Here is a 144,179-nt window from a genome sequence, read left to right as displayed (position 1 = left end):
AATATACAGAGACTAGACTTTTGGTGTTAATGTAGGGTTGCCACTTTTTCTTCAAGCCAAACCCAAAAACTTTAGGGGTGCACAGCAATTCTTTTTCTAGTATACACTATAGGATTGTAACAGACCTGGGACACCTTTGGGCGCTCCAAAGAGAATAGTAATTCGGCACACAGTGCCCCCTCACCCTGCTGTCTGGTCCTGTTCCGAGACACGTTCCTGTCTGAATAATGTGTCCGGGTTTGAGGTGAACTGATACCCAGACACATGATTCAAAACCTGGTGCATTTCGGACAGTTGGCAACCCTATGTTATTAGTGTTTCCCATCACCATCCCATGGCCTAAGGGTGATATAATCATGAAATATGGGATGAGACTCCCCACCCTGCTGTCATTCATCATTATATTAAAATATAGAGATAGGAAAAAAAACCTTCACATACAAAAGCCGATTAAGGTGCACACAATTTTATTGAAATTTAAATGTTTTTACAAGGAACCATTTTTACAAGAAAATTATTGTAGGTCTTCGGAGAACATTGGTCGGTCCATCACTGTCATCCTCTGACTCCTCAGAGGCGGGGCCTTTTCAGACTCCTAAACCTTCAGGATGATTCAGAGGAAGGCGAAAACCCCCTCAGTCAGATGGGCTCCAAAGGGGAAAAATTCCTTCCTGACCCCCTAAGGCGATCGGATAGTCCCTGAATCATCAGTCTAGGGTGACCAGTTCATCTCTCTGTGAAATGCATGACTTTCTATACTGTTCAAGACAATATAGATCAGAACATACATTCTATCTCTCATCAATATAGAGCCTCGGATCATCTGATTTGACTTTTATTTTAGAGGGACAAAGTCTGACTTTTTAAGGTCCCCCCATCAAGGCGGTATAGATAAGAACGTACATTTTATTTCTCATTTACAGATAACAAGACATAAAAACATTGTGACAACATCCACTGACTTTCCTATTACTAAGACCTCCATCCATGTAACCCCATACATCTCCTGGGGTTACATGGATAGAATTCCGGGAAATGTTATCCAGAGGGAGGCCCATTCCCAAGTCCCCCCTCCCCCCCTGGGGAGCAACCCATCCAGATCACTCCCAGAGAGTCAATGCTGCAGATGCCATTGGCAGGAAATATGGAGGAAGAGTGGGCTATGGGGGAGGATTCTATCCGGCATGTAAGTGGGAAAACAGGACAAAGGTGTCTTACAGTCTCCCTCCTATTCTCAGTTGTCACAGTTCCATGGGTGCAGTGTGGGTCAGATCACAGTGGACCCCACCCCCCATGGGGCCCATGTGCACTGCACACTTTGCACCCATGGATAGTATGCCATTGCCGCTTGCTAAAATGGCCAATTTTAGAATGCTGGCAGGTGTGAAGGAGCCCTTAGTGGTTTAAGAAGATGAACACTCCTAATTTTGTTTCCCAATTATATGCTAGTTAGACTCCTCCCCTATCGCCTGCGCCTCCTCTACATGTCCTGCCAATGACATGTGTGGCAGTGACTCTTTGGGAGTGGTCTGAGAGGGTTGTTCCCTGGGGGTGGAGCTTGAGATCACGCTTCTCTCTGGATGGCCTTCCGGATTGTGGCTGCTCTACCAATGTACAGTACGCATGCCCATGTCACGTGTGCCGTCATACGCCGCTATCGTGCAGCAGTCAGATCACATGTGATGGGTGGTCTGATCTGTGACACAACCACATTCTCTGGAGATCTTGGTAATAGAGAAGTCAATGGTTGTTGTCACAATGTCTTTATGTCTTGTCATCCGTAGATGATAAATAAAATGTATCTTCCTACCTATATCATTGGGACCGTGAAGTTTGTCTCTGAAAAATAAATGTCACATTAGATGGTTGTAGATCCTTCAGAATCTAATGATCTGAGGCTCTACATTGATGATCCTGCCTCTCCGATGGTGGTGACGAGGCTCTACGGTGAGGATCCTGCCTCTCCGATGGTGGTGTCGAGGCTCTACGGTGAGGATCCTGGCTCTCCGATGGTGGTGACGAGGCTCTACGGTGAGGATCCTGGCTCTCCGATGGTGGTGACGAGGCTCTACGGTGAGGATCCTGGCTCTCCGATGGTGGTGACGAGGCTCTGCGGTGAGGATCCTGGCTCTTCAATGGTGGTGACGAGGCTCTGCGGTGAGGATCCTGGCTCTTCGATGGTGGTGACGAGGCTCTGCGGTGAGGATCCTGGCTCTCCGATGGTGGTGATGTGGCTGTACAATGATGTTACTGCCTCTCCGATGGTGGTGATGAGGCCCTACGGTGAGGATCCTGGCTCTCCGATGGTGGTGATGAGGCCACTGGCTACAGCTTCAGACGCTCACTCATGTAGGTGAAGCCATCGAATTTCTTCTGCTTCTCTGGCTCTATCTGCATCTCATTGTCTTCTTCAAATTGAAGGAATTTATCCCCTGCCACTCCTTCATCTAGATCTTCCTCAGGAATCTGGAAAGAGAAAAAAAGTCTTGTCAATGTTTCTGTTTTATTCAGAAAAAAAAAAACCTAGAAATCTCCCCATTGTGCTGGGACTCCTCCCTTATATGTATACTTACATTTCCTAATGGAAATGGTGGCGGTGATTTCCCTTGCTCTGTCTCCTTCCAGTCCACCTTCCGTAAGAAGGGGTGTTCTCGGATGTCGCTTACTAGCCTCATCCGCTCCTCTTGGTCTTTACATAGAAACTGTAAAAAGGAAAAGAATAGAATAAGAAACACTGAAATAACATGAACAATCTCTGAACAATAGAACTCCCCTTTTAATACTTAATTCTGACAGTTACACGTTTCTTATATCGCTCTTATGATGATGGCAGCCCCAAGGGAGTTCTATATGCTGTCTGTGTAAGGAATGTCCACAGAAATTGAATTCACTGGACATTCACTGGACATCACAAGGGACACAGGGGCTACTGCTTTCCTTATGACAGGTGAAGACAGATCCTTCCATTAAGCAGTCAGCTTGCTGAAAGTACTGCTATGACTTCAATCGATGTGTGCAGGTAAACATGTGAAATTTCTAATGTGTCTTCTAAAATCCTAATAAGATATATGTAACCTGGAAAGGACTTTGTCCCTTAAAAGATATAAAACCTCTATGTATACTTACGATCTTTATGATGTCGCAGAGGGAAGGGTCCATGTCTTCTGGATAATCCGGTTCCACGGTGGTCACTATCTTCAATTCTTCCTTTAAGGACTCTTTGCTACTAAAGAAAGGATGTCTGCCGACCGCCATCATATAGACTATTATTCCCAGTGCATAATAGTCGACCATGCCAAAGTATGGCAATCCTTGAAGGACCTGTAAAAACATAAAGAAGAGAAAGATAAATAAACTCATTGTCAGGCCAGGCAGAGGACAGAGATGACTCCATGCTGGTATATGTGACCTATGAAGCCTACCAGGAGTCCTAAAATTGTGCTCAAAAGACATTAAACTAAGGCGGAGCTTGCAAATATTGGGGCTTTGGGTCTCCCAGAGATACAAATTAAAATTGGTTGAAGTCTCCCGAACTGAGGGAAATTTCTCTCTTAAAGAATTGTCCCCAGAATAGGCGTCCCCATTGAAGGTTTCTCCTCACCTCATGTTCTGGGGAAAACTCTAAAACTTTGGAGCTTACTTTCTTTCTCAATGACAGTGGTCACCAATACAAACAGATGGGGTCCCAATGGGGACACCTATGTAAAACTGTCAGAGAATCAAACCCTTCCCTGCTCTTACCAAAACAAAAAGAGAAAGGTTTTGCCTACACTTTAATAGTCCTTTTTAAAGGGGGAGACAGAGGTATACTGACACCAATAGCTCAATGTTCACAAGCGCTCATCATGTTAACGAGAAGGAGTCCAGCAGGTGGAGAATCCTTGAAGCTTTTATCCCATTTATATGTGTGAATCTGGCCGAACAGAGCCAGCTATCTCTACCTGACCTTAATGTCTCAGAAATTCCCACCTTTTGTTGGGGACATCGTTCCAGTCTGGAAACCCATTGAAAGCAACCAGGGCACCAGTGGAGAAATTCTTCATTTAGTGAAAAGTGAGCCCCCTTTGTCTTATCTCTATATCCCATAATAACAAACATTACAAATAGATCTAATATCAGGTGGTTAGCACGTATATCTTACCTCTGGCGCCATGTACGATTTTGTCCCGGCTCGTCCTTCAGTCCTCTTGGACTCTGTAACTCCAGCAACTGACAAGCCAAAATCAGTGATTTTGATGTGGCCGTCGTCATCCAAAAGGATATTTCCAGGCTTGAGGTCTCTGTGGATGATCTCCCTAGAATGCAGAAACTGCAGACCGCAGATCATTTCCGCTATGAAGTATCTGATGGGGAAAGAGATATATGAATTAACATCCCAAATCATTGCAGACCAATTAAATCTAGAGATGAAATGACTTCCCCCTATAGTACATAGGGGTGTGGATGGTCAGGGCTCAGATGAAGGGGGTGATCACATCATTGCCATTTCCTCAGTGGTCGGTCACCCCCCCCACTCCAGAGTGACCCGGTTATTGATCTTACCTGATGGTGTCCTCGGAAAATGGACCTGAAACGAGGGTATCAAAGAGATCCCCTCTACTCAGGCATTCCATGACATAGACGAGATGATTCTGTGTAAAAATAAGAAGTAAAGTTTACATTATAGACATGCAGGATTTCATTTTGTAATAGACAGAGACACACACACACAAGTTAGGAAAACCGGACAGAGAAACTATGAAGGTCGTCATTGCTAGACTGTCCTTATTGCAATGCTAGCTTCGTCTGGCTGTTCTGGTGATCGAATGAATTAATTCTTTGGTTCACCATCCTGGAACCCCCATGTAGATCAGAAGGCCTGACTTCACCTGTCTTGCTAGCTGCAGACTTTTTTCTAAATGACTCAAAGTTTTGATACCAGAAGCAACCAGGTAGTCATTTCAAAAGCAGGCCAGCAATGGCAGTTTCTTAAAATGAGTTTTTTAAATAAAACCTCTACTCTGTACAGTTTACCTAACCAACCTCCAGGCTTGAAGGAGGCACTCTAGAGTTCTGCTCTTCCCCATACTGCTTTTCACCCCACTACAGCCGGACCCCTCAGGAAAAACCTGGTGTGGGACACAAGTGAAGCTCCCTTCCGCCTCTCACAATTCAGCACTCAGTGCCTAAGGGACTATTTGACAGGTGTGAAGACCGTCATATGAGGGGGAAGGGGGATGCTTAGCCTTGTGTAAATTTCAGCTCCCAAAAAAGTCACCATTTGCATAACAATTTTAGGGGGTCTGGATCAGTAGTGGAGTGCAATACAGGAAAGAGGTGAAGAAATTGGAATGTGAAAAGACTTACCTTTGTCTGGAACGTTCCAAACAGATGTGTAATAAATGGACTCTCGCTGGCTGCCCTCAGCACGTCACGTTCTATGAAAATCATCTCACAATCACCATATTTAAGTATTTTTTCCATTTCCACAATTTTAATCGCCAGCTTCTGGTCAATGGCGGGATGAAAGGCTAACAGCACAATCCCATAGGATCCCTCTCCGAGGATTCTATGACAGGTCATCTTTTCAAAGGAGAGTACGCATGACTGGTCCTTGATGACCTTGGTGCATGGGATTGGTGGGGCCATCTCATGGTTTGTGCTACTGATGGATGAAGATTGAAGACTATCAACATCACTGCTGAGTGAAATAGATGAAGATAGTTTGCTTATTATGTCAAAGAGTGACGAGAGTGAGTGAGATTTGCTCAATTTGACGCTTCTGCATCCAGCTGATTTCTTGTCCATACTTGTGGATGGACTGATTTCAATTTTGATGTCCTTGGTTGATGGAGTGACTTGTGTTTCTTTGTCCTCCATAGTTGTGGCCTTTGCTGTCTTCTGGTCCTCGCTGCTTGATGGAGTGACTTTTGTTTCTTTGTCCTCCATAGTTGCAGCCTGTGCTGTTTTCTGGTCTTCGTCGGTGGATGGAGTGACTTGTATGTTCTTGTCCTCCATAGACACCGTCTGTACAGTCTTCTGGTCCTCATCGGTGGATGGAGTGACTTGTATGTTCTTGTCCTCCATAGTTGAGGCCTGTACAGTCTTCTGGTCCTCAGTGGTTGATGGAGTGACTTGTGTTTCTTTGTCCTCCATAGTTGCAGCCTGTGCTGTCTCCTGGTCTTCGTCGGTGGATGGAGTGACTTGTATGTTCTTGTCCTCCATAGACACCGTCTGTACAGTCTTCTGGTCCTCATCGGTGGATGGAGTGACTTGTATGTTCTTGTCCTCCATAGACACCGTCTGTACAGTCTTTTGGTCCTCATCGGTGGATGGAGTGCCTTGTATGTTTTTGTTCTCCATAGTTGAGGCCTGTACAGTCTTCTGGTCCTCATCGGTAGATGGAGTGACTTGTATGTTTTTGTCCTCCATAGTTGAGGCCTGTACAGTCTTCTGGTCATCATTTGTTGATGGAGTTGTTTGTGTTTGTTTGTCCTCCATCATTTTATCCAGTTCAGCCTTACTGATGTATGGAACCCAGATGTAAGGCTGTCTGACGTTGAGACGTTCATCGTTTTGTCCTAGAGAGAGAAGAAAACAGTCATTTTTATTCTTGCTCTTTACACGACATAAATCGATCCTACGCGGAATCTGTGCACATTTAGATGTATCGCCATATATAAGTGTCATGAATGAGTGCTATGGAAATAATCGGTGTTACGCGTTTCCCTTTATGTAGACTCTCTATATACATGGACAATATGGGAGTTTTCTGCTCCAGGGGTTCCATTCTCAGTGCCTGGCTTTCTATGTCAGAACAAGTGTATGTCTAACAGCACCTCCCCCCTGAATTCCCATACTCAAAGTGAAACTCTGGGCAAAATAAAAAATGACATCTATAATGTAGTCTGTCACTGGTATGACGTTCTTGTTTTTCTGGGTCCCCCCCCATAACACAGCTTTATTGCCTGGTGATCCTGCCTGCAAGTCTGTTATTTTTCAAGTTCTTTTATCAGACCAAGCTGTCCAGCAAAAGAGGCAGTTAGAGGGCAAAGTCAAACCACTTAACACTGCTGGGTCCCCATAAAAAAAGAGGTTGATCTGCATTTTTACCACCTCTGGCTGCCCACCTACAGTAAATCCTACCATGGCAGCCAGAGAGGGTGGTACAGATGCTGCAGCCTTGGTTGGATTTGATCATCCCAAGTTTGCCCATTGAGGTCAATAGGATCATGTCAGTACACTTTGATCACAGTTGGGGCACAGAATTTCAATACAAAATCCCACTTGAAATTTAATTATTTTTTTTTAAAACTGAATACAGGAGGGGGGCAGGATCACCTCCCGAACGTACAGAAACCACTGCTCTACCGCCAACATTTTCATAATGACGTATCCTCTTAAATAAACTGTATACAGTGAGACATGGTGCCAAATGTACTAACAATAGATGTGGCTACAAAATATGGCGCAAATTATTGGGGCGTGGCCTAAATTATCCTGTTGAAACCATGTCTGAGCCTACTTCCAGTATACACTGCACATACTGTATATACCACTGCTGTGATATATATTTTATTATGTATATTGTGACAAATATTTCCCTAAAGGAAATCCTAAAGCCAAAACTTGCTCCCCATTTTGGGTGGAGAAGGGGATGATAGAACCCCTGTCAGTTTTTTTTATTGTCATTTGTGTCCCAATGGAGAAATTTCCCTTTATTTCCCGTTCCAGAGAAAAGTGAGAAGAAATCTCCCCAAAGTGAGCCCAGCCCCCTCCTAGACAGTAAAAGCCGTGTCCCCATTAGAAGATTTCCCCTCTGTATATATAGAGGTGACCCCACTATGTGTATATAGAGGTGACCCCCCCCCCCAATATATAAATACAGCATCTATCTGTCTACATATTAAAGCATTATGATTAGTAATTATCAATTAATGTAATTATTTACTAATAAGTACTGATAGATAGATATATTTTTTAGATATATTTTTTATATATATAACATTTGTCTTTGTAACATTTTGAATTTGTTATGAAATTTTAGGTCCAGCGATCCCTCGTTTTTTATATATATATATATATATATATATATATATATATATATATATATATATATATATATATATATATGCACATATATATAAAGATATATACTGTATATACATATTAATTAATAATTACATGAATTGATAAATAATATAAGTATATAAAAAAATTATATAGCTCGATAGATATACATAATGATAAAAAAAAAATAAAAAACATATATATATATATATATATATATATATATATATATTTTTTTTTTTAATAGTACTTATCAAATAATAATTACATGAATTGATAAATAATATATATATGCATATACAGTATATATCTTAATATAAATATATATAAATATATATATATATATATATATATATATATATATACTGTATATGCATATATATATTATTTATCAATTTGTGTAATTATTATTAAATAAGTACTGTTAAAAAAAAATATATATATATATTTTATATATAAAACATACTTATTAAATAATACTTATATATATATTATATACTATATATATATAGATACATTTTTAGATAGATTTTATATATATATATATATATATATATATATATATATATATATATATATATATAACTTTTTTTTATTATGTGTGTATATACAACCCCTGGCAAAAATTATGGAATCACCGGTCCCTGAGGATGTTCCTTCAGTTGTTTATTGTATAAAAAAAGCAGATCACAGACATGGCCAAAAACTAAAGGCATTTCAAATGGCAACTTTCTGGCTTTAAGAAACACTTCTATAAATCTAACTATTACTGGCCACCACAATTATTTTTCTTTTTTTCTTTTAGTGTTTCTTAAAGCCAGAAAGTTGCCATTTGAAATGCCTTTAGTTTTTGGCCATGTCTGTGATCTGCTTTTTTTATACAATAAACAACTGAAGGAACATCCTCAGGGACCGGTGATTCCATAATTTTTGCCAGGGGTTGTATATATATATATATATATATATATATATATATATATATAATATCTCCTATGGGAAGGCTTGATTGCTTTGCACTGTGGCTTATTTCTGCACCTCATCCTATATACTCTATATACTGGATTATTTATATATATATATATATATATGACATCCATCATGTGACCTTGGATTATAATTCTCTAATATATCACTTACTATGAACATCATCTTCTGAGATTTTGGGGCGTTGGCAGGGCCAGATTCTACCTATGGCAGCCCTGACCCTCTGCCCAAAAGCCTTGGCTCCTCCCCTTTTAGGGGCGGTAGTTTGGGGCGGTGGATTTGCCCGGGGCTCCCCTGGTAAAGGGCGCACATTTATCAATATAATAGATTCTTCTTTGTTGTTCTTCAGAAGATTCTTTGCTTTGTAACCGTATGTTCTCCTAAATGGTGTCATTGTTCTCATAGAACTCACAACACTGCAGAGAGATGGAGATCGCATCCTGCTCGGTCAGAATACACGAAGCAAGTGAGCTGCAGGTGCTGTGTGTGGCAGTTATATCAGCAAAAGGGGAGGAGCTACACGATGACATCACAGGTGGTCACATGACCAGCCACAGCAACATTTCTGAGCCACAGCAACATTTCTGAGCCACAGCAACATTTCTGAGCCACAGCAACATTTCTGAGCCACAGCTGAAATCCATTGATTGAGCCTTTTATGTGGGTTTATTTATCAATTATTTCACCAATAAAATAAATAGGGGACATTTTTGTTCATTTGACATCCACTTTCTCTGTGTTTTTATGTATCCATTTCATAATAAAATCATTTTCTTCCTGTCTGTAGACTGAATTCACACAGCTTCACCAGCTGGATGGGCTGATTGGCTGTTCTATTTTTAGCACCAACTGACAAAAATTCAAATCTGCAGCCAGTCTGGTAAAAAACTGTTTAACCCCTTCACTGCCGGGGACTTTTTTTATAACATGTATTTTGCACATTAAAATGAGCAGAAATGACTGTAAACCCCCCAAAAAAGTATATATTTTCTGAAAGCAGAGGCTCTGCAGAATAAAAAGGCGGCATTTGTAATCTTTTATGTCACACGATATTTGCAGTTATTTATCAAACGCATATTATTAGAAAAAATGAATTTTAATGCAAACAAAAGCAATATTATACCGATTTGTTTTGCAGGACAGAGAAGCTCCTCTGGACCATTTTGCCACGTTGCGGTTTGTGTGATTTGCTGCATTTGTTGTGCGACAAAGCGAGTCTTTTCTAGGCAGCAAGTAGACATGTGCACGGCCGAAAAATTCGGGGATTTTTTTTCGCTTTATTTGTTTTTTTGGGGATTTTTTTTTCATTTTTCGGATCATTCGTTATTTCAAATGAATTCATAAATTTGGAAGAATTTGGATTCGGTACATTCTATTCATACAAATGCGGTATTTGTTATTTCAGAAATCCTGAAAAATTCTAATTCGGTGTGTTCCATTCGTATAGATGCGGTATTCGTTTTTTTTTGTTTTTTTTTTAATTCGTATTCATTACGTTCACTAACAGGCAGACAAATTTGAAAGGAAATTTCAATAGCCACTTTTTATTTGTATACAACTATTATCATAGTTTTTATTATTATACTTTATTATTAATAAATAATAATAATAATTTAAAAAATATATGTAGCGCTGGTAGATTTACAATCTACCGCATGTTAGGTAAATTTAGTAAATTGGGTGTTATGAAGGTTAAAGTTGGCCTCTGTTTCAGCTTGGCTGACGTTGTGTGTGCTTCCGTGCTGACCGGTGGGTGTCGCTGTTATCACTGGTCAGGGTTGGAAAGGCAATGTGTCGAAGTGTATGGATGCTCCTCTGTCTCGGAGACAAGCTCGGTGGAGGTGGTCCTCCGAGTTGCATTCTGGGAAGAGGGTATTTATGGGACAGACGCCATGTTCTAGGGTCGTTTTTTACAGCCACCTGCTGGCCCTCCTGGCCGACAGGTATGCGTTAAGGAGCTACCCTGTTTCCCCGAAAATAAGACCTAGCGTGATTGTCAGTGATGGCTGCAATATAAGCCCTACCCCCCAATAAGCCCTACCCTGTTTCCCCGAAAATAAGCCCTAGTTAAAGTCCTTGTAGGTCTTATTTTCAGGGTAGGGCTTATTTTCAGGGAAACAGGGTAGGGCTTATTTGGGGGGTAGGGCTTATATGGCAGCCAAGACCGACAATCACGCTAGGTCTTATTTTCGGTGAAACAGGGTACCTCGTGGTCCTCCGATCGGGAGGCCCACGTTACAGCGGCGCAGGGGTGGGTCCAGAGGCTTGTCTGGGGCCTACCCCGAGGAATGGTCCTGAGCTGTCGGTCCTGTGTGACGAAGCTGGACGACCGAGGAGATCCCAGGGGAGGACCCATCTTGTAGAGATCACGCAGCGTGCTGGTCTATAGAGGGGCCTGGTGACTCGGTCGAAGGACGTATCCAAAAGAAGTAATTATACAGCATAGTGTCGCTGGTTCGGCTTAAAGGTTCAGGCACTGTGACTGACTGTTCACTGCAGAAGATCTGATACATCCTGTGGCAGAGGATCGTGCAGATTTACCCCCCCCAAGCGAGTCTGTGGCAGAGACTTTAGATTCGTGCTGCGTACTGGCTGCTGGACCGGAGAGAGAGGCCTATCCAGACGAGCAAAGAGTGTGTCCCACAAGGGGAGATCATTCCACCTAATTACCGTATTTATCGGTGTATAACACGCACTCCAATTTAGGAGGGAATTTTAAGGAAAAAAAAACTTTTAGGAGGGAGGTTGAAGGGAAAAAACTTACATTTAAATGCCCATCATTGCAGCCTTCTTAGTGCAGCCTTGCCCCAGTGCAGCCTTGTCAGTGCAGCCTTGTCAGTGCAGCCTTGTCAGTGCAGCCATGTCAGTGCAGCCATGTCAGTGCAGCCTTGTCAGTGCAGCCTTCCCCAGTGCAGCCTTGTCAGTGCAGCCTTGTCAGTGCAGCCTTGTCAGTGCAGCCATGTCAGTGCAGCCTTGTCAGTGCAGCCTTGTCAGTGCAGCCTTCCCCAGTGCAGCCATGTCAGTGCAGCCATGTCAGTGCAGCCTTGTCAGTGCAGCCATGTCATTGCAGCCATGTCAGTGCAGCCTTGTCAGTGCAGCCTTGTCAGTGCAGCCTTCCCCAGTGCAGCCATGTCAGTGCAGCCTTGTCAGTGCAGCCATGTCAGTGCAGCCTTGTCAGTGCAGCCATGTCAGTGCAGCCTTGTCAGCGCAGCCTTGTCAGTGCAGCCATGTCAGTGCAGCCTTCCCCAGTGCATCCTTCCCCAGTGCAGCCTTCCCCAGTGCAGCCTTGCCCCAGTGCAGCCTTCGATCCCCTGTCCCTGCTTCCTGGGCTTCAAAATCGGCGACCGCGATTTGAAAATGGCGCCGCCGAAATACACAGAGTCGGTCCTCGGCTCTTTCCGGCAGCTCTCGTTCACTTTCGGCTCCACTCGTAGTCCCGAGCGGAGCTATCTGCGTAGGTTCGGATAGCTCCGCTCGGGACTACGAGTAGAGCCGAAAGTAAACGAGAGCCGCCGGAAAGAGCCGAGGACCGGCTCTGTGTATTTCGGCGCCGGCGGCGCCATTTTCAAATAGCAGTCGGCGATTTTTAAGTTTTGACAGCTCGGGATCGCAGGGGATCGGCGTATAACACGCACCTGCGACTTTCCCCTGATTTTAAGGGGAAAAAAGTGTGTGTTATACGCCAATAAATACGGTATCTGAATTCTACCGGGACATTTGTCGCTAAGATTCTATAAGAAGATATTTGAGTTTCTCCTGAAGGTTTCCTTTTCCGCCTCTTTCCTGCTACTTCCTAAAGTTTGTTTGTTCAATAAAGCATTGAAAACGTACTCCAGTGTTGGTGCGTGTGTCGTCCAGAAGTAAACTCAACGGAACCCCTGGACCCGGTGCCGGGGAAACCAAGGGAAGCAAAGTGAAGGTAACAGACCCGCTTAAACCAGCAGCTCCACCGGGAGTTAGTGCTACATATATATATATATATAATAATGGCTAATAATTCATTTACATTCACTAACAACCAAATTTGAAATAACATTCCAATACCTATAATTTATTCGTTTATAGCTATTATTATAGTTTTTATTATTATTATTATAATAATAAATAATAATAATTAAAAAAAACTAAAATAATGGTTAATAATTTCTTACATTCAGACAAATTTGAAAGGAAATTCAAGACCTATAGTTGAATAGTTTATAACTATTATTGTAGTTTTTAACATTAATATTATTTATAATAATAATAATAAAAAAACGATAATAATGGTTAATAAACGTAATCATTTAATTATAATAGAAATTATTCGTATTTTTTTTGTTATTTCGAATTTTCGGATTTTCGTTCTTATTTTCGAAGTTTGGTTCTTTCTAACTATCAGGTTTCAGATTTTCCTTCTTTCTAATTTTCATGCTAATTCAGATGTTTACGAATTAACGAATATGCTGAATTTTGACTAAAAACAAAGTGCGGCAAGCGGAGAAACATTTTTTTCTACATTTATTTTATTTTTTTTTTCTTTACTTATAATTTTATTGCTCTCACCAAGGAGGAGAATATTGATGTACAGATGATGACAATCTCACTGACAGATGACACGCCTGATGATGAGACAACAGAAGAGAGACTTCCCAGTACAGACAATGGGGGGGAGGGGACCAATGAAAAGTGTCTGACACTAAATTTATCTCAGCCAATCAGAGAGGATGGGTTGCTATGGGCAACGGCACCAGGTTGGATAGAACTTGTGTTTGACATATTTTGATGAATCCCCCCCATGTGTCTGGTGCCTGCACTGGGGCTCTGAGATCACAGGAAGGGACAAGCAGGAGGGGGCTGTATGTACTAATGATGTATAGGAGGAGGAGAGACAACTATCACACCATGGATTATCATCACACAATTCATAGAAGAGAAAGTAAACACGGAGTGGCTACAAGAAAATGGCTGCCTCTTTATAAACACGGAGTGGCTACAAGAAAATGGCCGCTGCTGTTTCAGGAGTGTGCTGATTGTTGTTACTATGGTAACCCGGGGACGTGTTTACTTCTGGAAGGAGAGGCGTGTACTTCATGCAGGTCGGGCCCGCCCATTCCTCTCCAATCATAGTGACAGCGGACAGTTTGTAAAGAATGTGGGGGATGTCCGGGGTGTGCACTCTGCAACACCAGGCTCCGCCCACCAGGACTGTCATTGTTATTGGTTATCTATACCCAGACCCCGATATAAGGGGGGACTGTGGGGACCCTGATATAAGGGGGGACTGTGGGGACCCTGATATAAGGGGGAGACTGCATAGTTGCCAACAGTCCCGATTTTCCTGGGACGAGGGTCCCGAATCGGGATTTTCCCTAAGGAAAATCGGGAATGTTGTTTTTTTTCTTTTTGGAGCAGCTGGCTCCAGCAAAATGGCGGCCGGCGCCGCCGCTCGATCTTCCCCCTAGTGTTGATTAAGTCAGTGGAGAGAGGAAGGGGGCTCGATCCGTGCAGCCAATGAAGCGGCTTCTTTAGCTGCACGGCCCCTCCCCTCTCCACTGAAGTAGAAGACAACAGCGCTGCTGTCGCCGTGTCTAGCCGAAAAGTTCCCCAGCCCCGCACTGCGCAAGTGCTGCGCCTGCGCAGTACAGGGGGTCCTTACTTGCCGAGGGGAACTTTCTCGGCAGAACACCGTCCGGCCGCTCCTGCCATGAGTGGGGGGGCTGCACTGAGGGGGGGCTGCATTGAGGGGGGGTCTGCACTAATAGAGGGGGGGCTGCACTGAGGGGGGCTGCACTAATCGAGGGGGGGCTGCACTGAGGGGGGTCTGCACTAATAGAAAGGGGGCTGCACTGAGGGGGGGTGCTGCACTAATTGAGGGGGTCTGCACTAATAGGGGGGGCTGCACTAATAGAGGGGGGCTCCACTGAGGGGGGCTGCACTGAGGGGGGGTCTGCACTGATGGAGGGGATCTGCACTGATGGAGGGGGTCTGCACTGATGGAGGGGATCTGCACTGATGGAGGGGGTCTGCACTGAGAGGGTCTATACAGACTCTCCTGGGGGCACCTGATGCAAGGACAGACTCTGCCGGGGGCACCTGATGCAAGGACAGACTCTGCCGGGGGCACCTGATACAAGGACTGACTCTGCCAGGGGCACCTGATGCAAGGACAGACTCTGCCGGGGGCACCTGATGCAAGGACAGACTCTGCCGGGGGCACCTGATACAAGGACTGACTCTGCCGGGGGCACCTGATGCAAGGACAGACTCTGCCGGGGGCACCTGATGCAAGGACAGACTCTGCCGGGGGCACCTGATGCAAGGACAGACTCTGCCGGGGGCACCTGATGCAAGGACTGACTCTACCGGTGGCACCTGATGCAAGGACAGACTCTGCTGGGGGCAGGCGACGTGGCTAGTGACACGCTCAGGGATCCCACTGATTCTGCATTATGGTGAGTTGAATGATTTAATTTTATATTAAAGTGTAATAATAGAAATAATGCGCTTCAATCATCCTGACACCATAATAATCATGGTGCCGGGATGATTGAAGTGCTAACACCAGGTGTTTGGAGTATCTTTATCTGCTGATTGTTAAACTTTCTAGAATACACATATTTCTATTGTGTAGGATCTGGGGCTGCTGTCCCGTCATTCCCTTCTCCCCCATTCCCCTCTCCCCCTTTCCCCTCTCCCCCTTTCCCTCTCCATCCCTCATTCATCTCAGACTCTAACTACACCCATTTAAGCCACACCCAGTTTTCGCGCACGTCACGCCCATTTTTCGCCACTGCGCGCAAAGCGCGCCGCACGTGTAGTTTTTTCTAAGCCACGCCTACAAATGAATGCCCCGCCTGCTAATTATTGTACGGCTCCGCCTACAGCCAAAAAAGTGTCCCACATATTTTTTTTGCAATGTTGGCAACTATGTACTTCATGCAGGTCGGGCCCGCCCATTCCTCTCCAATCATAGTGACAGCGGACAGTTTGTAAAGAATGTGGGGGATGTCCGGGGTGTGCAGTCTACAACACCAGGCTCCGCCCACCAGTACTGTCATTGTTATTGGTTAGTTATCTATACCCAGACCCTGATATAAGGGGGGACTGTGGGGACCCTGATATAAAGGGACTGTGGGGACCCTGATATAAGGGGGGGCTGTGGGGACCCTGATATAAGAGGAGGGGGACTGTGGGGACCCTGATATAAGAGGAGGGGGACTGTGGGGACCCTGATATAAGAGGAGGGGGACTGTGGGGACCCTGATATAAGAGGAGGGGGACTGTGGGGACCCTGATATAAAGGGGCTGTGGGGACCCTGATATAAGGGGGGGACTGTGGGGACCCTGATATAAGAGGAGGGGGACTGTGGGGACCCAGATATAGGAGGAGGAGGACTGTGGGGACCCTAATATCAGAGGTGGGCTGTAGGGACCCTGATATAAGAGGAGGGGGACTGTGGGGACCCTGATATAAAAGGTGGGGGACTGTGGGGACCCTGATATAAGCGGAGGGGGACTGTTGGGACCCTGATATAGGAGGGGGGCTGTAGGGACCCTGATATAAGAGGAGGGGGACTGTGGAGACCCTAAAATAAGGGGGGGGCTGTGGGGACCCTGATATAGAAGCAGGAGGACTGTGGGGACCCTGATATAAGGGGAGGAGTGTGGGGATCCTGATATAAGAGAAGGGGGACTGTAGGGACCCTGATATAAGGGAGGAGGAACTGTGGGGACCCTGATATAAAGGGGTGCTGTGGGGACCCTGATATAAGGGGGGGACTGTGGGGACCCTGATATAAGAGGAGGGGGACTGTGGGGGCCCTGATATAAGAGGAGGGGGACTGTGGGGACCCTGATATAAGGGGGGGCTGTGGGGACCCTGATATCGGAGGAGGAGGACTTGGGGACCCTGATATCAGAGAGGGGCTGTGGGCACCCTGATATAGGAGGGGGACTGTGGGGACCCTGATATAAGGGGGGGCTCTGGGGACCCTGATATAAGAAGAGGGGAACTGTGGGAACCCTTATAAGAGAAGGGGGACTGTGTGGACCCTGATATAAGGGGGGGCTGTGGGGACCCTGATATAAGGGGGGGGGGACTGTGGGGACCCTGATATAAGGGAGTTTTGTGGGGACCCTGATATAAGAGAAGGGGGACTGTGGAGACCCTGATATAAGAGGAGGGGGACTATGGGGACCCTGATATAAGTGGGGGGGGACTGTGGGGACCCTGATATAAGGGAGTTTTGTGGGGACCCTGATATAAGAGGATGGGGACTGTGGGGACCCTGATATAAGAGAAGGGGTACTGTGGGGACCCTGATATAAGAGGAGGGGGACTGTGGGGACCCTGATATAAGAGGAGGGGGACTGTGGGGACTCTTGGAAAACTTGGAAGCCGATTGATTACTATACAGAATTGTGACTCATTTTGCACTCTCTAGCTTTAGTAAATTAACCCCTAACTGACACTTTATTGGGGACCAGTGATGCCAATACATTGATCGGTGCTAAAAATATGCACTGTCACTGTACTAATGACCCTGGCAGGGAAGGGGTTAACACCAGGGGAGATCGAAGGGTTATATGTGTTCCTAGGGAGTGATTACTAACTGTGGGGGAGGGGCTTGTACTGTGGGGAAGACAGAGATCCGTGTTCCTGCTCAGCACAACCTTCCCTTGTCACAGAACGGCGATCGGCCTTGTTTACATCAGAAGACCGCCGTTCTCTCGATCTCGGGGACGATCGTTGGGTCCGTAGGACCCGCTGATTGTCTCCCTCTGTATCCAATTACAACCGGAGCAGGTCGCAGGCAGCAGCGCACGCCCCAGACCCGTAAACGCAGAATCGTGTATACAGTCAGCAAGCGGAGAAACATTTTTTATTACATTTATTTCATTTTTTTTTTTCTTTACTTGTAATTTTATTGCTCTCCCCAAGGAGGAGAATATTGATGTACAGATGATGACAATCTCACTCACAGATGACACGCCTGATGATGAGACAACAGAAGAGAGACTTCCCAGTACAGACAATGGGGGGGAGGGGACCAATGAAAAGTGTCTGACACTAAATTTATCTCAGCCAATCAGAGATGATGGGTTGCTATGGGCAACGGCACCAGGTTGGATAAAACTTGTGTTTGACATATTTTTTATGAATCCCCCCCCATGTGTCTGGTGCCTGCACTGGGGCTCTGAGATCACAGGAAGGGACAAGCAGGAGGGGGCTGTATGTACTAATGATGTATAGGAGGAGGAGGAGAGACAACTATCACACCATGGATTATCATCACACAATTCATAGAAGAGAAAGTAAACATGGAGTGGCTACAAGAAAATGGCCACCACTTTATAAACATGGAGTGGCTACAAGAAAATGGCCGCCTCTTTATAAACATGGAGTGACTACAAGAAAATGGCCGCTGCTGTTTCAGGAGTGTGCTGATTGTTGTTACTATGGTAACCCGGGGACGTGTTTATTTCTGGAAGGAGAGGCGTGTACTTCATGCAGGTCGGGCCCGCCCATTCCTCTCCAATCATAGTGACAGGGGACAGTTTGTAGAGAATGTGGGGGATGTCCGGGGTGTGCACTCTGCAACACCAGGCTCCGCCCACCAGTACTGTCATTGTTATTGGTTAGTTATCTATACCCAGACCCTGATAAATGGGTGGGGCTGTGGGGACCCTGATATAAGGGGGGGACTGTGAGGACCCTGATATAAGTGGGGGGGGGGCGTGGAAACCCTAAAATAAGAGAAGGGGGCTGTGGGGACCCTGATATAAGGGGGAGACTGTGGGGACCCTGATATAATGGGGGACTTTGGGGACCCTGATATAAGAGGAGGGGGACTATGGGGACCCTGATATAAGTGGGGGGGACTATGGGGACCCTGATATAAGAGGAGGGGGACTGTGGGGACCCTGATATAAGAGGAGGGGGACTATGGGGACCCTGATATAAGAGGAGGGGGACTATGGGGACCCTGATATAAGAGGAGGGGGACTGTGGGAACCCTGATATAGGCGGAGGGGGGCTGTGGGGACTCTGATATAAGAGGAGGGAGACTATGGGGACCCTGATATGAGGGGGGGGGACTATGGGGACCCTGATATAAGAGGAGGGGAACTGTGGGGACCCTGATATAAGGGGGGGCTGTGGGGACTCTGATATAAGAGGAGGGGGACTTTGGGGACCCTGATATAAGAGGAGGGGGACTGTGGGGACCCTGATATAAGAGGAGGGGGACTTTGGGGACCCTGATATAAGAGGAGGGGGACTGTGGGGCCCCTTGGAAAACTTGGAAGCCGATTGATTACTATACAGAATTGTGACTCATTTTGCACTCTCTACCCCTAACTGACACTTTATTGGGGACCAGTGTCTCCAATACATTGATTGGTGCTAAACATATGCACTGTCACTGTACTAATGACCCTGGCAGGGAAGGGGTTAACACCAGGGGAGATCGAAGGGTTATATGTGTTCCTAGGGAGTGATTACTAACTGTGGGGGAGGGGCTTGTACTGTGGGGAAGACAGAGATCCGTGTTCCTGCTCAGCAGAGACACAGGATCACAACCTTCCCTTGTCACAGAACGGCGATCGTCCTTGTTTACATCAGAAGACCGCCGTTCTCTCGATCTCGGGGACGATCATTGGATCCGTAGGACCCGCTGAATATCTCCCTCCGTATCCAATCACAGCCGGAGCGGGTCGCAGGCAGCAGCGCACGCCCCAGACCCGGAAGAGCAGAATCGTGTATACAGTCAGCAAGCGGAGAAACATTTTTTATTACATTTATTTTATATTTTTTTTTCCTTTACTTGTAATTTTATTGCTCTCACCAAGGAGGAGAATATTGATGTACAGATGATGACAATCTCACTGACAGATGACACGCCTGATGATGAGACAACAGAAGAGAGACTTCCCAGTACCAGGGTTGCCAACCGCCAGTAAATTTACTGACCGTTTGTAAAAATCAGTGATTTTTTTTTAGAACTGCCAGTAAATATCAGGGGCTGATCATTTCATGCTGTGTTGACTTTTTAAGTGTAAATCAAGAAAATTACTTTGTTCTAGGTATTGTCAGTGTTTCCATACCATGTTTATACTGTTCAAATATTCACTGTGTTAGTTTTCAATAGGAGTTCTGTCATTTCTCAGGGTGCCAGTAAAAAAGGCGCTCCGCCAGTAAATTTCCCATGTTTTGTCAGTAAAAAATGCTGCAGGAGGTTGGCAACCCTGCCCAGTACAGACAATGGGGGGGAGGGGACCAATGAAAAGTGTCTGACACTAAATTTATCTCAGCCAATCAGAGATGATGGGTTGCTATGGGCAACGGCACCAGGTTGGATAGAACTTGTGTTTGACATATTTTTTATGAATCCCCCCCATGTGTCTGGTGCCTGCACTGGGGCTCTGAGATCACAGGAAGGGACAAGCAGGAGGGGGCTGTATGTACTAATGATGTATAGGAGGAGGAGAGACAACTATCACACCATGGATTATCATCACACAATTCATGGAAGAGAAAGTAAACACGGAGTGGCTACAAGAAAATGGCCGCCCCTTTATGAACGGAGAGGCTACAAGAAAATGGCCGCTGCTGTTTCAGGAGTGTGCTGATTGTTGTTACTATGGTAACCCGGGGACGTGTTTACTTCTGGAAGGAGAGGCATGTACTTCATGCAGGTCGGGCCCGCCCATTCCTCTCCAATCATAGTGACAGCGGACAGTTTATAAAGAATGTGGGGGGTGTGCACTCTGCAACACCAGGCTCCGCCCACCAGTACTGTCATTGTTATTGGTTAGTTATCTATACCCAGACCCTGATATAAGGGGGGACTGTGGGGACCCTGATATGAGGGGGGGGGGGACTGTGGGGACCCTGATATAAGGGGAGGGGGACTGTGGGGACCCTGATATAAGGGGAGGGGGACTGTGGGGACCCTGATATAAGGGGGAACTGTGGGGACCCTGATATAAGAGGAGGGGAACTGTGGGGACCCTGATATAAGAGGAGGGGGACTGTGGGGACCCTGATATAAGAGGAGGGGGACTGTGGGGACCCTGATATAAGTGGGGGGGGGGCTGTGGGGACCCTGATATAAGTGGGGGGGGGCTGTGGGGACCCTGATATAAGTGGGGGGGGGGCTGTGGGGACCCTGATATAAGAGGAGGGGGATCTGTGGGGACCCTGATATAAGAGGAGGGGGACTGTGGGGACCCTGATATAAGAGGAGGGGGACTGTGGGGACCCTGATATAAGGGGGGGACTGTGGGGACCCTGATATAAGAGGAGGGGGACTGTGGGGACCCTGATATAAGGGGGGGGGCTGTGGGGACCCTGATATAAGTGGGGGGGGGCTGTGGGGACCCTGATATAAGAGGAGGGGGACTGTGGGGACCCTGATATAACATAGCTGCCAACTGTCCCGAATTTCCCGGGACATTCCCGGGACTTGGACTTCATTCCCGGATTTGTGGTGTCCCGGGAAATGTCCCGAAAAATTCAGTTCCGGTTTTTGAAACCGCCGCCGCTAGAGGTCGGCGGCCGGCGGAGACATTGTGGACACCTGATGTGAGTGGGGGGGCACTGGGGACACCTGATGTGAGTGGGGGGGCACTGGGGACACCTGATGTGAGTGGGGGGGGGGGCACTGGGGACACCTGATGTGAGTGGGGGGGGCACTGGGGACACCTGATGTGAGTGGGGGGGCACTGGGGACACCTGATGTGAGTGGGGGGGCACTGGGGACACCTGATGTGAGTGGGGGGGCACTGGGGACACCTGATGTGAGTGGTGGGGGCACTGGGGACACCTGATGTGAGTGGGGGGGCACTGGGGACACCTGATGTGAGGGGGGGCTGCACTGGGGACACCTGATGTGAGGGGGGGGCACTGGGGACCCTGATATAACATAGCTGCCAACTGTCCCGAAAAATTCAGTTCCGGTTTTTGAAACCGCCGCCGCCGCCGCCGCCGCCGCTAGAGGTCGGCGGCCGGCGGAGACATTGTCTCCGCCGGCCGCCATTTTGTTGAAGTTCAGGAAGACGGCTGGGGGGAGGCTAGACGAAGCTTCTGCATCGCCGCCCACCCCCTGCCCCGCTCCGCCTCGGCCCGCCTACCCCCCGCCCCGCTGCCAGTCTGATATGGAAAGGGGCGGGGGTTCTAGGTGGGGGGTGAGCGCGCGCACCGCTGTGGGACACGATGTGAGTGGGGGGGGCACTGGGGACACCTGATGTGAGTGGGGGGGCACTGGGGACACCTGATGTGAGTGGGGGGGGGCACTGGGGACACCTGATGTGAGTGGTGGGGGCACTGGGGACACCTGATGTGAGTGGTGGGGGCACTGGGGACACCTGATGTGAGTGGGGGGGGCACTGGGGACACCTGATGTGAGTGGGGGGGGCACTGGGGACTAAGGATGAGCTCCGGCGTGTTCGCATGGCGCACGTGCCGAGCCCGCCAGGAAGTCGGCACGGCGCAGCGCTAATCACAGGCAGGGAGACATTTCCCGATCTCTGCAGCCGCACATCGGGAAATGTCTCACTGCTTGTGATTAGCGCTGCGCCGTGCCGACTTCCTGGCGGGCTCGGCACGTGCGCCATGCGAACACGCCGGAGCTCATCCCTACTGGGGACACCTGATGTGAGTGGGGGGGGGGGCACTGGGGACACCTGATGTGAGTGGGGGGGCACTGGGGACACCTGATGTGAGTGGGGGGGCACTGGGGACACCTGATGTGAGTGGGGGGGGCACTGGGGACACCTGATGTGAGTGGGGGGGGCACTGGGGACACCTGATGTGAGTGGGGGGGCACTGGGGACACCTGATGTGAGGGGGGGCTGCACTGGGGACACCTGATGTGAGGGGGGGGCACTGGGGACACCTGATGTGAGTGGGGGGGCACTGGGGACACCTGATGTGAGGGGGGGCTGCACTGGGGACACCTGATGTGAGGGGGGGGCACTGGGGACTCCTGATGTGAGGGGGGGCTCCACCGGGGACTCCTGATGTGAGGGGGGCTCCGCCGGGGACTCCTGTGAGGGGGGGGCTCCGCCGGGGACTCCTGATGTGAGGGGGGGCTCCGCCGGGGACTCCTGATGTGAGGGGGAGCTCCGCCGGGGACTCCTGATGTGAGGGGGGGCTCCGCCGGGGACTCCTGATGTGAGGGGGGGCTCCGCCGGGGACTCCTGATGTGAGGGGGGGCTCCGCCGGGGACTCCTGGTGTGAGGGGGAGCTCCACCGGGGACTCCTGATGTGAGGGGGGGGCTCTGCCGGGGACTCCTGGTGTGAGGGGGAGCTCCACCGGGGACTCCTGATGTGAGGGGGGGCTCCGCCGGGGACTCCTGATGTGAGGGGGGCTCCGCCGGGGACTCCTGATGTGAGGGGGAGCTCCGCCGGGGACTCCTGATGTGAGGGGGGGCTCCGCCGGGGACTCCTGATGTGAGGGGGGGGCTCCGCCGGGGACTCCTGGTGTGAGGGGGAGCTCCACCGGGGACTCCTGATGTGAGGGGGGGGCTCTGCCGGGGACTCCTGGTGTGAGGGGGAGCTCCACCGGGGACTCCTGATGTGAGGGGGGGGCTCTGCCGGGGACTCCTGGTGTGAGGGGGGGCTCCGCCGGGGACACCTGATGTGAGGGGGGGCTCCACCGGGGACTCCTGGTGTGAGGGGGGGCTCCGCCGGGGACTCCTGATGTGAGGGGGGGCTCCGCCGGGGACTCCTGGTGTGAGGGGGGGCTCCGCCGGGGACTCCTGATGTGAGGGGGGGCTCCGCCGGGGACTCCTGATGTGAGGGGGGGCTCCGCCGGGGACTCCTGATGTGAGGGGGGCTCCGCCGGGGACTCCTGATGTGAGGGGGGCTCCGCCGGGGACTCCTGATGTGAGGGGGGCTCTGCCGGGGACTCCTGATGTGAGGGGGGGCTCCGCCGGGGACTTCTGATGTGAGGGGGGCTCCGCCGGGGACTCCTGGTGTGAGGTGGGCTCCGCTGGGGGCACCTGATGCAAGGACGGACTCTGCTCGGACATCTGAAGCAAGGACGGACGGCTGGTGTCAGGCGACGTGGCAGGTGACACGCTCAGGGATCCCACTGATTCTGTATTATGGTGAGTTGAATGATTTCATTTTATATTACAATGTAATAATAGAAATAATGCGCTTCAATCATCCTGACACCATAACAACCATGGTGCCGGCATGATTGAAGCATTAACACCAGGTGTTTGGAGTATCTTTATCTGCTGATTGTTAAACTTTCTAGAATACACATATTTCTATTGTGTAGGATCTGGGCCTGCTGTCCCGTCATTTCCCTCTCTCTCCCCCTCTCTCCCCCTCTCCCTCATTCATTTCAGACTCTAACCACACCCTCTAGAGCCACGCCCATTTAAGCCACGCCCACAATTTCGCGCAAACCACGCCCATATTTCGGCGCGCGCGCCGCACTTGTCTATTCTTGCCAGGCCACGCCTGCTGACGAATGCCCCACCCCCTAATTATTGGACAGCTCCGCCTACAGCCACAAAAGTGTCCCACATTTTTTTTTTACAATGTTGGCAACTATGATATAAGTGGGGGGGGGGGGGGGCTGTGGGGACCCTGATATAAGAGGAGGGGGGCTGTGGGGACCCTGATATAAGAGGAGGGGAACAATGGGGACCCTGATATAAAGAGGGGGGCTGTGAGAAACCTAATTTAAGAGGAGGGGTACTGTGTGAACCCTGATATAAGGGGGCTGTGGGGACCCTGATATAAGAGGAGGGGGACTGTGGGGACCCTGATATAAGAGGAGGGGGACTGTGGGGACTCTGATATAGGGGGGGGGGCTGTGGGGACTCTGATATAAGAGGGGGGACTGTGGGGACCCTGATATAAGGGGGGATTGTGGGGACCCTGATATAAGAGGAGGGGAACTGTGGGGACCCTGATATAAGAGGAGGGGAACTGTGGGGACCCAGGTATAAGAGGAGGGGGACTGTGGGGACCCTGATATAAGAGGAGGGGGACTGTGGGGACCCTGATATAAGTGGGGGGGGGCTGTGGGGACCCTGATATAAGAGGAGGGGGACTGTGGGGACCCTGATATAAGTGGGGGGGGGCTGTGGGGACCCTGATATAAAGAGGGGGGCTGTGAGAAACCTAATTTAAGAGGAGGGGTACTGTGTGAACCCTGATATAAGGGGGCTGTGGGGACCCTGATATAAGAGGAGGGGGACTGTGGGGACCCTGATATAAGAGGAGGGGGCTGTGGGGACCCTGATATAAGAGGAGGGGGACAATGGGGACCCTGATATAAAGAGGGGGGCTGTGGGAAACCTAATTTAAGAGAAGGGGTACTGTGTGAACCCTGATATAAGGGGACTGTGGGGACCCTGATATAAGAGGAGGGGGACTGTGGGGACTCTGATATAGGGGGGGGGCTGTGGGGACTCTGATATAAGAGGGGGGATGTGGGGACCCTGATATCAGGGGGGCTGTGGGGACCCTGATATAAGGGGGGGCTGTGGGGACCCTGATATAAGAGGAGGGGGACTGTGGGGACCCTGATATAAGGGGGGACTGTGAGGACCCTGATATAAAGGGGCTGTGGGGACCCTGATATAAGAGGAGGGGAACTGTGGAGACCCTGATATAAGAGGAGGGGGACTGTGGGGACCCTGATATAAGGGGGGGTTGTGGGGACCCTGATGTAAGGGGGGGAATTGTGGGGACCCTGATATGGGGGGGGGGACTGTGGGGACCCTGATATAGGGGGGTGGCTGTGGGGACCCCGATATAAGGGGGGACTGTGGGGACCCTGATATAAGGGGGGCTGTGGGGAACCTGATATAAGGGGGGGGCTGTGGGGACCCTGATATAAGGGGGGACTATGGGGACCCTGATATAAGGGGGGTGGCTGTGGGGACCCCGATATAAGGGGGGACTGTGGGGACCCTGATATAAGGGGGGCTGTGGGGAACCTGATATAAGGGGGGGCTGTGGGGACCCTGATATAAGAGGAGGGGGACTATGGGGACCCTGATATAAGTAGGGGGGCTGTGGGAACTCTGTTATAAGAGGAGGGGGCTGTGGGGACCCTGATATCAGAGGGGGGACTGAGGTTGAACTGGATGGACTATTGTCTTTATTCAACCTTAACTACTATGTAACTTTGTACCTATCTATGCCATGGTATCCTTTAAAACCACCTTAATTTCACCCTCCCAGTTGACTCCAATGTATTTTGCTGCAATGACAAAGTTCCATTGGACACTGTTCCCTAAAGACGTGTTCGGACATGAAACACGTTGGGTGGAGTCTAGTCGTGACGTCTTCATGCACGTGGCTGGCCGGGTAGCAGTGTTGATTTAATGCTGGATATACTACCTCCTAAACCTCCTGCTTTGGGAGTTTGTGTTCCTTTTCTTTTGAGTGACACATGCCGACCTGGTGGAGTCGTGTTTGAACCTTGAGAGAGCCACCTAGAGGTGTTCCAGGGTGCTGTTGCTACAATCATGGAGTTTCTCATGCTGTATTGACCTCTTATAATTTGGAGGTTTGCTGTTAAGCAGTTGGAGGTGGCGAATCACGTGGAGATGCACTATAGCGCCTAAAGATTTCCCAGCACCAGCCTATCTTGGGAACTTATGGACCATGAATTTCTGTATTCTGAATTTCTGGACTTTTTATTTATTTATTTGATATGCACATGGGCACTTTCCCTTTTTATTGTCAATGAATAATGTCCATTGAACTCACTCCCAAATTTTGCCAAAATTGGGGAAATGAAAACTCTGAATTTAGCTCATCGTTGCTCAGAAGATTCATCTGGATGGGGATATGACTTGAAGGAAAAATCACCAAAGAGCCTCTAAAATTGCCAGATATTGAGTGAATGAGTCTCTTTCCCCGGAGTGAGTCTAGGAAGGAGAAGAGATTCCTCAACAATAGTTGGCTCTCTGCCCATAAATTGTTCCGTTGTATGGTTGCGGGTTATTTTCCCAACTGCACTACTGTAAATCTCCAACATAGAGGCTCAGATTATGGCTGGATGGACAACACATGCGTGGGTTTGTGCATTTATCTTATATGTTGTGTTGGGTTGCCAGTCAATGAATGCCACCCCACACATATTCAATGTAAGCAAGTGAAGTACAGCGTGTTGCCTAAAAAATAATGCGGGTGTGTTTTTTATTTATTTATTTTTTGAGGCGTGTTAAGGGCCCACTCAAATGAAATAGGATGCATTAAAAACTGAGTCCACCTTTTTTTTTTTTTTACAAAAAAGTAAAAAGCAGCAACATTGATGTTCTGAAGAAAGTGCATTTTACTAGTTTTTGCATTGAAGCCTGCAGAGAATTGTACCCGCGGACCACGGGTGCGATGTAGTATTTGCCCCCAGCCCCAGATCCATAGGGATGTAAGGACTTCCTGTTATGGGGCTGGAGGATGAGGGGCTGGACTACAATAGCTGTGATATCTTCTCCCTGCTGCCCAGGGTGCTCTGCTGAGTCCCTCTGCTGTGGTTCCAGGGGGATTATACTGGGGGACAGACTGACCTGGGGGGATTATACTGGGGGGACAGACTGACCTGGGGGGACTACACTGGGGGGACAGACTGACCTGGGGGCTTACACTGGGGGGACAGACTGACCTGGGGGGATTATACTGGGGGACAGACTGACCTGGGGGGATTACACTGGGGGGACAGACTGACCTGGGGGATTATACTGGGGGACAGACTGTCCTGGGGGATTATACTGGGGGGACAGACTGACCTGGGGGGATTATACTGGGGGGACAGACTGACCCGAGGGGATTATACTGGGGGGACAGACTGACCTGGGGGGATTATACTGGGGGACAGACTGACCTGGGGGATTATACTGGGGGACAGACTGACCTGGGGGGATTATACTGGGGGGACAGACTGACCTGGGGGGATTACACTGGGGGGACAGACTGACCTGGGGGATTATACTGGGGGGACAGACTGACCCGAGGGGATTATACTGGGGGGACAGACTGACCTGGGGGGATTATACTGGGGGACAGACTGACCTGGGGGATTATACTGGGGGACAGACTGACCTGGGGGGATTATACTGGGGGGACAGACTGACCCGAGGGGATTATACTGGGGGGACAGACTGACCTGGGGGGATTATACTGGGGGGACAGACTGACCTGGGGGGATTATACTGGGGGGACAGACTGATCTGGGGGGATTATACTGGGGGACAGACTGACCTGGGGGGATTATACTGGGGGGACAGACTGACCTGGGGGGATTATACTGGGGGGACAGACTGACCTGGGGGGATTATACTGGGGGGACAGACTGACCTGGGGGATTATACTGGGGGGACAGACTGACCTGGGGGGATTATACTGGGGGGACAGACTGACCTGAGGGGATTATACTGGGGGGACAGACTGACCTGGGGGGATTATACTGGGGGGACAGACTGACCTGAGGGGATTATACTGGGGGGACAGACTGACCTGGGGGGATTATACTGGGAGACAGACTGACCTGGGGGGATTATACTGGGGGGACATACTGATCTGGGGGGATTATACTGGGGGACAGACTGATCTGGGGGGATTATACTGGGGGACAGACTGATCTGGGGGGATTATACTGGGGGACAGACTGATCTGGGGGGATTATACTGGGGGACAGACTGATCTGGGGGGATTATACTGGGGGACAGACTGATCTGGGGGATTATACTGGGGGACAGACTGACCTGGGGGGATTATACTGGGAGACAGACTGATCTGGGGGGATTATACTGGGAGACAGACTGACCTGGGGGGATTATACTGGGGGACAGACTGACCTGGGGGGATTATACTGGGAGACAGACTGATCTGGGGGGATTATACTGGGGGACAGACTGACCTGGGGGGATTATACTGGGAGACAGACTGATCTGGGGGGATTATACTGGGGGACAGACTGATCTGGGGGGATTATACTGGGAGACAGACTGACCTGGGGGGATTATACTGGGGGACAGACTGATCTGGGGGGATTATACTGGGGGACAGACTGATCTGGGGGGATTATACTGGGGGACAGACTGATCTGGGGGATTATACTGGGGGACAGACTGACCTGAGGGGATTATACTGGGAGACAGACTGACCTGGGGGGATTATACTGGGGGGACATACTGATCTGGGGGGATTATACTGGGGGACAGACTGATCTGGGGGATTATACTGGGAAACAAACTGATCTGGGGGATTATACTGGGGGACAGACTGACCTGGGGGGATTATACTGGGGGGACAGACTGACCTGGGGGATTATACTGGGGGGACAGACTGACCTGGGGGGATTATACTGGGGGGACAGACTGACCTGAGGGGATTATACTGGGGGGACAGACTGACCTGGGGGGATTATACTGGGGGGACAGACTGACCTGAGGGGATTATACTGGGGGGACAGACTGACCTGGGGGGATTATACTGGGAGACAGACTGACCTGGGGGGATTATACTGGGGGGACATACTGATCTGGGGGGATTATACTGGGGGACAGACTGATCTGGGGGGATTATACTGGGGGACAGACTGATCTGGGGGGATTATACTGGGGGACAGACTGATCTGGGGGGATTATACTGGGGGACAGACTGATCTGGGGGGATTATACTGGGGGACAGACTGATCTGGGGGATTATACTGGGGGACAGACTGACCTGGGGGGATTATACTGGGAGACAGACTGATCTGGGGGGATTATACTGGGAGACAGACTGACCTGGGGGGATTATACTGGGGGACAGACTGACCTGGGGGGATTATACTGGGAGACAGACTGATCTGGGGGGATTATACTGGGGGACAGACTGACCTGGGGGGATTATACTGGGAGACAGACTGATCTGGGGGGATTATACTGGGGGACAGACTGATCTGGGGGGATTATACTGGGAGACAGACTGACCTGGGGGGATTATACTGGGGGACAGACTGATCTGGGGGGATTATACTGGGGGACAGACTGATCTGGGGGGATTATACTGGGGGACAGACTGATCTGGGGGATTATACTGGGGGACAGACTGACCTGAGGGGATTATACTGGGAGACAGACTGACCTGGGGGGATTATACTGGGGGGACATACTGATCTGGGGGGATTATACTGGGGGACAGACTGATCTGGGGGATTATACTGGGAAACAAACTGATCTGGGGGATTATACTGGGGGACAGACTGACCTGGGGGGATTATACTGGGGGACAGACTGACCTTTTGGCCATACCCACTGTTCATCACAGCACCGCATTACTGCTCTTCTTGGGGAACCCAAAGGTGTCCCACATCTTTTAAAACCCTATATAGGTATACTGAAAACATTTTTTAAAAATTGCCGTATGCCGCTAAAGTGTTTGGGTTTGGCTTAATGAAAAGGTGGCAACCCTAAGCTACAGAGTATAAAAGAGAAGAGAGGAGCCTCTAAGTGTAGCAATATGGTTACATTTAATGAAGGAACAACATTTAGCAACTCACATGGTTGATGATTAAAACAGGCACATCTAAGTATGGAGGCATCCGGGGTAAAGATGTCCACATAGACCGTCCTCTGCACCGCCGAGTAAAAGTAAAAAATATTGTTTTTTTTTTTCCAAAATTTTGGCTCTTTTTTTTTTTTTTGTTTATAGCGCAAAAAAACCCCCAAAAAACAGCAGTGTAGATCAAATACCACCAAAAGAAATCTCTATTTGTGGGGAACAAAAGGAGGAAAATTTAGTTTGGGTACAGCCATGCACGATCGCGCAATTGTCAGTTAAAGCGACGCAGTGCCGAATTGCAATGCCGCGTACACACGATCGGAATTTCGGCCCACAAAAGACCGATGAGAGTTTTTCGTCGGAAAATGCGACCGTGTGTACGCTCCATCGGACTTTTTGCTGGCGGAATTCCAGCCAGCAAAAGATCGAGAGCCGGTTCTCTATTTTTTCGGTCGGGAAAAGTTCCTATCCGAAAATGCGATCGTCTGTGGCCATTCCGACGTGCAAAATTCCACGCATGCTCGGAAGCATTGAACTTCATTTTCTCGGCTCGTCGTAGTGTTTGAACGTCACCGCGTTTTTGACGGTCGTAATTTCAGCAAACTTTTGCGTGACCCATGTGTATGCAAGGCAAGCTTGAGTGGCATTCCGTCGGAAAAGCCGTCATATCTTTTTCCGACGAGAAAACCGATCACGTGTACGCAGCGTAAAAAGTGCTCTGGTCAGGAAGGAGGGTTAAAATCTTCCGGGGCCGAAGCGGTTAAATGTAACAATATTGCTACACTTAGAGGCGCCTCTCTTCTCTTTTACACTCAGTTGTGACGTGACGTTACTTGTAAATCAAGACATCGCTTGTATATCAAGTCAAAATTTATATAAAAAAATTTTGCTTGTCTTGCAAAACTCTCTCAGACCAAGGTTTGAACTTTAGGTACACAAATGTATAGCCCTCCCCCTTCTGGTGGGACACGGCATTACATGACAGCCAGCTACACACTGACCACGCCTGAATGTGGGGAAATTGTCTGAAAAAAATATTCCGCAGAGGATCCACCTTGGGTGTGTTTCTTATACTAAATACGTCTTGTACCGGGGTAATTGGCCTTGATTGTATCTATGCATCCCAGTTATCACACCAGTAATTATATCCAAGTTCTGCAGAGTGTGTAATTATTAGGAGAGAGCCGGCGTCACGCCGGGATGAGATTGTGACACCGTTCACAAGAGGTGCGGTGTTTATGGACACGTTGTCATAACAGAAAAGTTACGAGAAAGGTTTTCTACTTTACAGGAATCCTCCTTCTGTTACTTAAAGCAGAACTCCAGCCAAAGAATAACCAGACAAAAAAATGAGCAGCCTGTTAACCTCTTCAGCCCCCCTGGAAGGATTTGCCCCCTTAATGACCAGGCCATTTTTTTTTTGCGATTCGGCACTGCGTCGCTTTAACTGACAATTGCGCGGTCGTGCGACGTTGCACCCAAACAAAATTGAGGTCCTTTTTTTTCCCTCACAAATAGAGCTTTCTTTTGGTGGTATTTGATCGCGGTTGATCTGTGGTTTGTATTTTTTTGCGCTATAATAAAAAAAAAAAAAGAGCAACAATTTTGAAAAAAAAAAGCAATATTTTTTTACTTTTTGCTATAATATCCCCCCCAAAAAATATTAAAAAAAAATTCTTCCTCAGTTTAAGCCGATGTGTATTCTTCTACATATTTTTGTTAAAGAAAAAAAATCGCAATAAGCGTATATTGATTGGTTTTCACAAAATAGGGGATATATTTATGCCATTTTTATTATTCTTTTTTTTTTTCACTTTAATGGAGGCGATCTGCGATTTTTATTGGGACTGAGCCATTTCGGCGGACACATCAGACATTTTTGACACATTTGTACGTTTGCCCACTGACAAAGAAATGATCCGTCTATAATTTTAATGGTCGGTTTATTTTAATAAGGAGAGACAGAATAACAACAAAAATATCCACAAATACGCATTTCAAAAAAGCTATCAATTGATTTGCATTTTAATAAGTGAAATAAGTATTTTATCCCTTCGTAAAACATGACTTACGCTGCGTACACACTGATTGGAAATGCCGCCAGCAAAAGACCGATGAGAGCTTTTGGTCGGAAAATGCGACCGTGTGTATGCTCCTTCGGACTTTTGCTGGCGGAATTCCAGCCAGCAAAAGATTGAGAGCCGGTTCTCTATTTTTCGGTCGGAAAAAGTTCCTATCCGAAAAAGCGATCGTCTGTATGCAATACGAACGCGCAAAAAATCACGCATGCTCGGAAACAATTCGACGCACGCTCGGAAGCATTGAACTTCATTTTCTCGGCTCGTCGTAGTGTTGTACGTCACCGCGTCTTGACAGTCAGTCGAAAGTTCAGAGAACTTTTGTGTGACCGTGTGTATGCAAGGCAAACTTGAGCCGAATTCTGTCAGAAAAGTCGTCACATCTTTTTCCGACCAAAATGCCGATCGTGTGTACGCGGCATTAGTAGTTGGTGGAGAAACCCTCGTTGGCAATCACAGAGGTCAGACGTTTCTTGTAGTTGGCCTCCAGGTTTGCACACATCTCAGGAGGGATTTTGTCCTCTTTGCCGATCTTCTCCAAGTCATTAAAGTGGAGTTCCACCCACTTTTACAACTCTTCAGCATCTCTCACTAAAATGTGCACTGTAAACAAATTGGATATTTAAAAAAAAAAATTCTCAGCACCTACTGTATATCTGCTGTATTCATTTTTCACTTCCTCCTCCCTGGCCGCGGCCCATCGCATCATTTCCTGTTTGCAATGCCTTCTGGGAAGGGGCGGCAACTTCCTCTGAAACTGCCGTTGCTATGGAAACCTGACCTGAAACCTATCACACTGCTTGTGCTGCACTGAGCATGTGCGAGATCTGCAAGGATGAGATCCAGGAAGAAATACAGTCTGGCTTCAGATGCCCATACTTAAGATGGCCACGGCCTGCTGGAAGTTTATAAAATAACAAACTACTGCTATAAACTAACAAAACAGACCTTTGTTTACTGACTAACTTTACTAGAATACATTAAGCTTGTGTATTATAGGGGTATTTTTAGTTAAAAAGTATAAATTCGGGCAGAACACCACTTTAAGGTTTCCAGGCTGACGTTTGGTGACTCGAACCTTCAGCTCCCTCCACGTATTTTCTATGGGATTAAAGTCTGGAAACTGGCTAGGCCACTCCAGGACCTTAATGTACTTCTTCTTGATCCACTCCTTTGTTGTCTTGGCCGCAGTGGCAGTGCATCCATAAGGGCGCACGGGCTCCGCCTCCTCTCTTCTGCCACCCCCTCTATGGTCGTCGCTGCCACCCCCTATTCAGGTGCCTGGGCCGCTTGTGCATGGCGCCGATGCATTGAGATCTATGAGATTTATTTTTTCATTTTTTTACACATTTCATTTCCCCCAATGTATTCAGTACACATATTTTTCAGTCATTATTTGTATCCATTCAACACATTTAACCCAATATTTACTCTCTTTGACATAGATAACAATTTTTCCTATTTTTCTTTACCTTTTCCCAGATTTGGGCAACACATGTACATTCCCAATCCATTGGACCAGTGATGAGGACGTCTGGGTTCGGTCAGCTTTTGTTTCCCCTGGCCCGCCCTCCCATTTGTTTTGGGGGGGGGGGGGATGGTCGGAACCCTGCCTCAACCCCCGGATGAGACAGTTGTATCTCAGACCTTAACAGATCCCCTTGCTGGAAGCTCTGCCCAATTTTTGGGCTAGTTTGTAAGTAACTTTTCCAATTAAGCGGATCTTCTCTCTATTTAACTGAGGCACTCCACATATATTAATATTTATCATATCCTTTTTAGTAAAAATATGCATCCCACCCCTGATGACTGGCAAGAAGCCAAGAAACGCGTCGGGTTCTTAAACTAAGGATGCCCAATCAAGCTTATTTTAATCCCTGATACTATTAATTTTGTTTTGTACTCATTTCATGTGATTTTGATTGGTAATTTTAGTTCATGTATTTCTGTTATGAACTGCATCGATGTATGTCCATTGATTTGTCTGCACCCCAAATTTTCTGATGATTATTACTACTAATATATTAATCCTTTTTTGATTATATCTGTATTTATACTACTTTATTGTCATTGTATGGTTCATGGACTACCCCTAGGGGTCATTGACTTTTAAATTAAATTAAATCCAAATAATTTTACCTACTCACATGTATTCGTTATTTTACCTTCAATTGACATGCTTCATTTAAAGTCCCATTTGCCCCCCTTTTGTTTAATGGGCACAGTGAGGCTGCAATTGATGTTTTTTTTTTTCAGAATTTTTCAGTTTGTTTGTGGTCCCCCCCCCCCCCCAAAAAAAATTTTTTTTGAGCACCAGCCGCAACTACTTGGTTGTGTTGTTTGGGTCATTGTCTAGGATCCTGGTGATTGCTGCTACTATTCCCTGTGCAGCAGTACCAGAGCTTGCTGAAATTTGGAACAATTCTTATGCCCCGTACACACGGTCGGACTTTGTTCGGACATTCCGACAACAAAATCCTAGGATTTTTTCCGACGGATGTTGGCTCAAACTTGTCTTGCATACACACGGTCACACAAAGTTGTCGGAAAATCCGATCGTTCTGAACGCGGTGACGTAAAACACGTACGTCGGAACTATAAACGGGGCAGTGGCCAATAGCTTTCATCTCTTTATTTATTCTGAGCATGCGTGGCACTTTTTCCGTCAGATTTGTGTACACACGATCGGAATTTCCGACAACGGATTTTGTTGTCGGAAAATTTTATCTCCTGCTCTCCAACTTTGTGTGTCGGAAATTCCGATGGAAAATGTGTGATGGAGCCCACACACGGTCGGAATTTCCGACAACAAGGTCCTGTCACACATTTTCCGTCGGAAAATCCGACCGTGTGTACGGGGCATTACAGTGGTCCAAGAGTTATTTATTCCCTTAGCTACTACTGGAGGGACCAAGAAGCTTTACCAAAAAAAAAAAGAGAGTGTCCTCATGTTACTGTATAGGGTTTTTGGAGTAGGGCACAGCTCCCTGCACCTCAAGCAAGTTCAATTTGCAATAAAGCATCAGAAAGACAAAACCCCATAAGACTGTTCATTGAGCCAGAATGAGTGAGTTTTGCTGTGTGCCTGGCTGCACTAAAATGGTAGAAGAACCTGGGGGGGCAACTCAATGGGACCTTTAGGGGGGGGTGAGGACTACCTACATTTGCCTAAACCACGGGACTCTGGTGGTCTTCTGTACATCACTGTGCACTCTTTTTTATTTTTTTCAAAATCTTCCCAGCCAGTTGGTGCCCCCACCATGTATGTGGTCTACATTTTGTTTCCAGATCTAAAAGTTCACTCATCTTATAGAATGGAAGTTCTTTACTAAATAAGAGTGTGCCACGTCCCTCGCCCTGCTAATACAAGTTATCCGTATTATTAACCACTTCCCGACCGCCGCACGACAATGTACGTCCTAATTTTGAACGGGGATATCGTTGTTATGGCAGCAGTTAGCTGCCATAACCCCGGTATCCCCGTTTTCGTGCGGCGGCCGGCTTTCAGATAAAAGTGGTCCCTGCGGCGGACGGATTCGCCGCGAGACCACTTTTATCGGTGGCGGGAGAGGGGGCCCCCCCCCCCTCCCGCCGCGATCCGGTGCCCTCCGCCGCTTACCGGAGCCGTCGGTAGCGGCGGAGGCGATCGCGTCCTGCTCAGTGGTTTGTCTGGAGACGAGTGAGGCCAAGATGGCGCTCACTCGTTTCCATGACACTGCTGGGCGGAAGCGACGTCAAAACGTCACTTCCGTCCACGCCTCTTAAAGGCAAATTTTTTCAAATGTCATTTTTCTAAATGACTTTTTTTTTTTTTTTTTTATTGCATTTTAGTGTAAATATGAGATCTGAAGTCTTTTTGACCCCCCAGATCTCATATTTAAGAGGTCCTGTCATGCTTTTTTCTATTACAAGGGATGTTTACATTCCTTGTAATAGGAAGAAAAGTGACACAATTTTTATTTTTAAACAGTGTAAAAATAAATAAATTATTGTAAAATAAATAATAAAAATAAAAAAAAAAAAATTTTTAAAACCCCCCTGTCCCGACGAGCTCGCGCGCAGAAGCGAATGCATACGCGAGTAGCGCCCGCATATGAAAACGGTGGTCAAACCACACATGTGAGGTATCACCGTGACCGGTAGAGCGAGAGCAATAATTCTAGCCCTAGACCTCCTCTGTAGCGCAAAATATGCAACCTGTAGAATTTTTTTAAACGTCGCCTATGGAGATTTTTGAGGGTAAAAGTTTGACGCCATTCCACGAGCGGGCGCAATTTTCAAGCATGACATGTTGGGTATCAATTTACTTGGCGTAACATTATATTTCACAATATAAAAAAAAATTGGGATAACTTTACTGTTGTTTTATTTTTTTATTCAAAAAAAGTGAATTTTTTCCAAAAAAAAGTGCGCTTATAAGACCGCTGCGCAAATACGGTGCAAAAAAAAAGTATTGCAATGACCGCCATTGTATTCTCTAGGGTGTTAGAAGAAAAACCATATATAATGTTTGGGGGTTCTAAGTAATTTTCTAGCAGAAAAACCTGTTTTAAACATGTAAACACCTAAAATCCAAAACAAGGCCTGGTCCTTAAGTGGTTAATAATATGACAGACGCCTACTATTATATCTATTTCTATAATCGGTCATGGACCACACAGAATTCTGTGTCTTCTTTGCTGTGTACAGCCTTGTAAAACTCTAAACTGGTATTATTTATTTAATGACTAAGAATAAAAAACAAAAAAATGAAGCACATAATTAACGCAATAACAATAGCCGAGTGCTATAAAACAAGGGAACCTAAAGGAACTCCAACAGAAAACACCATGAAGATAGCTGGACTGGTTTATTTGTCTGCCATGGCCCTCTGTCTGCAGCAAGGTAAGACTGATAATATATATATATATATATATATATATATATATATATATATATATATATATATATATATACATACAGCATCTCACAAAAGTAAGTACACCCCTCACATTTTTTGTAAATCTTTTCTTCTATCTTTTCATGTGACAACACTGAAGAAATGACACTTTGCTACAATGTTGCCAGTGGTTTAGACATTAATGGCTGTGTGTTGAGTTATTTTGAGGGGACAGCAAATTTACACTGTTATACAAGCTGTACACTCACTACTTTACATTGTAGACAAGTGTCATTTCTTCAGTGTTGTCACATGAAAAGATGGAAGAAAAGATTTACACAAATGTGAGGGGTGTACTTACTTTTGTGAGATACTGTATATAGATACATATAGCAAATACATGTTTTTAAGAAATGATATTCCTATATTTATAGCACAGACCCGGCTTGGTTGGCTATATTCTTCCAGGTTCTATTCCCTATTGCATTGATGGAGAACCTTGGCACCCCAGATGTTTTGGAACTACATTTCCCATGATGTTCAACTATACTGCAGAATGCATGAGCATCATGGGAAATGTAGTTCCAAAACATCTGGGGTGCCAAGGTTCACCATCACTGCAATAGGGAATAGAACCTGGAAGAATATAGCCAACCAAGCCGGGTCTGTGCTATAAATATAGGAATATCATTTCTTAACATGTATTTGCTATATGTATCTATATACAGTATCTCACAAAAGTGAGTACACCCCTCACTACAACTACACTGCAGAGTGCCTGAGCATCATGGGAAATGTAGTTCCAAAACGTCTGGGGTGCCAAGGTTCACCATCACTGCCCTATTGGATGCACAGCAGCCAGGCATACAGCAGTTTCTCAGTCTCTTTACCATATAACCAGGCAGCAAGTGTCTCTTTGAAATGTATTGCTCAGGAAAACTTGGACGGGGTATACGGCGAGTTTCGGGATACTCCAGGACTAGTGCAACTTTAACCACTTAAAGACCAGGCGTTTTCTGGCACTTTTTGCTTACATGTGAAAATCTGTTGGGTTTTTTTTGTGAGAAAAGTAGTTAGAAACCCCCCAAACATGATATATTTTTTTATAAAGCAGAGGCCCTGGAGAATAAATTGGTTGGCTTTGCAAATTTTTTTTATGTCACATGGTATTTGCTCAGCGGTTTTTCAAACACAGTTTTTGGGGGGGGGAATACACGGTTTAAAATTTGAATGCACAAAAACACAATACATTAATCCTTTTGTACATAACCCAATGTTTTTGTAAAACATAAAAGATGATATAGAGTGTGTATGGGACTGACGCACGTGTCCGCCTTTGTGTGCTAGCAAAAAAAAAAAAAACAGCATTTTTGCTTTCTCACGATTGGATGAGGGTAGTAAGCAGAGCTTCCCCTCAATTACTAAGCTCTGGAGCAACTGCACTTGCAAAATGCATTGTCTATTTGCCATTAGTAAAGCAACCCCACTGTGTCCCCAGGCTGGATCCATGACAGACTTTCTCTTGACTGTTCTCCACACTTTAGCATTAGGCCTTCAGCTAGGAACTCAAACAACATCCTTCAGGCCTCTGCAGATAGCCCAGGGGGGGGGCAGACGGCCCCTCCAGGCTGGGTCTCTCTCCGCCAGGGCAAAGGGACCCTACTGTTCTAGGCTTTAGACCGGGGGTCTCCAAACTTTTCAAACAAAGGGCCACCTTATTGTCCTTCAGACTTTAGGAGGGCCGGAATATATGGCCAGCAGGGGCAGAAAATGTCACGGCCAGCATCAATGAGAATAAACATGGCCTCAGGGTTGGTGGCCAATAGGAGGAGGAGTATTCCCCCTATTAGTAGGAGGAATAGTATCCCATCATTGGTATCCGTGGAAGATATAGTGCCCCATTGTTGGTGTCAGTGGAAGGAATGGTGCCTCATATCAGTGGGAGGAATTGTGCCCCAAGGGCAGGATAAAGGCTAGCAAAGGGCCACATCTGGCCCTCGGACCGCAGTTTGGAGACCCCTGCATTAGACTATTTATGCACTAGTGATGGGCCAGACACCCCCAGTTCAGTTCGCACCAGAACTCCTGAACAAGTTCAGACTCGAACCGCAAACCCATTGAAGTCTATGGGACCCGAACTCGAAAAATCAAAAGTCCCCATTTTGAAGGCTTATATGCAAGTAATTGGCCATAAAAAGGGTATGGGGGTCTGGTTACCGCCCTGGGGGGGACATGTATCAATGCAAAAAAAAAAAATTTAAAAAAAGAAATGTTTTAAAGGAGCAGTGATTTTAATTATGCTTAAAGTGAAAAATTAAAAATTCCTTTAAATATAGTGCCTGGGGGTCCCCTTAGTCTGCCTGTAAAGTGGCGCATCTGTACCATGTATAGAACCTGTTGCAGCAATACTGACTTTTATAAAGAAAAGAAAAGACATTTAAATGGATTTTCCCGGCAATACAAAAATGTTTTTTTTTTAACGGCGGGGGGCTCCCCCCCCCAATCCATAGCAGGCCCTTTGGGTCTGGTTTAGGATTTTTATGGCAGGGAAAACGGTTCGCCCATCTCTATTATGGACACCTCAGCCCCCTGCTGGACACTCCCTCGACCGGGGATATGCTGAGGCTGCATGAATATTCAGCCCGGGGTCTGCCTCTCCCAACCCACCATATTCCAGAACTTACTGGAATGCAGGGGGAAGTAGGCGAACCTGCAGTCTGCAGAGCCCAGATCAGCCAGTAACAATCAAACCCTGCTCCACTGGCTACAAAAACTGAAATGACTGAACTTGATTAGCAACCTAACAAAGAGGGAGCAACATATTTTACTCCTGTACACTCTATACAAGCAGTCAGTTCAGCACTTACAACACTGTGGACCTGCAGCTCTGTGTTTAAAGATTTGGATGGTGGTGAAGGACTGAGGACGGGGGGGATGGAGTGCCGGAGATGGGAAGTAGAATGTGAGAAGCTTACAAGAGGTGGGAAGGTCCCAGACAGTCATAGGAGATATAGAATTACAACTCGTTTAGACATACAAAGACATTTTAGCTCCCATCAATGCCCTTAAGACGCTTTAACGTTTGTGATGTAATGGAGACCACATTGTTTTATAGATCACATACACTATATTACCAACAGTATTGGGGTGCCTATAACAGCTTCAACTCTTCTGTGAAGGCCGTCCACAAGGTTTAGGAGGGTGTCTATGGGAATGTTTGACCATTCTTCCAGAAGATCATTTGTGAGGTCAGGCACTGATGTTGGGTGAGAAGGCCTGGCTTGCTGTCTCCGCTCTAATTCATCCCAAAAGGTGTTCTATTGAGTTGAGGTCAGGACTCTGTGCAGGCCAGTCAAGTTCCTCCACCCCAAACTCATCCATGTCTTTATGGACCTTGCTTTGTGCACTGGTCCAAATCATTTGGTGGAGGGGGGATTATGGTGTGGGGTGGAGGGGGGATTATGGTGCGGGGGGGAAGGGGGGATTATGGTGCGGGGGGGAAGGGGGGATTATGGTGCGGGGGGTTGTTTTTCAGGGGTTGGACTTGGCCCCTTAGTTCCAGTGAAGGGAACTCTTAAGGCGTCAGCATACCAAGACATTTTGGACAATTTCATGCTCCCAACTTTGTGGGAACAGTTTGGGGGATGGCCCCTTCCTGTTCTAACATGACTGCGCACCAGTGCACAAAGCAAGGTCCATAAAGACATGGAAGAGCGAGTTTGAGGTGGAGGAACTTGACTGGCCTGCACAGAGTCCTGACCTCAACCTGATAGAATGCCTTTGGGATGAATTAGAGTGGAGACTGTGAGCCAGGCCTTCTCATCCAACATCAGTGCCTGACCTCACAGATGCTCTTCTGGAAGAATGGTCAAACATTCCCATAGACACACTCCTAAACCTTGTGGACGGCCTTCCCAGAAGAGTTGAAGCTGTTATAGCTGCAAAGGGCGGAGCCAACTCAATATTGAACCCTCCGGACTAAGACTGGGATGTCATTGAAGTTCATGTGTGTGTAAAGGCAGGCGTCCCAATACTTTTGGTAATATAGCGTATTTGTGCCTGGTGTTCTCTGTGTTCTCTCCACAAATTTCTGGTCACATCGGTATCCTTGCCAGGAAGGGAGACAGCAGAGGAAGGCTCCTTTCACACAGGCGGGGGAATCGCTCCACTGAGCAGGCGAGTGACAGGTCCTGAAAAACTGACAGCCGCACCTCATCGGAAAGTCTGTGTGAAAGGACCCGAAGAGTGAACATGAGGAGGAGGAGAGGAGAGAAGGCAGTAGAGGAAGAGTGAAGAGGATAGGAAAGAAGAGGAAGAGTGAGGAGGATAGGAGGAGAGAGATAAGGAAGAGTGAGGAGGATAGGAGGAAAGAAAATAGGAAGAGTGAGGAGGATAGGAGAGGAGAGAGAACAGGAAGAGTGAGGAGGATGGGAGGAGAGAGAAAAGGGAGGAGGATAGGAGAGGAGAGAGAAGAGGAAGAGTGAGGAGTTTAGGAGGAGAGTGAAGAGGAAGAGGGAGGAGGATAGGAGGAGAGAGAGAAGAGGAAGAGCGAGGAGGATAGGAGGAGAGAAAAGTAGAAGAGTGTGAAGGATAGGAGGAGAGAGAAGAGGAAGAGTGAGGAGGATAGGAGGAGAGAAGAGGAAGAGTGAGGAGGTTAGGAGGAGAGAAGAGGAAGAGTAAGGAGGATAGGAGGAGAGAAGAGGAAGAGTGAGGAGGATAGGAGGAGAGAAGAGGAAGAGTGAGGAGGATAGGAGGAGAGAAGAGGAAGAGTGAGGAGGATAGGAGGAGAGAAAAGAGGAAGAGTGAGGAGGATAGAGGAGAAAGAAGAGGAAGAGTGAGAAGGATAGGAGAAGAGAGAAAAGGAAGGAGGATAGGAGGAGAGAGAAGAGGAAAAGTGAGAAGGATAGGAGAGGAGATAGAAGAGGAAGAGTGAGGAGGATAGGAGGAGAGAAAAGAGGAAGAGTGAGGAGGATAGAGGAGAAAGAAGAGGAAGAGTGAGAAGGATAGGAGAAGAGAGAAAAGGAAGGAGGATAGGAGGAGAGAGAAGAGGAAAAGTGAGAAGGATAGGAGAGGAGATAGAAGAGGAAGAGTGAGGAGGATAGGAGGAGAGAAAAGAGGAAGGAATCAGTGGAGGAGAGGAGAAGACAGCAAGGAAGGAGAGGGGAAACGGGAGGAGGACAGAGGAGAGAGGAAAGAAAACAGTACAGGAGGGGAGGAGAGGAGGAGAGGAGGAGAGGAGAGGACAGGAGAGGAGAGGAGAGATAGAAGGCTAGACTTTTACTATAACACACATAGGGAAGACAGTTCACATTGACCTGATGAGATCTCTCAGACTTGCAGGAGAACTTTTCAATCCAGTTGGTTTCCTCTGAAGTGAAGACGACGCGTTTTGCTCAGGAGATTTCCTGTAGAGTATTATTGGGGAAGTCATATTAAACACACAGAAGAAATCTCATGGGGTGAACTGGCACAGTAAGACCCGGGATCATTATACAACATGCCGGCTCAGGACCCCAATCCTTTTTTCCTGCACCCCTTAAATACTGACTTAGGCTTCGTTTCCACTTGTGCGACTTGTCATGTGACTTGGGACTGCAGAGTCACATGACAAGTGGTACCCCAATGATTTCCAATAAGTAGCGTTCATATCTGCGTGACTTCAGAGTAGTTCCTGCACTACTTTGGTCTGACTTTGATGCGACTTGAGGCCCGTAGACCTCAGGAATACACAGAGGCATTGCTTCAAATCACGGCAAAATTGAGTGAAACAAAGAGTGTTCCTGAGTGTGCCGGGCCATCTTCCTCAATGGCTGCCTCTTATTCTAGTAATGGGAACCCCATAAAATGGGACATGAGAGGACATGGGGCGCTGCATGTGTCAGAATTATTCCTCATGTCACACTGAAGTGCCGGGATCATACAGTGGGGGAGGGTCATGCAGTGTCGGGATCATGCAGTAGGGGGGGTCATGCGGTGCCAGGGTCATGCAGTAGGGGAGGATCATGCGGTGCCGGGGTCATGCAGTAGGGGAGGATCATGCGGTGCCGGGGTCATGCAGTGCCAGGATCATGCAGTGCCGGGGTCATGCAGTAGGGGGGGTCATGCAGTGCCGGTGTCTTGCTGAGAATGTTCCCTCGGCGGATAAGTTCCCCCCCTGTACTGCACAGGCGCAGCGCCTGCGCAGTACATACTACTCTCAGCCGCCGGAGATAGCCAAAGCTCAAATGCTTCAATCAGCTGTACACGGCGCCTGCGCTCTGGGTCCAGGTTCCTTCCCCACCATCCAAGTGGACCTAGAGGGGGAACCTAAAAGTGCCGAGCGCAGCGAGGCCGTGCCCGAAGCGTGGCGAGCGAAGCGAGCCCGCGAGGGGCCCTCTTCCAGGCGCCGTGTACAGCTGATTTTCAGCTGTTCTGCTTCGGCTATTTCCGCCGATACCTACTGCGCAGGCGCAGTAGAGGGGGGAACTTATACGCCGAGCGGAACTTTCTCGGCAGAACACCGGGATCATGCAGTAGGGGGGGGGGTCATGTGGTGCCGGGGTCATGCAGTGGGGGGGTCATGCAGTGGGGGGGTCATGCAGTGCCGGGGTCATGCAGTGGGGGGGTCATGCAGTGCCGGGGTCATGCAGTGGGGGGGTCATGCAGTGGGGTGGGTCATGCAGTGCCGGGGTCATGCAGTGGGGTATGTCATGCAGTGGGGGGGTCATGCAGTGGGGTATGTCATGCAGTGGGGGGGTCATGCAGTGCCGGGGTCATGCAGTGGGGTGGGTCATGCAGTGGGGGGTCATGCAGTGCCGGGGTCATGCAGTGCCGGGGTCATGCAGTTGGGGGGTCATGCAGTGGGGGGGTCATGCAGTGCCGGGGTCATGCAGTGGGGGGGTCATGCAGTGGGGTGGATCATGCAGTGGGGGGGTCATGCAGTGCCGGGGTCATGCAGTGGGGGGGTCATGCAGTGGGGGGGTCATGCAGTGCCGGGGTCATGCAGTGGGGTGGGTCATGCAGTGGGGGGGTCATGCAGTGCCGGGGTCATGCAGTGGGGGGGGGTCATGCAGTTGGGGGGTCATGCAGTGGGGGGGTCATGCAGTGCCGGGGTCATGCAGTGGGGGGGGGTCATGCAGTGGGGTGGGTCATGCAGTGGGGGGGTCATGCAGTGCCGGGGTCATGCAGTGGGGGGGTCATGCAGTGGGGGGGGTCATGCAGTTGGGGGTCATGCAGTGGGGGGGTCATGCAGTGGGGGGGTCATGCAGTGCCGGGGTCATGCAGTGGGGGGGTCATGCAGTGGGGGGGGTCATGCAGTTGGGGGGTCATGCAGTGGGGGGGTCATGCAGTGGGGGGGTCATGCAGTGGGGGGGGTCATGCAGTGCCGGGGTCATGCAGTGCCAGAAAAAGAAGAAGCAGATCCTACTGAAGACTCCACACATGGTCAGATCCTGGTCTGCCCGGCTAATGCCAACTATGTGATAGAGAAGATAGTAGAGCATTGCGCTTTTCATGTTTTAGATCATCTTTTATAAAAGTCTTCTAATCCTAAAAAGACGACTTCATTAAGATTTGTTATTATTCACAGCCGGCTCCCTTCAGTGCTATTGGTGTCTGACCCCCACACCCGGTGATAAGTGTCGGACGGTAAAGAACTGTTCCGAGGAGCAGCAGTGGTGCTTCACTACCGTCATTGGTCCCACCTCATCTGGTAAGATCTCTCTATCTATCAATATATATATCTCTACCTCTGTTCAGTTTCAAATGCTGCTTTATAGATTGACAGATCTCCTCCAGCCCAGTCTGTTTAGCCAGTAGGGTCACCTGCTGACTCGGCACTATCCACAGGCAGCTTAACTCTTCCAATAAAACACAGAAGATGAATCCAATGCAATTGTACTTCAGATCATTGTAGTACAGGGGATGCTTTTCCTGTCCTTTTGAAGTATGAGAAGACAATGATTTCTCTAAGCTCTCTCTCTGCAAAATAACTAACACTAACTGGAGGGACATGGAAGAAACAAGGAAGGTCTAGCTAGAACTATAGTAACTAGCATAAAACCAGAGGGGAGGACAGGGGAAGATACCAAAATCACATAGTAAGCAAGTTGTTGTGGTTCAAAACCACCACTAGATGTCAGTATACTACAGAAAAAAAAAACCCTTGCACCCAATACATGATGAAAGAAGGGCACACCTCAAACCGGAGGGGAGAGGAAGACACCAAAATCAAAAATAGTAAACAAGTTGTTGCGGTTCAAAATCACCACTAGATGCCAATTTACTACAGAAAAAAATGAAACAAAAAACCCCGGGCAGTTCAATAAAAGACATAAAAATTTATAGAAAAGGGGCATATCCCAAACTGGAGAGGAGGGGAAGATACTAAAATCACATAGTAAACAACCACCACTAGAGGTCAACGTACTACAGAAAAATTGAAAAAACAACTCATACAGTTCAATAAAAGACAAAACAATACATGAGATTGGGGCACACCCCAGACCCGGAGGGGAGGGGAGAGGAAGATACTAATCAGGTTTTTTTGTAGTGCATTGACATCAGTCAGTGTTGTGGTTCAAAACCACCACTAGACGTCAATGTACTACAGAAAAAAAAATGAAAAAACCCCGTGCAGTTCAATACAAGACATACAAATACATTAAAGTGGGGTGTTTCATCAGATTTGGTGACCCGTCAGAATGTGTAACGGAAGTGAAGTTCCGTCGCCGCCATCTTGCTACACCCCGCACTCCTCCATAGTAAGGATACACTGAGAAGGGGGAAAGCGGACATCTTGTTACACCCACCGGAGTTTTGCATTTTACACTTATTTCTAACACAAAAGTGAGTTTATATAGTGAAATGCAGATCTTAGAACTCCGTCTGACTGGCTAGATGTTGAATTTTAAAAGCAGCGGCAAACCTGCTGATCTGATAGGTTTGCGAATCTAACAGAAGTTCACTGCTTTTAAAATTCAACATCTAACCAGTCAGATGGAGTTCTAATTTCTGCATTTCACTATATAAACTCACTTTTGTGTTAAAAATAAGTGTAAAATGCAAAACTCCGGTGGGTGTAACAAGATGTCCGCTTTCCCCCTTTCTCAGTGTATCCTTACTATGGAGGAGTGCAGGGTGTAGCAAGATGGCGGCAATGGAACGTTACTTCTGTTACACATTCTGACGGGTTGCCTAATCTGACGCAACAGGGGCACACCCTACACGGGAGAGGAAGATGCCAAAATCACATAGTAAACACCTTGTTGTGGCCCAAAACCACCACTAGATGTCAATGTACTACAGGTAAAAAATCTAAAACAAATAAAAATAACAAAGAACCTGTGCAACTTCATATGGGAGGAGGGAGCCTTTATTTTCAGGCGTAATGCTCTCATGTGATTGATGTTTCACTTACCTCTCCATTTGTATCCTTTTCCATAAGGTTATCCTTTTCAGGGGTCGAGGACAGTGATCCGCGACTGCGCAGAGACATGTAAGCCCAGCAACCCCAACAATCTGGGGACCACCACTCCCACGCTCTGCTGCCAGAATGACACGTGTAACGTGATGAGCCGAGCCCAGGCCACGACAACTGGAGATCGGGTGTTCACTGCCATCCTATTGGCTGTTATCCTTGAGCTTAAAGGCAGATGAGCGCGTGACGGTACCCAGACCTCGGACGCCGCTTTGTCCCAAGGAGACAACCTCCGACCTTACCCAGTCCAGCCCCAATCCCGGAAATCAGGAATTTGGGATAAAGTCAGCAAAAAAAAAAACACACCCGGAGCAATGACTGAGGATAGGAGGGTCACCATTCTCTTTTTTTTTTTCTTTCTTTTGACTTTTATAGGTTGGACATTATACTTGTGATGTACTTGTGATGTAATTATTAATAACAAGGAAAGAGATTGTGTAAAACTTTACATTACTGTACATGGAGGCGGCCATATCTGCTCAGAACATATTCAGGGCAATAGAGCGGCTGTGTTCTATTGATACTATTAGGGCTCATTTACACTACAGCAGTTAAGGGGGGGGGGGGGTAAAACCCCGTAGTTGAGCTATGGTTGAAGATTCCCGCCTGTTTAGACCCCTGATATTTCACCAAAGCCCCCTAAAGGGGCTCCTGAAAAATGTAAATAAATAAAATTGTACAAAAATAATAAAATAATGATAAAAACTACCGACACCGTCCTCTGTTCTACCGACATCGTCCTCTGTTCTACCGACATCGTCCTCTGCTCTACCGACACCGTCCACTGCTCTACCGACACCGTCCACTGCTCTACCGACACCGTCCTCTGCTCTACCGACACCGTCCACTGCTCTACCGACACCGTCCTCTGCTCTACCGACACCGTCCTCTGCTCTACCGACACCGTCCTCTGCTCTACCGACACCGTCCTCTGTTCTACCGACACCGTCCTCTGCTCTACCGACACCGTCCACTGCTCTACCGACACCGTCCACTGCTCTACCGACACCGTCCTCTGCTCTACCGACACCGTCCACTGCTCTACCGACACCGTCCACTGCTCTACCGACACCGTCCTCTGCTCTACCGACACCGTCCTCTGCTCTACCGACACCGTCCTCTGTTCTACCGACACCGTCCTCTGCTCTACCGACACCGTCCACTGCTCTACCGACACCGTCCACTGCTCTACCGACACCGTCCTCTGCTCTACCGACACCGTCCACTGCCCTACCGACACCGTCCACTGCCCTACCGACACCGTCCACTGCCCTACCGACACCGTCCACTGCCCTACCGACACCGTCCTCTGCTCTACCGACACCGTCCTCTGCTCTACCGACACCGTCCACTGCCCTACCGACACCGTCCACTGCCCTACCGACACCGTCCACTGCCCTACCGACACCGTCCACTGCCCTACCGACACCGTCCACTGCCCTACCGACACCGTCCACTGCCCTACCGACACCGTCCACTGCCCTACCGACACCGTCCACTGCCCTACCGACACCGTCCACTGCCCTACCGACACCGTCCTCTGCCCTACCGACACCGTCCACTGCCCTACCGACACCGTCCACTGCCCTACCGACACCGTCCACTGCTCTACCGACACCGTCCTCTGCTCTACCGACACCGTCCACTGCCCTACCGACACCGTCCACTGCCCTACCGACACCGTCCACTGCCCTACCGACACCGTCCACTGCTCTACCGACACCGTCCACTGCTCTACCGACACCGTCCACTGCCCTACCGACACCGTCCACTGCCCTACCGACACCGTCCACTGCCCTACCGACACCGTCCTCTGCCCTACCGACACCGTCCACTGCCCTACCGACACCGTCCACTGCCCTACCGACACCGTCCACTGCCCTACCGACACCCTCCACTGCCCTACCGACACCGTCCACTGCTCTACCGACACCGTCCACTGCCCTACCGACACCGTCCTCTGCTCTACCGGAACCATCCTCTGCTCTACCGACACCCTCCACTGTTCTACCGACACCGTCCTCTGCTCTGGCACCACCCACTGCCCTACTGACACTGCCCACTGCTCTACTGACACCGTCCACTGCTCTACTGACACCGTCCTCTGCTCTACTGACACCGTCCACTGCTCTACTGACACTGTCCACTGCTCTACTGACACCGTCCACTGCTCTACTGACACCGTCCACTGCCCTACTGACACCGTCCACTGCTCTACTGACACCGTCCACTGCTCTACTGACACCGTCCACTGCTCTACTGACACCATCTACTGCCCTACTGACACCATCCACTGCTTTACTGACACCGTCCACTGCTCTACTGACACCGTCCACTGCTCTAGTGACACCATCTACTGCCCTACTGACACCATCTACTGCCCTACTGACACCGTCCACTGCTCTACTGACACCGTCCACTGCTCTACTGACACCGTCCTCTGCCCTACCGACACCGTCCACTGCTCTACTGACACCGTCCACTGCTCTACTAACACCAATCTTTGCTCTACACTGATCACACTGCTGCCTTATACACACAAATTGGGAGCATACAATTGTCCAAAATGTCTTGGTATGCTGACGCCTTAAGAGTTCCCTTCACAGGAACTAAGAAGACAAGCCCAACCCCCTCCACCAAATGATTTGGTCAGTGCACAAAGCAAGGTCCATAAAGCGAGTTTGGGTTAGAGGAACTTGACTGGCCTGCACAGAGTCCTGACATCAACCCGATAGAACACCTTTGGGATGAATTAGAGCGGAAACTGCGAGCCAGGCCTTCTCGTCCAACATCAGTGCCTGACTTCACAAATGCTCTTCTGGAAGAATGATCAAACATTCCCATAGACACACTCCTAAACCTTGTGGACGGCCTTCCCAGAAGAGTTGAAGCTGTTATAGCTGCAAAGGGCGGAGCCAACTCAATATTGAACCCTACAGACTAAGACTGGGATGCCATTAAAGTTCATGTATGTGTAAAGGCAGGTGTCCCAATACTTTTGGATATATATGTGGTATTGTTTATACTCATAAAACCATTTAATCATCTTTTAGCATGACAGGAGTGCAGAATTTTTCTAGAATCATCTTTTTTATTAAAAGTAATGACATTTTCAATACCATGTAAGACGCCTGTGAGCGCTTACATTAAAGCCCGGGGTAGACAACCTTAGTACTCCAGCTGTTAAAGAAAAGAGAGAGAGAGAGAGTCCCTTTTCCCGAAACCCACTGGCTGAAATTAACAAATAGATGTTTTAAACAAATTTCAAGCAAGATGGAAGTTTGTACCAGACCAGGGGTCTTCTCCAGTTGTTCAGGAACTACAATTCCCATCATGCCTAGTCATGTCTGTGAACGTCAGACATGAAGGAACTCACCCTGGGGGGGGTGGGGGGGGGTCAAAATTCTGTTCCCAATGTAGAGAAAGGACCTGCTTTGCTGTAAAACCTTTCACTACATTGGGAACAGCATTTTGACCCCCCCCCACCCACCCAAGGTGAGTTCCTTCATGTGGTGATGGAACTTCTGCGAAAAGTTTTCTCCAGAAGTCCCATCAATAGAACACGAGAGTTTACAATATGGAAAAAAAAAAAGTCAAAATCCTGATTCCAATGTGGAGAAGAAAGTTTTTTTTTTTTTTTTTTTACAAAGCGATTAAAAAAAAGTCATATTTATATTCCGTGTGCGGGAAATGTTTCTTTTGTGGAAGTCATCTCTCATGAAACGCGAAAGGACTTCACATGGAGGTTGAGTCTTACTTGTGCCCTGAATGTGGGCAATGAAGTGGACATTATTGAACATCCAGCTGTTCAGAAGTTGTATTCATTTTCCGAATGTGTGCAATGGTTTTCCTGCAAGTTGGATTTTATTGGAAAGGAGAGAGTTCACACTGGAGGAATGCTGGAGAATTTAGAGAGGGGGAGGGGAGCTGTATTCCTGTACCCAATGTTTGGGTGTATGGCTAGATGAGTCTAGTACAGAAATCCTAAAATTACGGCCCTCCAGCTGTTGCCAAACTACACGTCCCATGAAGCATTGTACAACTCTGACGTTCACAGACATGGCTAGGCATGATGGGAATTGTAGTTCCTGAACAACTGGAGGGCCATAGTTGATGGAACTTTTGGAGAAGACTTTTCCCGTACTTAGATAAGGAATACGTCTCTTCCACCCCATGTGAAGCCTCTTATGCTCAAGAAGATCCAACTGGAAGGAGAAATGTTGACCGAATTTGGAAAATGAACATAACTTTTGAACAGCTAGGTGTTTGACGGGAAAAAAAATAGACATGTCCAATCGTTTCACTCCGAATTTGTTTAACGAATTTTGACGATTTCGGAAATTCAAAATTTTGGAAATTCAAAATTTTCCCTTCTAGTGATTTTCAAACTTCTGAATTTTCTATTTCCGAATTCCGAATTTATGAAAAAAAAAAAAAACAATGAAACGAAAACTAAAAGATTTTTGGGCAGTGCACATGTCTAGAAAAAACATTGCCCATGTTTAGAACACAAATACGACTCAACCTCCATGTGAAGTAGTTTAATCAGAGTCGAAAAAAACACTTCCCGCAACTGAAACATAAAGTTGACTTCTTCGAACTGCTTCTTTTGAGATAAGACCTGCTTTAACGTAAAACTTTTCACTACATTGGGAACAGGATTTTCGACCTTTCCCCCAATGTGAGCTCCATCATGTCTGAAGTTTTTTTAAATCAGAAAAGGTTTTATTGAACATTCGTATAATTTCCAGCAATAACCAATGCTCAGGTTACAAATACAGGTACATTTTTTTTTGGTTCATTAACACATATACAGTTTTGTTTCAAATGGTCTACCAACTGAGTGCATTACTCCAAACATCTATAGATCACCTCTCCCTGGTTCCACCACCACAACCTGCTTCGTTCATAATATACAATCTGTCTTGCATCCCCTCATCCTATTTATAGGGACTGCAGGAGTCTGGACATCACATGCTCTCTTGGGCTTAAACCTGGTGTGTCGAACCATTTTGACCATATACGTTCAAACCTACCCAGGCATCCCCTATGTTGGTATATGTATTTTTCCCTAATAAGGGTTTGTCCCATGTGCGCTATCCAAGAATTGCTAGTAGGTGGCAAAGTGGATTTCCATCCCATTAGGATGAGTTTCCTGGCCTGGAATAGTGCTCTGGAGAATGCAACCCTGGTCCACTCCTCAGGGACTACATCCTCCAGGACCCCCAATATACAACACAGAGGATCTGTAGGAACTTTTGTCTGAAATACCCCATTGAGTGTACCAGCTATCTCATTCCAGTACCGATGGAGCCTCGGGCAGCGCCATAGGAGGTGAATAAGGTCCCCGTCGTGCTGTCGACAACGGCAACGTAAAGGATCCGCCGCCCTGCCCATCCTATGCAATTTTCTCGGGGTATAGTGCACTCTCAGTGCTATGAACAATTGGGAGACTTTTTGTGCAACATTAAGGGAACATGTGGATATGGACTGTAGGGCCTCCTCCCATTGTTCCCCTGTGATTTGGCCAAGGTCCCTTTCCCATGCAGACACCACGTTACATGGATAGGCCGCAAGTGTCTTGCTAGTAGCATCTGATAGCATTGGGATATAATCCCTTTAGTTACACTACTGGTCTGCAGCACATTGAACACTGGGGTGGGCGACAATGTCCACTCGACAGAATCCCCCTGCGCAGCGACAGCGTGCCGCATTTGGAGGTATGAGTAAAGCATGTTATCCGGCAAGTTAAACTTAGCTTGTAGTTCTATGAAGGAAAGACTTCACACCATGGGTACGCCATCTAGGCCCTTGTTGTAATTTTCCCAGCTCAGTATATGAGCGATTACCCCATATTGGGCTGAAATCCGTAAATCCTTGCACCCCCTGGAGTTGTCTGACCTTATTCCATATTTTCTGTACTAGTGACAGCGTTGGGGTCTGCTTGTTGGACTTTGCAAACAATTGTGCCTCTAGGCCTATGGGAATGGTCTCCGCTCCAGAGGCAATCAGCATTAGCTGCGCCGCTGAGCCCTTCGGGTCGTGAGTCATGGAGCCAACCAGCTGCTGCAATTGGGACGCTATATAGTACAACCAGGGGTTGGGGATCGCCAGCCCCCCCGTTGTCCTTAGACTGCTGCAATTGCTCCAGCCTAATTTTAGGAGGCTTGGTATTCCATAACAATCTACGAAAAAGGGTGTTTACTATTCTGAAAATTTTTAGGTGGAATCACTACCGGTGTATTGTGCAAGAAGTATAGCAACTGGGGCATTAAGATCATTTTGATTAAATTGGCCTTGCCTGCCAGTGACATCTTCAAGTTGTTCCATGTATTTATTTTGTCTCGAAAACGAGACAGTAAGGGATATATGTTTAGGGAGCAGTAGTCTCCAAGCCTGGGCGCGATTTGTATGCCCAGATACTTGAAACTAGTGACCAGAGGGATGGGACAATGGCCGGGAAGTACAACCCCACGGTCCCTGTCCAGCATCATCAGAGCTGACTTGGACCAGTTTATGGTCAACCTGGAGTGGTAACCAAACTGTTTTATTATAGACATCGCCCCTGATAGTGAATGACTCGGGTCCCCCAGAAAGAGTAACATGTCGTCCGCATATACCATTATTTTTTCCGTGCAGAGTTCCATATTGGAACCCTTGGATCTGCGTACTGTCTCTTATCATGGCTGCCAGTGGCTCTATTGCAATTGCAAAGAGCAAAGGGGACAGTAGGCAACCTTGCCTTGTCCCCCTGCCCAGGGCAAAGGCCGGCCTCCTTGCCAAATATTTCCTGCAGCCAGCCTTCAACGAATACCGTGGGGTCCCTGCCCTCCACCTTCTCTGGGAGGCCCACTATACGGATGTTATTGCGTCTCAGGCGGTTCTCGATGTCGTCAGTCTTTTCAAAGGCCTGATGCGCATGCTGTGCGGCCCCCGTACGTCTCTGCTATTTGTAAGGGGGTAATTCTTCCCAGTATCTACAAGTGTAAGGAGCATTCTTCCCACTGACTATTACACTAATGTATCAAGAGTTGTAGATTAGTGCCTTGTTTCCACTGAGCGGATCGGTTCGGTTCGGTACGGTACGCTATTTTGGGTGTTTCCATTATGAAAGCGGCCCATACAACCGAACCATACCGTTCCATTCAGGGTCCTGCTTCAGATGTGGCGCCATAGAAAATGGAATGGTTTGGTTAGGGCGGAGCTACGATACATTCCACTGATTGGCTGACAGAAAACCCTCTGCTGTGCTATGCTGAGGCATTTTTTCCAAACCCTGTATGGCCCCTTGTGGTCCCACTTGCAGTGGAAACGCTCACCAGAATAGACCGGACCATTCTAGGCCATTCAAACTGTACCGACCCGAACCGATCTGCTCAGTGGAAACGAGGCAATAGTAATCTTTAGCAGGGGTTCCCTGAGACCAGAAAGTTAAATCAAGGGTTCCTCTATGTTGAAAAGGTTGAGAAAGGCTGATCTAGATGTTTGATGAGATCCTCTTCATGGGGAAAACATTGCCCATGTTCAGAACACAAATGCAACTCAACCTCCACATGAAGTCGTTTAATAAAAGTCAACTTCCACAAAAGAAACACCTCCAGCTGGGACATAAATTTGACTTCTTCGAACTGCTTTGCATGAGATAAGACTCTGCTGTAAAACCTTTTACTACATTGGGAACCTTTTACTTCACTGGGAACAGCATTTTGACTTTTCCCTCAATGTGAGTTCGTTCATGTCTGAGATGATGGACCTTCTGGAGAAAACTATTCCTACACTTGGATAAGGAATACGTCTCTTGCACCCTGTGTGAACTCAAATTGAAGGAAAAATGTTGCCCAAAATTGGAAAATGAATACAACTTTTGAACATTTAGATGTTTGATGAGATCCTCTTCATGGGAAAAACATTTCCAATGTTCAGAACTGAAAATGCAACTCAACCTCCACATGAAGTTGTTTAATGAAAGTCGACTTCCACAAAAGAAACACTTCCAGCTGGAACATAAATTTGACTTCTTCGAACTGCTTTTGCATGAGATAAGACCTGCTTTTCTGTAAAACCTTTTACTACATTGGGAACAGCATTTTGACATTTCCCCCAATGTGAGTTCCTTCATGTCTGAGATAATGGACCTTCTGGAGAAAACTATTCCTACACTTGGATAAGGAATACGTCTCTTCCACCCTGTGTGAACTCAAATTGAAGGAAAAATGTTGCCCAAATTTGGAGAATGAATACAACTTTTGAACATTTAGATATTTGATGAGATCCTCTTCATGGGAAAAACATTGCCCATCTTCAGAACACAAATGCAACTCAACCTCCATAGGAAGTCGCTTAATGAGAGTCGAATGAATACAACTTCTGAACAGCTAGGCGATCAATATTTAATTTATGGGATGTTGCGCCCAGATTTGGAACACAAATACAGTGGAGCTCTGTGTAAAATATTTTCAGTCTTAACATTTTGTGAGTTGACTTTCATAAAAAAAGAAAACAAAAATTTCCCACACCTGGAACATACATGTAACACCTCTGAACCACTTCATGTGCAATAGAATCTGCTTTCCTGTTAAAACATTTTTCCACATTAGCAAAAGGATTTCGACTTGTTCCCCAGTCACATGTGTGAGGTTGATGGGACTTCTGGAGAAACTTTTCCCACACTTAGATAAGGAATATGTCTCCTCCCTTCATGTCCAACAATATCCAACTGGAAGGAAAAACATTGTGAATACAACTCCTGGACTCCGGGCCGCTGATAGGGGGGGGGGGGGGGGCGACCAACAGTCCTCCTGTATGGGGCCCGGACGGCAGGAGGATCGGTGGAGCAGAGAATGAAGGATGACAGCGTTTCTCCCTCAGCAACTGAAAGCCGGTTTCTCTCCCTCCCGCCGGCTTTCAGCTGCTGGGTGAGAGACACAGGGCCGAATTTAGGGGATGCTGGGGTGGGTTGTTGTGCCCACCCAGATTTCAGTTCTGCCCCGCCCCCCCCCCCCGGCTGGCCGCCGCTGAGCTCTTTCCCCCCACACCGCCGGCCCTCACAGCCGGGACGAGGAGACAGCAGCTTGGAGGCTGTCGGTGAGAGAAGAGCTAGGAGGAGGGGCGCTGTGTTCTGCTCTCCCCTCCTGTCAGAAGAGTGCTGTCTATATATACAGTACATGAGACCGGATCGATCTCACTGAAGATCGCACTGTACACACACTCCGCCCCCTATCCACATTTGCTGCTGCCGGGAGGTGAGCATCCTTTGGAGGAGATGAGGGCGGAGTGTGTGTACAATGTGATCTATAGTGAGATCGATCCGGTCTCCTGTACTGTATATATAGACCAGGAGGGGAGAGCAGAACACAGCACCCCTCCTCCGCTATCTGTGTTGGCATTGGCAAATGTAATGGGGATTTGGGGAGGGGGATATGTGTGAGGAGGAAGAATGGGGGGGGGGGTATATTTATGAGGAGGAAGAATGGGGGAAGATAAGTGCTAGGAGGAGGGTTTGGGGGGGCAGGGGGTAATTTAGAGGGGGATGTGCTAGAAGGAGGGATTTGTGGAGATTTGTCCTAGGAGGGGGATTGAAGAAAGAAGATATGTGCTGAGAGGGGAGATGCGGGGGGATTTGTGCCAGGAGGAAGAATGGAGGGGGGGGGCTAAGTGTGAGGAGGAAGAATGGGGGTGATATGTGTGAGGAGGAAGAATGGGGGTGATATGTGTGAGGAGGAAGAATGGGGGGGATATGTGTGAGGAGGAAGAATGGGGGGGATATGTGTGAGGAGGAAGAATTGGGGGGAAGGATATGTTTGAGGAGGAAGAATGGGGGGGGAATATGTGTGAGGAGGAAGAATGGGGGTGATATGTGTGAGGAGGAAGAATGGGGGGGATATGTGTGAGGAGGAAGAATGGGGGGGATATGTGTGAGGAGGAAGAATGGGGGGGATATGTGTGAGGAGGAAGAATGGGGGGGATATGTGTGAGGAGGAAGAATGGGGGGGATATGTGTGAGGAGGAAGAATTGGGGGGAAGGATATGTTTGAGGAGGAAGAATGGGGGGGGAATATGTGTGAGGAGAAAGAATGGGGGGGAGAATATGTGTGAGGAGAAATAATGGGGAAATGGGGGAAGATAAGTGCTAGGAGGAGGGTTTGGGGGGCGGGTAATTTAGAGGGGGATGTGTGGAAATTTGTCCTGGGGGGATTGAAGAAAGAAGATTTGTGCTGAGAGGGGAGATTTGGGGGGGATTTTGTGCCAGGAGGAAGAAGGGGGGGGGGGGTAAGTGTGAGGAGGAAGAATGGGGGTGATATGTGTGAGGAGGAAGAATGGGGGTGATATGTGTGAGGAGGAAGAATGGGGGTGATATGTGTGAGGAGGAAGAATGGGGGTGATATGTGTGAGGAGGAAGAATGGGGGTGATATGTGTGAGGAGGAAGAATTGGGGTGGTATGTGTGAGGAGGAAGAATTGGGGGGGTGATTATGTGTGATTAGGAAGAATGGGGGTGATTATGTGTGAGGAGGAAGAATTGGGGGGGATATGTGTGAGGAGGAAGAATGGGGGGGATATGTGTGAGGAGGAAGAATGGGGGGGATATGTGTGAGGAGGAAGAATGGGGGGGGGATATGTGTGAGGAGGAAGAATGGGGGGGGATATGTGTGAGGAGGAAGAATGGGGGGGATATGTGTGAGGAGGAAGAATGAGGGGGATATGTGTGAGGAGGAAGAATGGGGGGGATATGTGTGAGGAGGAAGAATGGGGGGGATAGGATATGTGTGAGGAGGAAGAATGGGGGGATAGGATATGTGTGAGGAGGAAGAATGTGGGGGGATAGGATATGTGTGAGGAGGAAGAATGGGGGGGATATGTGTGAGGAGGAAGAATGGGGGGGATATGTGTGAGGAGGAAGAATGGGTTTTCCCACCAGCGTGAACTTTCGCATCTGAGTTGATGGAACTTCCGGAGAAAAACTTTTCCCACACTTGGATAGGGAATATTGACTTCCAAAAGGGGGTGGGGGGGGGGGAATTCCCGCACCTGGAACATAAATTAAACATCTCTGAACCGCTTCATGTGCAATAAAATCCCCTTTACTGTAACAATGTCTTCCACATTACCACCAGGATTTTGACTTTTCCCCCTAGTGTGAACCCTCACGTCTGAGTTGATGGGACTTCTGGAGAAAACTTTTCCTGCACTTGGACAAAGAATACGTCTCCTCCCCCCACATGAACTCTTTCGTGCTCAATAAGATCCAACTTGCGGGAAAATTTCTGCTCACATTCAGAACAGGAATACAACGTGTGAACCGCTACGTGTTTTAGAAGATCTTGTCTGCAAAGAAAGCATTGTCCACATTCAGTACAGGGATAGGGCTTCTCCCCCGTGTGAACCAGTTCATGTTTGGTGAGATCTGATTGGCGGGAAAAGCTTTTCTCACATTGGTTACACACATGCGACTTCTTCTCGCCTGTGTGGAGCCGCTCGTGTCTAGTAAGGGACGATCTATGGGAGAAGCATCTTCCACACTCGGAGCAGGAAAAGGCCTTCTCTCCAGTGTGGACCACCTGATGCTTCGCCAGATCCGATTTCTGGATAAAATGTTTTCCACATCCCGGACACGAATGTGGCTTCACCACCGCGTGGACCGCCTCGTGCTTGAAAAGATCCGCTTGCTGAGAAAAACATTTCCCGCACACCGAGCACCAAAACAGCTTTTCTCTCACGTGGACCTCTTTGTGTATGAGGAGGTTGGCCTTGCGGGTGAAGGTCTTCCTGCACACGGGACACGAATAGGACTTGTCCTCCCCGTGAACCTTTTCATGCCGGATCAGGTTCCACTTGTGAGAAAAACATTTCTCGCATTTGGAACACGAATGCGACTTCTGCCTGGTGTGAACCAGCTCGTGTTTGTCCAGATCCGGTTTGCGAGGGAAGCACTTCCCGCACTCGTTGCAGGAATAGGGCTTCTCCCCCGTGTGCAGCCTTTTGTGTCTGGTGAGGGAGGAATTATGGGAAAAACACTTCCCGCACCTGGGGCAGGAATACGGCTTCTCCCCCGTGTGAACCGTCTGGTGTTTCATGAGATCGGATTTCTGCGAGAAGGGCTTCCCGCATATTGGACACGGATAGGGCTTCACCCCCGAGTGGACCTTCTCGTGCCGGGCCAGGTCTGACTGCTGGGGGAAAACTTTCCCGCACGCCGCACACGAATACGACTTCTGGTTGGCGTGAGTTCTTTTGTGGATGACGAGCATGGATTTGCGGTTGAAGCTTTTCCCGCACTTGGAGCAGGGGTATAACTTCTCCACCCTGTGGATTCGGTCGTGCCGGAGAAGTTCCGGTTTGCCGGAAAAAAATGTATGATGTCTGAAAAAAGAATTTGGTTTGTCCTCCACATAACTGGTCTGATAAGAGACGATTTCCTCTCTTGCAGTAAACTGTCCGCCAAGTTCAGAAGACGAGGGAGCTTCACCCACTGTGGGAGCTGGAGGACGGGTGGCATTGGGACCATCGTGATCAGGAAAATAAACCAGGAGTGGAGGAGGATCGGATGAGGGAAGCTCACAGTGAAGATTTGGAGTGATGAGGATTCCTTCTGAAGGATGAGCCGGGAGGTCCTCAGTTTTTATTTCACCACCCAGGGAGAGAAGAAGATCACCTCCTTCTTCATTATTCCCACTATCTTGTGCATCTGCGGGGGGGGGGGGAGCAAAACGGAGGGAACACAAGTTAATAAAAACAGTTATCAGCATTTAGAAAACCTAAAGGAGAAAGTATTTTCTGTAGAGCACGTACGTTCGTTCTATGCCGATTCTGTCAAAATCAGATGTTTCTAGGAGATTCTCTCTCCAGGTTGATTTTTTTAAATTCATAAGAATAGAGTAAAAGGTCACAAAAATCGGTACTTGTACTCATTGAAAAAAAAAAATGGTATCGGTGCATCCCCAGTCATAATATAGTACTCGGCGTAACATCATCTTTAACCTTATACAAAAAAAAAAAAATGGGCTAACTTTACGGTTTCGTTTTTTTTTTAATTCATGAAAAGTGTCTTATTCCCCAAAAAAATGCATTTGAAAGGCAGCTGCGCAAATATCGTGTAACATAAAGTATTGCAATGATCTCCATTTTATTCCCTAGGGTCTTTGCTAATATATACATTATATATATATATATATATATATATATATATATATATATATATATATATATATATATATATATATATATATATATATATATATATATATATATATATACACACACACATATACATATATATATATAAAATGTTTGGGGGTTCCAAGTAATTTTCTAGCAAAAAAAAATATGGATTTTAACTTGTAAGCAACAAATGTCAGAAATAGGCTTAGGCGTGAAAGGGTTAAGGCATGCTGCAAGAAGGTAGCCCATTCATTTTGAAATGGGCTGGGCAGCTCACCTTATACATATTAAAGAGGAGCTGCAGTCCACTCACATAATCTGTAATAAAAACATCTTTGCCATTCTGAAGCTTCCCTCCAACCACTTTGCATATTATTTTATATATACTGCGATTCTGTACTTGCCAAATATGCTGCAGAAATCTCCCTCCACTAAGTCTGGCTGCATCCATTGTAACTGTGGGCAGCTGAAGCTGCTGCCTGCTCACTTCCTGGATTTACACAGAGGCACACCTCCAGCTCAGCAGCTCTCATTGGCCCTCTTATGACTCATCCCCCCTCCCTTCCTGGCAAACTCTCACAAGAGAGAGAGCTGTACATGATGTCATAAGGCTAATGACCAGACAAGAAACAGGAAGTGGGCTGTATAAGGGATTTACTGGCAGAAAAAAAATGTTTTACTATCCAAAGATGAAACAACAACAACAAGGTCAGAAGATTTAATAGATGGAAAGATGAGCACTTTAAATATCAGACAGGGCTTTTTAAACGCAGAGCACAGCAAAGCACAGCATGCACTTTGTGGGACGGTGCAGTGGGGGTACATTACCCACTACTGTATCATGTTTGGGTTCCGTTTAAAGATGAACTTATGCATGGGAAAACATGCACTTTGCTGCATATTAACTTCCTCGAAGACCAGGACTTTTTCTGACACTTGATGCTTAACTTTACAAGTTAAAATCAGTATTTTTTCCTAGAAAATCCCATTATTATATATATATATATATATATATATATATATATATATATATATATATATATATATATATATATACACATATATACACACACACACACTTTTTTTTTTTAGCAGAGACAGAGAATAAAATGGCGGTCGTTGCAATATTTATGTCACACTGTATTTGCGCAGGTGTCTTTCAGTGCAATTTTCTTTGGAAGAAATGAAATAAAAAAAGAAAAAAAAAAAACACCTGTAAATTTAGCCCAATTTTTTGGTATAATGTGAAAGATGATGTTACGCCGAGTAAATAGATACCTAACATGTCACGCTTTAAAGATTGCGCACACTCGTGGAATGGTGACAAACTTAAAGATCTCCATAGGCGTTGCTTTAAAATTTTCTAACCGTTGCCAGTTCAGTGTTACAGAGGAGGTCTAGTGCTAGAATTATTGCTCTCCCTGTAACGATCACGGCGATACCTCATATGTGTGGTTTAAAACACTGTTTAAATTTGTGGGCACGACCTACGTATGCATTCACTTCTGCGCGCAACCATGGAGGGATGGGACGCTTTACTTACTTTCTTTTTTTTTTAGAAACAGTGTAAGAAAAAAAAAAAAAAAAAATATATATATATATATATATTTTTATTATTTTTTTATCCTTTTTTACACTGTCTCTTACATTTTTTTTATTATTATTATATTTAATTTTTTTACACTAGCCCTTAAATTTTTTTTTTTTTATCCCTTTTAATGTATACATCTCTTGTGACAGTAATAGTCATGTGTCAGGTTTTTTTTTTTTTTGGAGGGATCTGGGATCTGTAAGACCCCAAATTCCTCCTTTGCACTTAAAAAGCATTCAAAATACCAAGTTTGGCTGTTTTGGATACTGACATTTTTTTAAAAATCTGGCGCCTTTAAGGCTCCAGTAAACCGGGTTACTAGATCTGAGGCTGATCAAAGCAGATTCCGGCTTTGTTCAGGTCTCTGCCAGCCGGTCCGGTGGGACGGGAGCGCCGCACAAGGCTCTGGTGGGGGGGGGGGGGTCTCCTCCCACTGCTTGTAATAACAGCTGATAGCCACATCGGTTGTTATAACAAGAAGCTGATCGGCTCTAAAAAAAAAAGTATCGGGGTGATGCCTGCAGATGCAGGCATTGGTATACATTGGTATAACAACCTGAAACAGAAGGCAGCATATATGCATTACGTCGGTGTGAAGGGGTTAACATAACAAAATTATGAAAACTAAGTGGCCCCTTAAAGATGTTAGGAGCCACAATTGAGGCCACCCATACTTACTACGGTAAGTTGTCCACCACTGCTGTGGATGGAATGCTTCTCTGCTGGAGATCAAACTGTATATTACGTAAACAGTAATGAAGTCTTCTCTTACCCGGTGATGGGAGGGTCTGCTGGTCATCAATGATGGTGTCCTTGTACAGATCCTCATGTCCTTCCATATACTCCCACTCCTCCATGGAGAAATAGACGGCCACATCCTGACACCTGATAGGAACCTGACACACACATACAATGATACAGTCACCATCCAGACATACCGCTTCTGAACCCGGATGATGCCCCACAATGCCCAGAAATCCTTACCTGTCCCGTCAGAAGCTCCATGATCTTGTTAATGACCTCCAGAATCTTGTCGTTACTCCTCTCTGGTATCAGACAGGGAGGTGGAGGATCCATGATGGTTCTTAGGTTCCTACTCCATTCTCCTGACACACGATATTGGCTGTTGAGTGTCACATGGTCACCAGATGTCTTCTTCACCATTATATATTCCTAGGTAATAAGAAATACGTAATATAAAGTGTTTAGATAGAATTTCATGCAACTACAACAATAGTAGCACAAAAAAGTCTTCTTAGAACAGAAGTCAGTCACATGTCTCATTCCATCACATATCCCAAAAATAATTATTCCTCATTTCAGGATAGTGGGCGGAGCCATGTAAATCATTTCTTTTCATCCTATCAGACAAATGCCCATATGAAACTGTTGCTGTATATTGTAAGTATAGTCCAATATTATGGAGCCATTTATTCCAAACTGCATACAACTGTTTCAGGCTTATTGGCTAGTAGGGCTTGGGTCCCAATGGGCCAGGGGAGCCATACAAGTTATAGATAAAGGGGAAAAGGAATCCAAATGTCCTCCAAGTGAATCAGTTCTGTATAATATTAGACAACATTGCACTCTACAAGTGGGCCTGGACATGCACTTGGCTTTTGGGGTGTAAAGGTCAGCGGTGGTCAGTGGGAAGAATATTCCTTACATTGGTGATCAGTGAGAAGAATGCTCCTTACATTGGTGATCAGTGAGAAGAATGTCCCTTACATTGATGATCAGTGAGAAGAATGTTCCTTACATTGGTGATCAGTGAGAAGAATGTTCCTTACATTGGTGATCAGTGAGAAGAATGTTCCTTACATTGGTGATCAGTGAGAAGAATGTTCCTTACATTGGTGATCAGTGAGAAGAATGTTCCTCACATTGGTGATCAGTGGGAAGAAAGTTCCTCACATTGGTGATCAGTGAGAAGAATGTTCCTTACATTGGTGATCAGTGAGAAGAATGTTCCTTACATTGGTGATCAGTGAGAAGAATGCTCCTTACATTGGTGATCAGTGAGAAGAATGTTCCTTACATTGGTGATCAGTGAGAAGAATGTTCCTTACATTGGTGGTCAGTGAGAAGAATGTTCCTTACATTGGTGATCAGTGAGAAGAATGTTCCTTACATTGGTGATCAGTGAGAAGAATGTTCCTTACATTGGTGATCAGTGAGAAGAATGTTCCTTACATTGGTGATCAGTGAGAAGAATGTTCCTTACATTGGTGATCAGTGAGAAGAATGTCCCTTACATTGGTGATCAGTGAGAAGAATGCTCCTTACATTGGTGATCAGTGAGAAGAATGTTCCTTACATTGGTGATCAGTGAGAAGAATGTTCCTTACATTGGTGATCAGTGAGAAGAATGCTCCTTACATTGGTGATCAGTGAGAAGAATGTTCCTTACATTGGTGATCAGTGAGAAGAATGTTCCTTACATTGGTGATCAGTGAGAAGAATGTTCCTTACATTGGTGATCAGTGAGAAGAATGTTCCTTACATTGGTGATCAGTGAGAAGAATGTTCCTTACATTGGTGATCAGTGAGAAGAATGTTCCTTACATTGGTGATCAGTGAGAAGAATGTCCCTTACATTGGTGATCAGTGAGAAGAATGCTCTCTAGGAAGGCACCAACAGGTGTAAGGTCAACCAGCTACGGCTCAATGAACCCCTAGCAATCTCTGGAGGAACCCCAGGGTTCCATGAGACCTTAGTTGAGAATAGTTGGCATAAAGGGATCTTTGCTTTCTTCAGCCTGCAGGCTAGAGATCCAAGGACTTTGGCTGCCTGCTGGAGTGGCAATCTGCAGGGAGCTGAGTTTGCCCTAATTTTTTTCTGAAGAGTTGCAGAGAAGGTAGGTAGAAGCTACTGATGGACTTTTTTAAGGACTCATCAACTGTCGATCAAGGTATCTTTGACTAATCTAAGGCTACGTTTACACTTGCAATTGGGGGTGAAAATAGAAGTTCAGCCACGTCTTCCTGCACTCCAATGTCCCCCATAAGCTGCAAAGGTAAGTGGAAAGGGCTGTATACTTCCTATGGCCATGTTGCTTTGAATCCTCCTTACCTCTCCCATCATCAGGTAGATGAACTCCATAGTAAGGTTCAATATCCTCTCCACCATCTTCTTCCTTCCCTCCTCCATTCTCTGAGGACAGGACAAGACGGGGCAATAGTATCGCAACTTCTACAGAGCTGCTGGATATTCCGGTGAGAAGATTTGTCCTACAAAAGGAAATCAGTAGAGTTAGAGAAGTCATCCCCAGTCCTTCCCCCCCAAATCTCTGGGGATACCACTGGTGTGGGGTTCACATCCCATGGATTACAGACCCAAATGGACAGGAGACCTTGATGGGGTCACATTGGACGTGGTGGTAGAGTCCAGTACATGATGGTTGGAAAAACTCCCCCACTACATATCCTTTGCAAACCCCAGAAATTTCACTCATGGTCACATGTGCATGGACAACCCATTGGTCACGGCCCCATAATGCAGAGTTTTTCCTGCTGCTATACTTTACTATATTAATAGGTAGACGTGGGGACAACTCTATCACCATAGCATGTGTGGCTCTACTTGTCTGAGCATGACTATGAGGAAGTCATAATTCTCAGAGGGGGAGAGTCCACCTCACCGATACATAATACTATATACAGTATCTCACAAAAGTAAGTACACCCCTCACATTTGTGTAAATCTTTTCTTCTATCTTTTCATGTGACAACACTGAAGAAATGACACTTTGCTACAATGTAAAGTAGTGAGTGTACAGCTTGTATAACAGTGTAAATTTGCTGTCCCCTCAAAATAACTCAACACACAGCCATTAATGTCTAAACCGCTGGCAACAAAAGTCAGTACACCCCCAGGTGAAAATGTCCAAATTGGGCCCAATTAGCCATTTTCCCTCCCCGGTGTCATGTGACTCGTTAGTGTTACAAGCTCTCAGGGGTGAATGGGGAGCAGGTGTGTTAAATTTGGTGTTATCGCTCTCACTCTCTCATACTGGTCACTGGAAGTTCAACATGGCACCTCATGGCAAAGAACTCTCTGAGGATCTGAAAAAAAGAATTGTTGCTCTACATAAAGATGGCCTAGGCTATAAGAAGATTGCCAAGACCCTGAAACTGAGCTGCCAGGACCACACAGTGGTTTAACCGGACAGGTTCTGCTCAGAACAGGCCTCGTCATGGTCCACCAAAGACATATGATGCTGAGCACGTGCAGTCAGTTACAGAAGTTGTAGGGTTGGGGGGGTCAGCCTGTCAGTGCTCAGGCCATACGCCGCACACTGCATCAAAATGGTCTGCATGGCTGTCGTCCCAGAAGGAAGCCTCTTCTAAAGATGATGCACAAGAAAGCTCGCAAACAGTTTGCTGAAGACAAGCAGACTAAGGACATGGATTACTGGAACCATGTCCTGTGGTCTGATGAGACCAAGATAAACATATTTGGTTCAGATGGTGACAAGCGTGTGTGGGGGCAACCAGGTGAGGAGTAGAAAGACAAGTGTGTCTTGCCTACAGTCAAGCATGGTGGTGGGAGTGTCATGGTTAGGGTTGCCACATCATCCCTTTCATCCAGGACACACATCAATTACACAGATTTTGTGGCTGATTAAGGTGCTAATTAAACTCACTTGGTGCCTTATCTGCATTAAATCAGCCTCAGAACCTGTGTAATTCATATGTGTCCTGGATTAAAGGGATGAGGTGGCAACCCTAGTCATGGTCTGGGGCTGCATGAGTGCTGCCGGCACTGGGGAGCTACAGATCATTGAGGGAACCATGAATGCCAACATGTACTGTGACTAAGGATGAGCTCCGGCATGTTCGCACAGCCCACATGCAGAGCCCGCCAGGAAGTCGGCGCTGCACAGTGCTAATCACAACCAGTGAGACATTGTCCCGATGCGCGGCTGCAGAGATTGGGAAATGTTTCACTGCTTGTGATTAGTGATCCCCTCCCTTCAGAGACTGGGCCGCAGTATTCCAACATGATAACCACCCCAAACACACCTCCAAGATGACCACTGCCTTGCTAAAGAAGCTGAGGGTAAAGGTGATGGACTGGCCAAGCATGTCTCCAGATCTAAACCCTATTGATCATCTGTGGGACATCCTCAAACAGAAGGTGGAGGAGCGCAAGGTCTCTAACATCCACCAGCTCTGTAATGTCGTCATGGAGGAGGGGAAGAGGACTCCAGTGACAACCTGTGAAGCTCTGGTGACCTCCATGCCCAAGAGGGTTAAGGCAGTGCTGGAAAATAATGGCGGCCACACAAAATATTGATACTTTGGGCCCAATTTGGACATTTTCACTTAGGGGTGTACTGACTTTTGTTGCCAGCGGTTTAGACATTAATGGCTGTGTGTTGAGTTATTTTGAGGGGACAGCAAATTTACACTGTTATACAAGCTGTACACTCACTACTTTACATTGTAGACAAGTGTCATTTCTTCAGTGTTGTCACATGAAAAGATAGAAGAAAAGATTTACAACAATGTGAGGGGTGTACTTACTTTTGTGAGATACTGTGTATATATATATATATATATATATATATATATACACACACACACACAGGGAGGTAGGAGAGACTCCACCACTTCATTACATTACACCCAACATACAGGACAAGAGAAGTAGTACTGTGCGGAGTCCATACATACAGATTGGTGTCCGGTGACCCCGGCTCGGTGGGATGGATGGACGGTCTCATCCGGTGGTCAGTGTGTTGTCAGTACGGTAAAGATCTCCATCCAGGAAGCACATTGTATACGGGGGGGGGGGGTCTGGCTGCGGAATGGAGCTCCACGTTTGACAGGAAGCACGTGGCCTCCACTCTGCTTTTTTTTTTTTTTTTTTTTTTGTATATTGAACTTTAATGTAACAAACATTCAATAGACATTACAATCAACACATGAAAGTGGAGGCCACATGTTTCCTGTCACATCTCTATTTCCTGATGGTATCTGGCTGCAGACTGGAGCTCCGCCCTCGACAGGAATCACGTGACCTCTGTTCCATCAGATTAGGTGACCCGTCAAATCTTGTAACGGAAGTGACGTTCCGTCGCGGCCATCTTGGTACACCCCCCGCACAGTGAGCCTACAGTCTGAAGTCACCAAGCGGACATCTTTTTACACCCACCGGAGTCTTGCATTTCACACTTTTTTTTACCACTAAACTGAGCTTATATAATGGAAAAATTGAATACTTACCTTTCCGTAATTTTCCTTTCCTGGTGCCTATCCATGCGTACGCTGCCATGAAGGCACCAGAAAAGTGAAATACAGTATTTAGAAGTCCGTCTGACTGTTTTGGGATGTTGAGTTTTAACCCCTTCAGATCCGCGCTATAGCCGAATGACAGCTCCAGCGCGGATCTGCTTTGTCGGGAGTACATCAATAGACGTCCTCCCATTTGCACGCTGGCCACGCCCCCCCAAGGACGTGCGTGGCGCGCGCTGTGATCACCTGAGTCAATGAGACTTCTGTTGAAGGGACCCGAAGAGGAAGAGGCGAAGCCGCCTCATATGTGCCCACCAGTACCACCTGCCAGTGCCCACCAATCAGTGCCCACCAGTACATAAGTGCCAACTATCAGTGCCATCTATCAATGCCTATGAGTGCCACCTATCAATGCCCACCAGTGGTGCCAATTTTTTTTTAATTGAACTTTAATGTAACAAACTAGCAGTGCTGCCTATTAGTGTCACCTACCAGTGCCGATCAGTGCCCATCACTGCCACCCATCAGTGCCAGCTATCAGTGACACCTATTAGTGCCCTTCAGTGCCGGCCTTTAGTGCCACCCATCAGTGCCACCTCCTAGTGCCCACAAGTGCTGCCTTATCAGTGCCCATCAGTGTCACCTTATCAGTGCCCATCAATGCAGCCTATCGGTGCCCATCAGTGCAGCCTATCGGTGCCCATCAGTGCAGCCTATCAGTGCCCATCAATGCAGCCTATCAGTGCCCATCAGTGCAGCCTATCAGTGCCCATCAGTGTAGCCTCATCAGCGTACATCAGGTATATGCAATTAGCGGACCTGCACCTGTTGCAGAACTACAAGCCCCATGAGGCATAGCAAGACTCTGACAGCCACAAGCATGACACCCAGAGGCAGAGGCATGATGGGACTTGTAGTTTTGCAACAGCTGGAGGTCCACTAATTGCATATCCCTGGCATACATCAATGAAGGAGAAAAATTACCTGTTTGCAAAATTTATTAACAAAATATAAAACGGTTTTGTATTTTTTTTTTTTAAATGTGGTCTTTTTTAATTTGTTTAACAAAGAATAAAAAGCGCAGAGGTGATAAAATACCACCAAAATAAAGCTCTATTTGTGGGAAAAAAAATTATAAAATTTTCATTTGGGTACAGTGTTACATGACTGCGCAATTGTCGTTCAAAGTGTGACAGCGCTAAAAGCTGAAAATTGGTCTGGGCAGGAAGGGGGTTTAGGTGCCCAGTAAGCAAGAGGTTAAAAGCGGCGGCGAGCCTGCTGATCTCACAGGTTTGCTAATCTGACAGAACACTGCTGCTTTTATACTTCTACATAAAAACAGTCTGAGGGATTTCTGAATCCTGTACTTCACTATATAAGTTCAGTTTACAGGTAAAAATAAATGTAAAATGCAAAACTCAGGTGGGTATAACAAGATGTCCGCTTGCCGCCTTCTCACTGTATCCTTACTGTGGAGGTGTGCGGGGTGTACCAAGATGGCGGCGACGGAAACGTCACTTCCATTACACAATCTGACGGGTCGCCTAATCTGACGAAACACCGGCCCACACCTCCCCCTTCCCCTCCTACACTTTCCCACTTAACCCTTTCTCTACTGGCCTGTATACTATGCAGTGCGTATATACAGTATATAGATCAGTAAAGTGTGTTGTATTATTACTAACTCGGGTAATCTAGAATAAAACACATTTATTACATTTTCTTACCTCTGTTTGTAGTTTGTATAAAAAATGAAAATACAATTTTTATAAGACAACACTGATAGGAGGAAACCGGATTGTACTGAAAACATAACAAACGTTCTACATTGTATTACATTGTTATCTTCAGTTATGAAATCTATTTATAGATTTTGATTGTTTGTTTTTCCTGTAGATGATATTTTGTTTACCTTATTGATCACTTTGCCTTTAGGGTGATTTGCGCTCAGGGACATGTGACTGAAATGTGAAATTCCTGCATTTGGAGCCCAAATACATGTATGGCTCAGTGCAGCGTCCAGCCATGTAAAGCCGCCATTTATTTCCGCCTGTCATTGATATTTACAGACTGCTGCCTCCTGGTTGCCCAAAAATGCCCAGATTTGACTCTAACCCTAGGTTCACACCTAGGCATTTTTTTTTAGTGCGGTTTGCAGTTTGCAGAAACGCACTACAGTCCATTGTTAGCTATATACAGTGTTAAGATAAAAAACGCAAAACACATCAAAAAGCGCATCACAAACACAACACTTGTGTTTCTGTTGCGATTCCATTGACGTCTATTACACGCAAAACATGGAAAAAAAAAGTACCCGTCCCTTTCCAAAAGTGCACTGGCAGCAAAAACGCCTAGATGTGAACTTGTACCATAGAAAACATGTTAAATGCATGGTTTCCTATGGTACAAGTTCACATCTATGCAATCGGGCGTCAAGGCAGTTTGATATTTTCATAACTTCTCCTGAGAACCAGGGAAGGTGGGAAGATTTCTGCCATTTTGCACCATAGTAAATAGGTGTGTGTTGGAAGAAGTAACAATATTCTCATTTTCTGTTCATCTCTAGTTAGTACAGATGTCTCCACGTCCCCATTCCCACCCATTGGGTCACCTTACATCATGTATTGGCAATGTACATGGAACCTCTTTGAAAAAAGGTTGAGTTTACTCTCCATACCTTGCTGGACCATTTCCCGTCTTCTCCGCTCACATCCCGCTTTTTGCATATTAGAAAGGTGGAGCTGAGTCTAGTGAGCATCTGATAGGCCTCCAGGAGGGGGAGTGTGATGGGGATTTTCCTCCGTCCCCCGTCCTCTCTCCTCTCCCTACCTTCCCCTTCCCTTATTTCCCCTTTCCCCTCCTTTCTTTTCTTCCTTCTTTTCTCCAGTTTCCTTCTCTCCAGGATTTTTCTTTAATCTCATTTTTTAGGGATCATCCTCGGATTGAAGAGGGTACAAGCTTTAGCGGGAGGGTATTTCCTCAGTCTTCTCATGATACCGCTCTATCAGCGCCGGCCCGTCCATAAGGGTGCACAGGCGCCGCCCCCTCTCTCCTGCCACCCCCTCTATATCCAATAGATAGATTCATGCATTGCAATAAAATCTATCTATGACCGCCGCTGCCACCCCCTATTCAGGCACCCGGCCCCTTTTCGGGCACAGGGCGCCTGAATTACAGCGGCAGGGGGTGGTTTTGAAGCACCTGATCAGAGCCATAGGTGTCAAAAGAGGTGACCTGAGAGCGCCATGCTGGGCGCTCGCAGGTCACTCAGCTGTGTTAGAAAAGCGAATGAATATTCGCTTTCTTAACACTAAACCACCGCTCTCCGCCAATCAGGTGCTCGGATCTGTTACCCATCACCTGATTGGCTGAAGCGTCAGGCGTCCAATCATAGCAGAGGACTGGAGAAGACATCGAGGAGCATCAAGGAGCTGTCCCACCGAGACAGGTAAGTGCAGACGGTGGGCCGGCAGGGGGGCACACTGGCAGCATTTGATATGGCACAGTGGCTGCGTTTGATGGGGCACAGAGGCGGCAATTGATGGGCACAGTGGGAGCAATTAATGGGCACAGCGGGAGCAATTGATGGGCACAGCGGGAGCAATTGATGGGCACAGTGGCGGCAGTGATGGGCACAGTGGGAGCAATTGATGGGCACAATGGCGGCAATTGATGGGCACAGTGGCTGCATTTACATTTGACGACTTTGGAGCCTGGCTTCAATCTGATTTGCTCTCAAAAGCAGGCACATCCTTCACATTAAATTTAAAATGAAGATATTATGGAATGGAGGAGATGTTGGCAATGGATAATAACAAATATAAGGTTTTATGGTATGTTTGGCTCCGCTTCTCTTCCTCTGGTACCCTTGCTACGATACTCTCGTCCCTGGCCTGCTTCCCCCCCCCCCTGGCCTTGCCTTGATTTAGATCTTCTGAGGTTGTCGTTATAATGCCATACTGTCCCCTCCTCCTACAGGTGATACTAATACTCAATGTTCTCAGAGTGTTTTCCCAGCCACCATTTCTCTTCTCCTTATCTTCTCCTATCCCGTGTCTCCTTACCTTCCACCATTTTCTCTGGTTGCCCCTCTCTGTTTTTTCCTTTCCTTTTTCTTTTTTCTCTTCCTTCTTCTTTTTGTTCTGTTTTTATATGAACAACAGTTCCAAAATGTTTTTAGTGTCCTATAGTGACACTCATCATAGTTCATGTACATGTATAACATGTAGAAGTCATGCTGTGGGCGATAACCATTGAGCCGTCTTACCATTTTAATCCATTATTCTGATGACTTGTTTATATACCGTATTTATCGGCGTATAACACGCACCCCAATTTAGAAGGGAATTTTAAGAAAAAAAAAACTTTTAGGAGGGAAGTTGAAGGGAAAAAAACTTACATTTAAATGCCCATCATTACAGCCTTGTCAGTGCAGCCTTATCAGTGCAGCCTTCTCAGTGCAGCCTTGCCCCAGTGCAACCATGTCAGTGCAGCCTTGTCAGTGCAGCCTTCCCCAGTGTCCATTGCAGCCTTATCCCAGTGCAGCCTTGCCCCAGTGCAGCCTTGCCCCAGTGCAGCCTTGCAGCTCGCAGTTTGATCCCCTGCGATCCTGAGCTTCAAAATCGCCGACCGCGATTTGAAAATGGCGCCACCGGCGCCGAAATACACAGAGCCGGTCCTCGGCTCTTCTCGGTGGCTCTCGTTCACTTTCGGCTCCGCTCGTAGTCCCGCCCAGGATGGGCGTGACTGTGAGCGGAGCTATCCGAACCTAGCCGAGTACACTCGGCTAGGTTCGGGCGGCGCTCGAGTGAAGCCGAAAGTGGCCGAGGACCGGCTCTGTGTATTTCGGCGCCGGCGGCGCCATTTTCAAATCGCGGTCGGCGATTTTGAACATCTGTCAGCTCAGGATCGCAGGGGATCGGCGTATAACACGCACCCATGATTTTCCCCTGATTTTAAGGGGAAAAAAGTGCGTGTTATACGCCGATAAATACGGTATTTTGACTATTATCTCAATAAAAAACATTTTCAACCCTAAATATAAAATTAAATATATATGTAAAAATAAATAAGTTCTTCACCAAAAAAAATTGCTAAATCTTTTCAGGTGTGCCTTGAAAATCTTTTGATATTTTTGATGCGCCGCAAGACAAAAAAGTTTGAGAAACACCGGGGTAACCCCTGCTCTACTTGTTGATGTTCCCCCCCTTTCTTTTTTTTTAACAGAAGGATCCCCCCTTTCTTTTTACTTATACCCGTTGGCTTACTTTGTTTTTTTATATTTCTGAACATGACCGATCATTATGTTTTAAAAGTCCTTGGTATTGAGAGAGAGCCGTGTATTGGGTGATGTTACCTAATTTTGCTCATTTTAAAACTAGTGATTCAAGTTTTGTGTTGTATTGTACACCGTGTATACAATTTGCCCTAATTCTTTTTCAATAAACATAAAGTGAAAGAAAAAATGTTGAGTTTACAATATAAAGTTGCCATAATCCTTTATACCCCACCGGCCTCAGAGGGCATCTTCTCTGTGTGCTTACACTGCTTGTCTGTTTTATATTGATTGAGTTCTCACAAAAAATTGGTCAGTTCGAAAGCTATGTTCCACCATGGTGTGTTGGACCTCCCCTCTCACTAAGCACTGTTCAGATTTCAAAACATCTGAACGGGAAAAGCTTTAATTTGTCTAAATTCCCAGCAAGTGATTGGATGCCTACATCACACTTAATAGACCAGACCATTAATGAAAAGGAAAGTCCAGAGACACAAGACCATACCACCAGTTTTCCCGATGTAGTACCCTGAAGTTTAGGCAGGGTTGCTATTAAATTTAGTTGCCAAATGATAGTTGCCTTGGCCAATTGTTAGGAGGTCAATTGATTTTGCCCTAATTCTGGAATTGCTGCACTTCCCTCTTCTGTCGATAGGTGGCCGGGTATCTGGTGACATTAGATAAGACAAGGGAATTGCAAGGACAGATTAGGAATGAATGGGGTGTCTCAGCCAATGGGCAGGGATTTTCTTAGGTCCCTTGGCCTGCTGGGAGAACCTATTTATTTGGGAGGAGTCAGGTGATCGGGGGTTCTGTGCCACCTGGACAGCTGTCTGGGTGGACGTGTGTTGTGTTGCCCCGGGCTGCTAGGCCAGAAATCTAAGGCCCATCCTGGGGACATCTGGCTGCTAGGCTGTCTGAGGGCCTATCCAGAAGCAGGAAAAAGCAGTGTGGAGTTGGGACTGCAGGCTTGTAGTCCAACCAGAAGTAACGGTTCCACCGGACGAGGAACCAGTCGTGGTCGGAGGTAGAGGGGAAGCTGTCGCCACTAAGGGTCCATCCACCTTGCTACCGGAGACCACTGTGAGTAAGTTGAGACCAGTACCAGTGCAGACTTCTCACCAGCCGGGGACAGTGAAGAAGTGGGAAAACTTCAGCATGTGCCAAGTCTGGAACCCAGCGGGACAGCAGAGGTGACGCTTGTGGAGTGCGTAGGCAGGGACCTAACATGTCAGCAAGGGTGAAGCTTGAGGAGTATCTGTGAGTGCCAAGCCAGGGACCGAGCAGGGAAGCGGAGGTGACGCTTGAGGAAGATACTGAGTGCTACTGTGAAAGAGCTCAGGGGATCCAGTGACTAGTGGATCTGAAGTCTAGTGAGAGAGATTGGGAGCTCGTTGAGTGAAGACCCACAGTGAGTGAGTGTGGGGTAAAGAGAACTGTTCGCGTTGCAAATAGTTGAATACCATTACCGGTAGTAACAGCTACAACATCTTTGCCATAGTAGACAGTGATCCTACCTATACAGAAGTGGTCCAGAAGAGGCCTTCACCTGTATAACTGTTTACCTATAGAAGTCTCGAAGTCTGCCAATTATCTTTGCATCTACCTAAGGGTGTCCTGGCCCTAACCCCCTATCCCACAGTTCTGTTTAAGAGACAATAAATCTCTTTGCATTCAAAAAGTGTCTTGCGCCCACCTGTTCATCATGCATTACAGCCACTGTGCCTTATAACCCACTCTACACTGAAGAATGTCAGCTTTCCCTAACTCTGGAGGTAACTATTAGGCCTAAAAAGGCCCGGGACTTTGCTACACTATGATCGTCATTCTCACCAACCCTTCACTATCAAAGACGTGCAGCAGATAGTTTTATCTTCCTAAAACTGTTTCATTGTCTTTATGTATAATTGGAGGTTTTTTATTTTTGTTTTATAACACAGTTGCAATGTGTTTGATGGAACTCAAGGCTCCCATGTCACAGGTCAGACCCATCTGGACTGCCCGGGTTCCTGTTGCCTCTCACCTTCTTCTGGAAGACCCTCCCAGAACTTCCTTTTTTATCTGCAACATCAGTGACCTCACCTGGAACTTAATCTTCTTCCTCACTAAATCAGTACTACAGGCCAGGAACAACTGATGTGCACCTACAGACAATGGGGTTGATTTACTAAAGGGAAAAAAGACTGCATTTTTCAAAGTGCAGTTGCACTCTGCTGACTTCCATCATCCAATTATGTGCAAACAAAAATGCATTTTTTTTATTTTCCTTGCACGTGATTGGGTACACTTTGTAAAATGAAATCGTACCTTATTTACCTCAATCGTACCTCTGGAGCAACTGCACTTGCAGAATGCAATTACACTTTGCAAAGAACACAGTCTATTTATCTTTTATAAATCAACCCCAATGACCCTAAATGGCACATAAGGAAGTGCTCTGCTTTAGCCAGATGCCTGAGCAAAATGGGTTCCTAGCGTTTCTGCGGCCCGGTGTTTGTAGTGCACCCGGTTCCTGCTTCCAGGTCCCTGTTTCTGTGTCCGGTTCCTGCCTCCAGGTCCCCATTTTCTGTGCTGTTGCTCCTGCCATGCCCTGGTTCTTCGCTCGTTCTATGTTCCTCTTGGTCCTGTTCCCACCACTCTGCTGAATGATCTCTTGATTATGGTCCTGCTTTGTTTATTCCTCCCATCTATGTCCATTTACCCCCAGCCCCAACCTCCTGCCTGTCTTCTTTCTCCATAAAATGGTTTGTCTTTTTTTTTTTTTTGCTTTTTTATTATAACAATGTATTTGATGAAACACAAGGCTCCCATGTCACAGGTCAGACCAGGCTGGACCATGGCTTCCCGGGCTCCTGTTGACTCTCACCTTCTTCTGGAAGACCCTTCGGAACTCCCTTTTTTGTTTGCAACACCAGTGACCTAATTTGGAACTCCATCTTCCCCTGCAAAAGTTTAATTAGTACTGCAGGCCAGAAACCTCTAATGTGCAGCTGCAGACAATGACCCTAAGTGGCATAGAAGGAAGAGCTCTGCTTTAGTCAGATGACTGAGTAAAACAGATTCCTAGTGTTTCTGGGGCCAGGTGTTGTTAGTGTACCCCGTTCCTGCTTCCAGATCCCTGTTCTTGTTTTCTGTGCTCTTGCTGCTGCTGTGCCTGGTACCCTTCTCCTATCTTCCTCTTGGTCTTGTATCCTCTACTCTGCTGACCAATCTCTTGATGCTTTGTTTGTGCCAACAAACCAAGTCTGCCCTAACCTCCTGTCTGCCCCAAGCTATGCACCTACCTGAGCACGTACCTTGCCTCCAGTTTATCCATGATGTCAACCACCTTCAGAGTGTGAGCCTGTGTTCATTTCTCTGGGGAGATGACCACACAAGACTAACTCCATGTGAGGGATGACCTGGTGAAGACCGGACTTCTCTTGGTTCTTGTATCCCTCAATAAGCACACACTGTGACAATAATGAGGTTTGATGAATATAAAACTGTGGGGAAAATGAGGAGGTGGTATTCAAACACAATTTCTTCAAAATTTGCAAGTTGATGACAAAAGTGGTCAGAGTTTTATTTCCTGTCTGTGGTTGGCAGCCAAAGAAGGGGACACAGATAGGCCACAGACCAGTTTGAAGCACATTTGACAGAACACGTGTCCTAAAACCTCCTCTAGCAGAGTCTGCAAGAGACTAGTCTAGTGAAGCAATACACATTCAGAGTCTTTTTTCTTTTAACCAAGAGGGCCCGGCTTTCATTTATATTCCATAATTCCTGCTGTGATGGAGTTTCCTTCATAAAAAAGTGGTTACAAGAATATATAAGAAAATAGTACACCAAACCCACCTATATTACTCGGTTTAGGAGGCTAATAAAACACATTAGACATACGTATTATGTATATCATATATGGTCTCTATAATATTGTAATTTCTTTCTGTCCACTAATACGTTGGATATTGGACTATGAAACCTCATCAGATGTAAATATAGAGATATTTTGAACAACTGATATTAAAAGGGTAACTAACCCCAAGAACAAAAATGGAATACATGCCAGCTTGTATTTCTTAGATGATGTTGCTACAGTATTATTTTTTTTTCAGCAAATACCTGTTGATCTTCCTAGAAATGCCATGTCCTTGTCACTTCCTGTGAGCTGCACCAAAGAATATCTTCCTTCCTAGCTCTCTGCTGTCAACTACCACTTGCTCTGCCACCCATGTAATGAAGATGAAGAGATACGTACAGATTCACAATGGACGTTATATTAACATTATAAAAACGGCTAGTAGCTTTGCAGTGAGTTTTTCAAAGTTTGTTAAAGTTTTTGCAATAGCGTTTAGCTTTTTTTTTTTTTTTTTTTTTTAAAATGGATCAAAAACGTTTTTGAGTGTTTATTTGCGTTTTTAGGCATTTTTTGACATTAGAGCAGTTTTATAGCTGAAAAACGCCTCTCAGAACGCACTAGTTTTGGAGTTTTTTTTTACAGACAAAAATGCCCCAGCCAAAAACAGTTGATAACAGCCTATATGTGCATGGACACATGGGATAACATGCTGGAGAGTTTATTGCCTGTAGAAAAAAAAAAAAAACGTCTGAAGCCAAAAGCAGCAGCTCTAAAAACGTGCAAAAAAATGTCCAGTGTGCATGAGGCCTTACTGTTGCAAATTTTTCTCTGTAATATCTTTTCTGTAAATATTTTCTTGTTCCTTCTTGTTTCCTGTCTGGGTGAGGCAGCGAGTGCAATAAGGGAATATGTAAAAAAGAAACCTTTGGGAGTTTCCAAACAAATTATTAAAAAATAAGCTCACAAAAACTTACAAAAATAGAAAAAAATAACTTTATCAACTGAAGTTTTCACAGATAAAATAATATACCAAGGTTGCCCTCATGAAATATAAAAACAGTTAAATAAAAAATAAAAAATTCTTATGGCCTCATCAGTCCCATGCACTCATGTCTCAAAACAAACAGGACCATATAAAACATTCTCTAAAGGGCTCCCCTGTCAAGCGGCTCACATCCTGTGTTCACAATGCATCAGGCCAGCCGCTCGGCACAGGACCTGGAAGCAAGTGGAGTAGCAGTGTCTACTTCAGATCACGGCCTATTAGCTTCTTCCCTGGCCAGACAGGTTGAAGAAAGTGACACCAGAAATACTTAAACTGTCACTTTGGGATTCTTAGAAGGCAGGGGAGATCAGTGAACAGATGTTTGACGATCTCTTTCCCCGTAACAACTGCCATGCTGGTCCTGGATCTGATGAAAGCACAGGAAACATGGCTCACTGATGCTTAGGTTGTTGCCCCAGAGCTGGAAAATCTCTGCACAGGGTGGGATCTGAGAGTGTATTCGTCCCATGTACCATCTGTGGGGGGAGGGGAAGGCCCACCTCCAAGCCTAGTGTGTGACAACATATCTGTGCAAAATTGTAATCGGCTGCCACAACCCAACCCAATATCTTCCAGATGTAACAAAAGATACTCCTTTTTTTTATACCTCCTCTCCGTGTGTGAATACAGCAAAGACTGCAATGTGGTCTGGTGTGATGTCAGACAACCACCAAATCAGTTAAACGCATCCATTTGGTTGGCCCCCCTGATGACATTTTTCATGTTTGAGACGATACAATTTACGGGAAAAACACTTGCCACACTGGGAGCATGGATACGGCTTCACTCCCGTGTGAACTCTCTCGTGAGTGATTAGATACGATTTACGGGAAAAGCACCTCCCGCACTGGGAGCAGGAATATGGCTTCTCCCCCGTGTGAAGTCTCTCATGTCTGTTAAGATCCCATTGCTGGGAGAAACGTCTCCCGCACTCGGTGCAGGAATACGGCTTCTCCCCGGTGTGGACTCGGTCGTGTTTAAGAAGATGAAGTTTCTGGGAAAAACATTTGCCGCATATAGAACAGGAATAGGACTTTTCCCCTGTGTGGATAGTTTGATGTCTGCTAAGAGCCGATTTGCGGTTGAAACATTTCCCGCACTGGGAACATGAATGTGGCTTCTCCCCTGTGTGAATCATTTCGTGTACCAACAGAGCTGATTTGTACAAAAAGGATTTTCCGCATTCCCAGCAGGAGTAGGGCCTCTTTCCTGTGTGGGCGATCTCGTGTCTGAGAAGGTGGGATTTGTAAGGAAAACATTTACCGCACTCGGGACAGGAATACAAGTTCTCCCCCATTTTACTTTCCTGGGATGAAACAGATTCAGCTCCCTCCGTAAGACGCTCACTGTACTCAGAACGTGGTAGCATCTCTCCTCCTGTACAAGGTGCAGGATCAGGGGTAGGGTGGACATCAAGATGAAATCTCTCATAGGTGGATGGAGGAGATGACAGATCTTCACAGTGAAGGTCCAGATGAAGATTTGAGCTGATTGATTGTTTCCCTGAAGAATCAGATGTGACATTGTTATCTTCTATATCAGGAAAGGCGGTGGGAATTTTCATAGTGTTATTGTTGTTGTGTTGTCCATCTGCAGGACACAAGAAGTGGGAAAAACAGGTATTAGCAGTGTATTTACATTTTTTTTTAATGTTCTCCTTAGAACAGCCATTCTCAACTTGGGATCCTCCAGAGGTTACTAGAGGTTCCTTGAGATGTGGCTGATTGACTTCCCATTTCATGGTGGCTGTATAATTCCAGTTCCAACACCGTTTGGCAGAGACATCAACATCAATGATCTTTTTAGCTGTCTGAATGGGGGGCATTCTTCCTACTGACCATCAATGTAAGGGACATTCTTCCCACTGATCACCAATGTAAGGAACATTCTTCTCACTGATCACCAATGTAAGGAACATTCTTCTCACTGATCACCAATGTAAGGGACATTCTTCTCACTGATCACCAATGTAAGGAACATTCTTCCCACTGATCACCAATGTAAGGAACATTCTTCTCTCTGATCACCAATGTAAGGAGCATTCTTCCCACTGATCACCAATGTAAGGAACATTCTTCTCACTGATCACCAATGTAAGGAACATTCTTCTCACTGATCACTAATGTAAGGAGAATTCCTCCCACTGATCACCAATGTAAGGAACATTCTTCTCACTGATCACCAATGTAAGGAACATTCTTCTCACTGATCACCAATGTAAGGAGAATTCTTCCCACTGATCACCAATGTAAGGAACATTCTTCCCACTGATCACCAATGTAAGGGACATTTTTCCCATTGACCCCCAATGGACTGGTTTAAGCAAGGGTTCCCCAAGACCCGAAAATTATTTTAGGAGTAAAAAGGATGGGAGAAGCAGCTCTAGAATATTTCAAACAATGTGCATGTAATTTTATGTCTAAAACATTACATGGATGTCACAAAGGGTACTTTTCATCGATTAATCTATCTATGGAGATACAGTATCTCACAAAAGTGAGTACACCCCTCACATTTTTGTAAATATTTTTTTCTATCTTTTCATGTGACAACACTGAAGAAATGACACTTTGCTACAATGTAAAGTAGTGAGTGTACAGCTTGTATAACAGTGTAAATTTGCTGTCCCCTCAAAACAACTCAACACACAGCCATTAATGTCTAAACCGCTGGTAACAAAAGTGAGTACACCCTGTGAAAATGTCCCAAAGTGTCAATATTTTGTGTGGCCACCATTATTTTCCAGCACTGCCTTAACCCTCTTGGGCATGGAGGTCACCAGAGCTTCACAGGTTGCCACTGGAGTCCTCTTCCACTCCTCCATGACGAAATCACGGAGCTGGTGGATGTTAGAGACCTTGCGCTCTTCCACCTTCCATTTGAGGATGCCCCACAGATGCTCAATTGGATTAACGTCTGGAGACATGCTTGGCCAGTCCATCACCTTTACCCTCAGCTTCTTTAGCAAGGCAGTGGTCATCTTGGAGTTGTGTGTGTGTTTGGGGTCGTTATCATGTTGGAATACTGCCCTGCGGCCCAGTCTCTGAAGGGAGGGGATCATGCTCTGCTTTATTATATCACAGTACATGTTGGCATTCATGGTTCTCTCAATGAACTGTAGCTCCCCAGTTCCGGCAGCACTCATGCAGCCCCAGACCATGACACTCCCACCACCATGCTTGACTGTAGGCAAGACACACTTGTCTTTGTACTCCTCACCTGGTTGCCGCCACACACGCTTGTCACCATCTGTACCAAATAAGTTTATCTTGGTCTCATCAGACCACAGGACGAGGTTCCAGTAATCCAGGTCCTTAGTCTGCTTGTCTTCAGCAAACTGTTTGCGGGCTTTCTTGTGCATCATCTTTAGAAGAGGCTTCCTTCTGGGATGACAGCCATGCAGACCAATTTGATGCAGTGTGCGGTGTATGGTCTGAGCACTGACAGGCTTACCCCCCACCCCTTCAACCTCTGCAGCAATGCTGGCAGCACTCATACGTCTATTTTCCAAAGACAACCTCTGGATATGGTTGGATGGTCAGTGGTTCAGGTGGATAGCAATGGTTCAGGTGGATGATCAGTGGTTGAGGTGGATGGGAGTGTTAACTTAAAATACAATACATGACAGGATTTGACACAGTAGTACATGGATATGGTTAACTTGTCTAGAGTGTACTCCCTGGTATGCGAGCACACAATCTGTTCTGATGTGAACCACGTTTACTTTTGAAGGCACTGATGGTTTTGTTCCAAATCTCCCTTCGAGACAGACCAATAACCAGTCAAGACATTGGCTTCCCCAATATGGTGGCTGTAACTCAAAACTACAGACATTTTTGGACAACTGTATTAATTTATGTCGTTCTAAAGTGCCTCATGTGGATGGTGAATGCATTGAATTGCTTCTGCAAACATGACCTCCTCTTACCTGGTGATGTGAGGGGCAGCTTGTTCTCCATTATGGTGTCCTTGCTTCTTTCCATATACTCCCACTCCTCCATGGAGAAATAGATGGCGACATCCTGACACCTGATAGGAACCTGACAACACACAAGGATACAATCACCATCCAGACGTGCCGCTTCTGATCCTGGATAATGCCCCAAAATTCCGGACACCACTCACCTCCTCCGTCAGAAGCTCAGTGATCTTGTTGATGACCTCCAGAATCTTCTTGTCGTTAGGTGGAGGCTCTATGATGGTTCTCCAGTTCCAGTCTTCTGACATGCAGCATTGGCTGCCAAGTGTCACATGATCATCAGATGTCTTCTTCACCATTGTGTATTCCTGTGTAATAAGAGATACATACAAGTTACAATAGTACAAGTTACTAAACATAGTACAGGGCTTAGATAGAATTCCATGTAACTAGAATAGTAGTAGCACAATCAAGGCTTCTAAGTACAGAAGGTCACATGGCTCATTCCATCACATATCCCAAAAATATGAGGATTATTCTTCATTTCATGGCAGTGGGCGGATCCATCACTTTACATCCCATCAGACAAATGCACATATAGAACTGCTGTTGTGTAGCGTAAATATAGCCCAACATTATAGAGCCATTTATTCCAAATTGCACATAAATATTTCAGTCATTTTGGCCATCATCAATGCAGTGTATGGAAATCATGGCTTCTATGGAGTAAGGCTTGGGACCCAAAAGGGACAGAAAAGAAACGTAGGTTATGAACAGAAGAGATTAAACAAATCAAAAAGTCCTCCAACAGAATCAGTACACTAAAGTATTTGACTATATTTACTCCAGTGGTCTCCAACTTTCTAAACAAAAGGCCAATTTACTGTCCTTCAGACTTAAGGAGGCCAGACTGTGGCCAGTAAGAGTAGAAAAAGCCATAGGCTTGGTGGTCAGTGGGAGTAAACAGTACATAGTACCTGTGATCAATAGGTAGAGGAATAGTGTACCATCATTGGCATCAGTGGGAGGAATGGTGCCTTATCACTGGCATCAGTGGGAGGGATGGTGCCCCATCACTGGTATCAGTGGGAGGGATGGTGCCCCATCACTGGTATAAGTGGGAGGGATGGTGCCCCATCACTGGTATCAGTGGGAGGAATGGTGCCCCATCAATGGTATCAGTGGGAGGAACGGTGCCCCATCACTGGTATCAGTGGGAGGAATGGTGCCCCATCACTGGTATCAGTGGGAGGAATGGTGCCCCATCACTGGTATCAGTGGGAGGAATGGTGCCCCATCACTGGTATCAGTGGAGGAATGGTGCCCCAACATTGGTGTCAGGCAAGGTATTTACCCCATCATGGGTGTCAGGGGGAGGAATAGTGCCCTATAATTGGTGTGAGTGGGAGAATTAGTTCCTTTTCTCTGGTGTCAGTGAAAGGAATAGTACCCCAAGGGCCAAATAAAGGCAAGAAAAGGGCCACATCCAGCCCGTGGGCTGCAATTTGGAGACCTCTGCTCTAGAGCACTCCCTAATACCGCAAACACTAAGGATGTTACCCTGGTTACCTTCTTGTCATATATCGTCTCTGGCTATGAACCACCCATACATCCAGTCATAGGCCCAACTCTTGAGACTTTTCGTAGGACAGCTATGACCTCCTCTCTCGCTTCTTTGCTCGGTCCTCTAACAAATCTCTGTCTCAACCTGACTTTTGCCCCAGGCATGACCTAGAATGGTCTGATACCGATATGGCCTCACAAGGATGTTCTGGCTTTTAATTCTTTTTCCTGATAGGCAAACTACTTTTATTTGAGGCTATTAATGCCATCTATGCTCCGCACTCCATTCCATTCGGGACATACTTGCAGAGAAAGCATTTTCTAAACAGGCGTAAGACCTCCCATCTTTGGACCAGGACTCTTATCACCCTTGAGTCTCTATGTAGCAAAAAGCTTCAGAGACATCTTATTTCCAAATTGTAGTCTTCACTATTTGGGGGTCTCCAGCTTCTCGTGCTTAGCATTGGACAAAAATCTTGGTGAGCAGTTTTCAGACTCTGATTGGGAATCTCTCTGTACTTCCATACAGAAGGGCTACTTGAATGTAGCAACCCAGGAACATGGATGATATAAAATACTTACAAGATGGTATAGAACTCCTGCTCTCCTACACAAATTCTCATCCAAGATCTCCAATAGATGTTGGAGGTGTGAGGAGGAGGTGGGAACGATGCTTCAGATTCGGTGGGCGGGCTCCAAGCTTCGACCATTTTGGAAGAAAGTACACAAGATCATCTCAGTGGTCACCTCCGACACAATACCTTCTTTACCACACTTCTACACCAAGAAACGGCATCCTAAATCTTTGGCGATTTTCATGATCAACGCTACTATGCATTGAATTCCCTACCATTGGCTCTCAACTAAAGTTCCAATTATAGGGTAATGGTTTCAAAAGACTCAACAAAATGGAAGACATTGAAGAACTCATTAGTATTTCTCAGGAAAGGCTTTCAAAAATCACTTCTACCTGGTACTGTTGGATTCATTATAAGACAACTGAAGCGTACACAGAGGTGCAATAAGTCGATCTATCTAGAGCGAGCTTATTCTTACCCCAATGAGAAACTCTGCTTTCCCTGGTGAGAAACCCTACTTCTTCATGTTTGTCTCTCTTTTCCGCCTTTTTTCCCTTACTTGTTTTTTTATACACTGAGAGTAAACAGGGGGTAGTTTCTGTTCCCCTGTCCTTTCCCTAACACCCCCTATTTTTCTTCTTTCTTCTCTTTTGCTCCTTCAGAAAAGTCTGTATCGTTTGTTATTACAGACATCGTACTGATTGGCCACAGGCATAGTAATACTGAACATGTCCTATTCGGGATTCTTACTCCATACTGTTTAACAGATGATTGAATTTCTTGGTACCCCTGTTTTTGGGACCATCATATCTTGTTCACGTACTCGTAATCAGGGGTGTACGCATAGGGGTCTCAATTGAGACCCGGCCCCATGCTTTAGGGTGCCCGTGTGGCCCCCTGTAACCTGGATAGGAGGGGCGGTGGGGCGGCATATAGAGGAATCGATCCCCCACATTTTTCTCCTGCAACCTCTGAATGGAGGAGATCGGTTCCTCTACATACCACCCCGTCACCCCTCCTATCCACCTTCTGCTCTCTCCCGGCCCTCCTCATCGCCCGCAGTGCTGCCGGCTTCCCCCCTCCCCTTTCCCACCGGCTTTTGTGGAGGATGCTTTCAGGATGGAGAACGGGAGGGGGCCGGCAAATGTGTCAGAATGGTAAAAACTGTCATAACTGGTAAAAACGTGGATGAACCGCCTGGCCACCCCATTGAATGGAGCCTTAAAGGGTCATAGATCTGCCTGGCTCCTCTCACAACAATTTTTTGGGTTAACATACAAATGACATCACTGTGAAGTTCCCAGAATCCTCCTCACCTCTCCTGTTATCAGGTAGATGAACTCCATAGTAAGGCTCAATAGCCTGTCCATCATCTTCTTCCTCCCCTCCTCCATTCTCTGAGGACGAGATGGGACAATGGAACCGCGTCTTCTACCGAGGTGCTGGATATTTCGGGGGTACTTCTCCTATAAAAGGAAATCAGAGAATTCATCCACAGTCTAAAACTTCCACCCAAGTGTCTGACACCCCCACAAATCTCTGGGGTGATCGCTGATTCTCCAGTGCCGGGTGAACAATGCCATGGATCCCAAACCCAACTGGACAGAAGGCATTGGTCCTGCCATGCGTCCCTTGCAACCCCCAGAAACTTTTCCCACAATCACTTGGGCATGCAGAACTCATTGGTCCCAACCCCACAATGTTATAATATAGAGCGGGGGTCTCCAAACTTTCTAAACAAAGGGCCAGTTTACTGTCCTTCAGACAATAGTGCCCCATTGTTGGTGTCAGTGGGAGGAATAGTGCCCCATCATTGGTGTTAGTGGGAGGATTAGTGCCCCATCATTTGTGCCAGTGGGAGGAATAGTGCCCCATCATTGGTGCCAGTGGGAGGAATAGTGCCCCATCATTGATGCCAGTGGGAGGAAGTGCCCCATTATTGGTGCCAGTGGGAGGAATAGTGCCCCATCATTGATGTCAGTGGGAGGAAGTGCCCCATTATTGGTGCCAGTGGGAGGAATAGTGCCCCATCATTGGTGCCAGTGGGAGGAATAGTGCCCCATCATTGGTGCCAGTGGGAGGAATAGTGCCCCATCATTGGTGCCAGTGGGAGGAATAGTGCCCCATCATTGGTGCCAGTGGGAGGAATAGTGCCCCATCATTGGTGTCAGTGGGAGGAATAGTGTCCCATCATTGGTGCCAGTGGGAGGAATAGTGCCCCATCATTGGTGTCAGTGGGAGGAATAGTGCCCCATCATTGGTGCCAGTGGGAGGAATAGTGCCCCATCATTGGTACCAGTGGGAGGAATAGTGCCCCATCATTGGTGTCAGTGGGAGGAATAGTGCCCCATCATTGGTGTAAGTGGGAGGAATAGTGCCCCATCATTGGTGTCAGTGGGAGGAATAGTGCCCCATCATTGGTGTCAGTGGGAGGAATAGTGCCCCATCATTGGTGTCAGTGGGAGGAATAGTGTCCCATCATTGTTGTCAGTGGGAGGAATAGTGCCCCATCATTTGTGTCAGTGGGAAGAATAGTGCCCCATCATTGGTGCCAATGGGAGGAATAGTGCCCCATCATTGGTGCCAGTGGGAGGAATAGTGCTCCATCATTTGTGCTAGTGGGAGGAATAGTGCCCCATCATTGGTGTCAGTAGGAATAGTGCCCCAAGGCCGCAGTTTGGAGACCACTAATACAGAGTGTTGTACTATATAAATCGGTGGAGGTGAGGAGAACTGTTCCATCATATATGGGATTATTACATCACTAGTATAGATGACGGTCTACTGAGCATAATGAAGTCATAATACACAGAGGGGGAGAGTCGGCCTCCCTGACACATAATACTATATGAATGGAGATCAGAGAGACTCCACCACTGCAAGACACCATTACATCACAGCTCTGCAGAATGAAAGATACCGAGAATTACACCCGACATACAGGACAAGAGAAGTAGTACTGTGCAGAGTCCATACATACAGAATAAGAACAGATACCGAGAATTACACCCGACATACAGGAAAAGAGAAGTAGTACTGTGCAGAGTCCATACATACAGAATAAGAACAGATACCGAGAATTACACCCGACATACAGGACAAGAGAAGTAGTACTGTGCAGAGCCCATACATACAGAATAAGAACAGATACCGAGAATTACACCCGACATACAGGACAAGAGAAGTAGTACTGTGCAGAGTCCATACATACAGATTGGTGTCCGGTGACCCCGGCTCGGTGGGATGGATGGACGGTCTCATCCGGTGGTCAGTGCGGTGGAGATCTCCATCCAGGAAGCACATTGTATACATTGTTTGGGGAGGAAGGGGCGGCCCCTCCCCCTCCTACACCTTCCCACTTAACCCTTCCTCTACTGGCCTGTATACTATGCAGTGTATATATACAGTATATAGATCAGTAAAGTGTGTGTCAGTCTAGAATAAAGCACATTTATTACGATTGCTGACCTCGGTGTCTCTCTCTGGGGATTGTATAGATAAATTAAAAATTTTTATAAGACAATGGGATTGTTTTATTAGAACTGGAGAGTGCAGAATCTGGTGCAGCTTTGCCTGGCAGCCAATCAGCTTCTAACTTCAAGTCGTTCAATGACAATGAAACCTGGAAGCTGATTGGTTTCTCTGCAGCACTCTCTTATTGATAGGAGGAAACCCGGATTGTACCGAAAACCAAACAAACATTCTACATTGTATCACATTGTTATCTGTAGTCTATTTATAGATTTTGTTTGTTTTTCCTATAAATGATATTTTGTTTGTTTATTTATCACTGTTGAAAAATCTCCAATTTATTTAGGGGGCTACTTTAGACGCGTTTTGAAATGTTACCCACCATGAATGCCCATTATGCGTTACTGAGGCGTTTTGCGTACCTTGTTGACGTATTCGCTCCCCAGACGCCTCCACTGTGATGGTTTTCTATCCACTTACACCCCTTTAAAAACTTGAATGCGACTTTTGAAATTGTGCAACTTCACTTGAAGCCGCATCATTTCGAAGCCGCAGGTCGGTGCAATTTCAGGTGCGACTTGTGACATCTGTTCGACTTCATGCGCCTGAAACCACACAAAAAATAGTGCAGGAACCTTTTTATTTTTTTCAAACTGTTGCGGCACCACAAAGTTGGAGTCGCACCTTTTTTTTTTTAACAGTTCCATTACCAACAATAGAGTGCGACTTGTCAAGTGATTTGGACCTGTCAATTCGCATGGCAAGACGGTGTGAACGGGAGAGTAGAACTATAGGCAAATCTTTTTTTTTCTCTTTTTTTTTTTTTAAATGAAGACAAGAGGGGTTATAACTCCTGTAAGTTTTATGTGTCCTATTACAGAGAGTTCCCTTCACTTCCTGTCCCAGAGCCAAACAGGAAGTGAGAGGAAATCCCTATAAATTAAGGGAATCCCCCAGGTCACCAGAACTAGGGTCCCCATAGGAAGATTTCCCCTCTATTACTTTTCTGGGGACAACCCAAAATTTGGGATTTTCTTTTACTTTCAGTGATAATGGTAAACAGGACACATAGACAACTGAAAAACTGACAGGAGTTCTAATCCCTCTCCACTCCATCCAAAACGAAAAAAGTTTGGCTTTATTTTTTCTTTAACCCCTTCAGATTCGTGCTATAGCCGAATGATGGCTACAGCGCGGATCTGCTTTGCCAGGAGGCCATCAATAGATGTCCTCCCCTTTGCACACCCCCCACGCCCCCTGAAGGGCACGCACTGTGATCAACAACCATGCCCCCTTATGCCGTCACAGTCCCAGCATGCCCAGGGACTGTGACAGCATAAGGGGGCGGGGTTTCCGCCTATAGAAGTCACATCGGAGCGCTCAGAGAGCATTCCAGCCAGAGAGACCGTCGTGTCAACATCGGAAGAAGCCCAGAAGCCCAGAAGCCCAGAAGTCTGGGCCTTTGTTGGCAAAAGAGCGTCATGAAGACAGCGGAGGAGCTGGCAGAAGAACTGGAACACCGGGAGAAGAGGCCAGAGAGAGCGGAGAAGAACCAACCGGACGCCGGGAGAAGAGGAACCCGGAGGGACCCCCGAAGCCAGGAGAAGACCCCCGAAGCCGGAAGAACCCCCCCCCAGAGCTGTCTAATAAATTACTTTAAAAACCTGTGTACTGTGTTTTATTATTGACACTTTTTCCCTAGGTGAATGGGTAGGGGTACCATGTACCCCATACTCATTCACACAGGGTGGGGGGCCGGGATCTGGGGGCCCTCTTATTATAGGGGGCTCCCGGATTCCGATAAGCGCCCCGCCCGCAGACCCCGATAACCAATGGCCAGGGTTGTCGGGAAGAGGCCCTTGTCCTCATCAACATGGGGACAAGGTGCTTTGTGGTGGGGGGGCTCCGCAGGGTGCCCCCTCCCCCAAAGCACACACCCCCCATGTTGAGGGCATGCGGCCTGGCACGGTTCAGGAGGGGGGCGCTCGTCCCCACTCCCTTTCCTGACAGACTGGGCTGCGTGGTCAGATTGGGGTCTGGTATAGATTCTAGGGGCGACCCCATGCCGTTTTTTTCGGCGTAGGGGGTTCCCTTTAAAATCCATACCAGACCTAAGGGCCTGGTATGCCCCACGCTCGCCGCAATAGGAAAATTTGCAGCGAGCACGAGATGCAATACCCTGCCCTTGCGTCGTATCTGGTCCGTCCGACCAGCATACAGACGAACGGGCCTTCCGTCAGGAACTGAGTCCAACGGAAAGATTTAAAACATGTTTCAAATCTAGGTCCGGCGGACTTTTGGGAAAAAAAAAGTCAGCCGAAGCCTACACACGATCGGATTGTCCGGCGGACTCTGGTCCGCAGGACCAAATATGCCGGAAAGTCCGCTCGTGCGTAGCGGCATTACAAGGATTATAAACATCCTTTGTGATAGAAATAAGGGATGACAGGTCCTCTTTATGGAGAGATCTCACATCTCTCCTCTACCTTTGAAAGCGAAAGATACAAAAAATTGATCTTTTGCTTTAAAAAAAAAAAAATTGTTTAGTTCCGCCCTAGACCAGAAATGATATCATGACGTCTCTCCGGTCTTCCAAGATCATAGAGGTGATGAGAGACCAGATCGTCCCTGATCACCTCTATGATCTTGGAAGACCAGAGAGACATCATGAAGTCACTTCTGGTCTAGGGCGGAACTAAACAATTTTTTCTTTCTTTTTTTTAAAGCAAAAGATCATCTTTTTTATTTTTTATCATGACGTCTCTCCGGTCCTCCAAGATCATAGAGGTGATGAGAGACCAGATCGTCCCTGATCACCTCTATGATCTTGGAAGACCAGAGAGACATCATGAAGTCACTTCTGGTCTAGGGCGGAACTAAACAATTTTTTCTTTCTTTTTTTTAAAGCAAAAGATCATCTTTTTTATTTTTTATCATGACGTCTCTCCGGTCCTCCAAGATCATAGAGGTTATCAGGGACGAACAGGTCACTACTCACCTCTGTGGCCAGCCGCACGAACCACCAGTTAGTTTCCCGGACTCGCCATTGAGAATGGTAAACCCAAGAAACACCGGAGCACGGCCGGCCGGGGGGGTTGGGTTTTGGGGACCCCCCTCCCACTGTTATTAAAAGCGATCCAGCGGCTAATTAGCCACTCAGACCACTTTCATGAGAAAGAGACTCGCCAACTAAAAAAAAAAATACCAGGGTTATGGCTCATAGCTTCAGGTTAAGGTACCCTATTGGCTCGGTTCCACCAGTGTTGCCCTTTGAAGAGCGATATGTGCTTGGATCACTCTTCAGAGGACATTTGATAGGTGGTGAGCAGGCATTGTATTGCTTTAACCCCTTAAACCCCACACCAGTGCACCACCCACCAGTCAGCTAAATGAGCTGTGTGTTGGGTTGTGTGTGACCTTACTGCATGAGGCCCTACAGGGCTTCTCCTGTATGACAGGTGCACTTGACACGTGTTAGATATCTGGATAGGATTGATCAGGAAGTTACAAGGTTCCAATCATGACACCCCCAGCCAGTGAGCACCGTCATTGGAGGGATTTCTCATCACTTTCGGTCCAAGTGCCATCTTCTCATACCCAGCGTGTGTCACCTGAACAGGAAGTGGGGTCAGATCTGCTCAATGGGGACAAAAAAAAAAAAAACAATAAAAAAGTTCTAATGTTCCTTTACTGCAAAATTATTACTAGGACAGTAAAAAAACTTTCTGGGTCTTTCTTTTTCTAATTGTTGACTGTCCCTGCCCCCACCCCCTTCCGTTCATTGGATTTCAATTGTTTTAATCATGGAGGCTTGGCATCACATGTCGGCGGGTCTGCATGTAAATACAGCCTGACTAGGAACGCCCACCCCTCCAGACTGACACCCGCCCATCAAAGCATTGTGATATTTGCATAACACCTGTCCCAGCACTGCACCTCCCACACACCTGTCCCAGCACTGCACCTCCCACACACCTGTCCCAGCATCGCACCTCCCGCACACCTGTCCCAGCACTGCACCTCCCGCACACCTGTCCCAGCACTGCACCTCCCGCACACCTGTCCCAGCACTGCACCTCCCGCACACCTGTCCCAGCACTGCACCTCCCGATCACCTGTCCCAGCACTGCACCTCCCGCACACCTGTCCCAGCACTGCACCTCCCGCACACCTGTCCCAGCACTGCACCTCCCGCACACCTGTCCCAGCACTGCACCCCCCGCACACCTGTCCCAGCACTGCACCCCCCGCACACCTGTCCCAGCACTGCACCTCCCACACACCTGTCCCAGCACTGCACCTCCCACACACCTGTCCCAGCACTGCACCTCCCACACACCTGTCCCAGCACTGCACCTCCCGCACACCTGTCCCAGCACTGCACCTCCCGCACACCTGTCCCAGCACTGCACCTCCCGCACACCTGTCCCAGCACTGCACCTCCCGCACACCTGTCCCAGCACTGCACCTCCCGCACACCTGTCCCAGCACTGCACCTCCCGCACACCTGTCCCAGCACTGCACCTCCCGCACACCTGTCCCAGCACTGCACCTCCCGCACACCTGTCCCAGCATCGCACCTCCCGCACACCTGTCCCAGCACTGCCCCTCCCGCACACCTGTCCCAGCACTGCACCTCCCGCACACCTGTCCCAGCACTGCACCTCCCGCACACCTGTCCCAGCACTGCACCTCCCGCACACCTGTCCCAGCACTGCACCTCCCGCACACCTGTCCCAGCACTGCACCTCCCGCACACCTGTCCCAGCACTGCACCTCCCGCACACCTGTCCCAGCATCGCACCTCCCGCACACCTGTCCCAGCACTGCACCCCCCGCACACCTGTCCCAGCACTGCACCCCCCGCACACCTGTCCCAGCACTGCACCTCCCGCACACCTGTCCCAGCACTGCACCTCCCGCACACCTGTCCCAGCACTGCACCTCCCGTACACCTGTCCCAGCACTGCCCCTCCCGCACACCTGTCCCAGCATCGCACCTCCCGCACACCTGTCCCAGCATCGCACCTCCCGCACACCTGTCCCAGCACTGCCCCTCCCGCACACCTGTCCCAGCACTGCACCTCCCGCACACCTGTCCCAGCACTGCACACCCCGCACACCTGTCCCAGCACTGCACCTCCCGTACACCTGTCCCAGCACTGCCCCTCCCGCACACCTGTCCCAGCACTGCACCTCCCGCACACCTGTCCCAGCACTGCACACCCCGCACACCTGTCCCAGCACTGCACACCCCGCACACCTGTCCCAGCACTGCACCTCCCGTACACCTGTCCCAGCACTGCACCTCCCGTACACCTGTCCCAGCACTGCCCCTCCCGCACACCTGTCCCAGCATCGCACCTCCCGCACACCTGTCCCAGCATCGCACCTCCCGCACACCTGTCCCAGCACTGCCCCTCCCGCACACCTGTCCCAGCACTGCACCTCCCGCACACCTGTCCCAGCACTGCACACCCCGCACACCTGTCCCAGCACTGCACCTCCCGTACACCTGTCCCAGCACTGCCCCTCCCGCACACCTGTCCCAGCACTGCACCTCCCGCACACCTGTCCCAGCACTGCACACCCCGCACACCTGTCCCAGCACTGCACACCCCGCACACCTGTCCCAGCACTGCACCTCCCGTACACCTGTCCCAGCACTGCACCTCCCGTACACCTGTCCCAGCACTGCACCTCCCGTACACCTGTCCCAGCACTGCACCTCCCGTACACCTGTCCCAGCACTGCACCCCCGCACACCTGTCCCAGCACTGCACCCCCCGCACACCTGTCCCAGCACTGCACCCCCCGCACACCTGTCCCAGCACTGCACCACCGCACACCTGTCCCAGCACTGCACCCCCCCGCACACCTGTCCCAGCACTGCACCACCGCACACCTGTCCCAGCACTGCACCTCCCGTACACCTGCTCCAACAATGCACACCCCTCATACCTCTTTCACCTCTGCGTCTCCAGGGCGACTGCTCGTAATTGTGAAAATGCTCTGATACCCGAAACCAATACTATTGCAGTGCGATTTGAGCCTTTACAAAATGAATGGGCTCAAATCACACTGCAAAGAATCGCATGCAGTGTCACGCACTGTTCCTGTGTGAACCCAGGCTTGTCATAGTGACTTCAGCCCAGGTTCACACAGGAGTGGTGGGGGAAATGCATGCGATTCAGACAGGAAATGCACTGCATTCTTATTTAATCCACCCCCCCCCCCGAGGAAAGTTGAGCACCAGCCGCCACTGGACATTATAGGTCCTAGCTCTCGTTAGGCAGTGATTTGATCTCTGCTCAGTACAGGAGTATGCTGAGCCAGGGCGCCCCCCCAGGGGGCAAATCCATGACAGCCTGGGTTCACTGGTCGTCAATTAACCTTAAAGACTGAAGCCATCGAGTGGTGGAAAAGGTTACTGCAGGAGACAGCTGAAGACTAAGGACAAGTAGTGCAGCAAAACCTTTCCCGGGCATCTTCATTCTCCCCCCTGAGTTCAGCTTTATATAAAAGCCTCCGCAAAAGGTCAACATTACAATTAAAGTGGTTCCAAAGGCTAAAGGTAAAAAGACGTGCTGTATGCTGCTCCCTCCCCCTCAATTCTTACCTGAGCCCGATCGTGATCCAGCGATGTGCACGAGAGCAGCAACTCTTCTAGCTCTCTCCATCATTGGGTTAGAGAGTGGGAGTGGTAGCCAGTGAGGAGGGAGCGGGGCGGGGCTTAGCTGCGCTCTATGTCTATGAACACACATAACCAGCTCGGGAGAGAGCATGCAGCTTGCTATGGGGGCACTCAGCAGAGGGGAGGAGGCGGGAGAGCTGGTGGGGGACCCCAGAAGAGGAGGATCGGGGCTGCTTTTTGCAAAACTATTACACACGGCAGTTAAGTATAACATGTTTTGTTTTTTTTTTACCTTTAGTATCACTTTAATAATACTTACCTCTCCTGTGGGAGTGAAATCCTATTTTTGGTGAAATATCTGCCGCAGACAACACACTTTAGGGTGCGACAGATTCCGGGCCCCCTGTGGTTTCACCTATTGGCCAGTACAGAACACACACCTAAAATAAAATAGGGGGAGGGGGGATTGCTGCCATTTTGGACTATAGTAAATAGATGTGTGCTATAATAAGTAACAATGCTCTGATCTTCTGTTCACCGCCTCTGGTTAGTATAGATATCCCCACATCTCCATTGCCACCATTCCGGTCATCTTACGTCATGTATCAGAGATGTAAATTACACCACTTTGAAAAAATTTTGAGTTTCCAATAAATGCCATAATCCTGTATACCCCACCAGGCCTGAGATGGCATCTTCTCGGTGCACTTGTCTGTTTCATATTGATTTTCTATTGTCCAACTGTTTGTCTATTTTGCAACATGAAGGGGGTTGTGACCTGTCCATACCAATATTATGAACGCTGATATGTCTCCATTACAATTAGTAATACCAGAAAAAGAGAACAAAAAGCGGGACTTTAACGAGACATGTCAACGCATAAATATTAATTAATTGGCCAGGCGCATATAGAGTTGGCCTGTATCCAATGCAAATATATATTCCGGACATCAATAATATATAACCAAAGGGACAATGGGCGTAATCACAAGGGATTTACAACAATTATTCGTATAAAACATAATTTAATACATCATTAGACATGAAGAAAATTAATAAAAAGTCAATCAATCAATGGGTATAGTAGATACAAAGAATGTACGGTTACAGTACAGGTAGTTGTTAGATTGTAGGCATCCTTAAGTTGTTAACTCTACGCGTTTCTTGGCTTACAACCAATCATCAGGAGTTCAGATGCATAATAAAGCAGCCATTAATCTAATGATTGACACAAACATATCGAAAAAGACAAAAACTACAATAGTACTCACAGGTTGATGGATAACTGATAAAATGGGAAGGTGGTCTGGCCTGCAAAGTCTCACCCGGGGTTGAGGCAAGGACCAGCCCCCCAGAAGTATAATCCAAAAGGAGGAGGCCGCCAACTGGACCAGGACACCCCACACAATCATGGCCCAACCAGAAAGGAGGAACCTGGCAAGCGCATGTGGAGTACTGTGGGGGGAGAAAAAAAGAGTATGAGTGGGGGTGAGGGTGAAGTCAGAAAACCATCCATGAATGAACAGTTGAGAGTAACTGGGGAGCGTGGTAAAGAGCATAGGACAAAAGGGGGAAATGTGAAGTGGAAGTGAATGGTAAGGGAGATATAAAAGTGTTGAAAGTGTGAAAACATGGATGGCTAGGGAGAGTGAGGGAAATTACCTGTGAGGAGCAAGTATAGCGTATGCCGGTCATCCCTACACAAGCTGAGGCAGCATGTGGAGTGGGCTAGCCAGAGGCCGCCGCCATATACCCCAGGCAGGGGGCGTGTCCCTGCCAGCGTCATGAAGGGACGTCAATCCGGCGCACAGGGAGGAGTCCACCCACGATCAGAGTGATCGGGGCGGAGTACACTCCCCCTGTCGCCATGACTCCCGATAGAGTGGAACACTGACGCCCGTAGTGCGGCATCGTGAGACGCCGCACACTGGGCGCAAATTCATGACGCCGATGCATCGAGATCACGGCCCGCCCCCACCGTGGTGTAGGGCGGGTGAGGGGCCGCGAACTGGGCGCATCGCAACCCCGGGAATAAGACAAAACCAGACCACAGACCAACCTCCCACTACCAAATTACACAGTGAGTGGTAAGGAAACACATAATGGGGTAGTCCAAGTGAAAGGATGGAAAAGTATGCACTGAATTAAATCACCCATTTTCCGTGACCTGACCAGCCCTACTCCAGAACCCACTGTATGATCTTTGTTATGAACCTTTCTAGTTTATCATAGCTTTCCGCATCTTTTTCTTGTTTTTTCCCTTTCATCGGCTAGACACTTGCTGACCACTTTATGCATAATGTGATTCTGATTTAATTCCTTTTAAAATTTAAATTTAATTTAAAACCTCAAGGGATGAGGGAATTTAAACCAGGATAGTTGGCAAGTATGAGGCAGCTGCTTTGGGCCCCACAACAATGACAGGGCCCAGGGCAGCTGCCCCTTTTGCCCTGCCTTAAAAACGTCCCTGGGGAGAAGTAGCAACAAAGCGGGAAGGAAACTGGGCGATCGATCGTTTAGGAGTGGCACATGGACTGTTGATCACGTGAGTGAAAGCCCAAGGGAAACGGTACTACCAGAGACTGAGGGTTGTTAGTGCACAAGTCAGTGAGAAGGGCAGTGATGGCCTATGACTTTGGGTTCAGCAATACCCCGGGGATTCCAATCAGTCAAGCGGGAGGTTATTCAGAGTGACTCTTTATCAACTTTCTCTATAAAAATCTACTTCCATCTTCCCTGATTTAAGAGATCATTTGAAGATGATTTCTTAACTATCCGCAACTGATCATAGTATTCCTGCAAGATTCACTTAAAAGATGATAATGTATCAAAAGAGCATCTCAGAGGAAGTCCTTCTCCTATCCCAGTTTGTGTTGTTGAATAAAGCAAGTGAAAAAGCACTAAGGACTGTGACTTGTAAATCTATGGGCTCTGCGAGGGTTGGGTGGTAGACGTGAATTACGGATATAACATTTAATCAGCCGCTCCTCCGGGAGTAAGCGCTACACATAGCAATGGAGATAATGCAGGGGTAAAAAAGAAGGGGGGGGGGGGGGTTGTTAAAATACTTTTTTTTTATATATAACAAGAAAGAATTAAAAATTCTATGATCTGGAAGTGGACACGAATGAGAGGCGCTGTAATATTTTGTTCTGGTGTATGGTTTTATGGCTGCACCATCTTTAATGCATCTTTTAGGGTGTGCCCCCCAAAAATCTTGTTTGTCTATTGTATGGATTCTGACCAAATCCTTTTGGGAAGGAGCACCCCACTCCCTCATCAGTGCCTCTCATTAGTGTCCACTTGTGTCCTGGGTGGAGACCTTTAGTTCTCCCATATAGAGCAGTGTATACCTTCCATGGTTCAGAGAAGCAGGATCTCCCAGTCTATGGATAGTGTAGGACCCACTAATCATGGGGTACTTTGTCGCAGTAAGTGGGCTTAAGCACCATAGAGCAATATGGTGTGACCAAATCCCCATATTTTTTGATAATATTTTTTGAAAATGTCTAGGTGTTTTAAACTAGCCTTGCAGGAGGTAAATGTCTTTTTTGCATGTGTGCGCTGTAATATTTTGTTCTGTTGTATGGTTTTATGGCTGCACCATCTTTAATGCATCTTTTAGGGTGTGCCCCCCAAATATCTTGTTTCTCTTTGGGAAATAGACGTATGAGTGCTGCCAGCATTGCTGCAGAGGTTGTAGGGGTGGGGGGGGTCAGCCTGTCAGTGCTCAGACCATACGCCGCACACTGCATCAAATTGGTCTGCATGGCTGTCGTCCCAGAAGGAAGCCTCTTCTAAAGATGATGCACAAGAAAGTCCACAAACAGTTTGCTGAAGACAAGCAGACTAAGGACATGGATTACTGGAACCATGTCCTGTGGTCTGATGAGACCAAGATGAACTTATTTGGTTCAGATGGTGACAAGCGTGTGTGGGGGCAACCAGGTGAGGAGGACAAAGACAAGTGTGTCTTGTCTACAGTCAAGCATGGTGGTGGGAGTGTCATGGTCTGGGGCTGCATGAGTGCTGCCGGCACTGGGGGGCTACAGATCATTGAGGGAACCATGAATGCCAACATGTACTGTGACATACTGAAGCAGAGCATGATCCCCTCCCTTCAGAGACTGGACCGCAGGGCAGTATTCCAACATGATAACCACCCCAAACACATCTCCAAGACCACCACTGCCTTGCTAAAGAAGCTGAGGGTAAAGGTGATGGACTGGCCAAGCATGTCTCCAGACCTGAACCCTATTGATCATCTGTGGGACATCCTCAGACGGAAGGTGGAGGAGCGCAAGGTCTCCAACATCCACCAGCTCCGTGATGTCATCATGGAGGAGGGGAAGAGGACTCCAGTGGCAACCTGTGAAGCTCTGGTGAACTCCATGCCCAAGAGGGTTAAGGCAGTGCTGGAAAATAATGGTGGCCACACAAAATATTGACACTTTGAGCCCAATTTGGAGATTTTCACTTAGGGGTGTACTGACTTTTGTTGCCAGTGGTTTAGACATTAATGGCTGTGTGTTGAGTTATTTTGAGGGGACAGCAAATTTACACTGTTATACAAGCTGTACACTCACTACTTTACATTGTAGACAAGTGTCATTTCTTCAGTGTTGTCACATGAAAAGATAGAAGAAAAGATTTACAAAAATGTGACTGAGGGGTGTACCCACTTTTGTGAGATACTGTGTATCTAAATGTATTTTAAAGGTAATTTTTAGTTATTTTCATTACAAAACAAACAGTTATACATACACGTATATGGAGCGAACATCGCTCAATTCAATATAAAATATAGCAAACTGGTATACATTTGATGGATATATATCAACTCTACAGTTGCATCTTTGCTCTGTTCGACTAAAATCTTTCAGTGATCAGGAGTTTCTCATACACCTCACGTGGCAGGTGGGATGGCACTCTCCGAGCTAACCCACGAGTCTCATATCTTTAAGAATTTTTTTGGGCCTCCTCTGGCTTCATATGCCAGCTTGTATAACGGAATAGCATGATAAACGGTAGTAAGCCAGAGGGCTATGGTGGGTGAGGATTGCGATTTTTTAAATTTTTTTTAGCATAGAACAATACTACCCACATAAAAGTTTGTACATTTTTAGATATGCCCTCGTCGTCAATATATCCTAGTAAACACCTCAGGGGGTTACAGATATTGGGTATTTGGGTCAGGGAGCTAATAAAGGGCGTGACCTCCGACCAGAACTTCCTAATCGGACTGCACTCCCGTATCAAATGGAAGAAAGTGCCCTCAGCCATGCTGCATCTGGAGCATAATGCCGAGGGCAATCTGTTGAGTTTAAACAATAAGGATGGCATGAAGTAAGATCTATATAGCAGTTTGGTCTGTATGACCTTGTCCCGGGAAGAAATGACAGAGGGGACCTGGAGGGGGAAGTACTTTCTGCCGGATGTCCTCCTTTAGTTCAGGGATGTCAGTTCTCCATTTGTTGGCCGTATTGCTAAGCCTACGAGTTGTAGAATGTAATAGAAACCTATAATATGTTGAGACTAGTTTAGTATGGGAAGGATCCGTCAATCGCTCTAGCAGAGAGAGTTGAACAGTTGTGTTACGCAGGCCAAACTGCGTAGCTGCTGTGTGGCATATTTGGGAATAAAAGGAAATAGGCCGTGCGTGGTAGCTGATAGTCTTGGAGAAATTCCTCAAAGGATCGGAACATGTTGTCCGAAAATAAATGCATTATTGTTTTCACCCCTTTTTTCGACCAAAATCCCCCATCAGTCCTGCGGGAGAATTCCTGTAGATTTGGGTTTCCCCACAATGGAGTATTTGGCGAGTCGGTTTCGTGCTCAGTTGATGGCAATATCTTCGTTAGTTTAAAAACCCGTAGGGTCATTGCAAGGATGGTGGTGCCCTCCCTCCCTCTAAGGGACATGCGGTGAATCAAGTATTGGAGGGACTGCTAAGAGGTGAGCATTGCTGCTTCCAGGGCCGTGGCCGCATTACTGGCCTCGGGATAAAACCACCAATGCGCATGGGCCAGCTGTGAGGCGACATAGTAGGTTTGAAGGCATGGTAATGCCAGCCCTCCCTCCCTCCAGTACTGGTGTGTATCTAAAGGTTACTTGTCTTTTTGAGAGGGAAGGAAGAATGCTTGCTGAACAAGAATTTAGAGTAAAGGGTTAATTTCCAGCTCCTCGTTCAACCCACCCGGCGTTAGAACATCTAGTCTGTAAATCCAGTAGGATTCCCGCGCGCACAGGCGTTTGTAGCGTTCTGCTGCTGGAAACGTATTGGGTATGGCTTCGATTACCCAAATTTTAAGATCATGAGAGGAATGTTTATGATGAATTAGGAAACGTTTGAGGACACTATGTTTATCTGGCCCTGCGTCCACTAGACGCCTGTGTTACCCAAATCTTTTTCGTAGTGTACGGATCGTTCGGCCTACACATAATAGGCCGCATGGACAGGACAGGCAATCTATCACAAACTCGGATGAGCACGTGTAAAAATCAGATAGGGAATATGTTTTTCCTTTAGGGTGGAATTCTTTTTGTCTGTGGGTGACATGTGAGCAAGTCAGGCATAGGGGCTTACGGCATTGGTACATGCCTCAGATATTGAAAAACTTAAATGGAGCACTTGTGGTGGGTGGATTTGATTTCATTTTGCTGGAGGCAATTCAGAACACAAGTGGAAAGCTCTCGCATTTTGTTGGAGCCAGGAGCCAGAACATTCCCGTTTTTCCATGGACAAAAGGCAAAATCCCGAATTGGGACGAGGGTCCCAAAATCAGGATTGTCCCGAGAAAATCGGGACTGTTGGCAACTATGAAGATGGCGCTGCTCTCTTCTTTGTTTTTTTACTGTCTACAGAGCCCCTCATAGCTTGTTATGAGCCGGCAGCCATCCAGAGTCAGACCATCTGTGACCATCTACACACCTCTTGCTGCATTTGAACTCTCATGCATGGACTCCCCACTAGAGAGAGTAGATGAATCGCCCATTTCTCTCCATTTGAGCTGACAGAGCGCACATGAATATATGTATACAATATTGCTGTCCCGATAGTTGGCAACTATGTTCCTGCTGTCTTGGGGTCCCCCCCCACGGTGGCGGAACACCAGGGCCTGGTCGCAAATGTGCGACTGCTGCGACCCTGGTAGTTCCCCCACTGCCTCACATCATCTACTTTATTCTGAATGATCTGCAATATTGGGGGGTTTATTTATTCTTTTAGTTTTTTCTCTTCTCTGAAACATTCCCCAACAATGATACATCTGCAGGTCACCATTTCTCTACAATCTCTCCTCCTCTCTAGCCTCTTCCCATCCGGGCCAAATCTGACACCTCACTCCTACATGTAAAAATACAAATTTTTTTTTGCTAGAAAATTACTTTGAACCCCCAAAGGGGATCTGGGGTCTACACTATATTACTAAAAGTATTGGGACACCTGCCCTTACACACAAACTTTGTGGTGCAGTTGCTGTTGTTCCCAGTTGCTTCCACTTTGTTATAATACCCCTAATCGTTCACAGTGGAATATTTAGTAGCAAGGAAATTTCACGGATGGACTTATTGCACAGGTGGCAACCTATCATGGTACCACGCTAGAATCCACTGAGCTCCTGAGAGCAACCCATTCTTTCACAAATGGTTGTAGAAGACGTCTGCATGCTTAGGTGTGCGATTTCATACACCTGTGGCCATGGAGGTGATTGGAACACCCGAATCCAATGGTTTGGAGGGATGTCCCAATACTTTTGACAATATAGTGTACATCTCCGTAATGGGCAACAGATGATGACCAAAAAAAAAAAAAATAATATGATAAATGTTTTTTACCCTTCCACACTCAATCCAAAATAAAAAAATATTAAAAAGCGGCTTTGGATATACTTTCATTTTCTTTTTTTTTATTATTAATTTTCCAAAATTTGATTGGCTGTTTGTGTTACTTCACACTTAAGTGAATGGGGCCCTTAATAAGAAGGATGGTTCAGAGACATAGATCCGCCTTCTGTTTTCCTCTGCTCCTTTAAGCACATTTCTCACGGATACAAATGTTTTTTTTCATATAGCCATTTTGTTTTCTTTATGCATCTCTGGAGTGCGGAGAATCGCTCTCTTATTATCGCAGTGCTAATGTCTAATGGCATACAAGACTCCAGTGCGTGTGCGTATTCCTGAACCCCAACATCACAACATGGGATCCTCTGGATGTGACATAACGTACATCTTGGTTTTCCCATACTGCCTCTCCATGAAGACCCTCAACTCCCAGGGTGCGGTCTGTGATGTCGGACATTTCCTGATCAGTTTGGTTGCTCCCCCTGGTGAACTCTTTCATGTGCAATCAGATACGATTTACGGGAAAAAGACCTCCCACATAGGGAGCAGGAGTATGGCTTCACCCCCGTGTGAACCCTCTGATGTCTGCTAAGATCCGACTTCTGGGAAAAACATTTCCCGCACTCTGCGCAGGAATACGGCCTCTCCCCGGTGTGAACCCGATCGTGCTTAATAAGGTGCAGTTTCTGGGTAAAACATTTCCCGCACTCAGAACACGAATATGACTTGTCCCCCGTGTGGACGCTTTGGTGCCTGTTAAGAGCCATTTTGTGGGAGAAACATTTCCCGCACTCGGGACAGGAATACGGCTTCTCCCCCGTGTGCACCCTCCTGTGCACCATGAGATACGATTTGCGGGAAAAGCATTTGTTGCACTCTGAGCACGAAAACGGCTTCTCGCCCGTGTGGACCCTTTCGTGTCTGTTAAGGATGGATTTCTGTGAAAAACACTTCCCGCACTCTGAGCACGTATATGGCTTCTCCCCTGTGTGGACTCTTTTGTGTTTAATTAGTTCAGATTTCTGGAAGAAACATTTCCCGCACTCGGAACACGCGTACGGCTTGTCCTTCGTGTGAACTCGCTCGTGAATGACAAGATCCGATTTGCGGGGGAAACATTTCCCGCACTTGAAACACAAATAGGGCTTCTCCCCCGTATGAATGATCTCATGTATGAGAAGAGCCGATTTGCGGGAAAAGCTTTTTTCGCACTTAGGGCAGGAATACGGCTTCTCTCCCGTGTGAATGCTTTCGTGTCTGATGAGAGCCGATTTTCGGGGGAATCGTTTCCCACATTCGGGACAGGAATGCGGCTTCTCCCCGGTGTGAACCCTCTCGTGTCTGATCAGGCCTGATCTGCAGGGAAAGCATTTCCCACACTCGGGACATGGATGAAGCTTCTCTATGGTGCGAACTGTCTGTGGAGGCCTCAGCTCAGCTTTCTCAGCAAAACCTTCACCGTACTCATCAAATGGGAAATGCTCACCCACAGTACAAGCCGTAGAATAGGTGGTGGGGGGTGCGTAATCGGGATAAAACCCTCCATGTATAGAGGGATCGGATGACAGATCCTCACAGTGAAGTTCTGGATGGAAATACGGGGTGATGGGGTTTTCTTCTGAGGAATTGGATGTGATGTCATCATCTTCTTCTATCTCAGAAGTGATAAAAACTTCCTCGATGTTGTCACTGTTGTGTTGGCCATCTGCTGGAAAGAAGAATTGGAAATGGTAAAGAATTTTTCTATTCGCCAACCTGAGGAACTTAAGACCTATCTTCTTGCTCTCATTCACCTCTAAACTTCTACACCAACCTGAGGAACTTAGGACCTATCTCCTTGCTCTCATTCACCTCTAAACTTCTAGAATGTTTAGTCTAAAACCATCTGAGCTCCTTCCCCATGGAAAACAACCTTTTTGACCCCTTACAGTCTGGCTTTTACTGGCAGTACTCCACAGAAACTGCCTTACTAAAAGTCACTAACGATTTGCTAACTGCTAAAACCAATTGCCACTACTCCATACTCTTAATACTAGACCTCTCTGCAGCCTTTGATAGTGTTGACCACCCGCTTCTTCTCAATAAACTCAACTGCCTTGTCCTTCAAGATTCTGCTCTATTCTAGTTCCCCTCCTGCCCATCATAGAGCTCCTTCGGTGTTATCTATAACTCTGTCTCCGCCTCTTTCTGTTGGGGTCCCCCAAGGCTCTGTTCTTGGACCACTTCTAATCTCCATCTACACCTCCTCCCTTGATCACCTCCACCAAGGCTTCCAGTATCATATCTGCGCTGATGACACCCAAATCTTTATCTCTACTCCTCACTTCACTCCTTCAGTCTCCTCTTGCATTACTAACTTACTAACTGACATATAAGCATGGATGTCACACCACTTAATTCTCTGAAACTGAGCTAATATTCCCCCCACCCGTACCCCCCTCTATGACTTTTCCATCAAGATCAATAATACAACTATCAGTCCCTCCCCTTACACCAGGGTACTAGGTGTAATCTAGTACCTATCCAAAATTTGTAGACTTCACCTCTGTAACATCTCAAAAATTCGCCCCTTTCTAACTAATGAAACCACCAAACTACTAATTCACTTCCTTGGTATCTCTCGCCTTGGCTATTGGAACTTCCTTCTCATTGGCTATCTCCTCTTCAGTCTATCATGAAGGCTGTTACCAGACTCCTCTACCTTACCAACTGCTCAGTGTCTGCCAGTGCCATAGCTCCCAACTGTCCCTGATTTTGGGGTACGGTCTTGGATTTTGAACAAAGCCCCCCCCCCCATCCTTCTGTCTCCCTCATTTTTATCTGATCTATATAGTTGTATATAAAATGCATTATTTATTTTACAAAAAGTGTTTCCCAGTGCTAAACCTTTCATTCCAATTGTAAACTGCTGCATTTGTAAATTTCAAAATCCAGAAGGCATAGTAGTGGTAAAAAAAATAGCACTTGTGGGTTTAACTAATAATTAACTAAATCATTTTTTTGGATAATGCTCCTTAAAGGGGGGTGTGTCCTATGCCTACATACTTTTGTTAATAAGTGCCCCTCATTCCCATTTCAAAATGTTGGGAGGTATGTCCACCACCCCTCTCTGCCAATCCATACACTGGCTTTCGTTTGCCCAGCGAATTAAATTCAAAATACTAACAACATATAAAGCCATTCACAACTCTGCCCAGCGCTACATCACCAATCTTGTCTCCAAATATCACCCAAACCGTCCTCTCTGCTCCTCCTAAGACCCCCTGCTTTCTAGCCCTCCTATCTCCTCCTCCCATACTCGTCTCCAAGACTTCTCCAGAGCCTCTCCCATCCTCTGGAACTCTCCACTCCAATCTGTCCAGCTATCGCCTACTCTGGCTGCCTTTAGGCGATCTCTGAAAACTCATTTCTTCAGGGAAGCCTATCCCACCTCCAACTAACAACTGAACTTTTAACTTTTCTTTCAGCTCATCCCCCAAAATTATAAACCTTTGTACCACTTGCCCCAACCTATTAGGTTGTAAGCTCTTATGAGCAGGGCCCTCTCAACCCCCTTGTATTTTATTGTAATGTATCTGTACTTTCTCCCTTCAGATTATAAAGCACTGTGCAAACTGTTGGCGCTACAGTATATAAATCCTGTTTAATAATAATAGTAATTAACGTAAATTTTTTCTACCCTGTGTATACCCATTCATTACCAGGCTGTGATAGTGTGACCTTTAGGCCTCATGCCCATGGACGTTTTTACAGCCACTTTTTTGAGCGTTTTTTTGCAGCTTAAAAACGCCTCTCCATTTTACCAGATGGCCTCATGTCCACCATGGCGTTTTTGAGCTGTAAGTGGCATAGGCGTTTTTAAGCTCCAAAAAAACCCAGGACCTGTGCGTTCTGAGGCTCCAGCGCTAGAGCTGTAAAAAAGTCAGACGCCGGTAAAAGGTATTAAACACGATTTAACAGGGCTTAACGCTGTATACACAGCGTTATGCACCATCCCGCGTTTCTCTCTATTCAAAATCAATGGTTCCCTATAGGAGCTTATTGATTTGAATAGAAGTATCACCAGAAGTCAGATCAAGATGATCCGACTTGCGGTGCGACTTGTGTGCTGAGAATCTTGAAGGGGAACCCCAACAAAATTTTGCGTGAGGTTCCCCCCAAGATCCATAACAGACTCTTTTCCGAGCATGCAGCCCGGCAGGTCAGGAAAGGGTGGAGGGGGCTACGAGCAAGCGCCCCCCCCCCCCCACTCCTGGACCATACCAGGCCACATGCCCTCAACATGGGGGAGGTTGGTGCTTTGGGGCAGGGGGGGGCCCCTGTGCCCTCCCTACCCCAAAGCACCTTGCCACCCATGTTGATGAGGAAAAGGGCCTCTTCCCGACAACCCTTGCCCGGTGGTTGTCGGGGTCTGCGGGCAGGGACTTATTGTGATCTGGGAGCCCCCTTTAACAAGGGGGCTCCCAGATCACCCCCCACCCTAGGTGAATGAGTATGGGGTACATTTATGGCTCAATCATGCTAAGCCATCCCCATCCATGGCTCATTCACCCCCATTCATGCTCATTCATGCCACATCAGTTCTCATCCATGCCACTACAGTGCCTCACAAAAGTGTAATATGTAGTCAAATTAGATTTGAGAAATGTATGCCCCTAGAACACCTGATGGTGCTCCCTGCATGTTGGGCCTCTCTATGTGGCCAGGCTGTGGAAAAGTCTCACACATGTGGTATCGCCGTACTCGGGAGGAGTAGGAGAATCTATTTTTGGGTGTAATTTTTGGTATGTACATGCTATGTGCTAGAAATATTGTATAAATGGACAAAGTTGTGTAACAAAAAAATGCTTTTTCATTTTCTTTCCACATTTTCCAAAAAATTGTAGAAAAAAATTGACATGTTCAAAAGACTCATTATGCCTCATAGATTATACGTTGGGGTGTTTTTCTTTCCAAAATGGGGTCATTTTTGGGGCGTTTCCATTGTCCTGGTGCTCCAGGGGCTTTCAAAATTGTAAGAGGTAGTCAGGAAATTATGTGTCATTTATGCCCCTAGAACGCCTGAAGATACTCCCTGCATGTTGGGCCTCTGTATGTGGCCAGGCTGTGTAAAAGTCTCACACATGTGGTATCATCATACTCAGGAGGAGTAGCAGAATGTGTTTTGGGGTGTAATCTGTGGTATGCATATGCTGTGTGTGTGAGAAATAATCTGCTAATTTTGTAGAAAAAAAAGAAGAAAAACAAATCTTGATTTTGCAAAGAATTGTGGAAAAAAAATTACAACTTGAAAAAAACTCACCATGCCTCCTACTAAATACCTTGGAGTGTCTATTTTCCAAAAAATGGGTTATTTGGGGGGTATTTTTACTTTCCTGGCATGTTAGGGTCTCAAGAAATTTGATAGGCTGTCAGTAATTCAGATTTGATCAAATTTCAGTGATTGGCACCATAGCTTGTGGACTCTATAACTTTTCACACAGACCAAATAATATACAATGATTTGGGTTATTTTTACCAAAAGATATGTAGCAGTATAAATTTTGGCCAAAATTTATGAAGAAAAAAATTACTAAATTTGCAAAATTTTATAACAGAAACGAAGAAAAATGCTTTTTTTTTGCAGAATTTTCAATCTTTTTTCTTTTATAGCGCAAAATATAAAAAACCCAGCGTGATTAAATACCACCAAAAGAAAGCTCTATTTGTGTGAAAAAAGTACAGAAATATCATATGGGTACAGTGCTGCAGTAATTGTCATTCAAAATGTGAGAGCACTGAAAATTGGTCTGGTTAGGAAGGGGGTTTAAGTGCCCAGTGGGCAAGTGGTTAAAGTGGAGTTCCACCCAAAAGTGGAACTTCTGCTTTAAGCACTCCTACATTTGGCATATCATTTTGGGGGGGGGGGGGGGGGGGGGGGCAGTGGGTACCTTGTTTCGACAGGTACTTCCTGTCCCACTTCCTGCTTCCGTTGCCTCACCGCCTAGGCGACTCCTCCTCTCCCCCTAGGTGGCCCCTCCCTCTCTGCAATCTTCTGGGGCATGTCACAGGTCCCAGAAGATTGCCTGGCCACTTCAGAAAAAAACTCAAGACTCACCTGTTCTAAGAACAGAATAACACAGGACGGAACAAGCGCCTTGAGGCGATTCAGTTTGCAAATTGTTAGAGTGCACCCAGCTGTGAAGCCGCAAGCTGTCACAGCTGGGTGCCCACACTTGCAATGACGGCGCTGCATTGGGGGGGGGGGGGCATCGCTAGACCGTGGGACGGGTGAGTGTCTGTTTATTACAAGTCAGCAGCTACACTTTTTGTAGCTGCTGACTTTAAATGAACTTACAAAACAAGTGGAACTCCGCTTTAAGTCTGCTGCTGCCGATACCTTCCTTCACTCCTTCAATCCTCTTTCCTCTGTTGTAAGAGGAGGAGAGCTGAATGTTTGTAAACACAAACAGTGTTTATGCTTGTGATCACCGTGATTGGTTCACAGCATTTACAAGGTACACAGCTACTACTGATTGGCTCATACATTCTGCCTGTGATCTGCGCTAATGACAGCTTGATCACAGGTACTCAAAGGGCGCACTGACTGCCTGTAGGTGGTTTTTGCAACAGAGTCCATGGTCCACCTACCTGACATTTTTTTTTTTTACAAACAAGATAAGCACTTGAACAGTATACGGTTAGGGTAGACCTCCATCAGGGTGCATATAACAGAGTGACAATGCAAATTGCAGGAAATTGCAGGATTATATTAAAACTGAACATTCCACCAAATGATTGAGTTTAGGTGTCTCCAATGAAGGGTATTATTAATACTACATCATACAAAGACATTGCAGACCAGCCTTTCTCTTTCTTTGCAACACAGAGGAACCCTTGAAATAACCTTCCGGTCTCAGGGAAACCCTCTGCAACTCATGATACATTAGTGTGATGGTCAGTGGGAAGAATGCTCCTTACAATTGCCCTTACAGATAGCTAAAAGGATCAATGGTGTCAGTGGGAAACTTTTTTGAGAGGCAGAAATTGCTCATTACTCAAGGAACCCCTAGCAACCTCTGGGGGAACCCTGGTTGAGAAACCCTGTTGTAGACTTCCGAACATGTGGTAACAATTTGGTGAAGGTCCTTTTCTGTTCTACCATGACTGTGCCCCTGAATACAAAGCCAGCTCCATAAAGACATGGTTTGACCAGTTTGATGTGGACCTCCTTGAATGTCCTGACCTCAACCCTACTGAACACCTTTGGGGTGAATGGGAATGCTGATGGTGAGCCGGGTCTTCTCAAACACTAGTACTTGACCTCTCAAATGGGCACAAATCCCCACAGGCACACTAAAATCTTGTGGAAAGTCTTACTAGAAGAGTTGAGGCTTATAGCTCAAAAGGACATCAACGCCATGTTGATGGCCATAGGGGAAGGTGGACAATTCCATATTAACCCCTTCCCGACCAGCCGCCGCAGTTATACTGCAGCAGGTTGGCTCCCCTGCGCGAGCCATTGTAGCTGTACGTCGGCTCTTAAAGACGCTTTAGCAGGCGCGCGTGCCTGCAGCGTATCCCCGGAGCCGATGCGCGTGCGCGGCAGGTGCAATAACTGCTGGGCACCCGCGATCGCTCAGGGCAGAGCGAGAACCGGGATCTGTGTGTGTGTGTAAACAGACAAATTCCGGCTCTCTCAAGGGAGAGGAGATAGATTGTGTGCTCCTACTAAGTAGGAACACCGGTCGGTCTCCTCCCCTAGTCAGTCACATCCTCCCCACAGTTAGAACACACAGTGAGGGAACACAGTTAACCCCTTGATCGCCCCCTAGTGTTAACCCCTTCCCTGCCAGTGACATTTATATAGTAATCAGTGGCTATTTTTACCTCTAATCGCTGTATGAATGTCACTGGTCCCCAAAAAAAAAAGTGTCAAAAGTGTCCAATCTGTCCTCCGCAATGTCGCAGTCACCATAAAAATTGCTGATCACCGCCATTACTAGTAAAAAAAAAAAAAAATAATAAAAAAATGCTATAATCAATTCCCTATTTTGTAGACGCTATAACTTTTGCACAAACCAATCAGTATTCACTTATTGCGTTTTTTTTTTTTTACCAAAAATATGTAGAATACATATCGGCCTAAACTGATGAAGAAATTTTTATTTTATTTTTTTTTTTAATATTTATTATAGCAAAAAGTACAAAATACTGTGTCTTTCTGAGACTAATTAGAACTGAAGGCAAGGTGGGCTTTTGAGGTGCCAACGATGAACAAATAAATATAGAAAACTATAAATATTTATTGTTACAACATCAATAAAATCACATCATTAAAAACATTGACCAGTGCAAAGTGTATAAAACGCCCAAAAATACCTCCCATAAAAGTTAGTGACACTAACTCATAGAACAATAACACTGTATTGAAATTTTAGAAGAAATAGATAGGCAAGGTATCTTTCTTGGGTAGGCAAGTCCTCAATTACTCAACGCGTTTCGTTCTTTAGGAGGTTATGGAAAGGCTACAAGAATAGAACATAGACACAAGTCTATGTTTTTAATGACATGATTTTATGGATGCTGTAACAATACAAAATGTATGGTTTTCTATATTTGTTTGTTCATTGTTGGTACCCCAAAAGTCCATCTTGCCTTCTTTCAATTTTTGACCATATCAACAGGATGTTGGTGCTTTTGGCAGTCCTGTGCCTTAATAAACTTGAATTAGAACTGAAGTGGTTTGGGTGAGCTACAAAACATTTTTAACATCACAGAACAAGTCAATTTGAATGTGACAACTACTACTAGATATACCATGGCCTGGAAAGATGAAAACCTTCCAAACCTTCAAGCTTCCAACTGTCCCTTAATTAGAACCAAATCCCTCTGTTCCTATTTTTCCTCCATTGTTACTCTTTTGGCCCTCATGTGGAGATCTGTAGATGTTAATGGTCCCTCTAGGGCAGGGTTTCTCAACCAGAGTTCCATGCAGTGGCGGCCCGTCCATAGGGGGTGTACGGGCGCAAAATTAAAAATTGCGCTTTAAGAATGCCTGGGCGCCAGACACACAGCAGTCTATAAGAAGACTCCCAGCTTGCAATCAGCTGATTGCAAGCTAGGAAGCTGATTTGCCCGTGTTTGGGAGTGTTCGGGGTGCAAGCGGTGCACCCGCAAACACTCCCACCCTACACTCATTTGTCCCTGGCTCCTGTGAGTTTCCCAGGTGGCTCACTGTGTTGTGGAGTGCGGAGACTTGACTGCAACTATCTGGGACCCTGTGATGTGAGGCGGGAGCGGATCATAGATGCGGCGGATGGGCGCAGAGCTGGCAGTGTACCAGAGCCAGAGCACCAGGTGAGTGCGGGGATCAGAGAGGATTGCAACAGCAGACCTGCAGTTCTCCATTTGCTATTGGCATGTCTCTCCCCTGGCAGATGGCATCATGCTTCCCCCTCCTCGGCCTCCTCTACAGGGCGGCTACCGAGTGACTGTGTCCTGCCGTGAGCCTGGCTTCCCCTTCCCCCACCTTTGATCACTTTTCTCAGCTGCTGCAGAGCTTCATGGAAGGGGTGGGGGGGGGGCTGCTGAGTGTTGTGGTGCGTGGCAGTGACTGGCAGCTGTGGGGTTCCCAAACCCCAAATCCCTCCCCCTTCCTGCATTTCTCCTCCCTGCCTCTCCACCCTAAACAATAACCCCCCTCCCTGCCTCTACACCCTAAACAATAACCCCCCTTGCTGCCAAATAACCTCTGTGTTTAATGATGGGGTTAGTATGAGGGAGGTCCTGTGTAACAATGGGGGGGAGGGGGTAGTGCTGAGGAAGGGGTCCCGTGTAATGATGGGGAGAGGGATGGTGGTAGGGGGGATTGCTTTTGTTTAACCATGCCCCTTAAGCCCCTTCCAATGTTAACAGTCTGGCCACACCCACTTTTTGGCATGATGTGCCACGTTTACATCAGCCTCAAGTGTCCCTCATTCTCAAGTTCTAAAATTGTGAGGTATGTACTGTCCTGTGGTGCTGGGGCTGTATACCCTGTCCTGTGATGCTGGGGCTGTATACCCTGTCCTGTGATGCTGGGGCTGTATACCCTGTCCTGTGATGCTGGGGCTGTATACCCTGTCCTGTGATGCTGGGGCTGTATACCCTGTCCTGTGATGCTGGGGCTGTATACCCTGTCCTGTGATGCTGGGGCTGTATACCCTGTCCTGTGATGCTGGGGCTGTATACCCTGTCCTGTGATGCTGGGGCTGTATACCCTGTCCTGTGATGCTGGGGCTGTATACCCTGTCCTGTGATGCAGGGGCAGTATACCCTGTCCTGTGATGCTGGGGCTGTATACCCTGTCCTGTGATGCTGGGGCTGTATACCCTGTCCTGTGATGCTGGGGCTGTATACCCTGTCCTGTGATGCTGGGGCTGTATACTCTGTCCTGTGATGCTGGGGCTGTATACTCTGTCCTGTGATGCTGGGGCTGTATACCCTGTCCTGTGATGCTGGGGCTGTATACCCTGTCCTGTGATGCTGGGGCTGTATACTCTGTCCTGTGATGCTGAGCTGTATACTCTGTCCTGTGATTCTGGGGCTGTATATTCTGTCCTGTGAAACTGAGCTAAATAGTCCTGACACTATGGGTGGAAGCTTGTGGAATAGAGGGAATAGAGTGGGTGGATTATATAAGGGGTGGGGCTTATGAGAACTGGGAGGGGTCAATGAGGGGCAGGGTCTGGTGCCCCTCCATTCTAAAACTTCACCAGCCGCCACTGGTTCCATGGAACACTAGGGTTCTTCCAGAGGTTGCTGGGGGTTCCTTGAGCAATGAGAAATTTCTGCCTCTCAGATAAGTTCCCACTGACACCATTCATCTTTTTAGCTATCTGTAAGGGGGTAATTCTTCCCAATGACCACAATTGTAAGGAACATTCTTCCCACTGACCATCACATCAATGTATCATAAGTTGTAGATACAGCAATTTTTAGCAGTGGTTCCCTGAGACCGGAGTTATTTTTAAAGGTTCCTCTGTGTTGGTAAGGTTGAGAAAGGCTGTTCTAGTGCCTTTTGCAGTGAAAATTAGGCCAAACGTCTCTGTTATAAATCTGAATTGTACAGAAATCGTATGAAACCCTCCACTTACCTGGCAATGTGAAAAGGTGCATATTCTCAATCATGATGTCCTCAGACAGATTCTTGTGTCCTTCTATGAAGTCCCACTCCTCCATGGAGAAATAGACGGCCACATCCTGACACCTGATAGGAACCTGACACACACAATGAGACCGTCACCATCCAGACATACCGCTTCCGATCCCGGATAATGCCCCAGAATTCCCGGCACCGCTCACCTCTCCCGTCAGAAGCATTACGATCTTATTGATGACCTCCAGAATCTTCTTGCCATTCCTCTCTGGAGAAGGCTCCATGGTGGGGACTTGGCTTCTGTTCCATCCTTTTGATGCATGGGACTGGCTGCCGAGTGTCACATGATCATCGGATGTCCTCTTCACTATGGAGAATTCCTGTGTATTAGGAGAGCTAAATGTTAGGTTAAAAGGGTAGGGTGCGGAAGGTTTTACCCTTTTCATGGCCAGGCCATTTTTTGCTATTCGGCACTGCGCTACTTAAACTGCTAATTGTGCGGTCATGCAACGCTGTACCCAAATTACATTTATATATTTTTTTGCACACGGATAGAGCTTTCTTTTGGTGGTATTTGATCACCACTAGGTTTTTTTTTTTATTATTATATAAACGAAATAGAACAGACAATTTTGATTTTTTTTTTTACTTTCTGCTATAAAAAATATCCAATACAAAGAAAAAAAAAAAAAAAATCAAACTTCTTCATAAATTGAAGCCAAAATGTATTCTGCTACATGTCTTTGGTGAAAAAAAATCCCAATAAGTGTATATTGATTGGTTTGTGTGAAAGTTATAGCATCAAACTATGGTATATACTGAGATTTTTTTTTTTTTTAATAGCGGTGATCATCAGTGACTTTTAGTGGGACTGTGATAATGCAGTGGGCAATCTGACACTAACTGACACTTTGTGAGAACTGACTAACTGCCACTGACATCACCAGTGACACTAATGCCGCATACACACGAATGGAATTTCCTTCAGAAAAAACTTGGATGGTTTTGTCCGACAGAATTCCGCTCAAGCTTGCCTGGCATACACACGGGTCACACAAAAGTTCTCTGAACTTTCGACGGTCAAGAACGCGGTGACGTACGACACTATGACGAGCCGAGGAAATGAAGTTCAATGCTTCCGAGCATGCGTCAAATTGTTTCCGAGCATGCGTGATTTTTTGCGCCTCCGAATTGCATACAGACAATCGCATTTTCGGATAGGAACTTTTCCCGACCGAAAAATAGAGAACCTGCTCGCAATCTTTTGCTGGCTGGAGTTCTGCATACACACGGTCGGAATTTCCGACAAAAAGCTCTCATCAGAGTTTTGCTGGCGGCATTTCCGATCGTGTGTACACGGCATGATATGGTGATCAGTGATAATACTATACACTGTCACTGTACTAATGACACTGTCTGGGAAGAGGTTAACATTGAGGCGATCAAGGGGTTAACTGTGTGCCTAACAATGTGTAATGTGTGGTTATTTTTACTACAGATCGATTTGTTTCTTCTCCGTGCTCTGCAGGGAAAAGAAAAAGAAACAAAGCGAGAATTCCCTCTGTACAGAGCCCTGTGTTGATTGTCAACACAGGGCTCTGGGCTATGATTGGCCACAGCTGATCAGCAGGTCCCAGCCATGAATCATTGGCCAGGATCTGCTGACAGACTCCCGCTGTGTCAAACCACAGGGGAATAGGCAGGCGGGGGGGGGGGGGGGGGCACACACATACCCAAAACCTGGAAACAGGCAGCAACGTACCGGTGCCTGTAGGAGCCACCCCATCACAGTATATGTACTGCGGCAGGTCAGAAAGTGGTTAAAGCAAATGTAATTTCCAACAATGATGAATTGTGTTAGGAACCTCGCGGGTTCAACTTGGGTTCACTGTTGGTGGGCTCACCAAACTACCACCCTAATTCCTGGCTCCCGTAATGTAAACACAGCTCCGGGGATCCTGGGCGATGTCGTTGGCCCAATATGGTTGTGACCATATCAGGTCAAGGACATTGTGTGGTATTCCCAACACTTTTCCCCATGGACAATTGCAGAAGTTGAATCGCCACAGCGTGGGGGTACCGACAGCAATAAAAACCTCAACAGGGGTTCTAACCTTTCACCTTTCCACCAATAAATGAAAAATAAAAAAAGCTTTGTCTATAGGCACTCAATATAAGAGTGATGGAATGTGAAATTCCCAGAATCCTCCTCACCTCTCCAAGCAGCAGGTAGATAATTTCCATGGTGAGACTCAATATCGTCTCTGTCATGGTCATCCTCTCCTCCTCCATCCTGACAGAATGTAGGGGGGACCGGAGCAGAGGAGCGAGCTTCTCACCGGAGAGACAGAAATCTGGAGACGATGTTCATCTACAAATACACACAGTGATCAGTGAAGGCCGTCTGTTGACTCAGTCTATAACTGATTCATTCCCAATGTAATCAATACACCTCCATATACTCAGTACAGTCCTATACAAATCAATACATCCGAATACATTTCCGTACAATCAACTCATTCCAATATAAAAAAACCATTGGGGTAGTGATGCCGCTCCAAGCGTGTTGGTGTCTCTAATAGCCGCCCTCCCCACTCACAACTTCAGGTGCAGGCTCCGCAATCAAGTAGAAAATTTAAGAAAACAGCTGGACGGCCGCACGCCGAATAACGCCTTTTATCCGTGGCAAAAACAGTGTAGAAGATCCAAAATCTCTTACATCATGGTGATGAACGTTACAGATAGGCTAACGCGTTTCACATCAATAGAGATGCTTAATCATAGCTGGTGACCATAAATCAGACCGAAAATATTTATACTGAAATAAAACAAATTAGGGGGATAGACAACCCCCAGAAACTCCTCTCATATCTAATCAGACCAAAGTGGAAACCCAATGTGTACAGGAAAATGGGCAGCACGAAAAAACAAGAGAGCCAAAAGGATTAAGACCTCTGAAAGAATGACCCGGCATTAATATATACTTAGTAAAGTCAGAACAGAACTGGTTCACTGTGTTGGCGTGCTGTCCCCTAGCAGATAATATTGCTAACAGAGTTCTAATATAGATACAATATACAGTATAAAAACATGACAAGGCACTGAACAATGCATTCAATATATCTGCACAGCTGATCAGCGCAATCAAAACATACCACAGATAATAGTAGAGAGAGACGATCACTGCCAGAGAACCGAAGATGACTAATGTAAGACACGGTTATAAAACATGAAGTACTAATCAAATGTTCTATCCGAGGCATATTACTGTGTCGGACATAAGTGAAAAAAATATAAATTAAACATAAGCAAAAAGCCATATAATATATGATACTCAAAACATTCTCATACTTTACAATCAATCCATTCCTATACAATCAATACATTCCAAAATATTCAATCCATTCCCATACAATCAATACATTCCAATATATCCAATCCATTCCAATACAATCAATCCATTCCCATACAATCAATACATTCCAATATATCCAATCCATTCCCATACAATCAATACATTCCAATATATTTAATATATCCCCATACAATCAATCCATTCCCAATGCAATCAATACATTCCTATATACTCAATACATCCCTGTACAATCAATACATTTCAAAACAATTGCTACATTCAGCTACAATGTTTCTTCTACCAGAAAATCTTTGTGATAATTCCCAGAATTGTATCATCAGATCTACACCCAGCATTTTTATATACACAGTGGGGTTTATTTACTAAAGCTGAAGAGAGAGAAATCAAGCTTGCTTCTGCATAGAAACCAATCAGCTTCCAGGTTTTATTGCCAAAGCTTAACTGAACGAGCTGAAGTTAGAAGCTGATTGGCTGCCATGCACAGCTGCACCAGATTCTGAGTGCTCCAATTTTAGTAAATCCCCCCCAGTGACTGTGTCCTTCACAGATACTGAGAATTACACCCGACATACAGGACAAGAGAAGTAGTACTGTGCAGAGTTCATACATACAGAATAAGAACAGATACCGAGAATTACACCCAACATACAGGACAAGAGAAGTAGTACTGTGCAGAGTCCATACATACAGAATAAGAACAGATACCGAGAATTACACCCGACATACAGGACAAGAGAAGTAGTACTGTGCAGAGTCCATACATACAGAATAAGAACAGATACCGAGAATTACACCCGACATACAGGTGATTGGTGTCTGGTGACCCCGGCTCAGTGATTGGTGTCCGGTGACCCCGGCTCGGTGATTGGTGTCCGGTGACCCCAGCTCAGTGATTGGTGTCCGGTGACCCCAGCTCGGTGGGATGGATGGTCTCACCCGGTGGAGATCACATTGTACACAGTGATTGGAGAGGAAGGGGCGGCCCGGTCCAAAGGAAGTACACATCTCTCCTGATACAGGAGGATCCCTCCATGTGCGGAGGATGGGGGACTCACATTACACTCACCTCCCCCTCCCCCTCATATACCTTCCCACTTAACTCTTTCTTTGCACCCATCTAATCCGTATAGTGTGTGTATACAGAATGTATATATAGAATGATGATGAATATTATTATACAGGATTTTTATAGAGCCAACAGTTTGCTTTGTACAAAATGAAGGCAGACAGTTCAGAATACAATAGAAGAGAAGAAGGTTATTATGTTACAATATCTAATACAATAGAAACATTATTATATATATTTGTAAACACATCAACACCAATTTATAAACATCTTCTTCCTGTTTTGTCTTTATATCTTGTTGTACATTTTCTTCCTGTTCTTAGAATTAGATTTTTTATCACTTTACTGTATTTATGAAAATTTTTATAGAGGAATTTCCCCCTCTCGATACATAGATATTTATTTAACCATTTCCCGCCCAGACAATAACAAAATGGCGGCCGGGCGGTGGCTCTCCCGTTCTGACCGGACGTCATATAACGTCCTTCAGAACAATCCGCTCGTACTCGGCCCCTGGGGGCGCCCAGCAATCGGTGGTGCCATGTGCCAATCCAACACACCACATCTCTGATCACAGTAAAGAGCCTATGATGAAGGTTCTTTACCATGTGATCAGCTGTGTCCAATCACGGTGTAACTACCTTAGAAAGTGGCAGTTATCATAATTCTTTTATTCACACTGACAGCGCATGAGTAGAGGAGAGCCAACAAGTGGCTTTCCTAACGGGGGGGGGGGGGATCTGGTGCAGTACCCACCTGTGATGCCCATCAGTGCCCACCTGTGATGCCCACCAGTACCCACCTGTGATATTTTTCAGTGTCTCCTAATTAGTGCCACCTATCAGTGCCCATCATTGCCCACCAGTGCCCACCTGTGATGCCAGTGCACATCAGTGATAGCTTTCAGTGCCTCCTATCAGTGCCCATTATTGCCGTCTATCAGTGCCCATAAATGCTGCCCATCAGTTCCACCTATCAATGCCCATCGCTGCTGCATATCAGTGCCCATCACTGCTGCATATTAGTATCTCCTCATCAGTGCCCATCAGTGTCAACTATCAGTGCCACCTATTAGTTCCCATCATTGCCACCTATCAATGCCCACCAGTGCCACCTATCAATGCCCATCACTGCTGCATATCAGTGCCCATCACTGCTGCATATTGGTATCTCCTCATCAGTGCCCATCAGTGCCACCTATTAGTGCCCATCGTTGCCACCTATCAATGCCCATCAGTGCTGCCTATCAGTGCCCACCAGTGCTGCATATTAGTATCTCATCAGTGCCACCTATCAGTGCCCACCAGTGCCACCTATCAGTGCCCATCAGTGCCACTGCGCCTATCAGTGCCCATCACTGCTGCATATTAGTATCTCCTCATCAGTGCCCGTCAACGAAGGAGAAAAATTACTTATTTACAAAAATTTATAACAGAATTTTAAGCCTTTTTTTATTTATTTAAAAAAAAAAAAAAAACCAGTGGTGATTAAATACCACCAAAAGAAAGCTCCATTTGTCGCAAAAAAAAAAAAATGATAAAAATGTCATATGTGTACCGTGTTAGATGACTGCGCAATTGTCATTCAAAGTGTGACAGCGCTGAAAATTGGCCTGGGCAGGAAGCGGGGGGTGGGGGTGGGGGGGTGTTGCCATTACCTTTTTTTTACTGTCATATGCTGCTGTTAACCACTTCAGCTCCGGAAGGCTTTACCCCCTTCATGACCAGGCTATTTTTTTGCTATTCACCACTACGTTACTAACCATTTGGCAACCACCTAACTGGGAAAATACTTCTTTAGTCTGACATTAAATACTACTAACCAGCTACCTGCCATAAACCCGATCAATTTTTTTTCCCTTAGGTGCCAGTCTCTTTAACAAAAGTGGTCCCAGTGGCAGATTCGCAGCAGGATCATTTTGAGAAGTGGCAGGAAGGGTGCCCCCCCCCTCCCCCGCAGCTTCCTGGTGGCTCCTGGGCTTACCTTACCGATCGGTGAGCCCAGGAACCAATCCCATGCCTGTGGTGTCTTGGCCTAGAGATGAGCGAAGTCAAGATGGCCGCTAATCTCTATAGCCTTGGAGGACCGGAGCGACGTCATGACCTCAGTTCCGATTCCGGTCCCATGTAAACATAGCTTCTTTTTTTTTTAAAAAAGCAAAAGCTCAAAAATTCTTTTTGATTTTTTACTTTTAAAGGTATAGGAGAGATTTGGGGTCTTATAGCCCTGAGATCTCTCCATAAAGAGGACCTGTCATTTTGATGCATTTTTTGTGCTTTTTTGGTGCGTTTTTGATGCAATCCAGTGCATCCCCCCCCCCCTCTATTTTTCTTAACCTTAAATAAGGACATGTGTGTTCCAGTGCTTTTTGATGTGTTTCAGTACAGTCTAGTGCTGAAAAAATGCCGAATGTTCTACTTTTTTTCTGGAACTGGAACGCCCTGGAAATGACTGGACTATGTCATTGAAAACCATGTAACCTACTTTTCATGCGTTTTCATGGAGTAAAAAAAAATGCACTGGACTGCATGTGGTGTAAGTTGGTCCTTATTTATATTACAAGGGACATTTACATGTCTTTTAAAAGCAATAAAAGCGATAAAGAAAAAAAATTAAAAGGGACAGGCGTAGAACATTCGTAAGTTCCTTCTGCCAAACATACGATTCATTTGTAAATACGAGCCTCTGTCGGTCGTTGTCCGATATCACTCGCCATAGGCTTCACTGGTTATAAGATTCACTGTCCATGGGGTTGCCGTCTCATCCATTTGGAGATGAGGATGTATTGTTTGTATGGGTTCTGTGGCTGATTGAGGTGGTAATTAGACCCACCTGGTGCCTTGTCTGCACTTGATCTGCCTGGGGGGGCTGGGTGGTTGGTAGGTGTTCGGTTTCAGAGTAAGGGGTGGCATACACTCTACAACCAATTCGTATCAAATCAGGGTCCGACTGACAACTCATGGGGCCCCCGGGCAATAGGAGATTATGGGGCCCCCAGGCAATAGGAGCTTATGGGGCCCCCAGGCAATAGGAGCCTGTAGTGGGTGGGGCTTGTGCAGGGTGACTGGTCTTGTCTCCTCCCCCTCCTGTAGTTTTCTTCAGGCGGCCTGTAGTGGGTGGGGCTTGTGCAGGGTGACTGGTCTTGTCTCCGCCCCCTCCTGTAGTTTTCTTCAGGCGGCCTGTAGTGGGTGGGGCTTGTGCAGGGTGACTGGTCTTGTCTCCGCCCCCTCCTGTAGTTTTCTGCAGGCAGCCTGTAGTGGGTGGGGCTTGTGCAGGGCGACTGGTCTTGTCTCCGCCCCCTCCTGTAGTTTTCTGCAGGCGGCCTGTAGTGGGTGGGGCTTGTGCAGGGTGACTAGTTTTGTCTCCACCTCCTCCTGTAGTTTTCTGCAGGCAGCCTGTAGTGGGTGGGGCTTGTGCAGGGCGACTGGTCTTGTCTCCGCCCCTCCTGTAGTTTTCTACAGGCAGCTTGTAGTGGGTGGGGCTTGTGCAGGGTGACTGGTTTGGTCTCCGCCCCTCTATGGTTATCTGCATGCAGCTGGTAGTGGGTGGGGCTTGTGCAGGGTGACTGGTTTGGTCTCAGCCCCTCCTGTGGTTATCTGCATGCAGCTGGTAGTGGGTGGGGCTTGTGCAGGGTGACTAGTTTTGTCTCCACCTCCTCCTGTAGTTTTCTGCAGGCAGCCTGTAGTGGGTGGGACCTGTGCAGGGAGACTGGTCTGGTCTCTGCCCCTCCTGTGGTTATCTGCATGCAGTTGGTAGTGGGTGGGGTCTGTGCAGGGTAACTAGTCTCGTCTCCGCCTCCTCCTGCAGTTTTATGCAGGCAGCCTGTAGAGGGTGGAGCCTGTGCAGGGTGACTGTCTGGTATCCATCCCTTCCTGTAGTTTTTTGCAGGCAGCCCGTAGTAGGTGGAGCCTACTGGGCCCCTCCCACAGCTCTGCTCCTGGCTATGTACAGCACGGTGATGATATCACTGCTACTTTTTTTTACAAAATAATATCTGGGTTTGCCAAGGCTTTGGGGAGCACAAAGCGGATTTATATCCTTTGTAGCTATTGAGGAATATGTTTAAGTGAAAGTTTTGTGCCCGGAGTGCCACTTTAAGCTGGCCATACACATGCCGGACTGTTGAATCGATTTTTTTCATGACAATCAAAAAGCAGTTGACATAAAATGAGGATTTGAATTCCCCCAATCGAACGTTCGCAGCAAAATGAATGAATTGCTTTTTTGAATGAATCGCTGTATCTTGTTCCCGTTTTGATTACATTTCAATTCGATCTTTCAATAAATTGTATTGATAATGACACTTTATTACTTTGTTTCAATTTCACATTTGACTAGATTCAATATAATATCATGGGGGGGGGGGTTGTAGATCGCAAATTTGCTACAATTTGCAATCATACAGTATTTGCAATTTCTCCATAAAATTCCTGTCTGTGACCCAATTAGGTGTAAAGCAGATGCAAACCTTGGTGAATGGATGTTTAGTTTTCCGTCCTTTTGTTACATCTCAGTGCTGCTGATCTCCTGCAGCTTCTTTGCCGCCACTTCCTGTCTATGTGCCCTCCAGTGATGGCTGCTCGGCTTTGCTCAGGGTGGGTTTCCTGATGGTGACAGCAGCCACTTTTAGCTCCAAGGGAAGAAAATGGAACGGGGTGCCAACACAGAAGGACATTCGGGAAACACAGACAGAGTGTTGTCACCCTATAACAGGAAGTGCCTTAACAAGGACCTCCATGGCAGGATCACCAGGGATTATTGAAATGAAAGCTCCAGATTTAAAAAGATTGAAATTAAGTTTTGAAATTACTGCTATCAGCTACACTGTTAACAGCTATCCCCGGGGACTACAGAATCACTCCCCTCCCCCCTTATATTATGGCAGTGAGGGGGAGGGGGTGTTCAATAGTCCTATCCTAGGGTGACAACAAATATACAGTACAGTGAGCAAGTGTTGTCCCCCTTGGATAGGAAGTGTGTTATTGCCAGAATTACCAGGTGAAAAAAAAGAAGAAAAAAGCCATAAAAAAAGAAAACTAAAACAGCTGCCACATCAAAGAACTGGAAAGCTACAATATGTTACATTTTTGTTCTGGGGGAAGAGATAAACTTTAAAGATAATAGAATAATAAAATTCTACTATATTACAGTTGTCATTTTCGTTGAATTTATTAATAACTGATTTACTGTAGCAGTTTCTACAGTGGCCAGCAGATGGCGCTTTCTTACTGACAACTACAGTACAGTATAGCGTACAACACTGAGCATGATGAAGGTCTATGGTGTCTGAGCATGATGAAGGTCTTATGGGGTCTGAGCATGATGAAGGTCTTATAGGGTCTAAGCATGATGAAGGTCTTATGGGGTCTGAACATGATGAAGGTCTTATGGAGTCTGAACATGATGAAGGTCTTATGGAGTCTGAACATGATGAAGGTCTTATGGGGTCTGAACATGATGAAGGTCTTATGGGGTCTGAGCATGATGAAGGTCTTATGGGGTCTGAGCATGATGAAGGTCTTATAGGGTCTGAACATGATGAAGGTCTTATGGGGTCTGAGCATGATGAAGGTCTTATGGGGTCTGAACATGATGAAGGTCTTATGGGGTCTGAGCATGATGAAGGTCTTATGGGGTCTGAGCATGATGAAGGTCTTATGGGGTCTGAACATGATGAAGGTCTTATGGGGTCTGAGCATGATGAAGGTCTTATGGGGTCTGAGCATGATGAAGGTCTTATAGGGTCTGAACATGATGAAGGTCTTATGGGGTCTGAGCATGATGAAGGTCTTATGGGGTCTGAACATGATGAAGGTCTTATGGGGTCTGAGCATGATGAAGGTCTTATAGGGTCTGAACATGATGAAGGTCTTATGGGGTCTGAGCATGATGAAGGTCTTATGGGGTCTGAACATGATGAAGGTCTTATGGGGTCTGAGCATGATGAAGGTCTTATGGGGTCTGAGCATGATGAAGGTCTTATAGGGTCTGAACATGATGAAGGTCTTATGGGGTCTGAGCATGATGAAGGTCTTATGGGGTCTGAGCATGATGAAGGTCTTATAGGGTCTGAACATGATGAAGGTCTTATGGGGTCTGAGCATGATGAAGGTCTTATCATGGGGTCTGAGCATGATGGAGGTCTTATGGGGTCTGAACATGATGAAGGTCTTATGGGGTCTGAACCTGATGAAGGTCTTATGGGGTCTGAACATGATGAAGGTCTTATGGGGTCTGAGCATGATCAAGGTCTTATGGGGTCTGAGCATGGTGAAGGTCTTATGGGGTTTGAGCATGATGAAGGTCTTATGGGGTCTGAACATGATGAAGGTCTTATGGGGTCTGAACCTGATGAAGGTCTTATGGGGTCTGAACATGATGAAGGTCTTATGGGGTCTGAGCATGATCAAGGTCTTATGGGGTCTGAGCATGATGAAGGTCTTATGGGGTTTGAGCATGATGAAACATGATGGTGTCAATGGAAGGAATTCTGCCCCAATGTTGGTGTCAGTGGAAGGAATAGTGGCCTATCATTGGTATCAATGGAGGGAAATGTGCTCCATCGTTGGTGTCAGTGAGAGGATTTGGGCCCTTTTGATGGTGTCAGTGGGAGGATTTGTGCCCCATTGTTGGTATCAGTGACCTAAATTATTCCCCATTGTTGGTGCCAGTGGATAAAATAGTGCCCTAAGGACCGGATAAAGGCAAGCAAAGGGCCGCAATTTGAAAACCACTGATCTACTGCGATTGCCTTTCTCCTGTCTAAGGCGGCTGACTGCTATAGTAAAACCTGCATATGCCTTATCATTATAAGGCACACGTGAGTGGATTGAAGTTTGCCTGTGTACCTTGGTATCCTAACTATTGCACAATGATTGTTTTTTTCTCTTATCTGCCTGTCTAATGAAACCTGTTTATGATTCACACATTGGTTGTGAACAGAAGCAAAAAACACATTGTTACTATAAAGGTCAATGAGCACCTTAATTAAGCAAGTGTTTTTAAACAGCTTTGCTAGTGATCAAAAGCTCTATACCAATCAGGATTCTACACCTGTATAATTGAACCTTCTGAATACATCCCTATATATTTATTTTTATGTGGATTTTTTATGTGAATTTTTTTACACATTTGGTGTCACTAATTTTTTATAATTTTACACTATTTTGATTGCTGGATTTTTTAGGAATTTTTACTCACCGCTGGATTTATTTGAGTATTTATATTTATTCTTATATATTCATTTTCATGCACATTGTGAAGCGCTTCAAATATCATTATTTAAATGTGCTCCATCGTTGGTGTCAGTGAGAGGATTTGGGCCCTTTTGATGGTGTCAGTGGGAGGATTTGTGCCCCATTGTTGGTATCAGTGACCTAAATTATTCCCCATTGTTGGTGTCAGTGGATAAAATAGTGCCCTAAGGACCGGATAAAGGCAAGCAAAGGGCCGCAATTTGAAAACCACTGATCTACTGCGATTGCCTTTCCAGAACCACGTTCTTTTCCATCCAGCCTGTGCTGTGACACCATGAAGGTGCAGATAATGGCCAGGATGAAGGAGAAGCTGGCCGAGTCAGAGGAAGGTCTTATGGGGTCAGAGCTTGATGAAGGTCTATGGTGTCAGAGCATGATGAAGGTCTTATGGGGTCTGCGCATGATGAAGGTCTTATGGTGTCAGAGCTTGATGAAGGTCTTATGGGGTCTAAGCATGATGAAGGTCTTATAGGGTCTAAGCATGATGAAGGTCTTATGGGGTCTGAGCATGATGAAGGTCTATGGGTCTGAGCATGATGAAGATCAATGGGGCACAATATCTTCCAAATGAACTTTCTTTGAAAAACAAATCAAATCTTACAGGGATGTCTCTGGCCAAAGGTGAGCCCCCCTTCAAATGTTGGTAGTCAATAAGTGCCCCTAAATGTTGGCGGTCAATGGCGAGTGCCCCTTTAAACGTTTGTGGTCAATGATAAGTGCCCTTAAATGTTGGTGGGCAATGGTGAGTGCCCCTTTACATGTTGATGGTCAATGGTGTATGTCCCTTGAAATGTTGATGGTCAGTGGTAAATGTTGGTGATCAATGATGAGTGCCCCTCAATGTTGGTGGTCAATGGTGAGTGCCCCTAAATGTTGGTGGTCAATGATGAGTACCCCTATATGTTCATCGTCAATGGTGTGTGCCCCTTGAAATGTTGGTGGTCAATGGTGTGCGCCCCTTCACACGTTGGTGGTCAATGATAAGTGCCCTTAAATGTTGGTGGTCAATGGTGAGTGCCCCTAAATGTTGGTGGTCAGTAGTGAGTGCCCCTAAATGTCGGTGATCAATTGTGAGTGCCCCTAAATGTTGGTGGTCAGTAGTGAGAGTTCCTTTAAATGTTGGTTGTCAATGGTTATGGTCAATACACCCCCTTGCTAGACAATGTGTCCTCTTGCTGGTCAGTGTTCCCCCCTTTGTGGTTGGCATGCCTCCCCTTTCATTGGTGGTCAGTGGGAGCAGTGCTACATCTCTGCTATGATTGGTTCAGAGTGATAACAGGACCCAGAGCCACTGTGATTGGCTCTGTACATTTTGCCTGTGATCTGCACCGTCTAATGACAGCCCAATCACATTCATTCTCTGGCCGCCCATGCATGTTGCAGAAAACTGAGTCCACCAACCTGGCATTTTCAGTGGCGTAGTATTTAGGTGGTTAATTAAAGGTACAGATTTTATGGAAATTACATCAACATGTTAAAGCTTGTACAGTATGAGATTTTAGTTACTGGGTTTGATTTACTTTAGTCTTGCCTAAGCTGATGTCTATCTGTTTAGTTCCAGGGCGGGAACAATTTCAGGCTACATTTTTGTTCCATGGTGGAGGATTTAGAAATTTGTTCAGGCCTGTATGAAGCAATAACAAATGTAATTAATCTGGAGTCATTGGAAAACTATGTATATACAGGGCTCTGGCCATAGAAGAGGACCAGCTTTGGTGACAGGTACTCTTTAACCCCAGATCTGAATGTAACAATTTAAAGAAAGTAGAACTCCAACCAACTTCTTTCTAGTTCTGAGTAGAGTGTTAATGTACTTACCGTTTTGTATAGATTTTTATTCCTTTCTGGTTTTCCATTGGGGACATGGCGATAAGTACAGTATGTTGCCTTACATGCCTACCTCAGGAACTGTAGAACATTATGGGTGCACAGCCAAAGGTGGCACCCCTAGGAACAAGTGAAGGTTCCTCACTGGGGAGATGGTGAAAAGTATGTCAACCCTGCATGCCTACCTTAGGAACCTCTGAACACCACCATTGCATGGACAATGGTGGCACCACCAGGAACAAGTTAAGGTTCCCCACTGGGGAGATTTTGGTGTGCGTGTGGAAGACCGTGCTGGACTGGTGGACCAATAAAATATGTTATTGATGGATATCTAGGCAATAAATACGGCAGGAGTCTCTCCAGGGGAGTTGATCCCCAAGAGCAGGCAGTCGTAGCGTATTCTGCAGGGCTACTGCTTTTCTGATAAGACGACAAGTCCGTTTCAGCTGGAGTAACTCGAGCGAAAGATATATCCATTCTGCCTACCTTAGGAACCACGTAATATCACCAGTACACAGCCAATGTTGACACCACCAGAAACAAGTGAAGGTTCCCCACTGGTGAGATGGCAAAAGGTACAGTATCTCACAAAAGTAAGTACACCCCTCACATTTTTGTAAATCTTTTCTTCTATCTTTTCATGTGACAACACTGAAGAAATGACACTTTGCTACAATGTAAAGTAGTGAGTGTACAGCTTGTATAACAGTGTAAATTTGCTGTCCCCTCAAAATAACTCAACACACAACCATTAATGTCTAAACCGCTGGCAATAAAAGTGAGTGCACCCCCTAAGTGAAAATGTCCAAATTGGGCCCAATTAGCCATTTCCCCTCCCCCAGTGTCATGTGACTCGTTAGTGTTACAAGGTCTCAGGTGTGAATGGGGAGCAGGTGTGTTAAATTTGGTGTTATCGCTCTCACTCTCATACTGGTCACTGGAAGTTCAACATGGCACCTCATGGCAAAGAACTCTCTGAGGATCTGAAAAAAAGAATTGTTGCTACACAGAAAGATGGCCTAGGCTAAGAATATTGTCAAGACCCTGAAACTGAACTGCAGCACAATGGCCAAGACCAGACAGCGGTTTTCCAGGACAGATTCCACTCAGAACAGGCCTCGCCATGGTCGACCAAAGAAGTTGAGGTCACGTGCTCAGCATCATATCCAGAGGTTGTCTTTGGGAAATAGACGTGTGAGTGCTGCCAGCATTGCTGCAGAGGTTGTAGGGGTGGGGGGGTCAGCCTGTCAGTGTTCAGACCATACGCTGCACACTGCATCAAATTGGTCTGCATGGCTGTCGTCAGTGCTCAGAAGGAAGCCTCTTCTAAAGATGATGCACAAGAAAGCCGGCAAACAGTTTGCTGAAGACAAGAAGACTAAGGACATGGATTGTGGTCTGATGAGACCAAGATAAACTTATTTGGTTCAGATGGTGACAAGCGTGTGTGGCGGCAACCAGGTGAGGAGTACAAAGACAAGTGTGTCTTGTCTACAGTCAAGCATGGTGGTGGGAGTGTCATGGTCTGGGGCTGCATGAGTGCTGCCGGCACTGGGGGGCTACAGATCATTGAGGGAACCATGAATGCCAACATGCACTGTGACTCTTTGGAGACTGGGCCACAGGGCAGTATTCCAACATAATAACCACCCCAAACACACCTCCAAGATGACCACTGCCTTGCTAAAGATGCTGAGGGTAAAGGTGATGGACTGGCCAAGCATGTCTCCAGACCTAGACCCTATTGATCATCTGTGGGACATCCTCAAACGGAAGGTGGAGGAGCACAAGGTCTCTAACATCCACCAGCTCCGTGATGTCTTCATGGAGGAGTGGAAGAGGACTCCAGTGGCAACCTGTGAAGCTCTGGTGAACTCCATGCCCAAGAGGGTTAAGGCAGTGCTGGAAAATAAGGAGAATGGAGAAATCCCTCAAGGGGTGGGGCATTAGTGGCACTGGTAGATTAAAGTCAAAGAGGTAGTAAGAATTGTAAAAATATCAAATTTTATTACAAACTCTACATATACAAAACATCAAGTGAAAATGGTGTATGACAACCATACATGGATATTAGAAAGATTAGATATCATTACGTAATTTTATCTTGCAGCAAGTTGTATGTACTGTATATTGAAGACAACACTGAAGAAGGAGTCCCGAAACGCGTTAGTTTTCTGCATCTGATATTTCCAATATTCATGTATGGTTGTCATACATAATTTTCACTTGATGTTTTGTATAGGTACAGTTTGTAATAAAATATATGATATTTTTATAATTCTTACTACCTCTTTGACTTTAATCTACCAGTGTCGCTATAGTCCCACCCCTTGAGGGATTTCTCCATTTCTATTTATTATGGATGATGGCGGTCATCCATTGCAGCCATATTCCACATTTCCGTGCAGGAAAATAATGACGGCCAGCGGTTTAGACATTAATGGCTGTGTGTTGAGTTATTTTGAGGGGACAACAAATTTACACTGTTATACAAGCTGTACACTCACTACTTTACATTGTAGCAAAGTGTCATTTCTTCAGTGTTGTCACATGAAAAGAATAAAATATTTACAAAAATGTTTGGGTTGTACTCACTTTTGTGAGATACTGTATGTCTACCCTGCATGCTTACCTTAGGAACCTCAGAACATCTCCAGTGCATGGCCAGTGGTGGCACCACCAGGAACAAGTGAAGATCCCCCACTGGGGAGATAGTGAAAGGTATGCCATCTCAGCCCACCTTAGGAACCACTGAACATCACCAATACAAAGTTACTGTTGGCACCAGCAGGAACAAGTGAAGGTTCCCCACTGGGGAGATGGCGAAAGGTATGTCCATTCTGTACATCTACCTTAGGAGCCTCAGAACACCGCCGTTGCATGGCCAATGGTGGCACTGCCAGAAACAAGTTAACGTTCTCCACTGGGGAGATGGCGAAAGGTATGTCCATTCTGTACATTTACCTTAGGAGCCTCAGAACACCGCCGTTGCATGGCCAATGGTGGCACTGCCAGAAACAAGTTAACGTTCTCCACTGGGGAGATGGTGAAAGGTATGTCCACTCTGCCTACCTTAGGAACCACTGAACATCACTAGTGCTTGGCCAAAGGTGGCACCACCAGGAACAAGTGAAGGTTCTCCACTGGGGAGATGGATAAAGGTATGTTTACTTTGCATGCCTACCTTAGGAACCTCAGAATATCACCAGTGCATGCCCAAAGGTGACACCACCAGGAACAAGTGAAGGTCCCCCACTGGGGAGTTGTATGTCCATTCTGTCTACCTTAGGAATAGGAACTACTGAACAACATTTCAGTGCATGGCCAATATTGGCACCATCGGGAACAAGTAAAGATTCCCTATTGGGGAGATGGTGAAAGGTATGTCCATTGTGCCTACTTTAGGAACCACTGAACATCACCAGCGCATGGCCAATGTTGGCACCACCAGGAACAAGTGAAGATTCCCCACTGGGGAGATGGTGAAAGGTATCCGATGGGAGGTGTAAAAACAAACAGCTCTAAAAACCTTACAGAGGTTCTAACTCTTCCCAACACTATCCAAAACTAGAAAAAAAAGGGTTGGCTGGACTCTTTAAAAAAATTACAAATGTTTTCCTCTTAAAGGTGGATTAACAAATTTTTCTCTCCAAATTCTAGACTGATGGGATCCAGTGGTGGATTTTCAGGTGGGATCTTGCTTTAGTTTTGATTTTCCTGTGTCAGAAAGGCCACCCGAGACACATCGCTACCATTAATCTGAGTCATGCAGCCTTGTGACGCCAGTGGGCACCTCCTCTTCCATTACATGGTTGGCACAGGCAGTTCACAGCAAACTTGAAAATGACTGAGAACAATAAAATAGGTCGAACTCGTGAATAAGATTTAAACGTAATGTCTAACGGGTTTCATAAGCAGAGAATGTTCTATACGCAGTTCTGAGTGCGCTATACAATAAGAATGTGTTCATCTGAGTCATGGTGCCTCCAGGGCAAGAAAGACAAAGAGACAGATTTTATATAATCTCTTTCAAAACAAATCAGGCCAAACTTACATGATAAGAGATTACGGGATTCCAAAGTCTTTATTACCAACATATTCTGCTTGTGACACCTAAACCAGGACAAGGAAGAAACAAAAGGTAAATATACGTCACCCTAAACCCAGACCAATTTTCAGCTTTCAGTGCTCTCTCACTTTGAAAGACAATTACTGTATTTATTGGCGTATAACGCTCACTTTTTCACCATGAAAATCGGGTGCAAATAGCGTGTGCGTGTTATACGCCAATACTTCAATTTCAGCTGCCGTCAGATTACATACAGTGAGAATCTCCTGTTTACTTGGCGGCCTCTGTAATAGGAAGTCAATAGAGGCAATGGCGAGGCTGCTGCATTTATGGCAATGGCGGGGCTGCTGCATTGATGGCAATGGTGAGGCTGCATTGATGTGGACTAATAAGGCTGCATTTATGGCACTTGTGAGGCTGCAGATGGGCATTAATCAGGCTGCATTGATGGCAATGGTGAGGCTGCAGATGGGCACTGACCTTTTATTTTGCTTCAAAGTTCCTTATTTAAAATTTAAGTTTTTTCCTGAAACTTCCCTCTTAAAAAGAATGTGCGTGTTATACCCCTGTGCGTGTTATATGCCGATAAATACGGTACTCAGTCATGCTACACTGTACCCAAATGAAATTTTTATCATTTTGTTCACACAAATAGAGCTTTCTTTTGGTGGTATTTATTCACCACTTCATTTTTTATTTTTTGTGATATAAGCGAAAAAAGAGCGAATATTTTGAAAAAAAACCCCAAATTTTCTACTTTCTCTTTTAAAGGAAACCAAAAAAATTTAATTTTGTCGAAAATTTAGGCAAAAATGTATTCTACCACATGTCTTTGGTAAAAAAAATCCTGATAATTGTATGATCATTGGTTTGTGTGAAAGAGTATAGAGTCTACAAGCCATGCTACGCATTATTGAAAATGTATCAATCCTAATGCACTGATGGCCTAATGCACTGATCTGACATTTTAGGGCCTCAAGAAATGAGGACAGTACAATAACCCCCCAAAAGACCCCTTTTTAGAAAGAAGACAGTCTGAGGTATTTAGTAAGAGGCATAGTGAGTTTTTTGAAGTTGAAATTTTTTCCCCACAAAGCTTTGGAAAATTAAGAAATATAGATTTTTTTTTTTCTTCACTAAATTGTCATATTTACAAGTTATTTCTCACACACGGTGCAGGCATAATTGCAATTACACCCCAAAATACATTCTGCTATTTGTCCTGAGTATGGCGATACCCCATGTGTGAGACTTTTCCACAGCCTGGCCACATACAGAGGCCCAACATTCATACAGCACCATCAGGCGTTCTAAAGGCATAAATTACACATTTCATTTCCTGAGTACCTATCACATTTTTGAAGGCCCTGGAGCACCAGGACAATGGAATTATCCACAAAATGTCCCCATTTTGGAAAGAAAACAACCCAATGTATATTCTATGAGGCATAATGAGTCTTTTGAACATGTCATTTCTTTCCACAAGTTTTTGAAAAATGTGGAAAGAAAATGAAAACCTATTTTTTTCTCACAAAGTTGTCAATTTAGAAGATCTTTCTAACACATAGCATGTACATAGCCAAAATGACACCCCAAAATACATTCTGCTACTCGTCCTGAGTATGGCAATACCCCATGTGTGAGACTTTTCCACTACCTGGCCACATACAGAGGCCCAACATGCAAGTAGCACCTCCAGGCTTCTAACACATAGCATGTACACACCAAGAATTACACCCCAAAATACATTCTGCTGAGCAAAAGGTAAAAAAAAAAAGCTCACCTGTGGTTTTAGCAGTCAGGAATACCGTTCCAGAGCAGCCAAAGCATTTGTCCAGACAGCCAAAGGAAATGTCCAGGAATTGTCCAGGCAGCAGACAGATATGGAAAAGTATGAACATGGTTCAGTACAGTCCAAGGTTTAGCAGGCAGTTCAGGTAACAGGCATAGGCATGGCCAGTCCAGGTGGCAGGCAAAGGCATGGCAAGGTCATGTGGCCGGCAAAGGCATGGCAAGATCATGTGACAGGCAAAGGCATGGCCAGTTCAGGTGGCAGGCAGAGGCATGACCAGTTCAGGTGGCAGCAGGCAGCACTTTGTACATTGGGCCTTGGTCAGGTAAGAGGCTTCTTACCACCCAAATCTCTACGAAGCCTCCGAGTCTCCAGACCCTAATCCGAGAAAACTAAAAACCCGGAGAAAAATGTTTTCTCCAATCGGAAAACCTTTTCTGGAGCCCCTCACATATGTGAGACCCCTGTGCTGTACAGTGGCAGGGCAAATGATCAGTTCAGGAGGCAGGCAAAAAGCATGGTCATTTAACAGTCCGGGTCAATTTACGTTGAAGGCAGAAACATATTTGGCAGAGGCATAGTCGTTAACAGTCCGGGTCATTCACAGAAATGGCAGATAGTGGAAAAAAAATCATCTTCACTGTACTAATAGTGTAGTGAAGTATGATAGCTCCGATAGCACGTTCCAATACAGAGGCCTGGCTGGGAGGGACATTGGGGACAGTAGTATCGGGTGTCACGGCGAATTCCTCTACTTGCACATACATGACATTTTTTTGGGGGGTTTGCGACCTGTTTGGGTAAGAGGAAGGATTTCGGGAAAGTGTCTTTCATGGAGTCTAGCTAACGAATCGGAGCAAATTAGTTGAGGGGCTTGGCCTTGGGGATAGAGAAGGGCTGTGACAACGTCTTCTTGGAATTTTAGATAGGTTAGGGAACTTTGGGTGCACTTAGAAAAAATGATATATGAATTAAATAGGGCAAGTTGCATCAAATAAATGGCGACTTTCTTGTACCAAAATAGTGATCTCTTGGTGGCCAAGTAGGGCTGCATCATCTGCTCGTTCATATCCACCCCCCCCCCATGTATAGGTTGTACTCATGCACACAATTTGGCTTCTGTATGGGGCCTCCTCTTCTCTGAAGTTCCACCAAGGTGTCGTCATGTATTGTTGAAAGGATGTAGACATCTCTTTTTTATCTCTCCACTTCACCGCACTTCAGTCCGCATACTGGCCATTTCACCCTGCTTCAATTTCTTGGCGACTAATCTTTGTGGGAAGCCTTTGCGGTTGGTCCGTGCTGTCCCACAGGCCACAGTGTTCTGTAGGTACAAATGGCGGAAAAGTGGGAGACTAGTGTAGAAATTGTCTACATATAGGTGGTAACCTTTCCCAAGTAATGGTTGGATCAGCTGCCAGACAATTTTGCCACTTGTTCCCATGTAGGTAGAGCATCCAGGGGGGTTTAGCTGTCTGTCTTTTCCCTCATAAATTATAAAATCATATGTGTAACCCGTGGCCCTGTCACACGCCTTATAAAATTTTACCCCACGTCTGGCTCTTTTACTGGGGAGGTATTGTTTTATTCCCAGTCTTCCAGTGAAGTGCACCAGGGATTCATCCACACATATATTTCTATCAGGGGTAAACATCTCCTTGAAGCTGGCGCAAAAAAATTGATTAGGGGCCGAATTTTGAATAATTTATCGTAACTGGGATGATTTCGAGGGAGGCATTGGGCATTGTTATTGAAGTGTAAAAATCTCATGATCATCTCATAACGGGTTCTGGGCATCAATGACGACTAGACCGGCATGTGGTGGATAGATTGGGTAGACCAGTAGGAATGGAGTTCATTTTTTTTGTCAGCCCCATGTTGAGGGTTAGGCCAAGGAAAATTTTAAATTCTTCCACGGTGAGGGGTTTCCAAACAAAAGCACGGGCATATGAGCAACTTGGATTGTTGGCTATATGTTGGCTGGCGTATAGATTACATTGCTCCACAATGTAGGTTAGGAGATCATTGGTAAAAAATAAATGAAAATAATAAAGTGGGGTTACATTTTCCGGCTGCATCTGAGGGCCTGGCTGGGCGGTAAAAAGGGGTATTACAGGTTCTACTGATGTATCGGGCAGCCATGTTGGATACAGTAGAACATCTGGGAGGCTAGTATGGGCACTGCCTCGTTGATGGGATCCATTGCTAGCATCTGGTCTATCTTCTAGGAAGGTTGCAGAACTGCTGGTGGATGCCTGCCTATCCCGGAGTGCTGCGCTGCTGGTGGATGCCTGCTGGTGGATGCCCTGGAGTGCTGCGCTACTGGTGGATGCCTGCATATCATCCTGGAGTGCTGCACTGCTGGTGGATGCCCTGGAGTGCTGCGCTGCTGGTGAATGTTTCCTCCTGCTCATTTCTCCTGATTCTCCTTGTTAGGATTCTATCTTCCTCTGTTTCCAACTCTGAGCCACTGCTTTCCACTGGCTCATGGTCGCTATCCGAGTCTGACGGAGAGAATTCCCCGCTACTCTCGTCCGACATACTCTGGAGTATTTGGAGAGCCTCCTCTGCGCTGTAAGACCTTTTTGTCATGTTGGCGGGCAGATGTGTCAGATGGCAGGCGGCAGATGGCGGGCGGCAGATGTGCCAGATGGTGGGCGGCTGTGCCAGATGGTGGGTGGCTAGATGTGCCTGATGTTGGCGGGCAGATGTGCCTGATCGTGGGCAGATGGCGGGTGGCAGATGTGCCTGATGGTGGGTGGCAGATATGCCTGATGATGGTGGGCGGCTGATGTGTCAGCTGTTGACAGGCTGATGTGCCAGCTGATGACGGGCTGATGTGTCAGCTGATGACGGGCTGATGTGTTAGCTGTTGACGGTGTCAGATGGTGGGCGGCAGATGTGCCTGATGGCAAGCGGCAGATGTGCCTGATGGTTGGCGGCAGATGTTCCTGATGACTGGCGGGCAGATGTTCCTGATGACTGGCGGGCAGATGTGCCTGATGGCAAGCGGCAGATGTGCCTGATGGCAAGCGGCAGATGTGCCTGATGACTGGCGGGCAGATGTTTCTGATGACTGGCGGGCAGATGTGCCTGATGACTGGCGGGCAGATGTGCCTGATGACTGGCGGGCAGATGTGCCTGATGACTGGCGGGCTGATGTGCCTGATGACTGGCGGGCAGATGTGCCTGATGATGACGGGCTGATGTGCCCGCTGTTGGCGGACAGATGTGCCAGTTGTTGACGGGGTGATGTTCACTGACAGGTGTTTTCACTGTTTTGGGGACACTGTGTTTTTGGGGACACTAGCTGGGTGATCAATGGGTAAACAGCAGACAAACAGCTATAAAACTCACTGATCTCCCAGCTGCAGCACAGATCTCTCTTCCTCTCCTCACTGACAGGCTCTGTGTGAGGAGAGGAAGAGATGAGAGCAGTTACAACGCTCTCTATTTACATTACATGACGACTGTGATTGGACACAGTCGTCATGTGATCAGGAGGGCCAATCACAGGGCCCTCCTGTGTTGTGCTGTCTCTGGGGGGCACAGGCAGATCGGGATCGCGCCGCTGCGTGGGCACGTGGCGGCGCGATCTCCTGTCAACTGCCACCCTGTCGGGTTGCTATGGAAATGGCAAACCGCAGCTAAACGCAACCGCAGCTAATCGCACTGTACAAATGCAGCTGATCGCAGTGCCTGGTGTCTTGAATTTCACAGAAAAAAAAACATGCTTTTAACTGCGGCAGAATAGCCGTCCGTGTGAAAGGCGCCTAAGTGTATATTGATTGTATTGTGTGAAGGTTATTGCATCTACAAACGATGGTATGGCGGTGATCAGAGACTTATAATGGCACTGCGATAGTGAAGCGGGAAATCTGACACTAACTGACTCTTTGTGGGAACCGACTGCCACTGACATCACCAGTGACACTAATACAGTGATCGGCGATAATACATAGGTTCTTCAAAACGTTTCCGCAATTTTTTTTTTTTTTGTAAGGGAGGTGAAGCTCTGTACAACATGCTAGACAAAAATTTTTCAATTATAATTGGAGGGTCAATGCACCAGCACATCACCACTAAGAGGTCATTTTACTGGCTGGCTTTTCAGAACGCCCTTTAGGACCCCTGAACTGCTTTTTTGTGACGAACGGCTCCCTGAACATAAATCAACATGGAATGTGGTCTATCGAGAGGCTTGGCGATGGCTCCACGGGTTTGATGGGTGTGCCCATACTGAAACTTTCTGCAAGAACTCCGGGTGTGAGGATTCCTCCAGGTACTTTACCGTCCCAATGATTATTCTTTGCTATAAATACACATATCAGATGAAACATAATAATAAAAACATAATAATAACAGCGTGTGACTATGGGGGGGGGGGGGGGGGGACATTATAGTGTAGATTTTTGGTTTATTAAAAATCTTGCAAGCATACAGCTTGCTATTAAAACATATTTACATATATACAAAAAAAATAAAAAAGAATACATACATAAATAAACAAAAACAAACAGGCTTACATCAGCAAATAACAAAAAAAAATCAAACAGCTTTTTACCAAAAAGCATAAATAGAACTATATACAGTTACATAGTTACATAGTAGGTGAGGTTGAAAAAAGACACAAGTCCATCAAGTCCAACCTATGTGTGTGATTGTGTGTCATTTGTGCTCAAAAGTTTGCATACCCTGGCAGAAATTGTGAAACTTTGGCATTAGTATTGAAAATATGACCGATCGTGTCGAAAAACTGTCTTTTATTTAAGGATAGTGATCACATGAAGCCATTTATGATCACATCGTTTTTTGGATCCTTTTTAAATCATAATGATAACAGAAATCACCCAAATGGCCCTTATAAAAAAAGTTTACATACCCTGGAATGTTTGGCCTTGGTACAGACACAGAAGGTGGCACACACAGGTTAAAATGGCAAGTAAAGGTTCATTTCCCACATTTGCGGCTTTTTAAATCACAATTCGCGTCTGCGTATAAATAGTCAATGAGTTTGTTAGCTCTCACAGGGATGCACTAAGCAGGCTAGACACTGAGCCATGAGGAGGTAGAAAAGAACAGTCAAAAGACCTGCGTAACAAGGTAATGAAACTATACAAAGACGGAAAAGAATATAAAAAGATATCCAAAGCCTTGAATATGCCAGTCAGTACTGTTCAATCACTTAATAAGAAGTGGAAAATTTAGGGATCTCTTGATACCAAGCCAAGGTCAGGTATATCAAGAAAGATTTCAGCCACAACTTGCCCAGGAACTGTTCGGGATACAAAGAAGAACCCCCACAGGTAACCTCAGGAGAAATACAGGCTGCTCTGGAAAAAGATGGTGTGGTTATTTTTAAGGAGCACAATATGATGATACTTGAACAAAAAAAGAGGTGCATGGTCAAGTTGCCAGAAAGCCTTTACTGTACAAGTTCCACAAAAAAGCCCGGTTACAATATGACCAACAACACCTTGACATGCCTCATTGGGCTTTTTTGTGGCATTGGCACAGTAAAGGCTTCCTACTGGCAGCTCAACCAAGCAGCTCTTTTTTGTTCAAGTATCGTTGAATTGTGATCCTTAAAAACAACCACACCGTCTTTTTGGAGCGCAGCCTGTATTTCTCCTGAGGTTTCCTGTGGGTTTTTCTTTGTGTCCTGGGCAATTCTTCTGCCAGTTGTGGCTGCAATCTCTCTTGGTCTACCTGACCTTGGATTGGTATCAAAAGAGCCCCAAATCTTCCACTTCTTAATAAGTGATTAAACAGTACTGACTGGCATAAAGATGCACACCCAGAGACCGACAGACAGCAGCTACGGGGACCTGACATTCCTCTACGCCTTTGTCCAGGCCCCAGCCTGCCACTTGTCCTTCTCAAGACCCCGAATCTTCCCAACCTCATCCAGAGTGTTGTGCACCACCATCTCGACAGGAAGGACTTTTTTGCTAATGTTAACCTGGCACCGTGCATTCCACGTGAAGTAATGGACTTCTAAGCTAACTAGAAAAAATGTCTCAAAATCAAAATCCTGATGTGACTCAAAGGCCCCGTACGACCACTCTGCATAACTCAAGTGGGAGATGAAAGGGATACCCAGAGCCCCACTCACCCGCTTATAGACTTCTATATTGAAGGGGCACTGAAGCAAGAAATGGTCCATTGTCTCCTCCACCCCACCGCACTCCACTCTTGGACAACCACGGTTCTTCACAGAGTGATGCTTCAAAGTTGCCCTTCACATAGAGTCTGCCATGGAACGAGAGCCAGGCCAAATCCCAAAACTTTAAATGGATTCTCTCCAGATTAATCAAACGCAGACCCTCCCTCATAACAGGGCCTGGGCAATCCCTCAAGGCAAGTGACTACCTAAAGGCAGATTCAACAATCCTCCTCTCCAGAGTCTTCCTAGGAAGAGACTTCATTTCCTCTGCCATCACTCGCCACTTCCAAAGCATTTTTTTAGACACGGGGCAACGTAAGCCGGGGGCTTACCATGTCGGACCCTCAGGCATTTCACTGGCCCACCATTCTCCCAGGTGGGCCAATGAAATGCCTGAGGGTCCAACATGGTAAACCAGGACTGAAAAATATCAACCCACCCAGGTGGTTCCTCTGCCAGCATATTACCAAAATTATGTTTCAAAAACATCAGAGAAAAAAATACCACTGGGTTGACCATACCTAGACCACCTATCCGCCTGGGAAAGTAGGTTACAGACCTCTTAATGAAGTTCAATTTGTTCTCCCATAACAGTTGGAAGAAACAACTGTAGATCTTTTCATTGAGACACTGGCAAAACACAGACAAAGCTGACATACAGAAATACTGGGATCAGGTAAGTTTTAATCACATCAATCCTTTCCTTGTAAGAGAGTTTCCAATCCTTCCAGCTGGCAACCTTGGCATCGGCATCTTGTAGCCTGCTTTCCTAATTTGCAAGACCGTAATTGCTGGGAATTAAATTTGATGCCTAAAACTTTAACCTCCTGCCGGGGCTCTGGGAAGGTGTCCGAAAGCTCAAAGCCATTGCCTTCCTCTCCCATCCAAAAAACATCACTTTTATCCTGATTGATCTTGGAGCCAGATGTCTCAGCATACCACCTCCTCCGCCTCCTCTGTCCCAGAGATGAAAACAGACACATTATCAGCATAGGCCACGACCCTCAGAGGGGGCTCACCAGGAATGTCCAAAGGCACCCCGCACAACGGTCCGCTCTCTAACCTCAGGATGAAGGGATCGATTTGTGAATGCGTATAGCAGAGGACTCAAAGGACACCCCTGACGCACACCCGAGCCAACCTCAAAGTGCCGTCCGATTCCAACCATTCACAAGCATTAAGCTTTCAGTCCCTCTGTACAAAGTCTTCAGCCAAACAATAAAGCACCCCTCCAGGCCATACTTGCCAAGAAGCAGCCATAGGTACTCATGATTGACCCGATCAAAAGCTTTAGCCTGATCCAATGCCAGCAAGTACTTTCTCCAGCCTGCAGCCCTGCACCGCTCCAAGACCTCCCGGACAGCTAACACCGCTGAAAAAGTGCTTCTACCCTGAACCGAACAGTGCTGGTGGCTGGAAAGTAGATCGCCCGCTACAGACGATAAACGCCAGAAAATTATTTTTGCCAGTATCTTCCTATAAACATTGAGAAGGCTAATGGGCCACCAATTCTCAAAGAATCTATACCCTTTGACAGAAGAATCACTGCAGATTGCCACGTGGAGGGAGAGAGCGAACCCTCTCTCAGACAGCCATTAAAAACCGGCCAGAGTAACCTTAAATTGTTTATAAAACTTGGCTGTCAATCCATCGTGCCCAGGTGGCTTCTTAATGGCAAACTTATCAATAGCCTTAACCACTTAATCTGCAGTGATGCCCTCTGTCAAACTCACAAGAGAACTTGCATTTCCCAGTCCTGGAATAAAATCCAGAAAACTTGACATGCCTGCCAAGGCAAGGTCAAGGTCCCTCCTGCTCAGGAGGTCAGCATTATATGACCTGGTGGTTTCCAGGATCCCCGACCTGGACTTTGTCAGGGAACCCGTACTTTCAACCAGGCCTTCAACGGCCTGACACTCCCTGAGCAAGAGTTTAACCTCAGAGATCATCCCTGAATCTCCATTATTCGAGACAAGCCTATCAAGCTTCGTCCGCAGACACTGGTTGGTGACATACTTATCAAGCTGTTTATTTCTTCCTATGGCCTTCCTATGGCCTTTAAAAACCCAACGATACTTCGTTTTGTAAGCTCCCATCACTCTGACTTACTGCTGCAAAAGTCCATGATTGATACCTGTGCCTGAAAAGAATCCTCAAAAGATTGACTCACCTTTACATCGTCCAGGAGTGCCAAATTCAGCTTCCAAGTACCCCTCCCCCTAGGTGGTGTATCGGGGCTATTCAGAGTCACAGACAGAATACAGTGATCGAAAAACTCCACTGCCTGACACACTGGTGCTGAGAAAGCGGAGTTCCCCTTTAAAAAAAAAAAAATCAATTCTACTCTGACTATTACCACGCTGAAAAGTGAATCCCGTGTCGTCTGGGCAGCAATGAATGTGCACATCCACCAAACCTGCCTCTCTAGCTATTTTGTTTTAAAAAAAAAAACATCACAATCCAGCCTGGCTCCGGTACCTTTTTCTGTCTCTAGTCCTAGTGACGGTGTTGAAATCACCACCGAAGACAACTTGCCGGGTTGTAAAAAGAAAAGGCTTGATCTTCATGAAGAGGCATTTCCTGCTCCACTTTGTCTGGGGCCCATAGATATTGATCAGGTGCAGGCCCTGTCCCCCCATGGAGACCTCTAAGACCATGCATCTCCCCATTTCTACCTCAATAATATGCCGACAGGTTACCATGCCGGAAAAAAGTACCGCAACTCCAGTGTAAGGCTTGGCCGCAAGAGACCAAAAGGAGGGGCAGCGCCTCGACTCCTTCTTCACCAGATGAATATCAGCCAAACTAGACAACCAGGTCTCTTGTAAAAAGAAAATATCAGCATCAAACCTGCTGAGCAAAAGTAAGGCCATGTTACGAGCACTTACTGATTTTATGCTGGTGACATTAATGGTCTCCACCTTCAGTGGCGTGGGAACCGCCATCAGGATTATTGAGGTATACGTTTCTTAGCCTGCTTACCCCCCTCCCTACTTGGAGACCCTACACACTTCAATGTCCCTTGTGATTCTTCCTCCATAGAAATCACAGACTCATCACCAGAAGAACTTCCACCCTCCACCTCTGAAAAAACCTCAAAAGCATTTGCCACCTCCACCCTCCCAGGTTCAGGAGCACTGACATCCATCTTCCTCCTCCGCTTCTTACCCTTTTTCCTTTTTGCCTCCAACCATTCCATATCCTCATTCGACAATCCTGGCGGCAGAAATCCCCCCCCCCCGTTCCCAGGACATTCTCAGCCAACCCCCCCCCATTAACCCCTCCCCCCATCTACATCTTTCACCCCAACTTCCACATCATTCACCTTGCAGCGGCGGGGGTGTTTTTTTTAAGCAAATGCAACCACTAATTATAGCCATAGGCTCTAATAGGCTTCAAAATAAGGTGGACTCAGAGCGCAGAGCGTTGCACTCGGAGCTCACCCAGGTGTGTTAGAAAAGCAAATGAATACTCGCTTTTCCAACACTGAACCGCCTCTCTGCCAATCATGAAGCATGGGTCTGATACCCGTCACCTGATTGGCTAAAAGGACAGGCGACCCTATTGGACGCCTAGCAGGAGGAAACAAGAGATGCACGGTGGAAGTATGGAGGACACAGGAGCCGTCCCACAGCTCGCTGCCGTCACCCGCTGCCTGACACGCCACCAAGATGGGGTAAGTGCAGGTCAGACAAACAGCGATCCAGTAGGCGGGCTTGCTGGTTAAATGCCGCTGGGGGGTCACAGTGGCTGCAATTGATATGAACAGTGGCTTCAACTGATGGGAACAGTGGCTGCAATTGATGGGCACAGTGGCTGCAATTGATGGCAAAGTGGCTGCAATTGATGGCACAGTGGCTGCATTTGATGGGTACAGTGGCTGCATTTGATGGCACAGTGGCTGCAATTGATAGAACAGTGGCTGCATTTGATGGGCACAGTGGCTACATTTGACGGGCACAGTGGCGGCATTTGATGGGCATAGTGGCTGCAATTGATGGCACAGTGGCTGCATTCGATGGCACAGTGGCTGCATTTGATGGCACAGTGGTTGCATTTGATGGCACAGTGGCTGCAATTGATAGAACAGTGACTGCAATTGATGGCACAGTGGACACATTTGATGGGCACAGTGGCTGAAATTGATGGCACAGTGGCTGCATTTGATGGGCACAGTGGCTGTAATTGATGGGCACAGTGGCTGCAATTGATGGCAAAGTTGCAGCATTTGATGCACAGTGGCTGTAATTGATGGGCACAGTGGACGCATTTGATGGGCACAGTGGCTGCATTTGATGGGCACAGTGGCTGTAATTGATGGGCACACTGGCTGCAATTGATGGAAAAGTTGCAGCATTTGATGGGCACAGTGGCTGTAATTGATGGGCACAGTGGCTGCATTTGATGGGCACAGTGAGGCTGCAACTGATGTTTTTTTTCAGTATTTTTCAGTTTGTTTGCGCCCCCCCAAAAATTTTGAGCACCAGCCGCCACTGTTTGGTACAGAGACTGATGTGACTGGCTCAGTGTTTTTTCATAAGACATTGCAAAATTTGTCAGCACTATAAATATAAATAAAATGAACTAATTTTTCTGGTTTGATTCCCAGCCAGCTTGTTGATGTAATAGCTGATTATATGACACAGTACTGAGTGATTTGCTAATTAAGATGTCATCAGCAGATCTATGGGGAGCGTGTATTCTCTTACACAAGGAGGTAGATGTATGTTATACTTGTAGCACCCTCTAGGTTGCTGGATAGTGAGTAGGATTTTTTTACAGGATAGGTAAATTGTCAGACTTGGCTGTGTGTTTTTTTTCTGGGTCAGGGTTGTGTGACTCAGGCAGAGTTGGGTGACTTACAGGCAGCATTACTGAGACCTCCCACTTCTTTGCAGAATATGTTGGAATCTTCTGGAATGGAAGGAGGAGAGGTGGAGCTGCCTGGAGTATTCTAAGAAGCCCTGACCAATCCCCAACCTGGATTGGCAGGGGGTAGGCCTCCTTAAATACTCAGGGTCAGCCCAACTGGGAAGGCGTTATTCAGGGTGGAAGCTGGAGATGGAGTGCCAGGCTGTTGTGGCCTTGGAGGGAGCTCCCTAGACTGGGGGGGTGAGCGGGGCCCTCTGAGAACACGCGGAGGTGTCCTGGACAGGAGGCATGGGAGCAAGAAGAGGACAGCAGAAGAGCACTGCCAGGCAAGTCTCCAGGGAGGAACAACTGGTCGCAGCCAGGAGGACTGGGGAGGCACGCCTGAGAGGACTGGGAAAGTGCAGTCTGGGATGGGTGCAGAGCCAGTGGAGTGGACTGTGGTGGCACGACCAGTGGAGAGAGGCAGCTGCAGCCAGGAAGTCTGTGGTATTGGGATCAGTAGCCACGTGGATTTGCTACACCAAAAGG

At 46.6% G+C, this 144,179-nt stretch overlaps 2 protein-coding genes across 2 annotated transcripts; one reads left to right on the top strand and one right to left on the bottom strand.

Moving 5' to 3' along the window:
* The first annotated feature begins 37,271 nt into the window (after positions 1-37,271).
* On the top strand, positions 37,272-47,510 carry LOC141145761 (ly6/PLAUR domain-containing protein 2-like). Its single transcript, XM_073632640.1, has 3 exons — positions 37,272-37,500; positions 45,063-45,185; positions 46,920-47,510. Exons 1-3 carry the CDS (start codon positions 37,365-37,367, stop codon positions 47,129-47,131), a joined length of 471 nt encoding a protein of 156 aa, XP_073488741.1. The 5' UTR covers positions 37,272-37,364; the 3' UTR covers positions 47,132-47,510.
* Positions 47,511-57,730: 10,220 nt separating this feature from the next.
* On the bottom strand, positions 57,731-117,661 carry LOC141144058 (uncharacterized). Its single transcript, XM_073629415.1, has 7 exons — positions 117,407-117,661; positions 115,442-115,598; positions 113,434-113,607; positions 113,226-113,349; positions 102,600-103,816; positions 78,881-79,323; positions 57,731-59,254 (listed from the first exon to the last, which is right to left on the bottom strand). The coding sequence occupies exons 2-7, from the start codon at positions 115,517-115,519 to the stop codon at positions 58,096-58,098; spliced, it is 3,195 nt and encodes a 1,064-aa protein (XP_073485516.1). The 5' UTR covers positions 115,520-115,598; positions 117,407-117,661; the 3' UTR covers positions 57,731-58,095.
* Positions 117,662-144,179: the final 26,518 nt, after the last annotated feature.

This window comes from Aquarana catesbeiana, linkage group LG05, assembly GCF_042186555.1.
Source record: "Aquarana catesbeiana isolate 2022-GZ linkage group LG05, ASM4218655v1, whole genome shotgun sequence".
NCBI classification, from domain to species: Eukaryota; Metazoa; Chordata; class Amphibia; order Anura; family Ranidae; genus Aquarana; species Aquarana catesbeiana.
Note: the sequence above shows the minus strand (reverse complement) of the source record. Positions and strands in the feature narration are given on the sequence as shown.

What these genes read in the sequence shown, in the direction of transcription:
- LOC141145761 (XM_073632640.1), top strand. Translation starts at nt 37,365, where the DNA reads ATGAAGCACATAATTAACGCAATAACAATAGCCGAGTGCTATAAAACA. An exon ending in GGCCCTCTGTCTGCAGCAAG is followed by an intron (nt 37,501 to 45,062) that starts GTAAGACTGATA and finishes TATTATTCACAG; the next exon opens with CCGGCTCCCTTCAGTGCTAT. An exon ending in CATTGGTCCCACCTCATCTG is followed by an intron (nt 45,186 to 46,919) that starts GTAAGATCTCTC and finishes CTTTTCCATAAG; the next exon opens with GTTATCCTTTTCAGGGGTCG.
- LOC141144058 (XM_073629415.1), bottom strand. Translation starts at nt 115,519, where the DNA reads ATGGAGGAGGAGAGGATGACCATGACAGAGACGATATTGAGTCTCACC. An exon ending in TAATGCTTCTGACGGGAGAG is followed by an intron (nt 113,350 to 113,433) that starts GTGAGCGGTGCC and finishes TGTGTGTGTCAG; the next exon opens with GTTCCTATCAGGTGTCAGGA. An exon ending in GTTCACACGGGAGTGAAGCC is followed by an intron (nt 59,255 to 78,880) that starts GTATCCATGCTC and finishes CCGAATCCACAG; the next exon opens with GGTGGAGAAGTTATACCCCT.